This window comes from Ostrinia nubilalis, chromosome 13 (genome assembly GCF_963855985.1).
Source record: "Ostrinia nubilalis chromosome 13, ilOstNubi1.1, whole genome shotgun sequence".
Taxonomy (NCBI): Eukaryota; Metazoa; Arthropoda; class Insecta; order Lepidoptera; family Crambidae; genus Ostrinia; species Ostrinia nubilalis.
The window spans coordinates 902481-1046659 of record NC_087100.1 but is presented as its reverse complement, the minus strand read 5'-3'; the positions used below and the strand labels follow the sequence as shown (position 1 = coordinate 1046659).

Sequence of the window (144179 nt, the reverse complement as noted above, 5' to 3'; positions counted from 1 at the left end):
GTATTTGGTTCATAATCATACATAACAACATAATCTTCAATGTTTTACATAAAATTATTGTGAAAATTAAAAAAGCTTTACGTTTTAATAAACACCAGTGACAGCCAATTAATTAAATGCTAACAAGTTTTTATTCCTTAAGGTTATACGCGTTGGTTTGGCTTTGGCTGAACCTTAAGTCTAGTCTACATAATGAATGACGTTCCAAAATTAGTCTCATTAAATTATTGCACCATGTGACATTCGTACATGACCTTATAATAGACCTCGCACCGTTTCGAAGGTACATTAAAAGTATTACTGAACGTTATGTCACATCACTCACAATGCATTTCTCACGATTGTCTGCTGTAACAATGTTTCGCTCGCTTTTGTCTTGTAGCCTTGACGACTAAACCTGCAATTTAATGTGGACTAACAGTGTTTGCGTGGATAATATCCACGATATTAGCGAAAAATTTTTCAGGAGAAACGCACGGTATTGGAGCTGATGGAAACAAGGAGGATTTACATACGACTGTTAAGCTGAGTTGCAGCTTTAACCGTAATTATAACCACGGGACTTTTCTGTATGGAGTTTGACAGACTTTTGACGGTTGTTAAAGTTAAAGTAAGATGGTGCAACTCAGCGTTAGTGTACCCATAAAAAAAAATCAAAAACTATTAACAAAGAAGGAAAAGTAAGGACATCGTTTTGTTAGTTTATTTCCAACAACCGCCATAAAGAAAAGTTCTCTAGGATCCAATTTAAGTTCATCATGCAGTCACCAAAACGGAATTTAATAAATAAAGAAGCTCATAAAATCTAAAAGTTTGGATATAAAAACACGTGATTTTTCAGGCTGGTAAATTGTGACTAGGAAAAATACAAAATTTTCTTGATAGAGCAGCCTACCTGCTTTTTGCTGCTCATAATAACCTTTCCACTGTTGGTAGATATTATAAATATTACATGTTTTTAACATTCGTCACCTTAAAAGACGTGCGTGAAACATTTTTTTATTTGTTTATTTTACCTTGTTCTATTACGACAACAATACCCTTTATATTTTTGAAAATTTTATCTGTTACTGGTTCAAAGACCCTAAAATTAGCATAATTCGTCTTGTTAAAAATCTTACGTGTCTTTTGAAGAAACTAAGCTGATAAATATTATTCCAAATATTTATCAGCTCTTGCATAGGGCTTAAAACATAAGTTTACTCATTAGTCCAGTCAATGAATGCTTTAATCACGGTGTAGAATCATGGTGTCGCAGCGTTAAAACATTAGTTCTGCTGTCTAACCAAACTATTAAAAAATTTAACTGTAGATAGTCTTTCATCAACCAAAATGTCGAAGTCCTTTTAAAGTAAGGTGTACAGATTACAGTACAGTAAGTATTTGTATCGCGAAATCTAGTGCGAAGTACATAATAATATATCGATAGGTATATACTCAAATGTAGAATGTTCTGTGTAAATATTCATCGATGGGAGTGTTCATAATATTATGTAGAGTAACCTACGAACATGAGATTTTAGTAAAAACATTGTTTTTGTATTACATTTAAGTGTGAAAAAAGTTGTTCATTTCTTAAAAACAATTTTTTGTAGGTGACCTTAAAAAGTAGGTACCTACATTTATGTCGTCTGAAAAACAAAAACATATTGTGTGCCATATTTTAACTATAATAAGTATTTTAATTTATTTCACCAGCATCACCTCCACCTTAAAGGTGGAAAACAAAATGTAAAAATCATTGAATCAGCGTTAGTCGACAAATGTGTAAAAAATATAAAATCGCTAAGTCTTGCTAAGAGCAAAATTGATTCGGTTTTTTTTGGGAAGGTACTTATTCATCGAGAAAAATTTAAAAACCTCCGCGAGGAGAGGCTATATTTTGACTTTTAGAACTTACTACACAGTTGTACATACATTCCCTAATCTCTACAATTTAAAAAAATAAATGTCACAGCCTTGTAAATTATCGGGAAGGCAGTTCACTCAGGCTTCAATATTACACCAATTAGAAGTGAATCTCCGTAACGTATATTTTCGATTCAATTCAATTTTCTTGCTCAATTTTTTAGTCAAATCTTTCAACTCCAATGTCACCTTCAGCCATAAAACCTGACAAAAACATGATTAAAATTCTCAAAATTACAAACGGCCTTTAAAACTGTATCATAACATAGCATCAACAAAAACTAGCTACTGTTATATAATTTGACTAATTAACGTAACTTCACAGTAAAATTTGTAATTACAGTAGTCCCACTTCTCATAACTCGGTCACTTTATTTATATCTTGTCTTATTTTACTATAATTAACTTTTAAAAAAAATAAAACCGACTTCAAATGCGTGAACACAAAAAAAAACTAAAAATTAAAAATATTGCGTATAAAAAAGTTCATCCCCAATTTTCCACCCTTGGGGGTGAAATATTTTCTTCAAATTCGCATGAAACCACCCTTTTGATAATACCTATTCAACAAAAAAATAATCGTTCAAATTGATTTATAATCGGCGGAGATATTGCGTATAAAAAAGTTCATCCCCAATTTTCCACCCTTGGGGGTTGTTTTTTCTATTATTAAATTTAAATGGGACCACCCTTGAGGTATTACCTATACGCCGAAAAAAGATTTGTTCAAATCGGTTCATAATTGGCGGAGTTATCGCGTAACAAACATAGAAAAAAAAAAAAAAAAAAAAACATACGGGTCGAATTGAGAACCTCCTCCTTTTTTGAAGTCGGTTGAAAATAGAGTCGGTACCATCCACCTCAGTCGTCCCGCCTCCCGGACAGAAGGAAAAATTTGGAGTAGATACTGCAACGGGGCGTCTTAGCTAGCTCAGTCTGACACCCCGCTGTTTAGTACTAAGTCCCAGTTCGCCTTCTGCGATGAGGGATGTGTACCTATCCAGGATGCCTACAGGGATATTTCCCTTCTGAGATATCTGATGCGGTTTCGCGGCTAAATGCTGATCTACACAATATCGCCGATTGGTCCGGGAAGTTCGGTGTGAGGGTCAATCCTGGCAAGTGTCAGGCGATAGTGCTGGGGAGCTCCAGGCAACTGGCTAAACTGGATCTGGGATCGGTCCCTAGTGTTGTCTTTGACGGAGTTGTCGTTAACTTCTCTCCATACGTAAAAAATCTCGGACTCTTCATTGACAGCACTCTGAGTTGGTCCCAGCATGTCAGGGAAGTCAGTAGGAAGGTGATCGGCTCAATGCGGGCACTCTACCGCTTTAAAAATTTCCTCCCTTCCAGCACTAAGATCTTACTTGCTCAGTCTCTGATCCTGCCTATCCTCGACTATGGTGATGTATGCTGTACGGACATCTCACAGGAACTTTTAAACAAGCTGGACCGCCTTTTGAACAACTGCATCAGATTTATCTTCGGTCTCCGCAAGTTTGACCACATCTCACCTTTTTGCTCGCAGCTTGGTTGGCTTCCTATCAGACAGCGTAGATATCTTCGTTCACTTTGTATGCTTCATTCAATTCTTTTCAATCCTGACTCTCCATCTTATTTAAAAGATAAATTTCAGTACCTCCACTCCACTCACAATAGAAATCTTCGCTCTAGTCAGTCTCTTCAGCTTGCCACCCCTCATCATAGCACTGGCTTCATGTCCAACTCTTTCTTAGTCTCCGCTGTACGGCTCTGGAACGGCCTTCTGGCCAAATTACGCAAACCTTCTTCCAAATTTACTTTCAAAAAGGCTCTGCGCAAACATTTCAAGGAATGACCTTTTTTTCTCCATTTTCTCGCTATCTCAGACATGAGTGATGTGTACATCTATAATATTATTATGTTTATGTATTTATGTGTATGTCTATTATATTTATTTGTATTATGTTATTTATTTTATGTAATCTTATGTAAGTAGGTTTATTATCAAAAATGTAAATTTTTTGCACCGCCTTACTCTTTCTGCATGACCCGTGGTTGACTGGCAGAGAATGCCATCCGGCATTAAGTCCGCCACAGTGCATTTGTTACTTTGTGTGCTGAAGTATAAATAAATAAATAAATAAAATAAATATTTGACCAAGGAAACGCACAATCAATAACACAATGGCACTTTGTAATTCAGGTTCCACAATAGTTTGCTTATTCTAGTTTCACTGACTCTAAATTACTATTATTTAAATAACGAGCAAGTTATTCCACAATTGCAAATCTACTATGACAAGAGGGATAGCGACGTGCCCGGTTCACGTCCCGAAACTAGTTTTCGTATCCGCGAGAGGGGCGGCGCCCTGTGCGAGGTTTATCGAGTGTTAGTCTGGATACTTATAACTTGGGGGGTAGGATGTGGTCCGATTAGCTCGAGCCAGAGACCGAAGCCTCGATAGTGAGCGCGACCACTGGGGAAAGGCGTTGGACCTACGGGGCGAGGGGGTGTGAAGTTCAGGAAGGGTGGCAGCAGGATTGCTACCGCAGGTTCGGGATGAGTATCTCATGCACTACTCGGTAAGGACGAGAACCGGTTGGCTATCAACGATAGAACGTCTCGACACGACGCTTTATGGCGCCGCGGATTAGTGACGAGGTATCGGATCAAGCCAGAGTCGAACAGTCAAGGTTAGTAGGGAACAATGTGGATAGCTATTCGCTAGGGACTCTGTGCAATGCAGCCGAGGGAACGATAGACGCGCGCGCGAACGTCTGGCTGTTGTAATGGCTCCCGAGCGAATGCTAGGCGCCCTTTTTTTTTTTTTTTTTTTTTTGAAGGGACGCGCGCTGGTAGCTTGAGGAGCTTTTCCAGCTTCACCGGGCAGAGTGGCGAGTACAGAAGGTACTCTAGCCGTTTGGCGATCGTCGGTGCGCGTGCCGACGAGGCCGAGTGTGGGCTTCGCTAAGCGAAGCCCAGGCTCGGCCGCGTCGGTCGCAGACCGACGTTCGCGATCGGGCCGTATCGAGCGCATAAGGCGCCCGATCAGTGGCGAACCCAACTAGAGGGTTGCCCACCGCGGTGTTGGACCAAAGTCCAGCCTACGGCGGGCTCACTCTAGTGGGCCCGATCGAGGGGACTACGGACGCGGCCTGAGGGCGCCACGGTAGGCTCGGACCTCGGCTCAGGCCGTGTCCGGGGGACGGATAGGGTGCTAGGCGCCCGCGGTCGCCGCCGTCTCTTATATTAGCTCGGTCCGTGCGGCGTGCGGCCGCGCAGCCGTAGGGTTGTCAAAATCTCTGCGCTCGGTGCTAGGGCTGTCGATGCGTCGCAGGGCGCGTCACAATACTATGCTACAAATCCCGTGATATTTAACAACTTTCAGGCTATCTAAGTCAATATCTCTGATGGATTTAGTATAAGAAAACTATTTCCAGTTTTTATATAGTTTTCACTGTTATTTTCATGAATTAACAAACACTGTAAAATAGTGTTTGGTGTACCTACCTACATAAACAAATCTCAGTTTCTTACTCATTATAAAACCAAAAATTACGCAGTATCCAAACCGAGTTTAAGTGAAACACCAAATAAAAATACCCAAAACGCACGTGGACTGTTCACAATTATTGCACTTAATATTCAGTAAGCTTGCCTACTAAGTACAGCTGCACTATAATAATTTGTGTTCATTGTCACTCCCACGTTGTTTTCCAAAAGCTCGGTTAGACCAGATTATCAGTGACCCACATTGATCGGCCCAGACCTTGGGCCAGATCGTCGATGCGGTTTGGGGTCTATTGTTTTTGGGTAGCCTACACGGATATGGCACCCACAGTACTTAAAACTGTAATGAATTAAGCACATCGTTAAGTATTCGACAACAATCGCTGTGGTTTTAATGAATATAGTGACCTGCCCCGAGTCGAGTATAATTTGTAACACAATAGCATAGATTTAACATTGATATTGACCCTTATTCTTAGGAAATAGGAGTTCTTTTGTAATGCAAGTAGAGCTTACATAAACCAACCAACAAACTAATTGTTTTTCAAATGCAACCCCTGAAACTTGCTGAAAATCAGCGTCATGGCATACACTGACACTACATTACTACCTACTTAAAAATCAGTTCTTGCTTTACGCCTTAAATATTTAGGTTTTCTTTTCAGTTATGTTATTTTTCTTTTTTCTAAAAAATAACTTGAACTTTGTTTGCTGCTAACATTTTTTTTTAAATAAGGGAAATATCATCAACTAGTTTTAAACAATGAACAATGTAATTTGTAAGTGACTTTGGCTTTTTTAATTTTGAACAAACATATTTGTTTGGATTTAACAAACCATACAGACCCAAACGACTTTAGGCTTATACCTACGGAAATATTAAATTCAAAACATGAGAGCCTGGACTGCCAGAATCAAAATCCGAGAGGAAGCGAACCTTCAAAAACTTTTCTACAATAAAAAAGTAATAAAACTCATTTATTTTTACAAACAGACTTTTAAAAAGCACTTTTACACGTCCCAGTATTAACCCTACCACTGCTTGGGACAATAATTTATGTAGTCTCAAGAATCAACCACCAACAAAACCTAAGCGCAGGTCATCGATTTTTAATCGGCCGATAGTTAATTTGTATGAAAATCAAATCGGTGTTATGTGCGCACTTCCATACATGCTCATACTGAGTAACTGCCCGACTAAACTATCGGCCGACAAAAAATCGGTGGTCTGCGCCAGGCCAAAGTGTGTGATAGTTATAACATTTATTGTTATCAAACAAGATGAGCCTCCAAGCAACGACCTTGCACCACATCCGCGCTCCCTGTAATCGTCTGCTGATGTTATCACCGAGCCTCGTATTCAAACACGACACTCGAGCACAAAAGTGTTAAGGAAATCTATTTTTAGTTTTAGAAGCTATATTTTTAAAACTATCTCGCTAATTATATTATCTGACGTATGTAACCCATTTAAGGTAATGCCTACAAAATTAAGTAAAAATTGACAAGCGCGTAATGTAATGCTGGTACTAGTGGGTAGCATTATTGTAAACTAACTGAAGACGTAACACTCAAAACTGTAAAAGTTGCATCATTTCATATTTTGTTTAGTAAAAGTTTTATTGTATTTTTCTTTCCGTTTCAGGAGCAGGCACGGCCCCGAGATGGACCCCATGGCTCACCTGATGAACTTGGCCGAGCACGGCACCACCCAATCAAAATCAAAAATATTTTATTTAATTTAGACCACAAGTGACCGCGAAAAAACCAATTAAGTACTTCTTGCTGGCGCAGATGGGGTGTGAAGGATAGAAAAAAAATCTCCTTCGATCTTTGTGATTAAACCGTCTATTGTTTTTATTAAATAAAAGCACTTCTGTCATCGACTGTATCGTACCCAGAGCATGACGAATGACATTGCACTAGTTCGGTTCAGCCGCAGCACTTTATTTCGTCTTCCTCAACCGATTAGCGGATTAAATACATGTTTTTGTATGCTCCTCTTAATTTATGTACACTTTTTGTCTGTTAACATCTGAACATGGTTGTAATTACGTTTTTGTTTTAGGCGTCTAGTTTATAGCGGTGCAATTAAATCAAATAAACATTGTTTTTGAAAAGAGTGCAACCTTGAATGCATATCGATGAAGTAAACACTATTTATAAGCTGAAAATTAGTGAAAAATTAAATCCATAAAAAAAAAACAAAAAAAAATAAAGTAGGCTTTTAAAAAGCACTTTTACACATTTAATGTTTTGCTTTAATGCTATGAAAACAGGGATAAAACCTCTTAAATCATTATGTTCTTGATTGAATCGTTTTCATTTCCAAATTCAATGTCCGAAAACTATTTACGTACAAGCATAAATATTTTAATTCAACCTACATGACATGATTCAGTAAGTTGAGTACATTCTTCTAGTTTTGAGGACCGCTTCAGGATTACAGTGCGCGTGGACGCACAGGGTGACACACGAACTAATCACAGAGCTCTATTCAACTCTGTGCGTTCGATTTGCTGTTTCACTTAAGCAAGCAAGCGTTTGTGAATATGGGCGTTAAACATATATATTATTTGTAATCGTTTTCTCTTAGTTATATTTATGAGTGCATTTGCCGTACCCTTTCCATTGTTTAGCGAATGACTAAGAATACCGTTTCGTTACAGTTGCACGTGCCGCCCAGGAAGCGAGGACATGTACGCAATCATTCACTCCTCACTTGACGCGTCTGACATGCTAGTGTTTGAACTTAGCGACATTCAAATAGAAAACAAATGCTTCTTACTTCATAACTTAGCTTCGGTAATTTGCAGCCTCTGAACCCTGTCAAATTAAACTGGCAATGGACGGACTGAGAATCATAATGGAAACTGAATCATATTGATAAAATTTTATTAATTGGACTTTTGGAATAATTGAATGTAAATTATTGTTTTGATACAGACCTGAGTTTTTTCAGTCATGTCTTCACAGCATCAGCCTATAAATGTTTCAGTTAGGGGGACAAGCTTCGATTGTATCAACTACAAAGTAAAGTGAGCACTAGAAATACAGTTGTCCTAATACCAGTGCTCAGTGGTGGTACATTCCAGAGTCACTAGACCCATGACCCCGCCGTAAAACTCTTTACGAGGCCAAACGTTACATTTTACGCGTCCGAAGCACTGTTCGCGAAAGAGTTAAACATCTTAAAGCTCTAGACAGACAGTACTGTTCCTACGACTCTATGAAACTACTCATTTGTTTTAGAAGCCTTTTTATAATCAGATATTTTGGGTTTTCGTTACTCTATTATTATGATTGGAACGTCACATAACGTCCTTGGCACTTTCTTTTAATGGAGAAATCTTAGTAGAAATCTTTCTAAGTAATTAACAATAACAATAGGCCTTTTATTACCATAAAAAATACCCAACGAGCCATACCACAATAAATTGATTAAAAATCACTTCCTAAATGACTCATAGACCAAAAATCCATGTATCAAATCTCTGGTGACCGTAAAAAAGGCACATCAAAAACATAACTAACCGTATTGCGATTAACGTGCCAAAAATCGCAAAGCATATAACTTTCCCATACGAATCTGTTGAATCGATTTCAAATTCGCAATACTAAACCGCTGGTAAGTCAAATTGTTAAATAAATAAGTATTGAATCGCTCGTTTGAGTAATCCGGGCATCGATGTGATGGATCGGCTCGCGCTAAAAGGATTTGCCTTTTGACAATCGATGCCTTATTATGATGTCGGGGATTATTTTCAATCGATACTCCCTCGGTGGAGGCGAGACAAATCGATCCCTCAGCGTGAAATGGAACGTTGCGATTTTAAACCAATTATATTTATCGTATTTCGGTTCAATTCTTAGGAAATTTCTTCAATTAATTTAAGGTGCTACTAATTTCAATCGTCAGATTTGCAAAAAAGAGAAAAAGGTGGATCAAGTTATTTTTCCTATGAGTTTCACTGATATTCTTAGGCCAATTCAATAATCAATGATGACTACCCTATAATTTGCCATTTTAGGATCTGCTTTTGAAAGTTCAACGTCGATTATAAAATCTTACGGCACGGGACGCATCGTCTATTTGTAGCTTAAAATTGCATGCAAAATCAAAAATAAAACGCCCATCAAAATTGTATTTATTATACTCGCTAAGAATATTCCACACTTTCCCACGTTCCACTTGCAAAGTTATCGATCCCCAAGCTTAATCATTTCAACTGCTTTACAAATTCGAACCAACTACTGACCTTTAAAATCGGTCAGCTCAACATAGTAATTACAAAACTCTCCGAACACAAAAACCAAATATTGTATCACCTGTAAACCCGATGATTGGACCAGTAACTTTAATTGATTGGCTCCCATTCAAATTTGTATGGCGCACAAATAATGACTGGGCGATGTGCACGGAATCTTTTGGGCCATACAAGATATATAACGAACTAGTAACGAGCGATTTCAAAATTTTACTGTTGTGGAAACATACAGGAGTAATTTCTGGACGTTTCTGTCGTACCTACTTCCGACACTACAGATACTGCCACTTTTTGGCCAAACAACTTTAAAGCAGAGATAAGATAAGATAGATAAGATAAGATAAGATAAGCATTTATTGTTAATTGTGTTGATACAGTGGTGTTACATAAAAGGCACATAATGCTAAAGTACACAATTTATCCATTTCGGACGTACAATATAAATTGTCAAAAACATAATTAATTATTAATTGGATTATTATTTTGCAATGTCAGTTATTATAAAATTATTCATTACATTACATTAAAATATTCATTTAAATTATAAAAAGATTTGTCAAATAACCAGTCTTTGAGCGTTCGTTTAAATTTGATTCCCTCTAATTGTTTTATATTATTTGGCAATCGATTGAATATTTTTATACCAGTTACGTATGTACTTTTTTCATAAATGTAACTAGAGGGTTTTACAACACACATATTATATTTATGTTGCGAACGTAGATTGTGCTTAGTATCACTTTTTTTACAAAACAAATATTTATGGTCTTTGACAAAAACACATATTTCTAGTATATATATACACGTCACAGTTAAGAATTTATAGTCTTTGAATACATTTCTTAATGATACATATTTATTTATATTATACATAATACGCAGACATTTTTTTTGGAGTATAAAAGTGGACTCAACATTTACAGAGTTACCCCAAAAAATTATGCCATAAGTCAAGAGGGGGTACACATATCCATAGTAAGCGTTTTTCGCAACGTCAATTGATGATATATTTGTCAATATTGAGATAGCATAACAACTACTAGAGATTCTTTTATTAATGGATTCGATATGTGCTTTCCAATTTAAATTTGTATCAACAGTGACTCCCAAAAATCGTGTATCACTAACTTGTTCAATTTTCGTTCCGTTTATATTAACATTAAATTGTAGTGGTTCTTTTTTGTAGTTCTTAAATTCAACAAATTTGGTCTTTCCTAAATTTACTTTCAAATTTATAGATGCTAACCAATTTATAACCCTATTTAGCGTATTGTATATTTCATCAACAAAACCACCATCATCCAATCCCTCCTTAGATATAAATATTGAGGCATCATCAGCATACATGACGCACAGGTGACTGGCTATTAAGGGAAGCTCATTGATATATATCAGAAATAGGAGAGGTCCCAATACACTGCCTTGCGGTACGCCTAGAATTATTTTTTCAAAATTAGACTGCACCTGCTTGATTGTCTTAGTATTTTCATCATATGTGTCTAAGATTGTCGCTTGAAATCTGTTTGTCAGATAAGATTCTAAAAGATTAAGGGCATTCCCTCGTATACCTATATGATTGAGTTGTTTTAATAATATGTCATGTACCACACAGTCAAAGGCTTTAGACAAGTCTAGGAACAATCCAATGCAGGTTTTTTTATTGTCAATATCTGTCCATATTTTCTGTAAAATGTTATATATAGCTATTGTTGTATTTTTTCCTTTTTGGAATCCAAATTGGTTAGTACTTAAGATATTATTTTTATTTAAATATGCTGTTAACCTTTTTGCTATTATCTTCTCGAATAATTTAGAAAAGTTAGGTAATAATGCTATAGGTCTGTAGTTTTCGTATTCGTCCTTTGGTCCTTTTTTGTGGAGAGGTTTTACCAGAGCTTTTTTCAGATCATCTGGAAATATTCCCGTTTCAAACATTAAGTTTATTATATGGGCAAGAGGTTCAGCTATAAAGTCTATACTGGATTTAATTAATGTCATTGGTATTTTATCGTAACCTGTACTTTTTTTGTTTTTAAACTCTCTTACGATGTTTTTTACTTCAGAGACAGTAACAGGAGTCATAAAAATGCTGTCTAAACTTGAGTTGATTAGAGGTTTGTATGTACAGTTTGATTTAGTCAATTGTTGATTATTTGTATTAATAAAATGGTCATTTAATGATTTGGCTATGTCATATGGATTGTTAATTAATTCATTGTCCTTTTTTATAGTATGTATTGTTTCATTTATTGTATTTATTTTTGTTGTGTTTTGTTTTATTACTTGCCACGTAGCTTTACTTTTATTCTCACTGCGATTTATATATCTATTATTTGTATTTCTTTTTGATTGTCTTGTTACTGATTTCAAGATTTTACAGTATTTTTTATAAATGATTTTTGAGGCTAGACAATTTCTTTTCCTATGCTGTAAATATAATTTTCTTTTATTTTTGCTAGCTACTGATATTCCTTTTGTTTTCCAATTTGGAGATTTATTGTATGTCATTTTTATTTTAGCGATTGGGATACAGAGTTTAAAAACAAGTTCAAATATATCAAAAAAAAATTTGTATGCATAATTTGGATTTACTTCCAGAAGACACCTGAAGTGTACAAATGGCTTAGAAATTTGATTTGATTTGATTAACGTTTACCAGCCTTAAGTACTGCCGATGTGGGTTTGGTTCGATAGGTCAGATGCAAAACGATAAAATAAAAGAACCATAGGTCAAAATACACTTAGATAATAAAAATTACTACCTAATCTACCAATAGCTTGGAAAATAATATTATAAAGGCTTTAGTATATTTTTTTGTAACTTAGTGCAAAAGTTCAAGTACCGAACCGAACACACTAACCACCCGTATGTCCCCACTAAGCACAGATGCAACGCGTCAAAAAACTAACATATCAATCCTACATTCGCGCGTAAGCATCTCTAATTGGTTTGATTTAAACACGAATTAACACAATCTATTCCTGAACACCCACTGTAAGTACAACCGTGACCATTCATACCATTCTTATAAACTCACGAAGGTGCAAAGCTCAGGTTACAGTGGTTGCTGTGGTATAGTTATCTATTGTGAGCATTGAAAATAAGGCGGCGTGATAGAAGGTTATAATCTCTTTCGTTATGATGCGCGTACGCACGTCGACAGCTTTGATTTGTGGTGATCAGATTATCATTTTTTGTTGAAAACAAACAAGGAGCAAGAGTTACGCACTGCAATCTCAGCAGGATCATTTTTATACTATTACAGCTTTAGTTATTTTAATAGCTTACGGTGTCGGATTAATTATAATTGATCATACTATTATCCCAGCTAATTACTGCAAAGCATTTAGTAAGAGACTTTCAAAAGATATTTTTGCCTGAAAAATAAGACACAAGGTCAATTTTTTGTTTTGTTTCATAAATATTTACTTTAATTTATATTATTTGCATATTTTATGTACCGGGATTTTCCCACCTCTCCTAACCACAGCTGCAACTAAAAACCCGACCAATGAAAGTAAAGTTGATCCCGGCGGAAAGTTAATCTGTCATTGGACCCGCAACGAAATTAATTAGAAGTACATAGGAGGAAATCGAAGTTAAGTTACAAAGCGGATGGCAATCATGTGAAAAAACAATAGTTTGAGTACCTACTCAAACTATTGTTTTTCACATGATCACATGATCTTTTCAGGTTACCTAACCTGAAAAGATATACACCACGGAAAGTAAGCATTAAGTATAAGGAATCACGTGAACTGTTAGCTACATGACAACGGCTTACGTGCACATGGGCACATATTCTTTTTTTTAAATAGCTTGTTCTTACACGGAAATGAGTATACAGATTTCTAATTTGAATTTACATGTTAACAATCTCTAGTAACCAATGTCGTGTTATTCTAATATCTCTACACGTGCCTATATTCGTAAAAGCCTCAATGTATTGTATAACCGTGGCATTGAAACGTTACTAAAATAGAGAAACACGGGTTTCAACGCGACATATCCTACTAATCCTGCTAATATTATAAATGCAAAAGTTTGTGTGGATGTTTGTTACTCTTTCACGCAAAAACTACTGAACGGATTTTGATGAAACTTTACAGTACTTCTGTACTATCTATACTACTGTGTTATTGTTTATAACCCGGATGATATAGGCTATGATTTATGATGATCTGTGACAAACGAAATTTCACGCGGGTGAAGCCGCGGGCAAAAGCTAGTTTTATATGAATTACATAATTATGTACTCACGGCTTGATTTTTCGGCTGCTAGCTGCAGCCGTGGTCACAAGCAACACAACGTTGATACCCGTGTTTCTCTATTTTAGTTGAAATGGAACGCAAAAGTTAAAAAAAAATTGAAACGTTACTGTCACTAAGAAATCCCAGATGAAATGAATTACATAAACAATAAAGCAAACCGTTGAACATTTGTTCGATTGCACAAGCCCCAACGGGAACAGAACCCGCATCCGATCTGTATCGCACTCGACTCGTGTTGGCGCATAATGTGGAAGATCACAAAAACTGTTTCTCGTTTCTTAGGGGTGTATTCTAGGCGTATGCGACTTGTAACATACGTTCGATATAAGTACAGGATGCACTTTTGACAAGTTAAACTACAATATCGGTTTTAGCAACTAATATGACTGTACAGTACATTTTAAAGCTAGTGATCGAGCTTTAATTAATGCAATTCATTTCAAATTTATTTATTTTCAGACTGCTAATTGTTCCATGGGTTAGTAATTAAGTTGTAAAAAAAACTACATTCAGTATATCGGTTTAAAGACACCGTCAATGCCAGAATTTCAATCATATTGCACGGCTATCAAATAAATTAACTTAAAAAAATAACACAGTGTTAAAAAGCTCCAAACATTTGTCACGTAGGTACCTATGTATGAGATTTTATCGAACGATCCTCAAAATACTCTCCCTTCAAGGTGCGAAACGTCACTACAAACGTGTCAATGAACAAACGGACAAAACTCAGACGGACAGTTACAGATTAGATGCAACCCCCTTCATCGCAACCATATTAAGATATTATCTGTCCCATACAAAAACGCTCCTTTCAAATTACATTTAATCCTTCCATTCATGGCTTTGACACCGAAAACTGAACTTTACACCATTATTATAACGATAAATCGTTTATACTAATACAATAAATATTAAAGTCAAATAAAAGACTGGTAAAGGGTTAAAAAAGAGCCAAAAGAAATCAGACTCTATAACCGTTGCAATAAGATGGTTATTACGTTGTGAGTTATTAACAAGGATTTTAAAGTCAACCGAAACTATTGGGGTAATAATAAAAAAGTGTTTATTCGTATTAAGAACAATAGAGCAAGGAAGGGAAGTGTCTTGTAGTTAGTGTGTGAGATTTGCACCACTAAAACTGTGCGCTTGCATGTGGTTATGAACAAAAAATACTCGTTGATACAAATTTTATTTATTTCTTTGCGGTCTTCCAAAAAATTGGTATGGATAAACGTGAAAACTCGTGTGTTCGCTGTATCATTATTAGTCCAATAGTTATTATATTGAAAATGTAAATGTAAAGTTTTTTGTAATAGAAAATACTCGAAAAAATATGTACCTATTGATATTTATTTCGTTCGTTCGTTTCAGCCAAATGACGTCCACTGCTGGACAAAGGCCTCCCCCAAGGTTTTCCATAATGAACGGTCCTGCGCTGCCCGCATCCAGGCTCTTCCCGCGACCTTTACCAGATCGTCGGTCCACCTAGTAGAAGGCCTGCCCACGCTACGTCTTCCAGCCCGTGGTCGCCACTCGAGAACTTTCCTGCCCCAACGGCCATCGGCCTCTACGAGATATTTATTTATTTTATAAAAAAAACGGATTTTCGCGCACACGTTTCCTTATACACCCTGGAATAAAACTATCCTTATTATTCTCTGGGCCTCAAACTATGAGTATCTCTACATCATTATCATCAGATTATTTTAGTCTCCAATGACACTACACCATCATCTGGACATTTAGCCTCCCCAACCTGTCTGGCTAGGGTGGAAAGTGTAGACCAAATCCTCCATTTGCTTCTAGTAAATTAGAGAGGGTCGTGCTCCTACAGTGGAGTATCTCTAGTTCTCTACACCTTTCATATAAATTGGTTCAGTTTAAGCAAGAAAAGAATACAAGCAGAGAGAATTATTTCCGATATTGTAATGATGACTACGGATATAGAAGTATGGCTAAACTGATTAAAGAAAATCCTTTTTCTAAATAATGACACACACTGGTGAACTTTTCCGAAACCAATGCCAATACATATCCCTACTTTACGTGTGCGAACCGTTGTATTGTTAATAATTAATCCGCCGCAATTATACCCGTAATGATAATGGTTAGCAGAACAAAGGCAGCGTTATAGATCGTATCGTGGCTGCACTAGCGCGGACGGGCTAAAGTGCATGTGAAGGTGTATGACCTACGGGTTGAAACCTCAAAATGGAAGGCTGTTTCAGGAATTTGAAAGAAAATATTCATTTATGTAATACGGTTGATTACTACTAAGCATCATGGGTAGGTTTATTAAATAACCTATTACTAGATAAAATCTTTATTCTGCTGAGTGGGGTCCTAAGAGGCACTGGTTAATTTATTTTTTCTTTATAATTATCACCTATTTAGACCTTAGCAGGGGTTAACAGAGCTCTTTTTAAAAAATGCTGATAAAAATTGTATTTCCCTTTGGATGTGAGCAATTTAACGTGATAAACCAAGTAAAGAACAAAAATTATCCCAAACCTAGATTTATTCAAGCCATTGATTCAACTCTACAAGCTAAACCAAACTACGAACCAGCTAAAATTATTCTTCATGTCCGTACCTTTCCAGACAGCCCAAGCCACATAACAGATAATTTAACTCTCTAACCACCCAAGAGGCTACATTTAGGGCTTACAGCCGCCACTAAACGGCTTTTGTTTTATCCAGGTCGCAAATTCCTCATAGAGTCCCCCCTACAAACGCGGACATCTGAGAGCGCATCGCTGGAACAGGGAAGTCCATAATTGGTGTTAAATCAAACACGGGTTAAAATTCTGCGTGAATGGAATCTCGGATCAGCGATGACCGCAGGTTCCGCGGAGATCCTATCGGGCACCTAGCACTAAAATACTAGGATGGCAGAAGTGTTTTGGATGTGGCAAATAGAAAAAATATTGCCTATTTTATTGAAATAAATATTTTGCTGCCGGTAACTGAATAATATTTTTATGATAACGTGTTAAATGCTGATCTATAGTTTTTATTGCAAGTTTAAGTTTAGTGTGTTGCCATAAAAAGCCATCTATAGTGAGATCTCTTGCATTTTGGCATTAGATTCTTCCAAATATTTAAGTCGAAAAATTTTACTGTATGTTACATGGCCCTGACAAAAGATTTACTGGATTTAGCACGGATGATGTGGCAACTTCTGCGCCAATTTAAAACGTGGACAATACTTTAGAAAATAGAACTCATAAAAAAATTAGAAACCTAATTATTACAACCAGTCGGTACGACAAAGTAACAGCCAAAGTAATCTAATTAAATGACCATATAAATAGATACAATTCATAATTAAGTTCAAATAAACCGCCACCACCATGTGGTTTGGTAACGGTTGTTTTATTCATAATTACAAATACAATATCACTAATGGCATTTGACAAGTTGCTAATTGGAGCTAAAATTATCGACCTTATGCATTTTGCTTTTTTTTTACTGGTATACGTTGAATGTAACGAAACATCATCATCGTCATCGTCTCAGCCATAGGACGTCCACTGCTGAACATAGGCCTCCCCCAATGCTTTCCATGTTACCCGGTTGGTAGCGGCCTGCGTCCAGCGCTTTCCTGCTACCTTTATGATGTCGTCGGTCCACCTTGTAGGTGGACGTCCCACTCTGCATACAATGAAACATAGTTACTGTAAATATGTTTTAATTTAAACGAAACTTAACAAAAGCTTCAAATAGTCCAATGATATTTATCTTTCAAATTGACCGATTTCTGATAAAATTAGATCTTGAAAGCAATTGCTTGAGAGCAAGAGCAAGAGCTTGAATCCATTCTGAGAGCAATTTGTCACTTAAACGTTTCGGTTTACAGATCTTAGATCTGACCTATAGAATCTGCATCTAGTATTAAACATAGATAGTGTTTTAAATTCTGAAAATATCTGAAGATCTACCAAGCACCGGTAAAATACAACTTCTGCTGTATTTTCTTCCACTCAAAAATACATCTATTGTAAAACATACAGCCTCTATTATTTTCAGCTTAGGTCAAGAAAATACTCATTAAATAACACTAGCTTTTGCTCGCGGCTTCACCCGCGTGAAATTTAGTTTGTCACAGATCGTCATAAATTATAGCCTATTATGTTATTCTGGGTTATAAACAATAATACTGTAAAGTTTCATCAAAATCCATTCAGTAGTTTTTGCGTGAAAGAGCAACAAACATCCAGACATCCAAACTTTCGCATTTATAATATTAGTAGGACCAACAAATCTAAAAAAATGCCATATCTATACACATTCCCGCCTCCGCGCACCCGGTTGTGGAATTTAACGCCGAATCGTCGACGCGGGCGCAGTAATTGCCGCTTATCTGCGCATTGTCCACGTAAGGGGCACAAGGCTGCAAGCGCATGCGTGCCCGCGCCGGCTAATGATTGTGACGCGTATGTGCCAAGGAATAGGGATTTTTCTCCCGCCCAACTACTGCGATTGTTATTTATCTATTTTATTAAATGTGCACCCAGCCTTATACCATTAAAATGTGGGTTACATTTTACGAGTAACTCTTGGAGAGAATGAAATTAAATTATTTTACTCTTAAAAGAACTCTTTCTTGTTAAAATTGTATTATCTCTAGTTATATTTTATTGTAATAATAATATTAATTTAATATATTCGACAAATCAAAGTAATGTGACAAATAACACGATAATAAATCATCATAGAGATTTTATCAAATCACACGACAAACACCTGATTTTAATGGAATATCATAAAGCAGGTATAATGCTAATCAATATAGAAAAAATAATTATTATTCATCAAATTGGACACAAAAACCTCAATCCTGCATCGAACAATACCACTAATCTTGAAATGCCATTTTAACGACATAACAATAAAAACCGCTCAATAACGGTCAAAACTACGCGTCCAAAAGGTCCCATTTCATTAAAATCACAACACAAACTCGTCATCACATTAAAATTATTTATATTTCTAATCCACCAAACAATTCCGAATCCAATCTTGTCAAAGGTGGGGCTTTCAACTGGTGCGCGATCGAGCTGTCGAAAACTGGTAATAAATAAAAGATTATTGAGGAAATCGCTATTTAATTCAGTATAGAGTTTCAAGAGGCTATAGACGATAGCGTTATTGTATTAAATAACAACGGTAGAACTTATAAAACAGCTATTATCGAGGCAGGCTGCGACCCCGTGACCTGGAGTGTTTGCATGCGTAAAGAGCCATCAGATTCTCGGATACATTATGTGGTGGTTGGAAATTGTGATGAAACCGACCACAACTACGCTCAACCTGTCCGAACTGAAGTGTATACAGGGTGTTAGGTAAATGGGTATATGAGCCGACACTAGCCCATGTTAACACGGGCACATAAATGGTATGGTGAAGTCAGAAATTTGATATCATCATTTTATTTTTTTTATTTTCATACAAAATAAATTTTATTAAATCCGATTTGTATGAAAATTAAAATAATTAAAATAAAGATATCAATTTTCTGACTTCACCATACCATTTATATGACCATGTTAACATGGGCTAGTGTCGGCTCATATACCCATTTACCTAACAACCTGTATATCTACCAACGAAGTAACGTATTAAGTGATCATTTAGGTAGGCTCGGCTTGAGAAATTATTGTTAATCTGTACGACGTAAAGCGTAATAAATTATTTGCGACTTTATTGATGTGTGAGTTTATTGAAAAGTTCAATTCGGTGACATCATTTGGCTTCTTTGATTAGTTTAGCCTAAGCCTACGGCTACTTTTGTAATTGAGACTTTAATAAAACAAACTATTTCAATGTTCATCTAGAAAGATTTATTTATAAATTAACTACCCATATAAAAGATCTATGAGTCGATGAAAAAAAGTTCCTCATGATTTGCATAATATTGGTTTATAAAAGCACATTATTAACACTGCCTTTATTAATTGGACTTTTTAAATATCAATGTATGTAAGAATGAACGATTTTGATTCCATTATCATTTTGAATTGATTAGTTGAATATTTAAATCACGAGTGAAGATATAATCAAGATGATAGCGCATTGGACCGCTATTTAAAAGTAAATTATAAATTCATAGTCATCAAATATTAATGTTACTTAAAACCAATCAAGTTAAATAAACTAAAACGAAGTACCCAATCACATTATAATGTAAAAAGCGTGAGAAAAAAAGAAAACAATATCTATGCATCTACAACAAACGAACGTCCATAATACTAAACAACACAAATTGTTTGAAACAAGCAAAAAGAGCGGGCATAAAGTTAAACCTTGAGGGACGCCGGTTTCCCAATTCAATCTACAGTTGACAATAATCAATAAAGTGCATACGAACGGCTGTAATCGATTGTCTTGTCCAGAATCATGCGCGAGGGCCGGCCATTGTAGAGTTTTTTCCACATTTTCATAGTGAAGGGACTGTGTGAACTATGGCGCATCAAGGTCAACATTGTCAAAGGCTTTACTTAGATATATCTGTGCCAAGACAATTTTGTACGTCGACACTAATCTTAACCCTATTGTTTTCTTGTTAAGGCCCATTCTGTGTGGTTCGGAAAACTTAATATGAAGCGATTGTGTTAATGATTTTTTGTCTTCGAGCGTTGTCTTTGTTTTATTTATAGTCTATTCATATTTATCACTTTTCATTTATCTACTTTATTGAATAATAATATGAGCAACAGATTGGAATCGTTGTTTTACGGCGCTTTCCCCGCGTTTATTAATGGTAACCGAATATTTTTTCGTTATGAAATCAATATTATCGTTCGGTTAGTCACAATCGATTGGATCGGGACAGGTTAAGTGACATGTAAAGTCCGTATTTAACTTAATAAAGGGTAATAACGTGGGTTATTTATAAATGGAAATGGGAGAAATCCGAGAGGGATGTTGATCCGGGAGAGTGGAGTGGGCGTAATATGGTTGAATCGAATAATATAATAATATATAAATAATAATCGGTTGTGTCGTCGAATCGGAATAAATAATCGATTTAAACATGGTCATAGGGCTCGGCGTGTAATATGACACGAGGTTAGACCGCTGACCGGCCGTTGGCGTCAGGCATACGCGAAAATGATGAGCAGGTACTGTCGGTGATAAAAGTGGCTTATTGTTTTGCCAATTACATGTACGTGTGGAAAATCAAGGCGTTTGCAATACACTATGAAACCTATTAAAACTTTGTTTGTCGAATTTTTCATGAGACGTGATTAACCAAATCTGGAAATGTAAAAATTACTAAAAGACTGTATGGAAAATGAAAACTGCATTATAACATTTGTAAACTATTTAGCCTATTCCAAAATTGTGTTTTAAAATATTACACGATTGAAAAGTGTTGACTGTCCACACTAGGAACTTTAGCTATGTAACAAATTATTATCAACTGAGGCTGCAGTCAAGCACAGAATATAAACTTATCACAAAGGGCTGATTTTTCAATTGTCGGATAACTTTTAGCTGAAGAATAAATTTGGCACATTGATAGTTTCAGTATGGAAAATATGCCAAAATTACAAGTTTATTCTTCAGTTAACACTAGAAGTGCCGAAGATTACGACCCCCCTAAAAGCGCCGCTGGGTCAATTTTGTCCCAGCATGTATTTTGTAACATTTTTTAGTTTCAGGCATGAATATTATGGTTAAAACTATTTGTAGTATCCTTAAAAAAGGTTTATCTATGTAGTTAAATCAATATGTACTTATTTCTTTAAAAATATAAATGTATTCAATTTTAATTTTAAATTATTAAAAGTCAGATATTTTTGGTTTCATTTAAAAATAGTCACATATTACGTGGTGTTATACTGTATTAAAATAATGAAATTACTACTTTAACTAGTCATTATTATTTTTAAAGAAAAAATAAATATCTTACATAAAATAGTGCACATTTTGCACAAAGTTTTTTTGTATGGTTTTTTGTCTCTCTGGTGTACTATGTGTTTAGGAATTTCTATAGGTATGGTTATTTTTCTGTTATCTGTACACAAACAATGAAGTTTTTTACCAATTACAATGAAAGTATGTACGTTTAATCTTCAAAATTTTATAAGTCACACATTTTAAAAATGTATCAAATCATACAATGTATAAACTGGCTTATGTCTAGAAGCCACCTTCCTACTAATATTATAAATGTAAAAGTTAATAAATATTGATGAATTAAAGGATGGATGGACTAATGAATGGATAGGAAGGATGAATGGGTGGATATATGCCTGGAACTTGAACTAAGTGAGTATTGATTCATGGTTAGATCGATGGATGTTTTTTCACTCTTTTAAGCAAAAAATACTAAGCCGATCTTAATAAAACTTTGCAGTTTTATTGTTAATACCTCAGAATAACATAATATAGGCTATAATTTAGAATAATATTCAATTATTTGGTCAAAAAGCAACGATAAGTGTCAAGAAATTAAGTCTTTCTATGATAAACTTAATTTCTCACGGGTGAAGTCACAGGCAAAAACTAGTACAATATATTTACATTTCTGCATTGTCACGAGTCACCTAAACTCTCCTCACCTCTCCACTTTCGTATCTCCTCGAAAAAAGGACTGTTCATCGAATTATTGTGGCAAATACCAGGGTGGGACAAAATTGACCCAGTGGCACTTCTAGGTAAATCCGATTTAAAAAAAAAATCTATTATGTTATATTATCAAAAACATTAAAAAATGATAAAATTCAATAAATCAGAAAAAGTCAAAAAGTTTCATGGACTTTCGTTGAAAAATAAAAAAGTTAGAGACGATCAAACTCGCGAGTGGGACAAAAATGGGACGGCGGCCTTTCTAGTGTTAAAAGATATCTGACGATTGAAAAATTGGCCCTAAGATACAGCACCTACAAGCACCTACTGAAAATATCCTTAAGACTTCTGTGCCCAACGATACCCGTTTAATGTTACAACGTACATTCACGGAAACGAGTGCGTTGGCATCAAACGTCAACTCTCGCGCACGCGTCTAGGACGTTCAAATTACTTTATTAATTAAACCAGTGAGGCAATCCTTGCTGCGTTATTCTAATAAATAATAATAATAATATTAAAAGGAGTAGAATATTTGTTTATTCGTAGACAACATTAACTAAAAATTTTACGTGTCCATTACGCTCATAAAGCTTTCTACTGAAGTAATGAGTCATTAAGAGCTTACTCTATTTATTTTGTTACAATCTAATTACTAATGCGTTTAACTCTAACAACCCTTGACTTTAATTTCATAGGCATAATGATTAAAATGACTCATTGCAATTATATTTTATGAATTTACTCCTTTTCCTTAATTTATTGTTATTTATTTTTGTGGGGATTAGGATTTCATAACTATCTTGACATAAGCTTATGTGGAAAAAAGAGCTTCTTCGTTGTAGATAAAAGAAAATCTATTGATCAATGGCTCATATGTCTCGTGTTGTAATGTCCGGTGTCCCTTCTTTGCTCACCCCTTTTGAGAGATATCGAACTCGAGTCGATGTCTCTCCGAAGGGATGCACGAAGCCACAACAAGGGCTCTCGCGGAAGACCAGCTTCTTGACATGTCCTCACGAGCATGTCAGGATAAATGCTGAGCGGGAACCTATTGACACAGTGGCCCACTATTTTATTTATTCGTTTTGTGTTGTTATTGTTTATAATTTGTACTTCTGTGTTTAATAAAGTCTATTTCTTTCTTTCTTACTTTCATTCATATGTATTCACAATATTGAAAAACAAGCAACTTTTCAGAATAGGAACCCTAAACAGTCACTGAATTGCCAGTTTTATTAGCACAGATTGTATCAGCTAGAACTAGGAAGGTCTGGTCTTCAGCTGTAAACTCGTCTGCCAGTTTACACAGACAGATGCGAGTCGCGATATACGTCGGCCTCGTTATGACGGTAGTTCTAAATGTAATGAGCTAGTTCACCTTTATGCAACTTGCTTAGTGATGCCCCGAAATTTTAGTAAAACGTTAACCAATTTTGAAACAATTTGGTTTCAGATTGTGGCATCTGTGAGAAGGCATAACAAAAATAGAGAATGAAAGGAAATTATTCTATAATTCTCAGTCATCTTTCTGAATCAAAATGATGAAAAATATTATTGATATTATAGATCTATATTCAATATTCAATTAATCCCAAGTTCTAAATAAATGTTCGTTCGTTCATTTCAGCCGAAAGACGTCCACTGCTGGACAAAGGCCTCCCCCATATAAATGTATGAAAATATTATTGTTTCAGCGACTAAAAGTAATGAAGTGATTGATACTTTTTTCTATAAGTGCGTTTCTCTAATTAAATATAAATGTTCATAAAATATCACAGCAACCAAATGTATAACTAAGATATCTAATTAGATATCTAAGGCTATATTATTTGAATAAAGTGTCTTAGCGACAAAACGCGTATCATTATTTTCAACTACCCAAGATATTTTATGTACGCATAAATTAAATCTTTAATATTAAAATCAACATCATGAAAATTCTAGATCATACAATAAAAACAAAACCTAAACTGTCGCATCTCTAGCGCACAGTTGACATAAACGTCAGCGCGTTATGACTGCGCTCGCATCCTCGTATAAATATTGTGAACAAATAGGTCTGTTTGCACAGATCGCACGTCCAGATAAAATCACCGGCTAAATATAATCTAGTTAGCATCGGAGATGAGGTTTCTAGTCTGGGGTCTGATCATGGAACCGATAGAAATTTAAGTTGCCAAGTTTGGCCCATAAAAAGAACTCATAAAAGTCATTTATTTTTGCAAATATGTAGCACTTTTACACGTCCCAGTATTAACCCTACAACTGCTCCTGACAATAAATAGGGGAGTGCTGTGAAGAAGCAGCGCAAGAAACTCAGTCACTATTTAGTCTATTTCTACAACTCGATCGAAACTAATAGAAATTAAAATTTGGTCATGAGGTCCCAAACAAATCTCCATAATTGCAATCTAACAGTAACTAAATAAACTCATAAAAAGCATTTTAACATCGCATGGTTATTTGTATGGGAAAGGGTCTTAGTAGTTATTAAAAAAATAAATTGGGACGTGTTCCTGTGACTCTTCAAAATTAATATAAACATTTGATACAATTCCATCAGCTTAATTATTATTCATTACAAAATTATTGTTACTGTCATAAAACATTAACGAATTATGCCAAATGTAATTAGCTGACGTCATTAATATAACGGTAGAAGGTTTTTTAAGTTTAATTGCTTCCTAATTTGGGTCTTTTTTATGATTTCAGATCACACAACACAATAAGATAAAAAATAGAGAAACCAGGAACCTCTTAGAGCCTTGGATGATGACTGCCTCTAGAAAATAGCTGAAAATGACGTCGACGCGAAATATAGAACTGATATTCTGCAAAACATGCAACTGAAGGGGATCTAACTCAAGAACTTTGGGCCAATCTTCTTGAAAGTAGTAGTAGTTATATTAACAAAAGGCTAATATAACTACTACTACTTTCAAGAAGGCTTAATTTTAGATCTAGCGTTTAACTCAGTCGCTATCTAAAGTATGGGAGCGGCACAATTTACATGCTCTGTCACATCATAATAATTATGTCGATGTCACCTCTCCCGTGCCGCTTCCATTCCAAGACCTATATGATAATAATCTGAGTACTTACAGCACCAGAATAGTCCCCCAAACTTTCATCGCCACGACAGGCCTGGGTGATCTCTCGGAGGAAACTGTTTACATGCAAATAAATTTACGCCCGGACTATAAATGTGGCTTGTTGGCTGCTCATGCAATCGAAAGGTCACTGGTTTGATTTCCAGTTCATTCCCAGAGTGTGTGTGTGAAAATGCTTTGCTAGAACCGCTATTGGTTTATGGATTTGAGGAAATAGGTGAAAATTTCTACCGCTTGGCCTGGTGGCACATGTGTGCCAGCTGTGGTTGCTAGTTCCTCACTGGATTAGGATTTTTTCACACTGGATTTAGAAACGTTTTTAGTATTAATATTGAGTTTCACTTATTTCTGAATAAACTCTGCTTACTATGAAGCTATGGCAAGTAGTGTGTGTGTCGTCGTTTCAGCCGAAAGACGTCCACTGCTGGACAAAGGCCTCCCCTAAGGATTTCCACAAAGACCGGTCCTGCGCCGCTCGCATCCAGGCATCCTCGCATCTACTCACAGTGTGTGTGTAATTGAAACAAAAAAAACTTGATTAAAGTTATAAAATACAACATATTGTGTAGAATATGAACCTAATTGAGCATTGTGAACCTAGTTTTAATTCAACGGCAAAGCATGTTTCTCTATATTGCACAGTCTCTATACTCTAATAACGGTAACTAAGTTTTATTACCGCTTTTTCCCTGCTTGTGTCAGAAATGTTATGAAACACAAGTGCAAGGTACATTGAAGGAAAGGTAGAGTTCCGTAAAGTTATTTAAGTCTGACTAGCCTATAATGTTTGTGGAAGGTCAAACAATGTATTTAATTATGAATAATGCAGCGTTCAACGTTTGAGTATCAGGAGAAGAATTACTAAACGCACAACTTATCTACCTTTCATCATCATCATAATTTCAGCCACAGGACGTGCACCTCTGAACATAGGCCTCCCCCATATGATTTTCATATGAATCGCTTGGTAGCGGCCTGTATCCAGCCTTAACTACTTATATTATCAGAAAGGAGTTTCCAAAAATGAATCTATAATAAATTTTCCAATTCATGCAACTATCACTGGTTAAATACGAATGAAAAGCACTTCTACTTTTTAACAACTGTAAGCATACAACTATATTTTCTCTATTTCTCGTCACAATATCAATGTCTCAACAAGAACCAAATCTACGCCATTATAACGATTAAGGCGAAAAACACACGCGCCGCAAAAACCGCCGCCGCCGTGCGAACCGGGGCGCGCCTTGACCGCGGCGACAATAGCACTCCTGCGCATAGAGGAAAGGAACTGCCAGCGGACAGTTTTGATACAAAATTAATCGTATAATACAGAAAAATTTCAATGGTAATAAGCGATATTTTGATATGAAACATAGGACTTCTTTTGTTTATAATTACATACACTGTTAAGGTTTCATAATTATAAAAACTCTTCTACTCCTTTCTACTACAGTACTTCAGAGTAGGTACCTTGATTACTTACTTCTGCAAGAAGATAAAAATAGGTTATAAGTCAACTACGGTTCTATAAACTATATTATCAAATTAAATAATCACTGCTTGACTCTAGTTTGGAAAAGGAAAAAGTGATAATTCGCTATGAAACTCTTGAATTAATGTGAGTTATAATAAAAATAGTATCATTTAAAAGATACTCAAAAAACCAAACAATTCGGTCCATTTGCGCTCTACATTCCTACACACACAACATATTAATTAAAAATGTATCAAGAATAGAAATGAGAACTTGCTACATTAATTAGTGACAATAAAACCGAATTGCTACCATAAAATAGCAGTCAACTACCTTATAATAGATTCGCGAGATTATTAATTAACAATTTATTTATTAATATTGCAATTAGCGGCATCATCAAAAAGGCGCAATAATGCCTTTAGTATTGATACTGATCGACGTAATGACGTATGTGAAATTAGACTATGTCGAATTAAAAACAAAATCAGTAATTAATCATTTCTTATATTTTTATGTTGATTATTTTCCCACCGATATATCTGGGTGTTCCACATCATAACTGTTCCAATATTAAATCAAGGCAATAAATGTTATTGCGTACAGTATTAGTGATGCAACGATAGTATACGATAGTACTTTGACTTGTACAAATAAAAAACTTTATCTGGTATTAATCTATAGTTATTGTATAAAAGTAACGTAATATTGGCAACACTAAATTGCAGAAAAAGGTGTGTATAAAGTCACGCCTATTTATAGATGTTTTGACACCTCGAATGCACCACCGAATATGAAAAATCGGTGCCATTTACAAAAGATGACCCCAAAAACTCGGAGATAGGACGCCAATGAGAAACGGACAGACAAAAACTGGTTCCCTAGACACTGACTAATTATATCACGTTAGAACCGGATGAACTTAATAGCACCGAACTAAAAAGGTTTATACAAAAATCATACTAAATAGAGACGTCACTGATAATCTCTAGATAAATTGTCGCGAACGGGATTTATCAGGGCATGATCGGATATCGGGCGCAGGCGCTCAGGCTAAAGCCCTTTGATAAATCGACGGCATTTATCTATGGAGATTGTATCAAAATATTTTAGTCGATCTTCGGGATAAGTGTCAAGTTTGTAATGGCGAGCTTAGAGTCGCACCCCGCGATATGCCGCCGCATTTTGTGCGCACAGACGGGCGATTGGCTCGCAGCTTTGACTTGTTAAGTTAAGAAACTGCGGATTAATAAATAATTTTTAATTAACTGCGTGTATAAAGCTATTCCTGAAGATAAAACTATAAAATTGCTGAAATCCTTTAACATTATGGTGGCCATACACGTTAGGGTTTGCATGATGGTTTTGACCGTACATGCATAACCGACATGCAAACCCTAGCGTGTATGTTATAAAACTGTACAGTTATTGGTGCGTGTACATGCTACCTAACGAATATCAAAAAAGATATTTTTGCCGCTCGGTTATGGTGGCCATACACGTTAGGGTTTGCATGATGGTTACGAAGCATGTACGCTTAACTGACAGGTATAACCGAGTTATCTATAGCACATACACATTAGGGTTTGCATGTACAATTTAAATTTATTTAACTCAAAGGTGACATAGTGATCTATCAACGCACAGCCCAAACCTAGCAGTAACATTAAGATTTCTTGCAACAGGGAGAACATATGAGTGTCTTAAATATTCACCACCATTCACTGCCACAGACTATAGGAGACTGAGAGAAAACTGTGCATGCAAGCATGAGCGGGCGCACACACGCTCGGTTATGCATGTGCGCAAACATAACCGAGCGGCAAAAATATCTTTTTTGATATTCGTTAGGTTGCATGTACACGCACCAATAACTGTACAGTTTTATAACATACACGCTAGGGTTTGCATGTCGGTTAAGCATGTACGGTCAAAACCATCATGCAAACCCTAACGTGTATGGCCACCATTATGTTTGCGCACATGCATAACCGAGCGTGTGTGCGCCCGCTCATGCTTGCATGCACAGTTTTCTCTCAGTCTCCTATAGTCTGTGGCAGTGAATGGTGGTGAATATTTAAGACGCTCATGTGTTCTCCCTGTTGCAAAAAATCTTAATGTTACTGCTAAGTTTGGGCTGTGCGTTGATAGATCACCATGTCAGTCAGTCAGTCACCTTTGAGTTAAATAAATTTAGCTTGTACATGCAAACCCTAACGTGTATGTGCTATAGATAACTCGATTATACCTGTCGGTTAAGCATGTACGGTCGTAACCATCATGCAAACCCTAACGTGTATGGCCACCATTACAGACTTTTCTCGTTAATTTATTAAAACACAATACATAATTGTAATAAAAATAATTGTATTTGTATAAATTTATTATATAATAACTATGCTTTTTAAATGCCACTTAGAAAAATAAGATGTTTAAATACGTTTAAAAAATTCCACGTGCGTACTACTTGCTGCATAATACCAAAAGTAAACCAAGACCGCTAAGCTGCTTATAAGTTAATCCTCCTATTGTGTTGGGAGGTTAGCACCTTTCTTCAGGAATATCAGTAGCATAGTAATTAAGAGTGGTGATTTTTTACTGTTATTTTCTTTGAACAGGCTTACCTTTACCTTAGCCTTAGAATGTTTTAGGTGATTTAAGAGATTAACCGGTGTTCTTTATAATAAGAAGGTATCTTACGTTTATCTTAAATAAACGGGTATAACATTATCAGTTCATTAGAATTTCAAAGAAGACAAAAATCGAAATACCTAGTACAAACATAAATAAAATAAGTCATTAATTCTTTTGGATGCTTTGTCAAATGTCAATGCCATGTAGCTCGGCACACCTAGCACACAAGTAATTATTATATAAAAAGTAGCATGGGAATTGTAGCGTTTAAAAAACCGCCCGTCTACCCGCAATGCCTTAGAAACCTCCGCGGCATTCTCGTGAAATTGAATAAAATAACGGATACCATTATCTAAATGAATAATTTAGGAACTGTGCGAAGAAGATTTGCGCGCTTAATCATACGACGTAATAACTTTAGATTATCAATGCGGAGATAGCGCGGGTCTGAGCGCAAGGTCGCGGGTTCAAGCGCCAGTGGGTACAGGTTGATGTTTGTCGATAAGTACTCAAATTAATCGACAAATAATCTTATCAAGACGAAAATATTTTGGAAAATGTAAGTATGACATCAAAAGGGACTTAAAAGTCACAAAACCTGATGACATATTAATTAACAAAGAAGTAGAGCATTGAGTGTTGAAGAGTGATGACTTATTCGCAAACTCTAGGCTCCTCACGATATTTTTTCCGTTTACGTTAAACGTATACGACCTGCAAGCTTTCAAGAGGAGAGCGTATCTTTACCTTAAAGGCCGGCAACGCACCTGTAACGCCCCTGGGTCTGCGGGTGTCTATGGGCGACGGTAATCACTTACCATCAGGTGAGCCGTCTGCTCGTTTGCCTCCTGTCACATAAAAAAAAAAAAACGTTATGAGCCTTCAAAATATAGATAATTTAAACAACACCCTGTATAAGAATTTCAATTGTTAGAGGTGCGTTCCGTTAGGCATAATTTGTAATTCAACGGAACGTCAGGACCGTATTGTAGATCAGGGGCTTTTATAGTGATTGCGAAATGCAAGTGCACTTTGGTTGGGATGAGTATGGTTTAGTGCGGGGAAACCACTTGAGTGTTTTAGTTATATTCTGTGTTAAGTCAATTCGTTTTATTGCGATTTAGAGTACAACGAAGGCTTTGAGGAGTGCGATAGAATGGCTTTTATTGGTATGGGGAAATATCGTACGTATTTATTTAATTTACATAACATTTATCGTATTTTTTATAATACATATAGAAAATACGCCATTTATGAAATCATAAATGGCGTATACAAGCCAGTGCGCAGAAATCCAACCACATAACTTTCACTTTGAGGAGAGGAGACTGTCCCCCCGTCTGCCTGGGAAGGAATGTTCTGCCTCAGACCAACTGTGTAAAATACCTCGGCTTTCATTTGGATAGACGGCTGACTTGGAAGGACCACATAAAAATGAAAAGAGACCAAATTAACCACAAATTCAGGAATCTATATTGGATGATGGGCAGGAATTCGGTTCTCTCCCTGGACAATAAACTTCTGATATACAATTCCATCCTGAAGCCAATATGGACATATGGTATCCAGTTGTGGGGAGTTGCCAGCAAGAGTAATATCGCGTGCCTGCAAAGGGTGCAGAACAACATATTGAGGAATATTGCGAATGCCCCGTGGTTCACGAGGAATGATGAAATACACGAGTACTTGAACATTGAAACCGTGGCCGCAGAAATAGAGCGATACAAGAAACTGCACATCGAACGTCTTACTCATCACCCCAATCCACTCGCCTATGGATTACTGGAGAATGACAACGTGGTTAAAAGGCTAAAAAGAAACCACGTAATTTAAGAAGACAGCTTAGGCATAGGCCAGCTGCTCTTTAACAATAAAATGACACTCAACATATCTGATTATAGTCTGGCGACTGATTGCAGAAATCATTACCACAAAAAAAAAAAAAAAAAAAAATATAGAAAATGCGAGTACGAGTATAATTTAACAAAACACTCTAAAAGAATGATAATATTTTTTTAATACGCGATTCAAGAATATTATTAGTTAATTGCAATTTAATACAATATTATAAACACAGTCCTACATAAATCTTAAAATGACAAATTGAAAATTTTATTATTCATAAAAGACACCACGGGCATAATTATTAAAAAAAAGTTGCTCACACTTCCCATTTCTCACGGAGCTTTGAAAGCACAAAAACAGAATCATTAAATGAAATTAATAAAGATACCAATCTTAGGGTTCTTTTTACCTTTGAGATGTCACCAGCCCCTATTCGGAAACAATAAGCATTTTGACAACAATTGTTTGTTTCAAAACATTTCAATGGATTTAGAACTCGTGCGGTTAATCCCTTTTGTTAGTTAAATCTGACAAAGAAACAGTTATTCTGTTCAGTTATAGAAATTATGAATAAATAAGTTGTCATTTTTTGAGGAGCATGGACATTTTTAAGTAAGACAATGGAACCATCTTACACCTTTCCTTGTACCGGAATTTACGTCAAGAACAAAATGTTAGATATGATTTTTGTGACATTTTCCTCATCTGAAACACATAAATAATTATTCAAGATTCTCAGAACACGTATTTTTAATGTAGTTTACGAATTTTGTTTATGAGTCAAGCTCATAGACGTCACTCCTAGACATTATACTACATACGGGCGTTGTATTTGTCTTTACTAATGAATGACAAATTAATTCAATCTGAAGGTCATTGTTTCAATGACGGCCATTCCAAAATTGGACTACTTCGCAAATTAGAGCATAAACTATCCTACGCCGGTCTCATAATGATATAAGATAATAATCCACCACTTTCTATAAAATTATGTCTTATGTAATCTTGACTTTACTCAGAGTCCTAAAATCGTAAGTCTCTCGGTTCCCGTTCCTATCATTGAAACTCCTGCATAACTAGGATCTACAATCCTCCTAAGAAATTGAATCAGTAAAGGTTGTACAGTCGTGAAAACTAACTAACCTAGCCCATCGATCCCCAAGTGGTCGTATAATATAATTATATGGCCGCATAACAATTGTTTATCTACTGTGTCTCGATTAGCAGGACTTGAAGGGTTACGATACACGTACATATTGAACCAATTTTAAAAATTGGTTGTTGCCTTAATCCCAAAGGTCGTTGCCCCGTGGAATAACCCCGTGTCAATAGGGCCGATAAATCCCGGCGATCGAGTCTCTTCGCCCTAAACGGTACCAACCGTATCGCGTTCGGTACGTGTTAATTTTACAAGAGTTTTCGGTGGACTCTTTTAGAGATCAGCGTAAAGATGGACCGAGAATCCATTCATTCGAAGGCAAAAACCTGTAATGCCTCAAAATCAAAAATGTATTTATGTATTTGTCGGTACTTATTAAATTAAATAAATATCCTTGGACATTTTACACTGCGCTTCTAGTCCCAAACTAAGCAAAGCTTGTACTATGTGTACTATACAATGGATATAAACATACTTAAATACTTTTTTTTAAATACACACTTATTATACATAGAAAACACCCAGTCCAATACAAACAAATATGTTCATGCACACAAATGTTTGTACTGTGCGAAAATCGAACCCTCTACCTCCGGAATAGTAGTCCATTTCGAATCACTACACCAAACGGCCGATTAATACTTTCAAATCGTCAAGTGCTCTTAAGGAGCCTTTACATGTCTCATTATTTTTTTGCTCTACCAGCTTTTCGTGACGAAACGCACCGTAACAAACTCAGTCACGTCAGTTGACATGGCAAAGGGCATTTTATATGACGAAAATGTGACGTATTTTTATACGTAAAGGTAGGTATTGATTTGAGGTAGTCAATAACAACCGTCACGATGTTATTATAGACTCATCACACGCGTAAGGCATTAAATTGGAAAAGTGACCTGATTGAATAATTACTACAATAGAAGTTTGCGTAATATAGTTTTTGATACGTCCAATGACGTTATATTGTTTTAAACTTTCATGGTCACTATCATGAGGTACATGGTAGCAATCCCGTCAGTAATAGTCCAATGACGTTATTTTTGGCATGAATATTTATACTTTATTTAAAGGTTTAGATTGTTATCATCACTATTGCGTTACGTCAAAATTGTGATACTATATTATGACGCTCTAGGTGATAGAGCGTCATATATGCTAATTATTACAATTTACTACTTTACTAGTATTTGCTGTACTAAATAAGAGGTCAACAAAGGTGACTTGAGTTTCTTTTATCACTTCAACTTAGAACCAACTGATATGTTGTCCCGAATAGAGGGCCAACTATTTTGATACTTTATAAGTGACGGATCTACATCGTTCGTTTCAGCCAAAATGACGCCTTCCTCAAGATGGACTGGTCCCGCGCTGGCATCCAGGCTCTTTCTGCGACCTTCACTAGATCATCGTTCCACCAAGTGAGGTCTAAATGCTTGAATTTATTAAAACCTACAGAACCGTCGCACGTATCGAAGCAGCGTTCACCAAATCCCAATAAATATCCCAAAGGCCGTTACTCACTGCCGCACCTATTATCTGTTATAACGACGTATTTAGGTACAGTCCCGTTCATAAATACTCGGTACACTCGGCCGGTGAATTTATTGTAAAATTGAGTTGTAACGAGATCTAATCTGAAAGAACAATTTATTGCCCCAACGGATTTATTTTGGGAGAAATATGTAAGAATGCCGTGTCTATTAAGATGTACTTATAAGCGAGTAGGTTTTTTACTTTTTTGTCGCTCCACGGTCCTCTATCTGTTCGGGTTTCTCAATTAAAACGTTTTCATTTGTTTGTTTTTGTTCGATACATTTAATGTTAAGACTCTTTTCAACCGACTTCAAAAAAAGGAGGAGGTTCTCAATTCGACCCGTATGTTTTTTTTTTTTTTTTTTTTTCTATGTTTGTTACGCGATAACTCCGCCAATTATGAACCGATTTGAACAAATCTTTTTTCAGCGTATAGGTAATACCTCAAGGGTGGTCCCATTTAAATTTAATAATAAAAAAAACAACCCCCAAGGGTGGAAAATTGGGGATGAACTTTTTTATACGCAATATCTCCGCCGATTATAAACCAATTTGAACGATTATTTTTTTGTTGAATAGGTATTATCAAAAGGGTGGTTTCATGCGAATTTGAAGAAAATATTTCACCCCCAAGGGTGGAAAATTGGGGATGAACTTTTTTATAATATACATTAAGAATATGGTCTCAATGTACTGCCTACCTTCAGTGGTAACATCAAGGTAATAATTAGTTAACTAAAAAGCAAGAAATAAGTTAAATTTTATAAAAAAAAATAAAACCGACTCCAAAAAACCTACACTAAAAAGTAGAATAATAATTACTAATTACCTACTTATTTATTAGGACGAATTATTAATATTTATGTAGGTATACCATGATTGATACTTTTGGAGTCGGTGCAGGCAAACTTTACATGTTTCATAATCTTGGCACCGACTCCAGAAGTATCAATCATGGTATACCTACATAAATATTAATAATTCGTCCTAATAAATAAGTAGGTAATTAGTAATTATTATTCTACTTTTTAGTGTAGGTTTTTTGGAGTCGGTTTTATTATTTTTTTTATAAAATTTAACTTATTATTATTGAATGTTTTAGGCGAGCATTTCAATTGAATAGTTTCAAATAAACAATTTAAAACAATAACATTATTTACCTGAATTGGTTAATGTGAGTAATAAAAAGTCTAGTATTTATAACGTTTTGAAAATTAAGAACCAAATGGAGTTTTAATATAATTTGTCTATTACTTTTAATCAGAAATCATGCTTCAAAATCATACATTTGAAGTTTAACTCTTTTCTTTGTATTGAAATCATCACGCTAGTTAGCATCTGACTCTACTTTTAACTGCTACTATAAACAACCGTAAACCTTACAAAAACAAACAAAAAACCGTGACGTCACAACCCTAACGGCCCGAGCAGCCCTTAAACAAAACGGTAACGGCCCAATAAAACCTTCTCCAATAAACGGTAACGTTTGTGCAAATTTCTTTTCCATGAAACCTTTTTTGCGTAACACTTTTTTTGTCTGTCGGCGTTTTTAAAGTTGCGCATTTTTTAACTGCGACAATAGATTTGCGATGTTTGAAATTGTTTTACAGTTAGAATGGTATTGTCTTTGACTAATGTAATATTTAGGTTTTGTTTTTTTTGGAGAAATGGGAGTGAAATGTCTGGGTCAATTGCGAATTGGTCGGAAGATGTTTTTGCAATGATTACGTACTTACACCAGGTAACATTTATAACGGTCTGGTATTTAAGAGTCAGCATGTTTTAGTAAAAATAGTTTTGCCTTAAATTTTATTGCGTTGTTTTAATCAGTTGAGTATAAAACGTATTTCCTGTAATTTTTTACGGGTACATTTAAGTCTTTTTGTAAGTTACTTATGTTTTTAATTCGTATAAGTTACATCTAGTTGCAATCACATGGATCAAAATCTTCAATATCCATTTCCCCACTATCGATAAATTCATACGACTAATCAATTACTCTGTGGTGTTTTATCTTTTTGTCGCAATACACATTTATTATTAGCAAAAAGGACACAAGTAATTGAATACTAAGCTATGCTAATCCGCCAACAGAACCAACACATGCGGTCTGCAACATAATTTTATTCGTGTCGTCGCCATACAGGGTGAAATTGCAAAGTGTTGCTAAAATTTTTTGATAAGCTCTATAGAACAAAATATCCCAAACAATATAACTTTATCGGAATTATTTTGAATCGTTGTATTTTTTTAAAAATATAGAAAGTGTATTTCGCGGTTACCTATCGTAGGTTTTAAAGGCTAAGGCTTCTTTTCGCCCACCATAAAATGTCTATTAAGCTTTACAGTTAACTGTCTATGCGTATTTTCAATGAACGAAGTAAATTATCCACGTAAGTCAATTTTGAAACCTCACGCAGCGGATAAAAATAATAAAATATGAAAAAAAATGTTGTTTTCTTTACGTAAATCGATTATCTTACTGATCCTGAGTCGCTCCTAAAAATTTGGCAACACTGCAATTTCATCCTGTATATGCAAGCAATTTTCCTATTTGCACACACGCTACTCGTTCGGTCACATCGCTGTAGTCTTCGAGTTTCCTTCATTATGTGTTTGATATATTTTATGACATAAATCTTATGACAGCTGAAGGGCCGACATGATATTCTTAGATGCACCTTTTATAGGATTGTTTTATCGACGTAGAAAAAAACATTTATCTCACGATAAGCTTCTATATTTCTATTTGTCTTTTTCATTTCATTTCATTTAATAGAAAGTTACACCTAGAATGTACTCTGGATTAAAATGACATTTCCATACTAAATGACAATTTAAGCCAGAGTTCAACTAGGGTGTAACAGTTAGGGAATTATAGCGATCGTTAAGCCTCTATACACATATAATATCTTACAACCTTTACAGTTTAAAAAATATTTCAAACTTATGCAAATATTTTATTTTTCTAAACAACAAAATATGAGTAGCGGTATTTCATACAACTGTTCTAACCTTACGTTCTTGCACTCGCAAGTTGTTTGTCGTAGAATAGTAATTTTTAGGTATTACTAAAAATTAAGTACTGTTATTTGCAGAAATGTAACTAAACACGATATTTATTCATATATTTAAGTAAATAAACATTAACGTAAATAGGTTACTAATCAATTAATCATTTTTTGTAATAATTACACGAAAGCAATTAACGCTGACAACACTTGCCATCTTATAATCTTAATGACACAAACAAAAATTTTGCGTCATTAATTAAGTATAACATCGTTAAATAAAAAATAAACCCATTACAGATCAAATTACAACGCGAAATGTCACAATATCATTTGAATCTGTATCCGCTTTCTTGTCCATTAAAAACGCGATTAAACTATAAAATAAAGTTACCGGTCGATCTATAACTCGAGTTATTAATCGCAAGCGCAGTGCCAAAGTTCACGGGATCCCACCACTCGGCGTCATAGCGCACCGGCGTTAGAGAGCGAGGGGGCGATATGGGTGTTGTAATAAGTGTGAGCGAGACGGCGCCACGGATAGATGTTGCGTTAGAATTTGGCCACGCCCCCTTAGCGTTCGGGCCGCCAAAACCACCTCCGAAGTCCGAGCGCATTTGTGCGCGCGCGCCGACACAAAGCACGCGCCTCGTGGTCGAGAAAACCCTCAAAAATGGGATCGACTTGTGACCCGCGTGAACAATGACGAAAGTGCTCATTTGAATTTAGAATTCGAAAATTTTTTTGTTTCTTTTTTTATTCCAACGGCCAGTTACTGTAATCGTAAGTGATTTTCAGTTTGCGTTTTCAGTTAGACACTGAGAACAAATGTTTGTTTGTTCGAAACGAAAGTGACTGTTTGTGACATTTTGAAATTTATAGTAAACAATCGCATTGTGGACTAGATACAACTAGTGAATTTTATAGACAAAATATACATAGGATAATACTCTGTGAAGTGCTTGTGGGATTATCCCCGGACGTGTTTATTCCTGAAGTTTACACCAAAGAATCTAAGGTAAGAGAAAACATTTCTACTAATACAATTCATCAATTTCATAACATCTGTCTTCAAAAACTGTAATAATTATGAACCTTTTATAATAGGCAGATTTAAACTACTTTGTACCTAAATACAACTAAAATCGGGATAGAAATACACGCGAGCGGGAATCCTGGGACTCTCCCTACAAAAGACATCAACGCGGCAGAAGCGCAATGTCGCATTTTGTAGTATACATTAAAATCAATTTCTGGTACAAAATTTATTATTAGATAAAAATACCAATTCATGAGCTTTGAATTGATCTTAAAAATCTCTACCTAAAATAAATCAAGTCAAATTAAAAAAAGTTTTAGTAATTTGATATGTTAGTGATTTGCTAGTAGTTATTCAATTAATAGTGTACAGTATAATGTTTTTTATTTTAACTATTATATCAGAAATCTCCAATCGATATTGATGTTCGCACCCACGCCATGAAACAGCTGTAAGCATTTGCAATTTTGAAAAGTTTTCTAAGAGCCTCACTCTTCTTAACATTATTTTATTATTCCATAAAACACCTTGTCACATCCGTTCTTTAATAATTCACACTCATTTAGGTGTTGATATATTCATTAACTCTGAATATCAAAGGATATCTTAAAATTATCTAAAACATTTTAATATTTTATTGAGGCTCGCATTGCCGACAAGTGAAATCTTAATTTTTAATAAATCATAAATATTTATTGAAAACAACTATAGCCCTTTTAGTTCACATTTCGTTTGCTACTTAAAACTTAAACTTAATTCCAAGGTTGGCGATGTCTTATATTATGGTAATGTTGCGTGTTGACATCGATACAACCTCATCGGCTTATGCGAATTGTCGCAACCTTTAGGGTGGGTTGCACCATCTTACTTTAACTTTGACAAACGTCAAAAATCTGTCAAACTTCATACAAAAAGCACCGGTTATCGTTAAATTTAGGTGGTGCAACTCAGCTTTAGTATTTTCTCGGCGACTTCAACGCAACATCCTACAACCGTCCTAATCATTGTACCTTACTCGTGACCCTTGACTTAGCGTTAAGTTGAACAAAATGCACAATAAATCTTTTCACAGTTATAATATTGTAGTCATCAGTCATCTAAAATAATCGAGATGTTTCTTAAAATGATTAACTGCTATTAAAGTGCATAAAGCCCGTTTTCACCATCAATACCTAATTTTTAAGTGACACCTATGGTAACACATAACAGGAATTTTGTTTTCAAAGGGGTCACTTAAAAATTAGGGATTGATGGTCAAAACAGGCATAAGTCTCTTGCGTTTTCTTATGTAGATTTCAAACGCACGACATTATATTTTTCGTAAATATGTTTTGCCAATAGTGTTGGAAAACTCCATAAGTGAAAATCGATTTGTGCAATTTTCCTCAATTTGTTTAGGATAATAAAGGATTGAATCACTTTATGATATCAAAAGTTAAATGATTTCATACTTTACTGCTAATATAACACGATGAAAAATTTTACGGAATCACTTTTCGGAAACTCGCCTCCATTTGTTCGCCATGGATGTTTTTTAATAACTTGACTAATTGTCATAAATAAATAATTAACTATCAATTAGAATACCGGTAATGACTCGCGTATTTTAATGGTGACTCTTATGGAGCAAGTTTTAAACGGTTTTTTAATTATAAATAGAAAACAATGAGTGCGAAATTAGACTTTACAATCAATCAATATTGATGCAATTATACGTAACATAGCGTTAAAATGATATTATTTATATTGAGCCTAATTGACTACGCAATAGCTATACAGAAATCTATTCTTAAACAATATACGCATTAAATCTTAGTACTACAATTAACGTTAACTTATTAAACTTTATTACTCATAACCAGTAAACAATAAACGACATTTAAAACAAAAACTTGTAAAGACCACACTGGCCCCATTCCAAAATCGAGATTCAATTGAACAATCCGCCATTATGTTGATTATGAGTTTTGTTAATAAAAACGGAGATAAGAAACAAAACAATGATTATGTTGGAAACGTGAGAAATTTTCCCATAGCTCATATTATCGGGGACTCGGCAAAAAGGTATGTACTTGACAGAAGTGACAATGGACAATCACGAATTGTCTAATGAATTAGCTGATAAACAATTTAAGGTCTAGCCGCGATAGGTTGCTCAGTGCCGCGCATAAATTGTGGCAGGCCACGCGTCCGATTGTTGTAAAACTCACTCCATGATAAGGTGAGAACTTGCCATCATTCTATTCTAAAAGTATAGACATTCTGAGTAAAAGTATATTAAAATTAAAGCAGATACTCTAACTACTATTTTATCAATTCATATTTTATAATAACGTCCTAACCTCATCTTGGGCTGAGTTGCACCACCTTATTTTAACCGTAAACACAAACACATAAACGGTGCTTTTAGTATGGAGTTTGACAAATTATTACGTTTGTCAAAAAGCACCGGTTATCGTCATAGTTACCGTTAAAGTTAGGTGGTGCAACTCAGCTTTATACATTTTCTGCTCTATATTGTTAAATTTATTCTAATACAATTAGTAATATAGAGCCTTAATCAATTCCCATAAGAAAGAAAGAAAGAAAGAAAAAAAGAAAGATACATTTATTACACGTATTTACCATAAGCGTATCGTTGTAATACCAAAAGCATAAAACGTTTATAAAACGAAACTTCAGCCCGGGTAATATAATTCGCATATTGATAGTGTAAGTTTGTTGAATGTGTCGTAGAGAAATTCAGTAAGTTTGCCAAGTGCGGTTTTCCAAGTGAAATCAGAAGGATTTATTGATACAACTTGATACAATATTATAAGTAGGTTTTTTAAACCTTTTTACAAGTAACCAGCCTTTAAATACTCATAGGTAAAAAAATATCGATTGTTTAAAAAAGAAACAAATAAAAAAGTATTGCATCATCGTTAAAAAGTAAAGAAACAATACTAACACATTATGTAAAAAAAAACACTAAATTAAGTGTAGTGTACGTCATTGATTGACGTAAATATTAAGGTTGTTGACTGAAATGTCAAATGTGCTGTTTGTGAGGTTTTGCATAATGCGTTTATCTAATCTATAATTGGAAAAGCGTTTCCATTTTTTTTTTTTGTTTTTGGACATTGTCACATCATTAAATAGTCGAGTGTTAACGATGCGCTATAACAATATTGCTTTCAGTTTTTTGTTAACTTAACATTGTGATATTCAATAGGTACTTATTGCCTACCAAGAAATTAAACGAATGCTTTCATAATTCGCTTGAAATAAATATTACTTAAATACGCCATTAGCATTTTTAGTCACACAAAGAAATTAGAAGCCACAAGCTTGCGCCTTCACAGAACTCTATTGAATAGAACTCTTAATTTGTCCTTCACAACTCTCTCAAAAATCAATCTTATCCCTGAAACATAGAGTGTACATTTGTATGATGGTGGAGATTATAAGAAACTAATTCCCACTTGTATTTTTTAGCAAATTCTAGAAACTTGTGGCTTAATTAATGTGCTTTATATACCTAATACGGTGCACTATGCGGCCAATCATTTTGTTGGCTAGGGCTGCCAACGATGTTGAAAAACAACTTAATAACTAGGGCAATCTAAGTTTATAAATGTCAGTCCTTCAACGTTTATTTTTTTGGGATCGGATATGGAATTCCGTGAAATAAACCACAAAATGTTATAAAAATGTAAAAAAAATCTATTGTTTCCATTCCAACAATGTTTCTCTGTTCTATTACACAGTCATAAAGTTAATTTTTAACTGCATTTTGTAATTCTTACCAAGCAATTTTATAATTTAATATGTATCATAATGTCAGTTAAAATCCACTCATGATCTGTAATAAATGTACACTTAAAATCTACATATTTTTACCATGCCACCACATAATACATGATTATTATTTCATACAATTAACACAAAACGGAATTGACATCCTTGCCAACGTGTTCTAAATAGACATTTTTCCACAATCAAGAAAGGAGTGTTTCCAGCTATAAAATAAAAATACTTGCATATATTTATACGGGCTTGGACAGCATTTTTTGATTCACAACTCGCGCGCACGCAAAAAAGCTCGTAAATTGTCGTTAGAAGATTTGAAAAAGAATTCGAATGTCAACGGTTTTTGATATAGAATTAAATCTTTTGCATAGATTTATGGCGCTCTAACGGCTTCACTGAAATAATGTTTTTGTGCCAATAAATAGTCTATCTAGATAGTGTTTTTGAATTAACTATTTCGATAAGAAATATGATATTGTAAATTAAAGTTTGGTTTTGGAAGCGATAGAATTCAAATTGGCAGGACCTAATGATGTCATAAATGTGATAAATCTTATTCGGATGGTAAGTTACGCTTTAGATATTTTGGACGTAAGTCAAGATGTTATTGACCTCTTCTAGACACATCATTTTATATTTCCCGACTATACGATTTTATGTGGGCTGTATTTTATACACTAAAGTTGTGAACTATACTGAAACTAACATGCTAATCACTACTGCTGATATTCAAAATGATTGAGAGCGACTAAACGAGTCGAATATTTTCGAAAACTGTTACAAAATAACAACAAGCGGTAGGATTAGTCTTGATTATATCGCTCACCACTCTGACCTGACTATAAAAACATAATTCTTTATTTGGCACCCCTTAAAGGGCACTTAAAGATGTCCCATATATAGCTAACCGTAACACAACTTCGACATAATATCGGCTGGTGATTAATTTATAATAGATTTAATACAGTGCCAATAGATCAGTGAGCTATCGTTGTGTTTTAATTAAAGCTATTTAAATCTCATCTGACACCATAGTTCTAATTTTCAGTCTACTTATTAGAACGATTTCGCTGATAAAATTCACCAGTCTACACCGTAGTCCGGTAAAAACAGCGCATTTTCCCTATTTCCTAATTGTAACGGATCTTAAACCAATTGCGAGAGGTGTCGCAACGAACAAACGGCGTTGCAAGATAATTAGGAGATAATTAGTGGCAGAGACACGGCCGCTTGAAGTGTGCCGAGCTTAATGGGCTATTGATGAGCTTTTAAGTTTAGTGATAAATAAGGAAAAACTTCAAAAAAACAGTCTAGTCTAATTAAACGTAGTGTTATAATTAAATTATATTCTAACGAAAAAATGCCGAAACATTTTTATTAGGTTTCCGGACTAAAGTTTTCAAACTACGCCCTAGCCGCCTTATATCAGAATTTAAGAATAAAATAGGTATTTAAAAAATGTAGCTCATACCTTCCATTTTACGTAAAATGTAACCATCTGTGTTGAGTTTACAATATTAAGTTTCTTTTTTCATATAAGTTTTAGTTTAAGTTTATTGTAAACTTGTTTGTGGTTCATACAATAAATTAAAAAATAAATAGGTACCTAATTAAGTCAGAATATTGATACACTTGATTAATTGTACAAGTCATTAATAATAAAGAACTGTAATGTCGCGATTTAAAATCTTATTGATGATTGATCCAATGCAGTACAATTTTAAGTCATCTCGCATGGAGTCATTAACTTGAAAACTGGATTTAACCCTCACTTAGAGACAATCCACCATATCAGTACCCCAACTTATCTGAAAAATGGCCGAGGTCAGCCGACACTCACTTGCCGACCCAGCTCTTAGCTTGAGACCTGGCACCTAGATACAACAGCGCATCAAGCCACCCTGCCATCTTATGCAGTTCTAATATGGGCTATTTTTCAACAAAACTGTATAGTCTGAAGTGTTGACTGTATTACCCATGGCCTTCCCGCCCGCACTCCAGTTCCCACGGCGTCGCCTGCCACCTAATAGCATCGGCGTAATAGTGATAAGGGCCATGCACATTGGAGTAAATGCTAGGGGATTGCTAAGGCTAGTCCTATTGAACTAGTTCAATGATTAGGGGATTCTTAGATTAGTTCAATGATCTAAAAGGTGGTGTCGTTTTCACCAACATTGCGTCAAATCTAGGATACTTTTATAATAAGTGTCAATTCTGATATTGTTTTATCATTGGGATGTTTTACTTCGGTCTATAGAAAAGGTGTTGCTGCCAAACCTAAAACACCGTCCAATAATAAAGGTTAAAAACTTTACGTTACTTATTTTAACTACCATTATCACAATATCCTACGAGTATATGTACAATAAACAATATGTAAAGAGGATAGAAAACACGAAAACTTTAAGTTACTTAAGAAATATTTTTTACAGCTTATTTGTGAAATGCCCTTTCATAAAAGTTTTACTATCATTGTGTACATTCCTTTACCCGACAAAGCGTTTGTGAGTATGAATCGCGTGTGTGATTTACTTTCCGTTTCATTTTATACAGCAATTTCATATGTTTTACTCCATTTTATTGTTTTTCTTATGATTCTTCTATAGTTCAGGCTCTCCCTCTCTCTCTCTTTTGTGTGGTACAATATGATATATCGTCGAAGACTTGTTGTTTCTTTTCACATTTTAACAATAAATCAATTTTACACATAAAATTTACATACAAACCTATTTTATTGACCATGTGCCTACAATAATATTATGCGAAGTTAATATAAATTTTATGGGCAATTGTAAGAACACTTTTATCAATCTATATATATAAAAGAATCAATCTATATATATAAAAGAAAGTCGTGTTAGTTACACCACTTATAACTCAAGAACGGCTAAACCGATTTAGCTGAAAATTGTCAGGGAGGTAGTTTAGAGCCAGGAGAAGGACATAGGATACTTTTTATCCCGTTCGAAATAAAAAAAAAGTCTGCTTATTTATTGCCATTAAGGCGGAACAAAGTTTGCCGGGTCAGCTAGTATTGTTATAAAAGGTTTCGTTGTCTGGAATAATTATACCGTTATCTGAAATAATAATTGTTCCAGCTACTAACTACTATCAAAATTCTTATAATTTGTAACAAAACAGAAAAATATTCATAGTGGAAAGTAAATAATCACTTCACCTATGTATATCATAAAACAAAACAAAATAATGTAGAGATAGACAAATGGGAAGATGTTATTATTTCACTTTCACGCAATAGCAACTGGAACGTTTTTTATTTACGCTACGTTAGTTCCTCCAAAGTTAGGAAAAAATCAAGTGTTTATATTAGCAAGCTGAAGTGGCAATGGGCAGGGCACATAGTACGCAGAGCTGTCGGCCGATGGGGCAGAAAGGTTCTGGAATGGAGACCGCGTACCGGAAAACGCAGCGTGAGACGTCCACCTACAAGGTGGACCGACGACATCGTAAAGGTAGCAGGGAAACGCTGGACGCAGGCCGCTACCAATCGATCACCATGGAAAGCATTGGCGGAGGCCTATGTTCAGCAGTGGACGTCCTATGGCTGAAATGATGATGATGATGATGATGATGATGATTATATCTGCTATAAACACTTGTACACGTGACCTGTAAGTATCGAGTTAGTGTCCTGTTACTACTGCTAGTATTGAGTCATACGGACAGGATATTTGTCACTCTGTCACACAATGGCCTAGACTTTTTCAACTTTACCGTATTATAGCTACGTTACTTCTTCCAAAGTTAAAGTCTTAACAGGATCACGAGTACGAGTGTTTATAAAGGGTGTCCCAAGATTAGCACGTCACACTGACACTGGAGGTAGGTGATTCTAAGACGCATCGAACAAGCTTAATATGACTATAGCAGAAGTTTCATAAGTTCTAAGATACATTTTATGGATTCATGTCCATTTACAAGTTTGATGAGTTTTGAAATTTGACTCATATTAGTTATTTTTGAAAATGGACTTAATATACTTGTTCGATGCGTCTTAACCTCATTTACCTCTGGTGTCAGTGTGACGTGCAAATTTTGGGACACCCTGTATAGCAACAGTATCGAGTCATACGGGCAGTAAACTGCTCGGGACGGCTTCATTCGGCGGGTCGTGAGATGCGCGCGCGCTCCGACATTGCCCCTTTAGTCGGTACACTTGGACACATTCATTGTTTCCATGGTTAATTTCAAAATATTTACTTATTTGGCAACAAAAGTTAAAAGGCTTGTAAAATTATGAAAAACTAGCGGCCGCCCGCGACTTCGTACGCGTGGATCCCGTTTTACCCCCTTTTCCCTAATTTTCTTTGCTATAAACCTCACGGAGCCCGAGACCTTTCCAACGAATGCAAAACCGTGGAAATCGGTTCGTGCGTTCTGGAGTTATAGCGTCAGGGAGGAAAACCCGACTTATTTTTATATAGTAGATTTCCTTGCGCAGCTATTACTCAAAATCAAAAAAGCATTGTGATTATTCCTGTTATTTGTCATTCTCAAAATTACGATATAATTATTTGCTCCTCTGCTGTTCTTCCTCTTCTAATCTTAGGTCTTGCTACCTCCACTAATTTTAATTATTTTGTGCGTTACGTGAAAATGAATTTAAGTTCATACAGATCAAACAATAATCTAAAGCATTTTTTTACAGTAAGTACTCGTACCTATAGCAACAGAATACACTATTCTTATGAAAACCACGAGCGTTTATCATTCACAAAAATATTTCTGTGAAAAAAGGCCGTGTATGTATAGTCATAGATTCGCTAATTCCAAATCACTTCGAAGGTTAGAAACTCAGACACCGATTAAAAATTAGTTTCGGTATCATCACTGAAACCAAAATGGAAAACAATTGCCTCGCTCACGGGTGCGACTGTAGCAGTGATTGCTTCAGAGGTAACTTCGACGACATCCTAGTTTATGTATCAGACGATACTGTATTAGCTTTTCGTGATGTCTTACATTATTGATCGGCGATTTATGGGGCTGGAGAGCTCGGGAATGTCCCCGTAAGACCGATTCGATGGTGGTTTAGTGTTAGCGGAGCAAACGTTGAGAGGAGTTTGAAGCTTCGAAGTTCGAACAGCTTAGTTAGGATTGCGGTCAAACGATACGTTATAATTATACGAGTACATAGGCGAATATGTCGATACATGAACATTGAAAAAGAGGCTGACAAAGGTGACTGAGTTTCTTCCGCCACTTCTTCTCAGTACCAGTCCATATGTTGTCCCCAAGTGGTGATAGGGCAAGCTATGTATATTTGGGACGTGTATAAGTGCCCTGGAAAGGGCATATGTACTGAATAAAATATTTGAATTTGAACATGTACGTGACTTTAGCTGAGCTTAATGATTGCAAGATTGATGCAATGCTATCTTAGCAAATTTGCACATGCCGTAGCAAGTTTAGTCTTGTAGTAGGTATCATCTTGGAACTGTTAAATAGTTGATCATTTAAAATCCTAACACTCAAAAGGTCTACAATCTTAACACGGTACCTGTGACTGTGTACCTAAGCGGAAGTTTCTGTATATCTTTAAGAATGTAGCGTCATAACTACCAACAATTTTAATTTACTTTGTTTAGTCGACAACACATTTGATTATTCTTAGGCCGTAAATGTCTTCTTCGTGATATCAACTTTGCTCGCATAGTAAAAGTGGTATCTATATCAATCAGTATTAAACGGCTTTAAACAGTTTCGTACAGTAATTAACAGTACAGTTAGAGGCGTCAAAAATATCTTTCGCACGCTGTCACGGGCACAGAAAGCGTAATACCAATCTTGCCTTCAATAAATCTATTGTCAACGCATCAAAAGCGGGTGTTAATGTGTTTTATCGCGGAGTTAATTAAAATCACCTGGTCGTTAGACAGCGCGATTGTGGTTGAGGCTAGCTGTCACTGCAAAAGAAACGGGACCAGTAACGTCACATTGGAGATCCAAAGTAACCAAGACAATTGAACAGTAGAAGCTTAAAGTTAAGTCAGCATAAGTATTCACATCGTTCGTTCGTTCGTTTCGGCCAAATGACGTCCACTGTTGGACAAAGTCCTCCCCCAAGGTTTTCACAATGAACGGTTCTGCGCTGCCCGCATCCAGGTTCTTCCCGCGACCTAAACCAGAACGTCGGTCCACCTAGTAGGAGGCCTGCCCACGCTACGTCTTCAAGCCCGTGGTCGCCACTCGATTCTCGATAACAAGACATTTAGGTATTAAGTGACTAAATTGTAGATACACGTCTCTATATTACTATGCAACTTAAAGAAAAGTTTGAAAAGAAACTTTTTCTAATTCATTGTTATAATTTCCGCATTGTCTTACCCATTCTTTGTACATACCTTTACAAGTAGCAAACCCACTAAATCAGTTTTCATTGTGCTATCACCACTTCATAGCCCGTGGTCATTTTATAAATCATTAATTACAGATGTTAAGGTAAGTACTATTAATATTAATTAGCGGTAAACGAAGCTTAATATTAGGTGGCGCAAGTGAGGTGAGATACGCGTGCTTTCGAAGTGAAAGAGAGCTTTAAGTTCAAGCGATATTAGCAAATTAAAAACAGCGGATACTTTATTTGCCGAAACAATTAAATTGGTAAAAGTAAAAGTTGTGTAGTGTACTTCGAATTAGGCATGAAACATGTATTTGAAAATTACGCGTAGAGCTAGTAAATCTCGCTTTTCTTACTTGGTTTGAAAACGACAACCAATTTTTACTACGAGTACTTATAAAAACTTTAATTTAAAATTTGTGATATACCTACTGAAAACTCAATACATACCTAGTATGTTTATGTCTATCTTTATAAAGATATTTTTTAGCAGTTAGTACCTTGGACCATATATTTCAACAGAGATGAGCCAGCTTTTATCATTCTGTCCGCATGACCCCAACGCTGTCCAATCTCTAATTATGTTCTAGCAAAATTTGCCTGTACCATCTCACATCACCCACATGACCTCGAAATTTACTCAAAAATGACCGCTAACACATTGAAATAAGACATGAAGACCGCACAAGCACCGAACACCAATCTTTGTAGTGATGTTGATATTTAATTTGTCAATGTTATCGATGACAGGCTTGTTATTACGATTCGCTTTTTGTGTCGAAAGTGTTTTGAAGTGGAGTGAAGGTTCTGTTGTGAGGATGCTTCGAGAGGTTATTTTCTGTTTTTGAAGAGTGAACGGATTTTTATGTGAACCGGATTCATTTGTACTGTAGTGGACCTGTCAAGTTAAAGTGGGTGGTGATGCCTTGATTTCGAATACTTGTGGCCCTTGATGTCGTTTTGTAACAGGCAGAACTGAAATAACTTTTATTTGTAGAAAAAGTTGATTATAATAGAAAGAAATGACATAATTACAATTATTTTATAATTAATGGAATGACGTTGCTGCAGGGCAAGAGAATCTAGAGCTTCCCATAAGATCTAGAGGTATCGGTAAATAAATATTAATACTGCATTACTGTTACATTGCGATACACGATAAAACGCAGCATAAAATATGCGATAGTATAACAAATACCTACATCAATCGTAAACTCAGATCAGCGCAACATACCAATCGCTTCACCTAATTGTGTGTAATTCGTGACGAATCATCACCCGGGTAATTATTCACAAAATCCCGCAACATCGACATGTGACCCACATCGATATCGACCGCGGCCCTCACCTCCCGCTCACAGGCCTTGGAGAAGACCAGAACAATCAAACTACAGTCACTCGCTGATTGTGTGGTGGCCTTACTTTTCCTCCGGCACACGGAGGCGCCGACGCGTCTGATGTGACGAGCCTCCTTTAGAATATGCGATTCTTCAAATGGTTTTAAATCAATTAATTTTGAAAGGCTTGCGCTGCCTATAAAATACCTTGAGTAATTGTTTAACTTTAAAATATTTTGTCCTGTTGTAGGAGAAATAGACTTTATTTTTAATAGTAAGAGTTGCATCTCAAACCATTTATCAACATTTCATCAAAATTCGATCCGTATACCTTTTTGTGTGAAAGACCATTTATTGAATTTGAGTAAGTAATTTGGGGCACATCAATTGTTAATTTCATAAACTTTAAAATATTTTAAGTTAACAAATAAAATCAGCAAAACCTATGGTGGTAGTTTGACTCCAATAGCCTTTACCCAAACAAAATACAGAAGAACTATTCTCAATTTCGCACTGCAAAGCAAATCAAAATAAGTAGCGCACCCGAGTGACATTTACTGTTGAAATTCAATTTTATAGCCTTTGCAGTTCTGATTGATTTCCACAAATAACACCCAGCGCTTTGTGCAGTCACTTCTGCATTACTACCGAAGTGAATCTGTGATTTGTATTGGCTTTTATGAATGCAGCCAGCGTTATTCCCATTCCAATATGTCCCATACAACTGCGGAGCATTAATGAATAGCGTACCTGCAGTGAGAATGGTCACATACATTCGATTATGTTACGATCGATGAGACGTCGTATTGATTTAGGTAGCATGTTCTAGAGATGATAGAGATTGTGTTGTCTGTGATTTGTTTATTTTATTTATTTATTTAGGAAAACCAGGGTTTACTATTTAGGCACGATTCGACCAAACTTTTATCCGAGAATAACTCCTGGTATAACTGGCACATTGGCAATTTCAGTATGGGAAAAATGACAAAATATCAAATAACTGACAATTTATTCTGAGATTAATATTTACTCTTGTTTGGTCAAATCCACCCTTAGCATAATAAAACATTCAAATGCAGGCAAAACATACAATACTTCAGATTATATCTTTCAGAAACATCCAATCAATAAGTATACTTATCTCAAGCCAATGGACGTTTAAAAGTAACTACAATTAGAGTAATAATTTGTAATCAAAACTATGGCTAAATAATATACATTGTATTAATGTCCTCAAAATCTATCTTTTATTTACTTCAAAAATGAAAGCGTTTTGAAATCAATTGGTATTCATTAAACTCCAGTCAACCCGCGATTTTAATGCAAGCAATTATTTTCACACATTACACTTGGTTGCAATAGGTGTTGCTGCACTTGTATTTTATTGCGATGAAACCAATATATTGACCGCGGCGCGTTTGTTCCCACATACGTATGTTAATTGGAAATTCAATTAATGACATACATTTTATGAGATTAGATATTAACCACGTTTATAACGTTTGCGAAACCGTAATACTTCGACTTAGCAATCAATTTGCCCCTAATTATCAAGATGAAAATTAGTTTCATTCACGTTTAACAATAATTTACTCAGAGTAAAAGACATTTATGGTTAATTGATCATAGACTTTCTAGAAGAGTAGATTACATATTTCAGAGAGGTCAACAGTGCATAAGCATCCTCTAAAGATACATACTTGCTAATACCCATAGCGAGATGCTTGAGGTAGATAAGCAGGTATGTATAGTCTTACATGAGGTAGGTATTTGAATATTCTCGCAAATTTTTCTGTGTCTATAAAATACTGGTGATAATTTTATCGTAGATCTGGGAGACAGTAACAAGTGATTAGTTTTTTCATCAATATTCAATACTGATACATTTACATAAACTCTATGAATATGCTAAACGCTATCAAGTTTTTGTGAAACCGCTATGATTCCATTCACAGACATCAATAGCTCTATCATTCATTAAAAAAACAAATTTACATTCATTCAGAAGGATAATAATCAATTGAAGCAGCAATTACATGATTCTAAAAGAATAAAGTCATTTATACTTAATAGCAATTTTGAAAAATAATGGAGTCATAATTTTCACGCAATCGCCATGGAACTGGATTAAGGACATCGATTGAGACTATCGTAATAATCAATCTATATTTATGACTATCTTGACCGCGTAATCCGGTGGCAAGACAATAGTGCACTGGCACTGGCGTGTAGTAAAAGTAGGGTTGCCAACTATACTGTTTTGAACAGTATTATACTGTTTTTCACTAAATTATACTTTTTACTGTTGAACAAAAATAAAGTATACAAAATACTGTTTTCAGCTAGCATCACTAGTATCCATAGATATTTTTAAAAGTAAATGCCCAACACCACATTTAAGTACGCGTTGTAGAGCTATACTGTTTGTTTTTTTTTAATACTGTCTGTTTTCCTTCTCCGACCTCTAATATACTTTATATTTTGAAAGAAAAGTTGGCAACCCTAAGTAAAAGGTGCACCAATTACAAGCACAATGGGTGACGTCGGCGCACGCGCCGCGCCGGACTAATTGCACGTCAGTCGGGCAAGATCAAGGCTGGGAGGCGCGAAACATAAGAGAAAGAGGGAGCGGGAAGCGGAAAGTGAAGTGTCTTCTCTCTAAGGTGTCATTTCTATGGTCATTAGTGAATGACACTCTAACAGTGATTAAATACTTATAATTTATTAAATAACGTACTTAACTTTAGCACTAATAACTTTAATAAAAAGCTCTGAGGGAACGACAACAAGAGAAATCCAATATAATGTGTAAAATGTGTTTTATAAAGTCGTATAAAACTTATGCTCTTTAGAATCTAAAGCTAAAACCTTAAAGCTTAGTGCTTGAGTTGACCCGATGCTAAATATAAATTGAAAAAAAAAACCAAGTGCCTAGTTTTAGAAAAGTAACATTTTTTTTCACCCATTACCACAATCCGTAAGTTTGAGACAGCTTATATCAAACTCTCCCAAAAAGGTAAAAAATACATATTTCGAATAATATCATAATTAAACCGCTACCGCTTATGCCTGGCATCCATTATGCAACGTGACGCGCCCGGGCGTGAGAACTGGACCGCTTTTTTCGCTCTCAATCGTGAATGGATTTTACACTAGAGTAAGTGCACAAATTGCGCCTTCTCTTTTTATTAGACATGTTATGATACTTTAATCGATGTTCGCTGATACATTGTTCTTTGTTAAAACATTAATGTTAACTCAGTTTTATGCGTTATCTAATTTATGAGCTGTGATTTATATGGCGTTAAAACGTCTGCGAATGATTTAATAGATGAAAAAGACAGTGAAGTCTATTCTATGATAACGTATTTAAGTACCTAAACTATTTGTTCTTTATCGCCGAATTAAAAGGGTGTGTATAAATGCCTCAAAGTGTGTCCCGAAACAGTATTACAAGGATTAATGTAAAAGCTTGTTTTGGAGCTGATATAAAATATATTTTATTATCTTTATTTATTATTCTCGATTTCTGTATCACCCTTCCATCTTGCCAGATAATTTACACGAAGCCTATTGTTCCTCGCTGAATCAAGACGACCCAGTCGCAGCTCTGAGATGTCCTTCAAGTATTAGTAAGTGCCTATTATGTACAAATAACACATCCGTTTGCCATTTGTCTTGATAAATACCAACAAACAAAGGTTAAAAATAACACCGAGTCAAGCAGAGAGCACGCCGACTTATCACGTAACGCAGATTATAAGGTTCGCGTGATCTAATTATTTTGAGAGCAGCAATTGTATCAGCTTTGGATGTCGAAAATTAAAGGCAACATGAACATCGTGGTTATGTTTGTTCCCATTTATGGGGTTGATCAGATATTTTTCGAGAAATTGCTTGAGCGAATCAAACACATCAAAAAATGCTCTCTATTCTGGGCACAGAATTATCTGTGATTCTGGGAGATGGAATATTATTAATAAACATAATAAATAATGTTCCAAAATAATAAATGGACGGTCGTTATCAATCAGCTTGACATGGAACAGAAGTGGCCATTTAATTTTCAATGTTCTTCTATATTAGGAAGGAAAACTGTCAATATTAGTGAGAGAGTATGTCGATTTTCTATTTGCAGTAAATTACTGCTCAAACGTCTCCAATCTTAATGTTGCTGCTCAATGTTCTTTTTGTTTTATCTACAGTAAATTCAAGAGAGCATAATATTACGTATATTACTTCCGTTACTCAGTGGAAACAGACTCCGAAACGTAATGCGGAGACAAGCTTGAACTTTACAGAATCAGCGCATAAACAAGCGGACATGTCGGAGGCTCAATAACGTCTCCCATCTGCAGATAACTGTCACACAATAGCAGCGGACAGAAGGACTGTTCTGTACGGAGACCTGTCTATTCGAAACGGACACTGTCTTGACTGTGAATTCTTGTCTGATGACTTGACTAACAACGAATAGATAGAAACTGTATATCAGCCTAAATACTAAAGCTGAGTTGCACCACCTAACTTTAACCGTTACTATAACGATAACCGATGCCTAACCCAACCTAAGTCCAGACAATTATATTAGGATTTAATTTCTACTTGAATTTAAATGCATTTCATTTCGTTTTATGCATTAATTTGTCACTATAGTCTTTTGCCACTGCTAAACTCCCCCGATGTTTTTCAGATTGACTGGTTAGATGCTGCCTGTATCTTTTTTAATTTATATTCAAACAATATCATCTTCAACAATCAACAATCCACAGAAAGTAATTTATCTTTTTACCGTAGTCTCTTCTAATCGATTGTTTTGAATATTATTGGAAACGGTCCTTGCACTCTGAAATATCTTAGTTATTACGTTTTGTATGTCGTTGAGGAAATCTAATCACGGTGGACAGTGGGAAGTGTCGGGGGGTTATTTAGAGGCTATTGTTTTGGTGAGTGTAATTTGAGTTCGAGTGTGGAACTTATAATTATTCCGAGGCAACATTAGTATTGCATGTTTGGTTACTGTTTTGTCTTTAATTGTTATTAGTAAGCGCATTCTAAGATCTACATTTGAAAGCAACAAACAGAAGCATTTCTAATTTTCAATTTATTTTTAGCGAAGTAAGTCGTAAGATTGAATTTCTTTTTCCCTGAAACTGTTTCAATAAGTGACTCTATATATAAGCCGTTACTACTAATACATCGACAACGCAAAACTATACATTTTAGACCTACACCTATATAAACTACATAAAATTCAAAAATATTTTGTCCTACCTATATTGAAGTCTCAATCTATGTGACGTGATACAACCCTCAAATCAGGCAAACATCCTCTAAATACTGACATTACCTGACTATTAACACTCGCCCGAAACAATTCACATCTAACCTCCGTGATGATACACTAATTACCAAATAAACAGCAGCAGTGATGAAACTAGTTGGTGGTCAAACACATCATCATGGATTCGGGTAATGGAAACGCAAACAAACGGTTTTGTGCTGGAAACGCTAAACGACGCTAAAATGGGTGATATGGGGATTTGGTTAATCGAGTCAGTTGCGTAGAAAGGTTAATATAGATAATTAGTACGGGTTTAGTACTAATCCTTTGGGATTTTGTAAGACCAAAAATTATTTTCTAAGATAAAATGACAATTCGAACTTGTTGTGCATTCTCTGACTGATATTTTGCTGTATTAGGAGTATCGATTTTTGTAGAAGATCACACCACAATCACACATCATTTATTGAGTTATCATAGCATATTATTTAGGTAAAATATTTGGATCCTATTAATTTATTTTAACTCAACTTGTGTAAAGATGCACGATCCTAAACCAATTACAGTGAACCAAAAACGTTTAAATTACTCTATTTATATCCGGTAGCCCACTGCCCAAAAATTATATAAAATTGTCTTACCCTTGAATCAGTTTACCCTAATTATATTTTAACACCAAAAAAGTGTCTTGTATGATCAGCAATTAAGTTCAAAATTCCAAAATGGCAAAAAACCTACTATGTCAGTATTGACTTGTTCTTGCATTGCTAATGAACTCTAATAGATAAGGCGAGGCCCATGATTGGTGATCATTGGTGGAGAAACGCGTTAAGATGGGTGTTCGCTGATGAAAATATCTTGTTAGCCTGTGTACTCATTAGAGGTCGAAATTTAATTATCGTTCTGCTGTAAACGAAGCTTTTCAAAGTGCTCAAATTTATCTTTTTGTGAATAACTAAACAATGATGTGTTCAACCAATCTTAGTCGTCTTTCAAAAAAGCATTGTTCTTTGAGAAAAAATATAGACTTGTTCTTTATGGAAACCTTTAGAGGCAAATCTTAAGATACGATGATGATCAGTAGTACTTGAGATGCTGTGTTTAAATCATCAGTTAGGTATCTTTTTACTTTTATGTTCTTAGCTCAGTTGAAAAAAAATATGTTAAATAGTTAAAGATATCGAAATGATTGACCAACCGTAAACATATTCTGTGCGTGTTAACAACTGTGAAGAGAACCTATCAACATTACACACTCGATAATCGATTCATTTCGAACTTAAATCTAAACCAATATTTGGTCACGTAACACATCGCGTGTCCAGAAAAAGCTCACAAAATATCAAGCTGTGAAATTTTGTGTGTAATTATTGATCTCGCAACGATGTCCGCAAGATGGCGCTGCGGTGGGAATCCTTAATTGCTGGAGTAAGTTTATAAATGTCACGGCAGTTAGCGCGTTGCATGTCATCGGTTGTGTTAGCGGATGGCTTTGTTTGGCTGTTATGAAACTTTGTAGCAGTGTTAGCAGGTACTTGTACTCGCAGCATCTCTATGAATACGAAAAGTGTCATAATAATACAACTATCGATTCGATATCGATTAACGCTTTCGTCCCACTCACATAAGCAGCCCATTTCGTTTGAATTTTCTAATTTCAAAATCTTTATAATATTTTCTATGAACATGGTAGACTTTTTTATGCACTTTAATTTTACTAATCCCAAACATAATTCGTAGAGCAAAGATAATATACTATTATCTCAACAGGTAGTGTAAACATAACAGTTAACAAAATGCATTATTTAGAACACAATACCAGCTGATATAAATTACAATACACTTTACATAATGGACAATAGCCAAATAACGAGCTCATTTTAATCCTCACCGTGTAGCATTTTAGGGCAGACCTATTTACTGCCTTATAGCCTTTGTGTTAAAGTGAAAATTTGTTCATCGGTTTTGCGACAGGCTATACAATGCAAGTTTGCAATTCATTTAAGTCTTAACTATCATGTTCTTATAAAACACTTTGTTAAAAGATACATACGTGTATCACATACAATTTTAAATATTTTTAAAAGTCTATAAACACTTTTATTTATATGCCAAAAATGGGCGTGGCATGTTGACGAAATGGCCAATGTGTGACTACATTTTATTAATAGAGAGTCATTATGTTTCAAAGTTCATCAATTCATTTTTCTTGTATTCTTGTCGTTTCATTCTGTACCTAGAAGGCTAAATAAATCTATTTTTTTTTTAGTGGCAACCAAACCTCTCTGGGAGGTTTATTTCTGCCAATGTTGAGTGAAAAAAATTGACATAGTTATCAATAGAACGTGGGTGTTTCAGTCCTATTGATTTTTCATGGATTCCGTGGAGTTAAGTATGCCCGTAAGCAGGTTTCAAGACGCCACCAGGTCCAAAGCGGGTTGTTCATTACGACAACCCACTCGACTCGAATTCGAAGTATTTCAATGTTTTTTATAATTTATCACTTCACTGCACTTTAGAACACAAAATAACACCAAATTTGTACACTAAAGTCCATTAAATAATAAATTGAAACCATTAAAACAGATCGACCATGCTTCCCGTTCAACTACCCTCCACGGAATCTAAATAAATCTATCAGAAGCGATCTTCTAATTGTCAATTTATTATAACTGTCAATGGCTGCGTGAAAAAACAAAGTGTTGCCATTTAATCTCATTAACATTAAGCTTGCCCAATAGCGAGCAAACGACTAGGTCAAACAACGCCATAAAAGTTATCTCCCATCTCGTGTGATACTGGCTCGTTTCACACAGGCACAGCCCAGGGAGATACGAAAACATTACATGCTTTCTAATTTTGCCAAAAAGAATATTATGGCATTTTCAGGCCAGAAAAGTGTCACTAATGAAAACATACCGAGTCATTTCAATCCTTTTAAATATGTATAAGGAACAGGCATACTTACAATCTTACCTTAGTAGTCTAGTTTATGCAAGCATAGGCAAATCGTCGTAATTTTCTTCCTACTCTTCTAATCAACTTTTTAGGCTTTTTTAAGTGAAATACAGAGTATAAAATAATGAAGTTTGTTTCTTACAACACATGTTTATTTTATTGTACTGTTGAATTTGTCAATGGACGAGACATTGTCAAGATAAGTGAGCTGTCTGTTCTCTTCCCGGCTGTGTCATACATCCTTAAAGGTTATTGTTTTAAGATCAAAGATAGTGATTGTAATTCGCGTGTCTGTATGTAAATATATGTTTTGTTATATAATTAACGGTGCAACGTTAAATTAAAGGTCAATTTCCACGATGACCGCTGACCTGTAAGAGTTGCGCACTTCTATTACCGGTAAAAGTAATGGATATGCCTTTAGAATAAGCTGTCTAATGGTAAATAATCGACCAACTTAATAAATACATATGCGCTAACGATACACATAATAATGTCTAATAATTAGCATGATTTCAAAATTTAAATTTCAGACACACATCACTGATTAGTAGTGCAAGTAACGCACGGTGAAAATACCAGTCAATTTAGGACTTCTTTTAATATACCTACCGAGGTCGTAAACAAAGTGTCCTGGCTTTATGAACTGACATCGATGCGTGACATGGCTCAGAGGAAGCTTCGATCGTATTTAATTTCGGCCGAGCAAACTACTGCTACTTTTGTAGTTTTCTTTTTCTAAATGAACAAGTTTGTATTTGCAGTCATCGGCACATTCAACTACACTCGGCATCAAATAAATCGTACCTCCCGTAACAAACACTTTTCAAAAGTATGCATCCCCACTTCCCACCAACATTGGTACCATTTGAAAGCCTAGTTCTAAACTTAATTTCATTAAAGGAAAGGTTTTTACCCCAAAAATGTGTCTTTAGAAGGATCCAGAGTCACTTCTTCAAAAAATAGGTAGTTACGCTTGAGCCAACTTTTATGGCTATAAAACTGTTAAGTTGGGATTAATCGCTATCCATCTGAAGAGGACACGTAAGGTCATTATTTGGTTTTATAACCATAAAAATTGGTCTAATTGATCCCACAGGTGAGCCCAAAGTGAGGTCTTTTTTCAAGTCACATTTATGGTATATGTTAATAATTTATTAAGAAATTAAATGTGTTTTTCTTTAAGGATATTTATTGGGCTTTCAAATAACACCAATATTGTTGGGACACCATGATTGTGTCAGAAGAAAATCTTTAAAGTTCGCGTCGCGGACGGTGCGATTTATTTTATGTTGAGTATATTATACAATTGTTGCAAAATATTAACTAATAAAATAATTACAACTATTTAAATAGCACACCTTGATGTGCCACCTTCGTATGTACAAACGCATATGAGTTTCTGTTTACTACTACCGGAGTAACATCACTTCAGTAGTCAGTAGTATTTGATGAGACTGCACGAACCATAAAATTAAATGAAAACGCCGTATTAATGGACTTTAATTAGAATTATAGCCATTTAAATAAGATAGAGCCATCAACGAAATTGAATTAAGTGAAAATTGCCGTTAGTTATTATAAAATGAAACTGCAATTTCTAGAATGATACGGTTATTATTTAATTGCTTAAACGACTGGTGAATATTTTTGCAATACTTATAGTAGATTTTTATGTAACTGCTTAAAACTTTGATTGCTGTACAAATTTGATCTGTGCAATAAATAAAATTTTGATTTTCATAGGCTGCAAAGACATATCAGTTACCATATTATGTACAAGGTCTATCATCGCAAATTAAATCCAGAACCCAGAGGAGTTGCATTCAGATAGCCAGTTCCTCCATGGTTGAGGATTCCGGGTGAAGTTCGCTTCCACCTTCGGCCCGATCGTCACTTACCATCAGGTAAGATACAGGCCAAGAGCTTCCTCGTCGTGGATAAAAAAAAATCTATGAGACCTACATAATTTTCAGATCAATACTATCAACAACTACAAACTAAGATCACACTGACATTATCCAAAGACTGGTTCGAATATACTCTCAAGTTACCAGACTTGTCTCAAAAACTATGGACATGATGGCATATTCACTAGTCTAAGTTATGTGCCCAATTTATAACAATTGTTCCTTCACTTTCAGTTCGGTCGCTTGTCGCGGAACGTGCTAACTCATCCGCTATCAATCTGCCAACGTGTTAATTTGGAAACGCGCTTTCGCTTGTCTGTTTGCGTGATCGTTATCACATCGCGACCATTCAGTAATAAAAGCAACCTTCACTTGTTTACCTAAATGTAGCAGTTTAAAAGTGCGTAATTGAACAGTACATATTGACTATTTAGAACAAATGAATCGCTACAAGATTATCAGCACTAAGCACTGTAATAATAGACAAGTTGTGTAAATTTTTCACAACATTTTAATTATTTAGACTTAGGGCCTCGTTCACTGCCTGTAAGTAAAGTGCCATGTAGGCTACTCGTTGCTTAAAGTCAAAATGGTGTTAATCAGGAAGAAACTGAGAACTTTACTCGAAGATGGTGAAAGAGGTCCTTATTCGAAATAGATTGGGTCGAAAGGTCTTTAATTTTTGCAGCCTTACCTTAGAATTTATTTGAATGAGAAAGTTTTAGATCACTAACACTGTTTGAGTAATTGTTTGCAGTTCTAATAACGCCTCAAAACCAGAACTACATGAACACGTAAACGTGTAGGACCTCGTCTATTTACGTAAATAAGTCGTCCATCAAACGTCGACGTGCTAATTGTGAAACCAAAACTTTCGCTTCCATGTTTGCCTCATCATTATCGGTCAAGTTTGACCCGACAATGTGTCAATAGATCCAATAAAAATAAAAGTTTTTCTTGTTTGGGTTTCTATGTTACACGTGTGCGAAGAAATGGTAAAATTATTGAGCAATATTAGAACTAGTGCAAGCAAATGTAGCATGACAACGCATAGGAATGTTATACATTACATTCCTATGCTTTTAGGTATAGGTCTTTAGGTATACTTTTGTAGCAAGAAAAAACAACTCTTTTTATACTAGCATTAATTAATTATTTGAAATTGGTAAATCCACGATTTCACACAAATGTGTTAGGTTATATATTTATTAACGGAATGCTATAAAGATATAAATCTGTATCGTTGAGTATTTTATTTTAATGCACTAATTAAAAATGGCACATAAGCTATAAAATTGTTGCTAAAATGTCAGCCAGACCAATTATAATTGACATCATGCAAAAGTCCGGCAGCAAACTTTAGTGCTTAGTCATTATCATAATGAAATCAAACTAAATAAATAAATTTAAAAATAGTAAGAATGAACTTTCAACCCTTTTTCGTCATCATCATTTCATCCATAGGACGTCCACTGCTGAACATAGCCCTCCCCCAATGACTTCCACATCGCACAATTGGTAGCGGCCTGCATTCAGCGCCTTCCTGCTACCTTTATCAGGTCGTCGGTCCACCTTGTGGGTGGACATCCCACGCTGCGCTTTTCGGTACGTGGCCTCCACTCCAGAACCTTGCTGCCCCATCGGCCATCAGTTCTGCGTACTATGTGCCCTGCCCATTTCCACTTCAACTTGCTAATCCGTCGGGCTATGTCAGTGACTTTAGTTCGTTTACGGATCCCCTCATTTCTGATTTGATCTCGTAAAGAAACACCGAGCACCCTTCTTCAGCATGGTCTAAATGACCAATCAAAAGAATTTAGCGCTAAGACCACCTGTTCGTCGCATTTCTTTAGACCACACCGCGCCGCGCCTGGTCTATTAACAGGCAGTAAGTCGAATGTGTCTTTGTACGATTTTTGTGCTAAACGCGTTCGAATGCGCGAGCCCACTGTGGACGTATTAACACAGCACTTAAGCAGTTAGAGCCTGCCGCTATGTGGGTGTCGAACGGATATACACTGGGCTCTTTTTGAAGTGAAATTTTGTTCTTATACGGCTTTGAAAGTGGTTTGTTGAGTAAACTTTGAAAATTGATTTTAGTCGATAGATAAAATCACTGTGTAATAAATTTTAATTTCCAGCCACTATTATGCTATAAGTGAGTATCTAAATGATCAATTTAACTTCTGATACATTTTTCGGTTGATCTAGGATGGTCCTCCTCTCTCCTAATTGCGGTGCCCTACAGGGCCCATAATGTTCTAATTTTAAGTACATAATGGATGCAATAAAATGATGAGTATTGAGTGTTAATAACGGTATTTTCAAATTAAAAAATGACATCAGTAAAAAGCATGCTACTATTATGCCATTTATTTTGTGATCTCAAAAAACCCGTGATAACAAACACCAGCTTAACTTTTAATCTCGTCATTGCTACCTAAAAGTCCCTAAAATGTCGCTAAGTAGAATAATATGTACACAGCCTGTCATAAATTACCTTTGGGACATTTTAATCCCCTCGGCCATTATTTAGACACTGAACGAGTTAGGGTTGTAAAGGTTTGTTAGGATTAAGTTATTCTTTCAATATAAGTATAGTAATGGTTTCATTGTTTTGTCCGCAGGTATGTCCCGTTTTGTTGACCACAAATGACTTTTATGGAGCGATGTGGTAGGTAAGTTTATAATGTGGTATTATTTATGGATAGCTAGCTGACACTATATTTTTTGTTTACAGTTTTTGTAATTTTGAACGGTGTTAAAGAGTCAATTTTTCCACAAAAAAAACTCGCATTTAAAAATTCAAAAGTGATCAAGACGTCAATTTTTCTAAGAACTGGAGATTATTTCCGTTTGCTTAGTGATTTTAATGTTTAAAAACTGAATATGTACACAATATGAGTAGTGAGATGATAAAATCGAAATCTAAAATATTATTTTTATAAAATTTAGACCACTAGTGGCACTTATGATCGTCAAAATACAGTAGAAAAAAAGGTAACCCTTATGGGGCACTTTACATGTCTCCTTATCTTTTTAGCCCTATGTACTATGTAATACTGAATATGCTTCATAATGAAACTGTTCTGCAAGCTCACACCCTATTTTAGCTCTATCTATTAAAGCTAAAACTAAGATGAGCTAAATTCCTGCGAGCCAAAGTTAGTTATTAGCGGAGTGCGGATGGGCCGGCCAGGTCGCGGGGTCAGCGAGGAATTATGCTTCAATTGTTTTGAGCGAGGATATCGCCTTTTGTTTCTTATTCGCTTTAGATTTTGTTAATTGTTCGCGAAACTGTTTTAGATGTTTTGTTATTAATAGGCCGTTCGAATTATGAAACACTAGCTTTTGCCCGCGGCTTCACCCGCGTGAAATTTAGTTTGTCACATATCGTCATAAATTATAGCCTTTGTTATTCTGGGTTATAAACAATAACACTGTAAAGTTTCATCAAAATCTGTAGTTTTTTTTATTAGTAGTTTTTACGTGAAAGAGTAACAAACATCCAGATTCCAGACATCCAAACTTTGGCATTATAATATTAGTAGGATAGGATTTTAAAGCTGCTAACGCGTTGATGTCTTTTGTTTGAAATGATAATTTATCTATCTCTCTCCACCACCTTTTTAGTAGAAATGTTTGCGGAAAATGTAAGAAAACTAAATGTATTACCTACTCTTAGTCTTATTCCAGAACAAGTTTCGTTCTAACTGATGAATTTATATTAAACAAAACCCACGTGATTGATGCGTGATTGTTAGGAAATTCGAAGCCGATGTTATAGGCATTTAACTCAAGTCACAACCCACAATTACGAGACAATAGCTTACACTTTTACATGACTATTTCTACCTACTTCAGAGAACTACATCCTACTATCCTTCCTACTATCCTACTAATATTATAAATGCGAAAGTTTGTACCGATGTCTGGATGTTAACATGTTTGTTACTCTTTCACGCAAAAACTACTGAACGGATTTTGGTGAAACTTTACAGTATTATTTTTTATAACCCAGATTAATATATAGGCCATAATTTATGCCGATCTGTGACACAAAATTTCCCACGGGTGAAGCCGCGGGCAAAAGCTAATCTATATAAATAAAAATGAATTGATGTTCGTTAGTCTGATTAAAACTCGAGAATGGCTGGGCCGATTGAGCTGATTATGGTTTTTAAATGTTTGTCGTGGTCCAGGGTAGGTCTAAACGGTGAGCAAATAAGGAAAAATTGCGATGGCCTATTTATTGCCTTTAAGGCGGAACAGAGTTCGCCGGGTCAGCTAGTGTTAAATATAAATACAGTAGTTTTACTAAATCATCTTTACAATCTTTTACCAAACCTATGTCAAAACATTATCATCTGCGACCTCCGTTCGATCCGGCTGACCCGCACATTCCATCGGTATCGATGGACACGCTCGGTCCGTTTACGGTTCCCAAACGAAGTGTGAAGCGATGCGCACACGTCCCGTCCGCTAGGGCGTGGACATAAAAGGTTCTATTAAGAGTAATTGCGAAAGTTCATCAAGAACGGTGAGAAATACAGGACTAAAAATTTACGATATTTTTAAAGTGTCAGAGTATGTCAGATACTCGTTCGTTCGTTCGTTTCAGCCAAATGACGTCCACTGCTGGACAAAGGCTTCCTCCAAGGTTTCCCACAATGCACGGTCCTGCGCTGCCCGCATCCAGGCTCTTCCCGCGACCTTTACCAGATCGTCGGTCCACCTAGTAGGAGGCCTGCCCACGCTACGTCTTCCAGCCCGTCTTCTGGGCAGCGTTCGGGAAGCTACGCAATATACTCACGTACGAAATACCGCAGTGTCTCAAGACAAAAGTCTTCGAGCAGTGTGTGTTGCCAGTGTTGATATACGGATCTGAAACGTGGTCGCTTACTATGGGCCTCATAAGAAAGCTCAAGGTCACCCAAAGGGCGATGGAGCGGGCCATGCTTGGAGTTTCCCTGCGTGATCGAATCAGAAATGAGGAGACCCGCAGGAGAACCAAAGTGACCGACATAGCTCGCAGAATTGCTAAAATCAAGTGGCAGTGGGCGGGGCACATAGCTCGTAGAGAGATGGCCGTTTGGGCAGAAAAGTTCTTGAGTCAGATACTTCGCTAAAGATATTATTTTAGTATGTTAAGATGAAGCACCTGATGTCGTGCCCTGAGTGCCCAAACAACTGCACTCAGGAGGATTTGATGAGTGCTACTGACAACGCCACTCTTGTGGCGGAGTTTTGGGCTGACACTGTGTAGGTTTGTTGTCGACACGAAAAGAAGAAGAAGTATGTTAAGATAAAAGTCATTTATATTCTGAAAACTCCTGCATTGGAGACTAAATGACATTCTGAAAAACACTTTTAAAAAGCGCTTTTAAACAGCGACCTTTAAAAGTAGCAGCAACATTCCATTTCTGCAAATAAAAATACTTTAATTATTTCAAAAATGCAGCTAACTTAATGGTTTTAACATAAACATACCAGGCCTAATATTAGTATAGTACAGTAAGATCAATGAATCGTAATTATAGGTTATACTTTAATCGAGTTGTAATTGTGGCGCGTATGACCCGCGGCTGCCGTAATTTAATATCAACATACAGACAAACAAATACATTACTAGATACTCCGGATGAAAAAAAATAATTTACTCCAACTTTCTTACTAACACAATTTCTGAATAATAATCTGAAACGATACTTGCATAAGTGAAGCAGCAAATCGAACGCACAGCGTTGAAGAGAGCTTTGTGATTAGTTCGTGTGTCAACCTGTGCGTCCACGCGCACTGTGAGACCTCATAGTGATGTTTGTGAATACGGGCGTTTGTGTAAGCACACTCAAATATCCTTCAGATGTTATTAAAAAGACAACTTTATGTAAGTTGTGTCTTAAAACTTAATGCAGTAAAATCATTTAAATACCTACCTATTTCACGTTTGAATATTAAAATGATTTTGAAGACACAAAAAACTGTATTTTTCAGCAGTCACACAAGTTCTAGCTAAGTTCAGTAGAGTTTAAGAGACAATGAACTCACAAGAAAAATCCATTATTTCAAAACACATGCGACACTGTAACAGCATTTTTCTAGAGTTGTCCATTCCAGTATCTTTATCTCTGAGCTTATAACGTAGGGCCAGTCGTAATGTCTCTGTTTGGTCCATTACCGACTATTACAGAGCTACTTTTAATTACACATTAACCAAATGGTGCGTTTAATTTACTTTTATGTTTGCTCACCCGTTAATAGCCGGCAGGATCTGCCCGTAAATTGATTAAGAATCGAGAAATTGAATAACTCCCGCGAATAATATCGAAATATCGATTCCAATGTGAGATTATCTTGGCACCTTGGAGGTTATTCAGCGTTCATTTGTTTTGACGCCATGTTTTTGCAGCATATGTAGTTGAAAACTTAAATTATTTAAATAACAACATTTAAAAAAACAACCGTGGGATGTGGAAGTCATTGAGGGATGTCCATGTTCAGCAGTGGATGTCCTGTGGCTGAAATAATGTTGATGATGAAAAAAAAAACACTAGACTACAGGCGAAATAAAACAAAAATAATAATATTTTTTTAGAATAGAAGTTCTTAGATATAATCAAGTACATTTTCATTAGAGATATTTTAACTGTTGTAGAATTACTATTTATGTTTTGTAGTATTAATGTTCTAGCCAAGTTTTAATTTCTTTAATTAAATACAATAATCTCATCTCAGTAATAAAACTGAAAACGTTAAAGCTTCATGCTGTAAACAAAAGCAATGATAATGAAATCACTCTTATAATTGCGAGCCATAGGATCTCAACTTCCTACAAAACGATCATAAACATTCCAGCATCAAATCGATGCTCGCCGAGTGCTCACATTCCGACGGTTTCATATCGATGCTCGAGCCTGCATCGATTCGAGTTTAACTATTACAATGGCTTTAATAACCTCATTTTGTTCAACACGTAATAAAGCAATGCACATCTCCCACAACCTTAAATTTGCCGTCGCGAAAACCGAACGATACAAATTCAACTCTATCACTTCAACCATAAAGGCGTCATGTTACAAATAACAGGCCATAGTAATGGTCACTCTGGGCAGTAATATCATCATTCTTGGATAACCCGGCGCCCCGGGCGTTTCGTATGATTTATCGTCGTCCCACTCACACCCGTGTCAGTTTCGTATTCGCGTCTCGTTCTGGCGAGCGTTTCGCGTTGTCATTTTTGTAAATTGACCTCTGATCCTGAAATATAGAGATTACGTGGCAAATAAATTGTATGCACGTTGCAATGGCTCAAAGTGAGGCAAATGAGGTCGCGTACAAAACGGCTAGTGTCGCAAATTACCTTTTAGACGTAAATGGACATATTAAATGAGTGAAGTCGATATTTCATTGCGACGTGTGCGCCACAAAAAGTTTATTTTATGCTATTCCCTTTTGACGGGCTTTTGAATGGAACACTGGTTACGTAACAGACATACCTACTCGTAGTATCTATTAACTGATTTGAAAAAAATTAATCTAGTTTATTTTAACGCCAATGATGAGAGATTCTTTCTTTCCCTACTGTTTTATGTTTAACTAGCTGACCCGGCGAACTTTGTTCCGCCTTAATGGCAATAAATAAGCAGACTTTTTTTTAATTTCGAACGGGATAAAAAGTATCCTATGTCCTTCTCCTGGCTCTAAACTACCTCCCTGACAATTTTCAGCTAAATCGGTTCAGCCGTTCTTGAGTTATAAGTGGAGTAACTAACACGACTTTCTTTTATATATATAGACTAGCTTTCCGCCCGCGGCTTCGCCCGCGTGGAATTTTGTCTGTCACAGAAAAACTTTATCGCGCGCGTCCCTGTTTCAAAAACCGGGATAAAAACTATCCTATGTTCTTTCCCGGGACTCAAACTATCTCTATGCCAAATTTCATCAAAATCGGTTGCGAGGTTTAAGCGGGAAAGCGTAACAGACAGACAGACAGACAGACAGACAGACAGACAGACAGAGTTACTTTCGCATTTATAATATTATAGTTGGGATTATTACTTAATGCAGTAATATCCCTATACTCCATAAACTATGTTTGAGATATAAGTTCACGAAGAGTCACTCTAGTTCTAACTGTGAATATTATTTTCCAAAATTTATTTATTTTATTTTAATTATAAAATATCCTATTTTGGCAGAAGAAATGTTTTATGCATGTGTGAATTTTTTTAAACTTTTTATTTTAAATTAAATAAGAACGATGACATATACAGATTGCAAAACTCACACGCAGTATCCAGATGACTATCGCCGACTATCAATAAATAGGCCGGGCGCATACGAGCGGTTCCCACGCCGCCGCCCGCCCACGCTCGCCCGCCCTTATCATCGCATTTATAAGGCTGACGGGCGGTTCGTACGCGATATAATTGGACATCGTCCTAGCTGAGATACTATTTATGTTAAATGAGTGAATTTAATTAAGCTACTTATCACGTTGTTAATAGATATTTGCGATGGTAATAAATATGGATGGAGTTGACTATAGAACATCAAATGCCATGTACAGAACATCTATCTAAATACATATAACTCAAAGGTGACTGACTGACTGACTGACTGACATAGTGATCTATCAACGCACAGCCCAAACCACTGGGCGGATCGGGCTGAAATTTGGCATGCAGGTAGATGTTATGACGTAGGCTAAGAATCCGCTAAGAAAGTATTTTACGAAACTCCACCCCTAAGGGGGTAAAACTGGATCCACGCGTATAAAGTCACGGGCGGCCGCTAGTTCAATATAAAAGCAGGTCCATATTGATTGACCCGAGTGGATACTGATCCTGAGACAAGCAAGAGAACACTTTGAAAGCTTACAATAGCAACAAAGTAACGATAGGTATTGATTTAAATACGCAACATAACCCGAAATCCCAACTAATATTATAAATGCGAAAGTAACTCTGTCTGTCTGTCTGTCTGTCTGTCTGTCTGTCTGTCTGTCTGTCTGTTACGCTTTCCCGCTTAAACCTCGCAACCGATTTTGATGAAATTTGGCATAGAGATAGTTTGAGTCCCGGGAAAGAACATAGGATAGTTTTTATCCCGGTTTTTGAAACAGGGACGCGCGCGATAAAGTTTTTCTGTGACAGACAAAATTCCACGCGGGCGAAGCCGCGGGCGGAAAGCTAGTATATTATAATGTGAGAATCAAACGTGTTAATCATAGTTAACAATTAATAGCGTGGCAGCCTAATCTTGAACTATAAAATTGCGTGATTGTGAGCCTTAAATCAATCTTGTAATAATTGCATCAATAGTATCGTCGTAGACATCAAACGATTGAGCTATTGAAATCATAATCTCTATTGACGTTTGTCATGAAAAACTTAATTGAAATATTAGGGCTGTCCATAAGGATGATATTAGTACCATTTTTTTCTAGGGTCAAAATAATATCATTGTAAACCGCATCCAACTCATCCTTTCATACATTTAAATTTTTTTCAATATTTCAAATAATTTAATTCCACATTTCTATCTCACAAATCTAGAAGTACTTTACGATCCTAAGATAATGTAATTTCATAAAACTAATTAACTATTTAAAATAAGTTTCGTATAAATTGATTTTCGTATAAAGTGGAAATCCTTGGGGGAGGCCTTTGTCAAGCAGTGGACGTCTTTTGGCTGAAACGAACGAACGAACGAAACTGATTTTATTACCTCTCAATGTACGCATCCATTTATTGAATCAAGATTGCTATAAAACGTATCGAGTTTCTATTCAAAGCATCGATATTTTCTCAATAAAATTTCACACGGGCATCCCTAGTTAAGAAAACAAACCAGTAGCAGGTGCAAAACGCTCTAATTGTGGCCAGTCATGACGAGATTGGCGCGTGCCACGGCGAGGCTTATCAGCGCATCTCCTGCCTCCGTAATTACAAACAACTGATGGATGCCGGACGATATTGACCCCTATAACAATGCACGAGGGTGGTTTTAACAATGGGACTAGAAAGCGATGTGTCAACTGGCTAAGAAGACCGATACATCAAAATTGTAACCGTGGTAACCATTAATCAGTAGTTACAAGCTGGCGGTCACAGACGATGAATGTAATCCATAATGTTAAGATGACAGTAAAGAGGGTTAATTAATTTAATTTAATTTAATATAATAAATTTTATTTCCAGAAAAATGCACTTTAGTTACATAGGCTTACAAAGTAGTTATACTAATAGGAATTCAGGTGACTTACTGTAATGATCTTCATTCTTAAAAACAAGGCAGGTAAAGCTTCTGATTTTATAAGCACAGTACATTTGCGAAATAGAGCTTTTAAATTGCATTGTAACATTGCAACAGTAATTGTAATTAATACACTTTCTTTGTTACTGTGATAAAGTGAGTATTTCAAATTATAAACATACTAGATGAAAACCCGGCTTCGCTCGGGTGAAATTTGACTCATAATACACAATTCTAGGTGCAAAATGTAGATAGATGTTTCTGTAGTCATCGGTTCTCAAAGAATATTAAATAGATTCATATAGCTTCGTTAGTTGTGTTTAATAAATATGGTAAATAAAAACTGCAAATGTTTTTACACAAATTATTTTTATTTTAAATCAACATTCAAAATAAACTAAGACAAATTAACAAAACAATCAAATTCAATCGTTAATAATATAGGTTATGTAAATAACTCTTATTAATAGTCAGAAACGGGATCAGATAAGAAAATACTATTTTCATCGATATCTGGCTCCGGAAGTCCGAAATCTGTTAGTCTCTTTCCGTGGAGTTCTAATGTTTCATCAATTTCTTGTAAAGCCAACTGTTTGGATAATATTTCAGGGCGGGATCTTGTAAAGTATTCGATAAAATGTGATGCAATTTTTTCTTAAAGAGCATTAGGATCAGTTACTTCACAAAACACGCAAATTAACGCAAACAGCTATCGTAATTGCCGAGGAAGTTTGAAACCAATTGCTTCATCCAAACATCTTTCCCATTCTTGATCGTCAAAAAGCAGCCCCCTTGCTTGAGCAGCTTCTCGAAATGATGTGTAAATAATATTTTCATATTAATAAGTTCTAACATCTCTGAAGCAAGTCGGCCCTTTGACGTGAAGAAGTAATAGCCAGAGATAATATCGTTCCCGATCAGAAAAGGAATAATTATACATTCTTGCAATAACTTTATCAGCCGCTGACTGAGGTATTCGTGGTTGCCACTGTCCATGGATACATCTGAAATGTGTCGGAATTTCAGTGTAAAGATATTGTCGAGCACTTTCATCTGTTCTGTTTAGTTCAAAAAATGCTAATAATATTTCTGGAATTGGCTTTAAGACTGTCTGGGTCTATGTATACCTTCCCATTATGACCACAATTTTTAAAATGATTTTTAATTTTTTCACCTAAAAAATGAAGTGCTTGACATTGAACACATTCTTAGATCATAGAACCAACTGAATGTACTGATACTTGAATGGTGTTATTTGAAAGTGCTAAATATAAATAGTTAGTCCTGGGGGGCTGATATTCTGTACTAAACCTCTTGAATATTTACGTTTTTTCGGGTGTCTGCCCGCCATTTGATATGTTTTCTTTCTCTTCTTCTTCTTAAGAAATAAAATCACTGCTGACTGACAGCAGCTGTTTTTCCTTGTTGTCCGAAGAAGCATCATCACTGCTGACTGAGAGTAGCTGTTTTTTCTTGTAGTCCGAAGAAGCATCATCAATCATCAATGAATCCTCGATTAGCGTCAACTCTTCGTTATCAACCTTAAAAGAGAAATATATTTATGAATAGCTAATTTAAAGCTTTAATTTAAAGATTTAATTTAAATTTTTAATGCCATATTGTGTTACTCTTATTAAACAAATTTAATAAGATGTGATGAAAAAATACACCACAACAAATACACAACCACATGCAGGAATTGAACCTACATCCTCGACTTCTCCGTTGTCGCGCTCTTACCATCAGAGCTAACTGAGTTTAATAAGATAAATATATTTTATTTTTAGACAAATATTCAAATAATAATAAGTATTGTGAATGTATGTAGGTGTAGAGTAGGTATATCCTCCCACCTCTATATTTATTTTACTTTACTCAGTAACCTACACTATTAACTTACCTGAAAATCATCAAATAAATCTTGTGATGCAGCAGAAGCAGCTTTTTGCTTTTTAGGAAAAAGGTTTGACAGTGCCCGAGCCTTGTTTATTCATAACTGCCTAATTGTTTCTAAGCCACAACACTCGCAATAATTGAAATTATCTGCAAAAATATATTACACAATTATTTATAACTAGCTTTCCGCCCGCGGCTTCGCCCGCGTGGAATTTTGTCTGTCACAGAAAAACTTTATCGCGCGCGTCCCTGTTTCAAAAACCGGGATAAAAACTATCCTATGTTCTTTCCCGGGACTCAAACTATCTCTATGCCAAATTTCATCAAAATCGGTTGCGAGGTTTAAGCGGGAAAGCGTAACAGACAGACAGACAGACAGACAGACAGACAGACAGACAGACAGAGTTACTTTCGCATTTATAATATTAGTTGGGATTAGTTGGGATAAGAACCAGCCGAGCTCAAGTGGAACTTGCGCATGAAGGAGTCTATTCCGTTATCAGAAAAAACGGTGCAAAAATCGTGTCTGTTTCTGTATTTATGTTGATAACAACTCAACACAGGCTATGCATGTGGTCATTTATTATTACTTTTCGGGTTAAATAAAAAAAAATTAAGCCGCTTACCGAGTATAATGTTGTCGCATTCACAGATCACTATATATGTAGCAAGCTAGTCGCATTCCACACATCGACTGCACATTTGAATTTGTTTGCCGTTTCTTACAAATATTTTGCCATTACAAAAATTGCATGTCACTGGAATTTATCACTGCGAAACTAAATGACACTGACATTTGAACTTCAACTTTTATGGATAAGGCTAATATTCTTTTTCTGTGGTTGAATCGGCCAATACCAGGTTTAAAGAAAAAACACATAACAAAGAGTATATCATAAAAATCGCGAAACGCACTGTTTTTTATGCATTTATTTATGGATCGATGACAACCCAGCAAATAGTTTATAGTTCCAAAATACTGAACTGTCCTATCGATGACATTGACAGCGGGGCGCCACCGTCAATACCGAATCGCTGGTTCCGATTTTTGCCATGTTGGAAACCATAAAGTTGAACGATGGTAGCGCCCCCCTGTCATTGAGTTTGGCGGGACAGTTCAGCGTGGGTCATCTATAATAAGGTTTTGGCGTTGATCGCATAGTGAGTGGATGGTGAACTACTAAAGATGGCGACAGCGGTTTGTTTGTCACTTTTGTCAGTGCCATCGGAATTTAACGAAATTCTCCATAATCCGAATTTTGCGGATATATGTTGTCGACTCAAAATCGTTATTTTTTTATGCTTTGTTATTCATATAAGGTTTCGATCCAGTCTACCGTACCCCTTGACGAAATTATTAATATAGAAGATTTGTGTAAATTAACTAACGCAAGTATCAATTAACAACAACATAATGTGAATTGATTCCGGGAAATCATAGTTCTAAGGGAAATATGTAGTATTTACAATACAAGAGGAAGTCGACGCCACCGGACTCTATTTAAATAAAAAACCAATCAATTCTCAATAAAATTAAGTTCATAGCCAATAAAAATGCAAAGTTGAATAATATTCATCACATTTAAATGTGGAGAAGCCGAGTAATTCTAGATTTCAGTTTTAATTACTCAGTTCTTGAAACTAGTATCTATAACTAGATCATTAATATCTTTATGGGGCTTATCTTGAGTTATAATCTTCGACGGCCGGTGTTGAGCCTAACTATTAAGTTTAGCTAAAGTTAAGTACGAGCGGGACAGGAATTAATTATATGTAATTAATAGATCGTTGGGAAGTGTTGTGGACAATTTCAGCGAATGAGCTTTTAACACAAATAACTATTTTTCAGTATAAAGGTTACTATAAAAGTTCTTAAGCTGAAGGCTAAGGTTTTAATATGATAATGTGTTAATTATAAAAAGTTGCCTTTTTATTGCATTATTTGAAAACTTCTTTAGCAAAATGTATCGTCGATGTTACGTAAATTGGTTAGAAGTAATAAAATTCTTACAAACAATTTCCATTAAATAGAAAACGCTCAATTCCAATGTCGATATCGTTATATCCTAAAAACAGCACTTAAAACTCTTGCGTATAAAAAACGCCGCGTTCCACTCGCTCACACACACACGCTGAATCCTGAGAAAATCGATACAAATTTCCTTATATTCAATCTATCGCACAATTTTCGTGGATCCCCACATCACGTAGTCCAAGTCACAGGAACCGGTAAGTGTTTAGCCGTCAGTCATCGTGAGTCAACATCGACACCTAATAGTACCAGAAGTCCCAATTACATTGCTTTAGTTTCCCATACGCCGGCGTTTTCGTGTCGTGTGTTATTGCTAGTACACGATACGCTCGGAGCGAGCGCGTTTTCCCAGGTATTTCGACGATTGCCCGTTTTTACTGTTCCGCCGCTACATTAAGATACAGTGTATGTTTGATTGTTCCATTTGCCACAAATAGCTCTGAATGATAACGTTTTAAGTTTAATGAATTTGTGCTTTAATTGCTCGGCAGCTGTGGCATATTTATAATTCTAGTCGAAATTATTTTAAAGCCGTATTTAAGTGTGATAAAGGTAATCATTATACCAGTTGCATGTTTCTTTAAATATTAATTTCTAACTTTTAGATGAATTACGAGTATGGTATAATTTGATCACAATTTCTGTGATTCATAAGAAAAACGCATTTCGGAAAAACGAAAGATTTTTAAGTCAATTTAAATTTCAGTCAAACTACTAAACTATGCACTTCAGATACCCACTAGACACAGTCACAAATCCTTTACAGTCAGCGACAACTCAACATCTGATCCATCTAAAAAATAACCAAGCAATATCCACCGGACTGTACCCGCATAGAGCATGCTGTGAAGATCTCATCAGGACATAAACATTTGATATTACACCCCTCTAGATTGTCGATGGCTTAGATCGCTATCAACCGTTTTTAATTTTATACTTACTTTACGACTGATAAAAAGTCTCGCGGTGATCGTATCTTCTATTCCTTAAGCTAATTTTAACCGAAGGGACATTTAAATGCTAGCAAGTAAACTATTTATTTTCATACATAATTTAATGTTTATCCGCTACCTAGTTGAATAAACTTTAAGATTTGTATGTTATTAGGTATTAACCGACATTGCAAAGCCCTAAAACACTTCATGTTTGTTTTAAATAAGGGCATATAGTCATATAATTACCTAGTGATAAATAAAGTTTTAAATGCTCAATCAAAATCAATGATAAGTCGATCGAGTTGTTTAACAACTAAATATCTATTGCTATATAAAATCTATGAAGAAATGACGCTACACGATAAGAATCTTGTTTATTAAAATCAGCAACATTTAGTATGTTATTAACATAATTACTGGTTTTGTTAATCTATGAATGAATCTATGACGTGTGACGTACCTACTTGGTTCAGTAGGACGTAGCATTAAAAGCTATCTATACCAGTAGACCAGGTAGTTGTGTGAAATAATATTATGAAGAGGACTTGGAAAGTATAAGAATCTAAAGTAATGCAAACAGTGGAATCAATCAAATACAAGTCTGTTATATTGAGTTTGTATGTAGTCCATTCTTGTCTTATGCTCACTTTTCGTGCATGGATTCTGTCATATTATTAACATAAATTGAGATAATATTTTACCTTTTTCCTCCATTAGAATTGTCACAAATAATTAAATCAATAAAAATGAATAAAACTTGTACTCTTGAGTCTTTTGTCACTTCTTAAAATATTAAGTGTAACTTTATGTATCTCACTTAGCATAAAACTCACATTATAGCAAATATTAATATGTTCTGTTAATAACTATTTACGAGTTATTTCTTTACGTAAGGAGTTATGATTATGATCATAATATCTCGCAGAATTGTATCCGGAATTGATTATAAATATTAATCATCTCCAATATCGTTTGGCACCTAGTTCAACAAATGCCATCGTAATATTTACCGATCGAACCTTATTTATGGCATTAGTTCAGGAATATGATATTATAAAATACCTCATTCCACGTCGAACGGTTATCTGTTTATATTTATAGAAATCGTGATCTCGAACATCGCCTAAACATTGCCTTGAACGATGACTCATCCAAGTCATCATCACACACACAAATTAACTTCAACTCACGCCTTTTGCATTTCGCGTGCATCCTAAATACAATATCATTAACTGCGCTATAGTAATACACATTCAACTAGCATCAATACCATAGATTAAATCGAAACGTCCCACTGAGAACTAAAAACAAAAACACGAAATGCGATTCCTCGGAAACCTTGTAAGGGCACGACGACTTGTTACAGCGATAACATATTTTATGCTAATAATAATAAGGTACAGTTTGAGTTAGAGCCGCGCACCCACCCGCTGCGAGCGTTAGCAGTCCAATTCGAAAAATAAAATATCAATTTTTAAAATAATAAAATCTTAGAGCGGTCACAGGACGTCACATCGTACAAAATTTATTCTGCCCATGTCAAAGTTTCGTCTCACTCGATAGTGTGCCTTATTGCTGAATGGATACAATTGCAAAATCGTTTAGCGGGTGAGAAGTAAGGTTAGCCGGTGCGTATGGAATCTCATAAATACGAATAAAAACGTCAAAAATGAATTCTCGAGATCGTAATCGCAATAAACTTAATAATATCGCGATGAAATTCGAAATAAATAAAAATAAACAATTGACGAGAGGTCGTTAGGAATTAGTGTACAATGCGGGCTTAGGGTTTTGTTTTTTTGACATTGACTTTCGAGTCGATACTTGCTCAGATTGAGCCATTCAGGTAAGCATATGTTTTACCTTTGAATGCATTTTTGCATCTTTGAATGTCAAATTAATGCAACTTGATCTCAATCAAATATCAATTGCGAATCACTATCGTATAAATATAATTACTGTTCCAAGGTTTTCTGAACATAAAATAATGTATGATTGAACTGACGACATCATAAAGGTAGCAGGAAGGCGCTGGATGCAGGCCGCTACCAACCGGGTAACATGGAAAGCATTGGGGGAGGCCTATGTTCAGCAGTGGACGTCCTATGGCTGAGATGATGATGATGATGATGACTGAACTAAACCGATGTACTCCTTCTAAAAATTGGTCGTACTGTTCTCTAAAACGATTACATTTTTATGCAACCTATGCAGTTAGAAAGATTGAGACACCAAAAAATTTACTTGTACCTTTTACCACGTAATCTAACGAGGCGTTAATGCCGGTTGCCCAATAGGCTATCCCGGCGACAGAGCCTACATCTGTATTCCAATTACGCGGACAATCTATCTGGCTGACACGATTGGCCGACCAATTGTTAAGTTTGAACGCTACGCTGTAGGCTGAGTAATAAGCGACAGCGATTTTCAGTAGAGCACTTGAGAGCAACGAAATGACAGCTGCTTATGAGCCTCAGATCATCAACTGTTCCTAGCAGTAAATAGTTCTGCATTGCTAGGACTCATATAAACAACTAAGGTCCCAGAGTACATGCATTTCTAGGACTCTATATAAATAAATACTAAGGTATCAGAGACCTTTAATATAGCGTGGTAAAGTAACCAAAAGTACTATAGAAGGCGGTACATGCAAGGAGCTTATAACTTGTAATGGTTGAGACCGATCTCTTTTATACTTTGATTTGATGTTTTAACAGTTTGAACTGAAGTCAGATTCTATATCAGGTACCGCTTCCGCTCTCGCTTCTCTAATCACCAAGCCTGCGCAGTACCAGCAATAAATTTAACATGTTCTGTCACCCGAGTCACCTCAGTTACCCATTACAGAGACAAAAGCGCCGCCGTGTCGTAAGGAAGTCCTTCGCACTCTCTAATTTGGTGTGTAATTCAAGACATTTTATTTTCTTTAAGAATGTCGCAAATCTTGCAAAAAAATCATGAAAAAAGCTCTTCAAAAAGCTCTAATATCATTCGTTACCTCTTTTCAGTAGTGCAAAAAATTATAAAACAAATGAATGCTAAAACTTTAGATTAAATTGGTCAATTTTAAGTACGTTTTAAATTGTTGTTCTGACTGACACTTTATTATACGCAAAAGAACATTGTTGCGTGGAGACATTTTATTTTCTTTACGAATGTTGCAAATCTTGCAAAAATCATTAAAAAAGCTCATCAAAAAACTTGCTCTAATCTTATTTGTAACTTCTTCACAGTAGTACAAGAAATTATAAAACAAATACTAAACCTCTACATAAAAGTGGTCAATTATAAATACGTTTTCAATTGTTATTCTGACTGACACTTTATTACCCGCAAAAGAAAAATACCTGCACAGCCTACAGTTTCCCGCCAGTTCTCGACAATAACAGTTCTCAATGGAACCAATTTCACGGATTGGGGCGCTGCGTTTTGGCCGGCTTATTAACAATGCAAAGCAACCGAGTTGCAGCCACAGACATATAAAGAGAAGCAGACCAAACGTAAATTTGACAAACACATAGATAAGAATAACTAATATCTCCATTTCTTTTACTCCAACTCAAAGTCAAATATTGCATCTCTTTTTTTTTTACTGTCGCAACATTAACGCACACACTGACAAAACCGACCATGAAGCAGACGCCATTTTGCTAAGCTACAAAATAAGCGACATATGGCGATGTAAACAAACAAGGTGCCGTGTTTCTTTAATTTATTTTTGTGAATCGTTGTGCTTTAATGTGCCAAAAAGACTGAAACAAGATGGTGAAGTGTAGTGCGAAAATGTGCGAAAACGCATCTTATAAGAAAACACCCGATATTAGTTTCCATCGGTAAGTTTGTTGTTCATTTTTATGCCGTCAATTGTTATTTTGTTTACTGTCTTGTTACTTGCTAGTGATCGATCATTTTGACGCTATTAACTGACTGTCATATTATGTCGTAATCTCCTATCGGCCGTGAGTTTCATTTGTTGCTAAATATTGTAATTTACAAATATTTTTCTTGAATTCTTGATCGTGTTTGACGTTTTGTGTACTTGCATATTTTTGAGGGGCCGCACTCAGTTACTTCATATTATTTTATGTAATTATTAATATAAACTTATTAACATTAGTCTTTTACAGGTTTCCAAAAAATATCAATTTGAAAAAAGCATGGTTGTCTATGATGAAGAGACAAAATTGGCAGCCCAAATCATCTAGTGTGCTGTGTTCAAAGCATTTCGAAGCTCACTTGATAGATAGAAGTGGTTTCCGTACAGTGCTTAAATCTGAAGCGATCCCAACAATTTTTGATTTATTGCAAGATCAAGAAGTGAGTTTTCCTTTCATTTATTTTAATTAGTTTCTAAGAAATAGTAGCGAGAGTAGTTAAATCATCATCATCATATTCATGGGAATGCTCAACTACCTACCAGATATTTATAAAATAGCTTTCAAAGAACTATGCAGGAGCATCTTAACATAATTAAACAACTTGATCAAACAATTTGATTTACTCGGTATCCCACACAATATCATGATGATTAAACAATAATGTTAATAGAAAGAATTGGAATAAAATTGATTTGTTAATATGGATTGTGTGGCACTTTGCCTTCATTATGCCAAAAGTTTAATGAAGTAATTTTTTATAAATATTCCATTTTGTCATAAATATATTTTTTTCAGGATATACCGACATTACCACAAACAGGAGGAAGTGCTGGAGAAGATCTAGCTATCCATAAAGTGTCCAATGTACAGCCAACCTCTAAAATACATACTCAATATGTAAGTTATTTTATTTTATTACAGTTACTGTTCAGATTAGGTAGGCCACTACCTAATCTGATCTTCTGATGCTTAAGGTTAATTATGTCGTCAATTCAGGCTCCCACAAAAAATAAGAAAAGAAGACAGTTATTAAATTACTTCACATTGATGTCAGATTTGTTCAAATATTTTCATTGTTTGTTTTCAGATAATACAAGAAACACAAGACAGGCAATATGGAATTTTACAGGAAATTCAAAATATACAGTCATGTGTAAGTATAAAATAAACTGTAAATAAGATTTAAAGCTCAGTAATGTATAGTTTAATTAAAATTTCAACTTTTGAAAATAAATAGCTTTTACATTAATTAGGTTCAAAGGGATTTCATTGCTCCTTTGAGGAAATGTAATTATATTGGCTTCGGAGCTGCCCTTAGAGGCAGGAATTGTCCGTGATCCGTCGTTTGCCTCCTGTCACATAAAAAAAACCCTCTGCTCTGGTCTGGGCATCTTGAACACATATCTGAAGAAATTGCTTAAGTTTTGTTTTTTGTTTTTATCCACAACGAGGAAGCTCTTGGCCTGTATCTCACCTGATGGTAAGTGACGATCAGGCCGAAGGTGAAGTTCCAGCTCACACACTACATCGGCTTTTGGATTATTCTTTGAGTGAACTATAGGTACTGCCTGAAACCTGGAAATTTAATGATAAACTGCTTTTTTAAGTTAGTAGGTATTAAATCCTACTTAATGTTATAAAGGCGAAAGTTTATAAGTGTGATGTTTGTTACTCTTTCACGCAAAAACTACTAAACAGATTACGATGAAATTGGGTATGTAGGTAGGTAAAGACCCAGAATAACACATAGGGTAGGTAGGGTACGTGTAGGGTAAGTAGGGTAGGTATTGGGTAGGTGTAGGGTAGGTGTCGATTGATTACTGGGCAGGACAACGTCTGCCGGGTCAGCTAGTAATATATTGCTCTTGCATTTGTTTTCTTTTTTTCCTGTGTTCCTTAATCGATACTTAACCTACTTCTATGGTGTGGCACGCAATTTCTTAACGCCCTGCATAATGCAATCTCTATACAGGGTGTTTGGTAAATGGGTATATGAGCCGACACTAGCCCATGTTAACATGGGCATATAAATGGTATGGTGAAGTCAGAAAATTGATATCTTAAATTTAATTATTTTAATTTTCATACAAATCGGATTTTATAAAATTTATTTTGTATGAAAATTAAAAAAAATTAAATGATGATATCAATTTTCTGACTTCACCATACCATTTATATGCCCATGTTAACATGGGCTAGTATCGGCTCATATACCCATTTACCTAACACCCTGTATATGTAGGTATATTCAGTGTTAAACACGTGTCATGAAGTTTAAAGACCTGTACGCACATATATATTTATAATGTTATGGTTTTTCAGGCTGAAGACAACCGAAGAAAAGAAGAAGAAATAAACAAATTGAAACATAAAACTTTCCTCAAGAATAAAAAAATAAAAGCACTGAAACAACAAAATAGACGGCTTAAAAATAAAGTTACAAAATTTTCTGACATAATATCCAGTTTAAAAAAGAAATTAAATCAGGACGAATTTCACATTATGTCAGGAATGAATATACAAAACAAAGATTTCTTTGTCAGGTATTTAAAAAAAGCAAAAAGCTCCACTGTGAGCAAATCATTTTCCCCAGAATTGAGGGCTTTTGCTCTACAATTAAATTTTTATTCTCCCAGAGCATATAATTTTGTAAGAAATTCTTTTAATACGGTTTTACCTCACCCAGCTACATTGTCACGCTGGTATAAAAAAGTTGACGCGGAACCAGGGTTCACCTCGGAGAGTTTTGATACTTTGGAGGCATTAGCAAAAAATTGCACCAACGAAGTTATCGTTAATTTAAGCTTGGACGAAATGGCTATACGAAAAGGGTTAGTATGGGATGGGACCGAAAATAAATTCAAAGGTTATGTCGATACAGGCACGAATGTCACCGACGATAGCCTACCTTTAGCCACACAGGCTTTAGTTTTGTTGGTAACAGCTGTAAATTTTAATTGGATACTTCCAATTGGATATTTTTTCATACATGCCATGACAGGTGTACAGCGAGCAAATGTTGTTAAAATGGCACTTCGAATGTTATTTGACATTAATATTATTGTTTGTGGCTTGACATTTGATGGTGCTGCATCCAATATCGCTATGGCGACACATTTAGGGTGTAATTTTGATTTGAAAAATCTAAAACCGTATTTCCTGTTTGATAATAGAAGAATAAATGTATTTTACGACCCCTGCCACATGATTAAGCTTATACGAAATACTTTTGGTGAATTTGGAAGCTTAATCGATAAAGACGGAAACTAGATCTCGGTCTACTACTAGAGCTACAGTCCGAAAAAGGGTTACATTTAGCGAACAAATTAAAACAGGCACATATTTTGTTTGGAAAACAAAAAATGAAAGTTCGTTTGGCCGTGCAATTACTAAGCAAATCCGTGGCCGACGCACTTTCATTTTGCAATGCAAATAGATTTGAACAATTCAGTGGGTGTGAAGCGACCATACGATTTATTAATATTGTTAATGACGCATTCGATATTTTAAATAGTCGGTCTACACTAGCACCTGGGAATAAAAAAGCGTTGTGTAGTGCCAATATCCAAAAGGCTAAAGAACAGACAGAAATTTGGCAGGATTATTTAAGTAATTTATTGTTACCAAACGGCAATTTAGTTGTAGAGTCAGCCCGTAAAACAGGATTCGTAGGTTTTATTGTTTGCCTGCACAGTGCGCTCAATATGTACGATGACTTGGTCACTAAAGGAAAGTTAAGGTTTTTGACTGTATACAAAATCAGCCAGGATTTTTTAGAAATGTTTTTTGGGAAAATGAGGGTTAGGGGTGGGTTTAATGACAACCCTAATGTAGTACAATTTAAATCTGCATATAAAAAAAATATTATCAGAATTAAAATTAAGATGCAATCGGATGGTTTCCTAATTCCAAATTCAATATTGACAGTAAGTTCCACCAAAAAGGCAATAGACACTATGAACGAAACAACACCAAGCTTTGAAAAAAACATAATGGAACTTTATAATTTAAATGATGAAGACTTTGATTGTTTTTTAGATAATATTATGTCAAACCAGTTAGATGATTATACGCATCATGTCACTGTCTATATCGCAGGTTTCATAGCAAGAAAAATTATAAAAGTGGTTACTTGTTATGTATGCCAAATGCTTATGCTAGGAGAAAAAGAAAATTTTTTCAACTCGTTAATTAATATAAAGGACAGAGGAGGCTTAATATACCCCTCAACTGGATTAATAAAAATCATTCAATCGTGCGAAAAGTTTTTGAAAATGTTTAAAGGAAATGTAAATATTAATAGTTTAATTATGTACATAGCTGATTCATCAAATTATTGTGTTGGTTTAAAAACTAACGATGATCATGATTGTAATCATTTGCATTTATTAGTTAAGGTTATTGTTAAGTTTTACGTTGATTTAAGAATGAAGCATGACGCGAAACAAAGCAATTTATCAGATAGAAATTACTTAAAAAAAATGATTTTGTTTAAAAATAAATAATTAAACATTTACATACGTGTTTTAATTTTATCTTCTCTGAAATCTGATGCACGCTTTTGTCATGGATCATTTTAGGTAGGTATTTTGATTAAAACTATTTTTTTAAATTGATATTTATTAATTACACACAGATATCATATCAAACAAAAATAAAATAATAGTCATATTTTTCTAAATTAAATTTCGAGATAGAAGGGTATTATGGGGGCAGAGGGGTAGATGAAAATTCAAGAGGGAGATGGTACGAGGAAAGGTATGTTTAGGAGAAAAGCTTTATAATTTACAATATTTTATACCCATGGAAAAATTGCCGCAGTGAAATTACTTATATACGTAAAAATTTCGTAGTCCCTAAATCCCTAAATCTGGCCCTGTGAAATGTTACAGTGTGCGTGAGATTTGTATGTAGAAGTAATTAGCACAATATTTTTTGGCAATATTAGGTCTGCTTCTCTTTATATGTCTGTGGTTGCAGCATGAAATAAGGCCTAATTTACATGCACAGCATTATCGGCTGGTTTATACTCGCGGGGTCGCGTACTTATTGTAAATCTTTCGACCAATTATTTCCGAGCGCGCTCATGTAGACATATCATTATATTGTCACTTTATGCACTCGTTGGACTGGACTAGCGAAAGCGCGCGGGTTTTCTCGTGTATTTATCGGGTCTACTAGGTAGTTATTAGAAGGTAAATCTTGTCGTTACTCAATTAAGCTGCGAGACATCTACATCTCGATTAGGACGTTTAGCTAAAATGTGACTATGGTTCAACTCGCTTGATTTATCGCTTTACATGATTTCTCTGCATTATGGTTATATCGTGAGGGATTTACTCGCAAGATTTACAGTTTATCTCCCAGCGTTTTGATACTAAAATTAGTACGTCAAATTATGTAGAGACATTAATAAGTATAGTAAGTGGCTATAAGCTGTTAAAAGCAAAACATTAAACAGTTGTTTTGTAGATGCACTTAACGTCTGTTTCATTATGATCTTTGTCTCAGCAGTAACTTTAATGTTATCAGTTTCTTTTGACTACTTTTGTACCACTTTTATTGGCATCGTCAAGTTTTTATGGCAATTAACAATTCACTGTGTATGTTTTAACAGTTCCTTATCAAATAAGATAAATGATGCTCGTAATCATCAACCAAGTTAAGATTACGTCCATTATTTTAATTTTTCAATTCAATTCTTTTTTTAATGCGAATGTTGTCTAATTACAACTATTAAAAGAGCCTATAACAGCATTAAATTAGCCTCTGTGTACTGTTTTATTATGTGCGATAAATATTCAAATTCAAATTCAAAACGTTTATTGCATGTCACATTACATGTGACGCCATGTGATGTGTAAATATTAAACATTAACCCCTTTACTCACAATATGTTTATGCGCATCTTTGAACCACCGATATTATTGAAACCCACTGAAGCAGGTAAATGGGTTAAAAATTACATCATAATATCCATTGAAACGTTGAAATATGTGTCCGCCGGCCGCGTCGCGTCGCGTCGCGCCGTATTAACATACAATCCGTACGGTTTCAATAAATGCGCGCGCTACACGAGCGAGAGAAATGCGAGGAATACCGGCGCGCGCCACAGTGGATGCATGACTTTAAAATTATTTATGACACAAATTCACCAAGTCGGCCATTTGGTGCGGAACAGACTACTATGCCGATAGGTCCCGGGCTCGATTCCCGGCCGGGCAGGAATTGAAATGATGAATTTCAATTTCTGTGACGGGTCTGGGTGTTACTATGTAATATGTATGTATTTAAGTATGTTTATATACGTTTTCTAGCACCCATAGTGCAAGCTTTGTTTAGTTTGTGACTAGAAGCGTAGGGTAAAATGTCCAAGGATATTTATTTAATTTTTAGTGCCGTATTTTTTATAAAACTCCAAAAACATAGCGTTGCAAATACGTGTTTCTTACCTTACTTTCAAGGTATGACACTTGAACTTAACCTAAACTTACAAGAGCTTTGTTCGTAAAATAAAACAAAGATGTATGTAACTATTTAACATACTACCTATTTCCTTGTTAGCGAACACAGTAATATTTTACATTTTTAAGTGCGCATCTTCACACGTTACTGATAGCTCAATATCTCACCAGCAGGTAATGTGCGCACACCTTTGCCAAACAATGAGTATCGATTCCAAACTATCGATCAATCAGTCGGCTGTCATCGGCGCATGCTTAAAAGATTCCTCATTTCCGTTTCCGTTTTGTCGTCGCTAATCATTCATCACTTCTGTTGACTTGCGAGCTTGACTATTTTTAGAAACCCACATGAGAAATTGATCGTATAGTTGTTATAAATAAGTAGGTGTTAGTGATGTAGTGAATATTCTATTATTGCCGATTAGTAGCAAACTAATTAAAAAAACTTCAGTACATGTAGCATATGAAAACTTTGGAAAAATTACTTCAGGACTAAGTGTTTCTTTATATCAGTCTACATAACCATATCTTCGTAGTTATGTATGAAAATACTATTTTAATATAGTTATGTTGACCTTCCAGTATGAATTAACTACTCATAACCTTTTTTTCTGTAATTGAAATTGTTTGTCATAGTATAACTGTTAAAGGGTTTGAAATGCTTAATGCTATACCAGTTACTCATCTCTAGATAGCTGCATTACCATTAAATGCATAGCGCTGTCGTTATGTAAACTCATAGTTCATTGAAGATACACCGAAACAAGACAGATGATTACAGCTTTATATTACCTACGGTTGGAGAATGATAAATTGTCTAACCTTTCTAAAAATACAAACGAAACGGTTACCGGTAACATATTATTCCGTAACATTTCCACAGAACAAACAATGCCAGCTAGTGAATTCAACGACTTATTCCCTTAGCATTTTCGCAAACAAACAATAAAATCATAAAACACAGACCGCGCCCACTGTGGCACGAACCACGCGTGAAAGGTTGAGCTCATCCCGTGACCTGGCAGAAAGCGCACCTAGCACCATTTAGTAGTGGCCCTTAAGACAATCATCATTCAACTACCAACCTTATTAACCAACGCTAAAACTTATTATCCCCCAACACGGGGAGAATTCGCAAAAAGTTTGACGGTACGAATCTGAACTTTACCAGATTGAGATAGAGGCGAAATGGAAAAGTGAGCACTAGAAAGTCGGAGTCGACCTCAAGCACACTAGTTGAAGTAATAGTAATTTTGATACTGAATTAAATGGAATTCATTAAACATCGCACAGATCGGTTGGGAACATCATGGAGGCGAATAAGTTGACCAGTGCTCTAGTCGGCGGCATATACACGAACTTTATTAAATTCAGATGGCATTTCCAATTATGTGAACGGAAAATTTTGATGCATGTACGTGTACGTACGTACATTGCAGTAAGTTACAAGTCAAATATTTCACCTTAGAGTCCCCGCAGACTAGAGACTATTTATTCTAATTTGTATGAGGCATCTGATACTAAATCGGTGTTGAGTTGAAGAGCTAAAATAAATTTTACAGCTTTAAGATCTGATTGGTACTAATGACATTTTTGGCAGTCAAATAGCATTTATAGATAGTGCCATCCACGAAGACGCACCCCACCATTTTTTCGCTAAGTTTGAGTGTTATCGGTACACGCTAAATTATCCATGAGTGCACAGGCACACTACAATAATGACACTCGGATTGCTCGGATCAAACTCCCCGCACCCCTCGCTTCTCTCGACCAAAAATTGGTGGGGCGCGTCTTCGTGGATGGAATGATCTAATATACAGCGATATGGTAACGAGAGATGGAAATAGTCTCACCATTGGCAATCCCGCATGTCTGGATTCATCACATGTTAAAATCATTTGATTCATCAAACACATACAATTTTACTATAGGTCAGTGTACTGCCTTAATTTATTATGCAACCATTAAAAAGTAGATGGCAAAGGTTAACACGCTCTGCTAAATACCAGAAGCTAGTTCTAAAGATTAGGATCCTTATAATGCATGGTAAGTTATTCTGTTGGGTATGCAAATGGGGGGCAGATAGGTAATAATCAGTCTTGTAGATTAATCTGACTGGTTGTGCCACACTTGTTTCTCATAAGCCAACATAATATGCGAAAGCTACTCAGTTTGGCATTTTGTAGCTTGCCATATTGTACTTTACGGTAAAACTTTTCCGCAGTCCTAACATCACTTACCCATTATTGTTTAATTTTGTTGAATTATCTTGCTCCGCATTATCCTACTTTTGATCCTATCTGTGGACATTGTTACTCAATTTTTAACTAAGATTTAGTACATAAGCCCTCAATGTAACTGTTTGTTGTCCCAAATAAAGAGAAGAAAAAAATTGGAGCTTCTTTGATATGTTAAAGCATGAAACCGTGAGGGTTGTATGCCTGGCTTCGCATGGCATCTAGACTTTCTTAGATGTAATGGGTGTGAAATTTTACATTGACATTTTAACATAATCATCTCCATGTTTCTAATAGTTTGTTAGAAACCATCAAGCTTGTTAACACCTATCAGCATAAGAACTTTATAGCTTTTTTTACAACAGAATTCGTGTAGCGAAGTATGGCCTCATAATTTAACACTGTCCTACGACTAGGACACAAACGTCATACTCTACCCTATTCCTTAAACGATGGCCCATTACCGACCCATCACAAGGATTAGGGTACGTAACCCAGTTGTCGGCGCCCTCGGCCGCGCGCTTGCGACACGTCCGAAGCCGCAACCGTGACGGCCACGATTGTCGCGTGCGCATATCCTATACAGGTTGAAACGCATACGCAACTTGATGTGCTATCGAAAAATATTGACATATCAATGAAAATTAAATTTGAATGCGCAAGAAGTAACAAAATCATGTTACAAATGCAGTTCCTGCAAGTAACGACTTTTTCTAATTGACTTTGAATTTTTTTTAAACTTGCCTCTTGCTAAATTTGCCTCCATGCCGGTTATGAGACTCTTTAAGTCTAATAATCAGTCTAAGATATTCCTTGCTATATGCTTGTATCATGTGTTTCGATTGAATAAAGTTACACGCAGCTACTACTATTTATAATTATTTGGGAACATCGGAAAACGATGGGGATAAAAAATCGAATTCGCATGTCACCTGGCCCGATTGATTTCGATTCTCTATCCAAAACCCCTTTATTTCTTTACAAAGTTTTTCATTGATATCCCATTAACTCACTCTGTATATAATAATAGCATCGGAAAGGACACGAACGGTATAATCTTTGCATCACACATCCCGGAGGTCCCGCGACTGATCGGAAGTGTCGCAACAAGCGCATCTGATGCAAGCTGATGATAGCGTACGCATCAAATTGTTATGACAATCAAAAATTGCCATCTAGCGGCTATATTAAACGGCCTGGCCCTGGAAGTCTAACACAAGTAAAGTTTCTGTTTTGATAGAGCGTTGCGTTTTTCTTTTGGTTTTGCGTTCATAGGTCCTTTTGTCCAATTTTCTGATGAATCAATCTTGACTTTACTTTCATTATCAGTTCATTTACGAGTAGTATCCAATGCAGGTGCACGATTCTCTAATAAAATTTACCATATACTGCTTTTACAGACAGTTTATTAACTTCTTCTTCTTTTCTTGTCGACAACAAACCTACACAGTGTCAGCCCAAAACTCCGCCACAAGAGTGGCGTTGTCAGCAGCAATCATCAAATCCTCTTGAGTGCAATTACTTGGGCACCTAAGTTTATTAACTGTTGGATGAAACGTATAACCGCAATGACAACATCACAAGATATAAATAAGTTCAAAATACTTATCTAATATCAGAAAGATCTCTGTTTTAAGGATCAAAGTCAGAAAAAGCCTTTTTGTTAGGATATTATATCAACGACCTTTTATGGCCTTATCTTCAGCTGACTTCTTTTGAAGCAATGTCCATCCGTTGTATTTCAAAGCCATATTTGTACGGAGTATCACTCCTAAACCATATGCAATTCGACTGAGATCCACTCCTAGTATTTTATGGATATTACAATAAAAAGATGAAACATGGATCAGGCTAATGTCAAAAATGGAGTGACAGATAGATGCCGCTTTTCTTACGAGAATAGTAAATGTCATCTAAAAAAATCATAGTTTTATGAGAACGAAACTAATAATAATGCTTCAGAGATGTAATTTTTATTGTAAGCACAAGAAATCAATGTGTAATTGATGAATTAATTCTGAATATATCTTCATACTTCTTCCACTCCACTCTATCTTCTTGAAAATCTAAGGCGATTGCTGTATGTAAGTAACCATGCCAATTAAAACCAAGCTATTTGCACAAAAATCATGAACAATAATCATATATCGATCTGTCTCGACAAATATTACTACAGTGTATATGTGGCATTACTAAAATGCAATCATTTAATTCAACGGACACGACAGTTGATCTATACCACACAAATCGCTTTACAACACTTATCCTCCAGAAGGTCGAGTCCACCATTGGATGTCATAATACGAATTTGATGAGCCGTTATTACCCCGTACTATGAACGCGAAACGGTAACCGCACAATATTGTTTTATGTCAAAGTCTATACAGAAAAACAATACAAGGTCGCTATAATTCTGTTACAGTGGTAGAGTGGTAGGTGTACCATGGACAGTGGACTACATTTGAACCAAGGTCAAGATAAGCACTGGTCATTTGGCCGCTACCTAATTTTAGCAAATTGCATAGCGTGTCACAATTCGTGTTTTTACTGGTACATTTGACCTAAACATTAGGTGTTGAATTGGCCCTGGACGTTCTGGTTAAAAATAAGATACAGTCTCTTCAACCTAAAAAAAGTAGCTTTGAAAATTAGTATGTTTTGTATAATATCCATTGGGATTAGACAATTGTGTCTAATCCAAAAACCGTGGTCCGAACATGAATAAAACATTAAATTAATTTCATAATTTGTCACCATGATTTATTTTTGCTACCGATGTTACTTGAGCACATTAATCAATTATAATTTCGAGTCTAGACGCCATATATCACCTAAATTATATTTCTTTCTTTCAAATAATATGGCGTTTACTTTTAAATCTAGAATATCAGAACTAGACTTAATAAAGATTGTAAAGATTGTAGTCTAGTAGGTAATAAGGTTACACGTGCGAATCATTAGAAATACTTTTTTTTAAGTGCTAGGAAGCTTTTCAGTGTCGAAGCTTACTTTAGCTATTTCCGTTTCAACAATGTTTTTTTAAACTTAATACTGAGAGTTCATAGCCACCTCAAGCCACAATGAAATTACTATTTAGGTAGGTACGTAATACGTAATTGAAATATAAATTAATAACTTAGTTTTTAGTTACTATTAATTGATGATTACGAGCTCGTGTTACTCATGTCACCAGAGAAGAAGCCTCTGATGATTGATCTGCTTGTCAAAACATATTGCAAACTTGTACTAGGCATGTACTAAAAGTGCCAAATAACAGATATAGTGTCCAAAGATAACGCAAAGGTGTTACAGATACAAAAACTCTAATCCAATAACCGTTCGAGCGCCGACAAAGTTGTTATCGCGCACGCATCAGCGCGCGCGCACCGATGACACTTGAATGCGCGCCTCATCCATATTGATCCGGTGATTTAGGGTTGAGGAGCGCCGGTGATTTATTTATTTGGACGGCCTCCTTGATTTATCAAGTGGAGCTGTGTTTAGGACAGGTTAACGGACGGGTTAAGTTGGGATTTACATCAGAACATGTGAGGTTAGTTGTGAATAGCATTTGCGGTTTTGAGTAGGGATATGGTACAAGTCTGGTGAGCTTTCTAAGGGCTATACCCTTGGGTAGTCTTCATTGCAGACCACATAAAAGGGACAAATAAAAGAAACACGGCACTGTATTAGAAGATCTAGTCGCTAAGATGCAATCTGTACCAAATGTATGAAGTTATTGGGAGCTTCTAGATAGTATAAAGACTATATCTTCTGTTGACTTCAGCGTCATTTAAGTGTTTGTTAAAAATTTAATGTGGATCATTTATATTTTTTTCCTGTCTCTACTTTCCAAATCACTCTAAACTCTAGGTGATGTTTAATCTTCTTAGAGTTTAGAAAATAACTGGCGTCATTCTGAGTTCAGTAATCATAATTATAGGTTTTTTTACACGGTTGCTTTTGTGGCAGCCCTACCCTGAATAGACCTATGAGTGGCGCGTCGGCGCCGTGTGATCCAGTTGAGACAAATCTATATCTCTATATGCACTGTATACTGTATATAATGGATGCGTTTCCTGCTTTGAGGGAAACTTCACTTTTTGCGGGGCCGTAGAAATCAATGGAAATCGCCACCGAGCAGGTTATAATTCCTTTCAGAAAAAACAATTCTCAAATGGCCGCTATTGTATTGTTTGTGTGTTCTTTTATTAAATTGTTAATACTACGACTTACCGACTGCACGCCATCACACCTTTACATCTGTAACAAAAATGTAATATTATTTATTAACAAACAAACATAAATTATTCAATGATACAACTACCCTATTCAAAACTACTGAGAGATCAGGAGTCGAAATACTTAAATTCGAAACATAAAAAAATCATTCGTTTGCCTCCTGTCACATAAAAAAAAACAGCAAAACAATGTAGAAAATCAATTTTCATAAAATATATTCTTACAGTTTCTTTGACACGTAAAACATATATTTATTTACTGTAACCATAAGTTGAATAACATTATTTAAAATTTTTAAACATGTACAAGCTACACATGAGAATATGAGGATGTAACTCAATGTAACATTAGCTGTAAGTTCCAAAGAGCTGTAAAATAAAATCAAATTAATATCACGAATCTACTTCGATAGTTACATAGTTGCTACATTATTACGTTTATGTCATTTATAATCTACCATCATATTTAACACTAGCTTTCCGCCCGCGGCTTCGCTGGCGTGGAGTTTTTCGGTTTTTTATAATAACCTATGACACTCAGCAATAATGTGGCTTTCTATTGGTGAAAGAATTTTTAAAATCGGTTCAGTAGATCCCGAGATTACCCCTTACAATTTAACAAATATACAAACACACAAACTTTACCTCTTTATAATATAAGTATAGATAAACCTAAACTGTATCTCATAATGGCCACTAGCGATACCACAACACATGTATAGCTATCATCACAGAGGTATAGGTACGGCATAGTATAGTGACGTCACCAGGGGGCGTTGCCGGCCAATCGGTCGCGGACGCGCGTACGCAGTACCTACCGAACTGAGACACATTTCTAGAACGATAAATTACGCGACTATTTGCGAAGCGATAACGATTGAAATTATGTTTTTTTTACATAGCCATCTGAAGATGTTATTAAACGGAATCATCTCTAGACTGACTATGAAATGATCTAAGTTTGTAAATTTCATGAAGTACACTTACTTCATGGAATTTAGTTTTTAGTGGTATTTGAAACAGTTTATTATTTGAATAAAATAATAAACTGTTTCAAATACCACTTTAAAATAACATTACAAAATCTTCTATGGGTATTGAATTGATACACGAAGAAGGTACCTTAACCTATATGGGTCACAGAATCGCAGAATTTAAACCTACAATCGTAATTGTTTTACGCTCGTAGCCTGCTCTATTTGCGAAACACTAGTTTCAGCAATAAAAAATGTAATAAAAATAACCAAAAAACGTCGCATCCTTTAAGAAATTACTTCAAAAAGAACTAAAATAGTTTCCATTAAAACCAAGGACGGCATTCTTGACAGATACGATCATAGTCACCAGTAGTATAAATCTCAATCAACCTTAAAATTCCCATGACAAACCTTTCCCTAAAAAACTGCAACAAATCTGCACAACGGAATATTAACCATTTAACGCTATTAACATCCTTTTCTAAAGCAATAAGCGTCATAAAATAACAGTACACAAACAAGTTGTGCAAAATTTCTTTTCTCCGAATAGATCTGTTTTACGATGGCTATTGTGGCGCGCGCGCACCTTTCATGTGCCGCCATTTTGCTTTTTTACCTTTTTTTCGGCATTGCGCCTGCAATTAGTTCATTGTTCGACCTTTTTAGTGCAAATCGTTATATTGGCATATAGAACTTTGGGTGGTATGCTAGATACGGATTTGCGAGTATTTTGTGTTGACTTACCCTACTTAATTGCGTTTAAAAATGTTTTCTTAGAGACAAGAAAGTAGAAATGTGTTTTTTAACAATATTAACGGTCCGTTTTTGTAAAAATATAGAGTCAATATATTTCACAACACAGCTTTTAAAACAAGACATTGTTTTATTAAATCTTTAGCAATGACATACACTTTTACTACCTAATGAAGCAGCGACAATATTAATGAGATGCGAACTCGATCCCGCGTAGGTATCGATACATTGTTCGGTAATCGATGCGCAGGGGCATTGTATGGCGACAATGCACGCCTAGTATGATGACTTAATACCGATATGACTTATTCATGCATCGAGCAGAGGTGTCGCCTCTCAATAGTTTGAGATCACTATTATATTGCATATACTAATTATGCTTTAAAAATTATTCGTGAAAAATTGATGTAGTTAGGCATTAAAAAGAAGTCTTAAAAGAAAAATATCTTTAACAAGCGGCCGCCCGCGACTTCGTATGCGTGGATCCCGTTTTACCCCCTAAGGGGTGGAGTTTCGTAAAATCCTTTCTTAGTGGATGCCTACGTCATAACATCTACCTGCATGCCAAATTTCAGCCCGATCGGTCCAGTGGTTTGGGCTGTGCGTTGATAGATCACTATGTCAGTCAGTCATTCAGTCAGTCAGTCAGTCAGTCCTTTGAGTTAGATGTCGTAAATATACGAATAGAACGTGTAAGTATTGTAAAGTATTTAATACTTACTCTACTGACATTTTAAACTTAAAACTATTTGACTGCAATGAAATATTTATCATTTTCCGTGAGAATGTCACACGAACCAAAGTCACAAACTAAGGATATGTTAACTAAATGTGCGCTTCTATTGATAGCGTCTTGGCAGATGATCCACATAGATCCTCCCGAGCCCGCCTGAACCTTGCAGTGACGAGGCAAAACGTGCTTTCTTAAGCTGCAGTTCCACTGATACGATTAAGCTTTAATGGTAACGAATCTTAGAAAAAAAGCTTGTATTATAATTTTATAATAAGACTGGCAATTATTACAATAGAGCAGAATAGAAAAGAAATACGTTTATTTTGCTGCTACAATAATTTTAGCTTAAGATTTATTTGTAATATGACTGTCATTACGACAAAGAAATCAGCGCTGCGCTTATCAAAGCTACATTGCAAGGTATAAATCATATTAATATAAAAATAAGACATGATGATACACATAAGTGAAGACCTTAATGTATGGGCACGAATCTATGATCAAAAGTTGTAGCGAAATATGTAGAGGTCAATGTATAATTTTAAACGGTGCTAGATTGATTGATAACACACCAAAGTCTCGCTGACGGGTCTCAAGCTTAACAGAATGGAGTGCAAAGTACAGCTTACAACAAACAATGGGGGTATTATCACGAAAATAGTCAAGTGATAGAGGCCCATCATAATACTATTAAAGGTGCTTGCATATTGTCGAGAAACAATATATCGGAGTGGATCGAAGCTCGGTTTTATCCGTTACTTCTTTACACAATATTTACAGGATAAAAGGAAAAAGAAATGAGGAGATCCGTAGGAGAACCAGAGTGACTGACATAGCCCGCAGAATCGCTAAAATCAAGTGGCAGTGGGCGGGGCACATAGCTCGAAGAGCTGATGGCCGCTGGGGCAGGAAAGTTCTTGAGTGGCGACCACGAGCTGGAAGACGTAGCGTGGGCAGGCCTCCCACTAGGTGGACCGACGATCTGGTGAAGGTCGCGGGAGGTACCTGGATGCAAGCGGCGCAGGACCGGTCTTTGTGGAAATCCTTGGGGGAGGGAGGCCTTTGTCCAGCAGTGGACGTCTTTCGGCTGAAACGACGACGACGACGACGAAAAGGAAAAATACAACTGGAAATTTTACTTTATAAGAATAACTAAAAGTAGACGAGATTAAGCTTTCTTCGCCATCCGAATAATTACGAACGGCTCTAAGACAATTAGATAGAGTATTAATTTATTGTACACCAAACAAAACAGATAAAAATAAATACCAAATCGAATCGGCACAATTTAGACGGATTCAGTATAGATTTCATGAACATAGGTTCCATTTACAACATTCGTGAGTGTGACTGACACTTCTCACACAATGTGCATCCCACCTTAGACTATTAAGCTGGTATTGACCAGTCACCGCCGATTTCTGTGTCAGAGGTCGCCGGGACCGTAGGAATCCACATTATATAAGATCCGTTACTAATATACCACTTATTCGTCCGTTTGTCATTCGATTGACTACAAATTAAACGAGAGACTCCGACGCCTATAGACAATTATTAGATTCTTTTCAATGCCGCTGATGAATGACAGATAATCATCTACAAATTGTCTATGACGTTCGAAAAAGAGGAATGTTGGCAACGGTTTTTAAATTAATTTATTAAAGAACTAAATGAAGCTTTAAATTTTAACAAAGTGACAACCGATAAATTACTATTATCATGCGTAAGAGTCATTTACAAGAATATAAATTGCGACGCGAACGCCATCTGGAATTCGAATTGTAAAATGCCGATTCATGTTCCAAATGGATTTATTGAATGCAGTTTCTGTATTTCTGAATGATTGATCGTTTGAATTTTGAAAATTTGAATAAAGAATGCCCAGTCATTGGTTGCCTACCTACGTTGTACAATGTTCAGGGTTGCCAGGAAGAAACTCTTCTCAGGCTATGTTCCTCTCTATAACTTCCGAAGCAACTTCCATGAAAAAGCTTAATATTAATTTTGAATATTTAACAACATTTTGTCAATATTTCAAACGTTTTGTTTTGACGTTTATTTTTTCAGAATTTTCAGTTTTAAAATTTTCTGTAAATATCAGGAAATAATTATTAATTATCTCTTAACAGAGACCGTAAACTTTTCCCGATAATAACATTAAAACTGCAACCCTATTCACAAATGATTAGTACAGTATAAAGGTATGCAAAAAATAGAACCATATCCCTAATAACATGAAAGATTTTATTTTTTTAATTCAAATGCAAAGATCCTTTTTGTACGACATGCCCCGGAATCAATTTACGCAACTGTTGAAATATTTTGTCACAACAATTTGTCACGGGCTGTCACAAAATTGCAATGTCACGTGAGTTTGGACGTCATGGGGGCTCGGCGCATGAATTATATCAATTAGCATCGATAAATCATTCGTTTTGATCGGTTATCGATCGGTTAACGGAATCCTTTAAGATCAAAGGTGAGATCAAATGACAAATAGTGGCCTGAAAGAAACTTTTTGTTGTTAAAAAGGAGCATGGCCCACCTTTTTGAATTCCAAACTTGTCAAATCATTTCTGTAAAAAAGTGAGCACATGTCAGATGAAAAAATGATGGAATAACTGTTTTAATAAAATTTTGTTTATTCCATCTAAATAATTAATTTTTCTTCCCAGAAAAAATCTGACGGCACACTTAAGTCTATCAATTTATTAAGAAATATCAAGGTGGCGGTCCAGCTTCTTACGTTTTCCCTGAATGATCGGCCTCAGCATCTTTAAATGATAAATAAAACCATAGCAATAACTCAGGGACATTATCTGCCTCTTCCTCAATAAGTAAACAGATCAAAACACCCACCATGTTCAGTTAAGCTTCAAAATAACGATCTCGGTGTAACCTGCCCAGTAGTGGCTAGTATTTTGCATCTGGTCGTAAATAAGGCATATTAATTATAATTACTGGACGCGAACGGTATGTGAATGTCACGATAGTATAATGCGCGTATTTAGAACTGTAAACATGTGTGTACTATTTATAGGATGTGGGCATTACTAGGGTTGAATTAAACTCGAGTTTATGTGAAATATTGTGAATATTATTAAATTAACAGTTTCAGCAATATTGTTGGTAATAAGTAAGAATTAAAATTATTACACGTGTTAATTAGTGAGCAATGTATCTACTTATTTATTGTTCTTCTTTTAACCACCGTGTGGTAGGTAATCAGCTGTTTGAATTATAGCCGTTGTTATAAATAATGTAAACCTATTAATCAGACCACTGCTGGTTTACCATTAGCATTTGCTATTAATTTCAAATTAACATTATTACAAAGACCTAAGGACAACATTAATTTCAACTTTTTAATAAAACAATACACAACATTAATATTTCAATTAGTTATTCACTTTGATTACTAATTTTTTCTTAAATGTATGTCGCTAATGATCGATAGACAAATATTTTATTTATTAATTTTCATAATAATCCTCTTTTTCAAAAATTAGCACAACGACAAAGACAAAACGAAAAAAAACCTTAACTCACATCACCGACATGTCCTACCAGAATGACATCACAAAAAATGCAAATGAATTCAATCAAATCGTTAACAGCGCGTTAAAACAAGTAGAGTTAAAGTATAGTTTTCACGGTGGCTGGTCCCGAGAGCGAGCGCCGTTAAGCTGCGCACACGCAGGCCCGATGTAATTGATAGCATAATGAGCCTTATTAACAGGCGGATAGCGTGTAAAACTTAGTTGCTGATAGATTAATTATGTTAAGATTTAATAATTATAACTCGTGTGTTTAATAAGGTGGTAATTAATTTGGTTTGTTTGTAAGGCTTCATGCTTACAAGTAGTAAACCAATTCAGAAAAATAAATAGTTTAAATGACCACACTGATCATTTGAATAGTTAATAAGGTAGAGCTTGCGAAAATTACTAATTGACAATGCACCTAATAACAGTTTTAAATAATCGACTTGATACGATTACGAATTCTCAAGATTCTCAGTCACATTTGATCTCGACGGGACGATCCCGCAATTGACTTTGTATTGTAGTTCCTTCTTGCACAAAATACCAGGCCGATCAGTTGTATTAGGGAAGAACAAGGAATGTATCTTCATATCGATCTTAAAGAATTACTATTCAATTAAGCAAGCATCAACACTTACAGCGTCAACTATCAAATAAGTTTGTAATAGCGCTTTAAAACCTTTTACCGGTTAGCGTTGTCGTTATAACCCTTTAATTACCTGTAAAGCGCTAGAATTAGCGTTCTTTAATACAACTTTAATAGAACACACGGAGCTGGCTAATTGGAAGAAGGGTCTTCGTCTAATTGGCCTCCATTCAGTTAGCCTAATAGGTTTATCGGTTTAGGGTTAGACCATATAATGGTTATGTAAATCGAGTTCGTTAATAACTGGATGGTCCCGACGATTGTAATATTTCGCAACGTTTGGCAGTGGTTTAAGCCGCCATGATGTTCAATAATTAGTCCGTTATCTAACGATCCTGGGAACGGAACGATGTAGAGAAATTTCGTTGTAATTTGTAATAGAAAACAATTGAAAGTCAGAATCCATCTCCTACAACGAGTAGAAACTATCTTAAATACATTTATTATTGCACCGCTTACAACCTTATAGAAAATACAAGTAAATTACCTAACAAAACTGTACTCAGTTACAGGTTATTATTCAAAAAATTTCCATTATCCTTCACCTAGTACCGACATAGGTATCTGCTGAAAAGATAGAGGAAAATTTGACTAAATAGGTACGCTAGCAGCTGTGTAAATCATTACTTACCTAAGCATATGACACATCAGTGAAATTACGTACGTTGACCTGAAGCTGAACTTTTCGTCTAGCAATATTGTTTCTGTGATTTCTGTGACAATGCATTCAATGTGTTTTGTTGCAATGACACATAGTGTGATGGGTTATACGACCGAAAGTTCGGTAGTCATGTGTAAAACGAAATAGGTATCATATCGAATTTTCCACCTCGTAACATGTAAGACGTTACGTGGTGGAAAATTCATTCAAAGGACATTGCACCGAAACGTTTATTCGGTACTTGAAACACACTAAACGTATTTAGCTGAACTTTCAGCACTATAATTATCTCAAACGTTAGTCTACTCAAAGGGCTCTTTCCAATAAGACGTTTTAGTCCAAAAATTAGTCGTCTTTTTGCAAAGAAAAATTGTAGTTGCATGTCATGCATTAGAATAAAAATGTCAATTACCAATAGTTAGTGTGCTAACTTGAAGTCCTGCTCCAAACATCTTATTTGATAGAGTCCTAAAGGAACCAAACTTTGGTTCACCCATGCAACATTGACTACAAACGTCGCTCACCCTCGTGATATATCGATATGCATAGCTGGGCACCGTTAATCAAATAGTTAACTTCGTTAATCGTTAAACCGTTAATAAAAAAATTAACTTCGTTAAACGTTAAAACGTTACATTTAGCAAGATTTAACGCAAGTTAACGTTAATCGTTAATCCGTTAACCCATTATAATGAAACGAAAAAAATAATTGTATGCAAGGTTCAAATAATTTCGAAAGCTTGTATCGCGCATGGAATTTATTCTTCTTTTTAGCCAGACAGTTTTGACAGTTCCAACTCCTTGCCAGACAGTTTTTTTAGGATAGCTGCCAAAGCCACGATGACCCAAACTTCATAATCCACCAACATTCTAACCTATATTGGAAGCATACGCTGACAAACTTTCAGCTTTTATAAAATGACGTTGGTCTGGCGTTCACCAGCTCTTAGTCTATAGTATTTCAATCTCAGAGCCTTGGTTCAATTACAATACAATTTAGCACCAATGTGCTCGAAAAGACAAATCCAACTAACCCAAATTCGATGCGATTCCGGCGTTTCATTTAGGAGTTCCTATGGCCGCCTCCTGACTCCATCATTAGACCAGCTTAATGGTACCACAACATTGCATTTTCATCGTACTTACATAAGTATACTAAATTGCAGCTCAATCGGTTGAGGAGAACTGGTCTTAAATTCAGTTGCAAGATTTGTCCCACACATACTAACAAGTGAAGTCAATATAAGCAGGCCTGCCCCCCTAGACAAAACGCACTTTTTGATCGAATCGAAAATCGAATCCGTCAAAAGTCCATACAAAAAAGGGGCTTTTCGACCACTTTTCGACTGGTTTGCGATTATAATTTGCACTTTGTCTAGACCCACTGTTCATCTCCGCGAGTTTACTTCGAAAACAAAAAAAGCACGATGGCACCCTATTGGAGTACATTGAAGTAATATTACTACGTATAGAACAGACATCGCGAACAAAATATGTGCAGTGCGGGGTGCGGGGCGGGAATTTGACGGACAGCTGTCAGTCAAATCCATGACTATCAAGTTACATAATTTATGGCGATAAAATCTGCACCAGAAAATGTCGTACTTCATTGCTAGGATTGCGCGAATAGTGACGTTCCTGCAGTCGCCTCATCATAGACATTATGAATCGATTGTGAAAATAAACAAATCGACTAAATTGTGTTATTTATAATTTTCATGGTGCTCAATAGCAAAAATGTTCAGCGACTTAGATTATTTTCTTTTATTATATTGTGCGTTTCCTGTAATGTAATCTAAGCGTCCCTCCCTTAAACTAATAATTAGCCCTCCTAGACAAAACGTGGCAGTTGAAACATTCGAAATCACTTCGCTCTGCCGTTTTTTGGTGTTAGTTACTTCACTCTGTGATGCGATTTTAAAATAACAACTGGCGATTCCGAATTCACAACTGAGGGGACTGAGGCTAATCGTGTTACTTGTGCTACAAGTGCGTATGGGCTTCATACTGATGCTTAAGCCATTAATTATTTTTCTTCCCGATTAAAATCTAATGTAATCGATAATCGCCTTGAGAATCTGGTATTTTCTAATTCGATAAAAAAATTACCCATCTCTAGTTTAAAACTGTCATCCAACAGCGCACGAAATATTATGAGTTATAGATAATGATACCATTACAGAGGCGACACTTCGTTTACGTTTAGTTTCTGCCTATTGAATTGGATACTGTAAGGAAACATCGTCATCATCATTTTAGCTACTGGACGTCTACTGCTGAACAAAGGCCTCCTCTAATGATTTCCACATCGCCCAGTTGATAGTGGCCTGCACCCAGCGTCTTCCTGCTATCTTCAGTCAGTCCATCTTGAGATTTTAGGAAAATTCCCACTCGTCACGGTAGGAACAAAGCTAGGGATGACCCACGCCTTCATTCCAGAACCAATAAAATAACTGAAAGTCAGAAACTTTCAGTTATTTTATTGTCTCTATTGTTAACTATCTCAGTGGTTGAGTACACGTATAATAGCTGTGAGGTAGAAGTTACGGGACTATTCCCACCTCTCCTTTTCACCGCTGCATCTCCTGTGTAGCTAGCACCTAGACTAGTTGATTTAAAGCCAAGGTATATCAGTTTTTAGGTAATGACTTAGTGCATCTAAAAATGTAAAACTTTCTAGTTTTTTGTAACATTGAAAAATCTAAAAAGAAGCATCGTTTTTTTACGTTCAAGTGTTTCTAAGAAATTTAAATGGAAGCTTTTGATGACAACGTATTGCTTACTTTTTCAGCTGTCGAACGAATCACTTTTATACTCATAGGTCCTGTACATCGGTAGATTTGGTAAATAAATGAATCCATCCGGACTCAGCAACTAAAAAAATTAAAATAGCTGTAATTTTTTAATACTGGATTTGTCGATTAAATTGATCATATTACTGCGCCCTAACGGGTCGGACACTGGTGACCAGACACACTGTACAATTATTATAATTTTAGCCTATCTCGTGAGCTAGGTGACAATAATTAGGGTGATTTACTAACTAACCAGTCGCATACGAACAACAGCAGTGAGATTCAAACAAGTTTGATCCATGATGCCGCACGACTATTGTGTGAGCCCACCCGTAACCCAAGCTTATTTAGCTTAACACAAGGGGCTGGACGGGACTATTAGTAATTTTTGCAATACAAAGTGCTTATAATCTTTAAAAAAATCTTTTTATTGCTGTATTTAACCTTCCTTTCGTATACTAATTTATGCGCCAGTGTCAAGTCTGCGATTTTTATTCTTTGAAATTTTCGTAAAATGGCTGCCGCCGCGGTGACACCTTGTAATTAACAAATTAAAATTAAATTAGTGTTTTAAAGTGCATAAATGTACAACTTAATGGTAAAAAGTCATTCCTTGATTTTTACTTAATATGTATCTGGAGTTATTTGAACAGTATATTCGTCTATAGGATGGCATATTTCAAAAAACAAAACTGCACTCAAGCGTGTTGTCACAGCAACCGCTGAGCACATACTAATTGAATTTCGGTCCATGGACCTATTTGCGTGCCAGAAACAGTCTAGTTGACATGTCTTCTCTAGTACGTAGTACATTATAGCTCAATGTTGGAGTACTATTCGACAAGGCCTCACATACGAGCAAGCATTGACTCACGCACGCGTATTCTTGTGTATGATGGAAAAAAATAAAGAAAATGGTGTACTAAATACTAAATAATAAAAAAAACACAAATTGTACTTTTTTAAGTTGCCTGAAGACACTGAGAGGTAAATAAGTGGTTAATATTATTCATGATAATTCATGCTTAATCATGTATTTCCTCCGCCATTTTCTGCAGTTTGGCACCTCACGTCACACATTATTTTACCGAAGTCAGCCTGTGTGTGTGCTTGACTCTTGAGACAAGCTAAATTACACCATATAGTTAACGACATTGAGCATACAGCTCCACGCAACGCGTTTTTCTAGTGTTTTTCAACGTGCATGCTGTATCTTTTTGGTAAATAGTAGGTACTGGATTAACGATTAACGGACTTAGGATAATTTAACGGAAGTTAACGAGTCCGTTAACATTTTTTAAAGTTAACTTAAAAGTTAATCCGTTAATAGAAATGTTAACTTCGTTAATTAACGATTAACGGATTAACGAGTTAATGCCCAGCTATGTCGATATGTAACTTCCACACGCTTCCTCGTCCCGCGGAGGTTATTCAGAACGGAATCACTGTTTTACGAGGTCACGCGCAGGTCACTGATAGTTCTCATAGAGCTGTAATGACAGTAATGTGCCGACGGTGTTATTGCTAGTGAGGGGAAGTGTGGAGATTCTTTATCGACATGATATCGCAGCAAGTGCAGCAACTGCTTAAATTGTTATTATGATTGAGCGTTAAATTGTAAGAGTTTAACAACAAAAAAACACAAAGCTTTTTTATCAGCCGTAGCCACACACAATGTAATTACTGTTTTACTCAATTTTTAAACCTTATTTTCAATTCATTAAAAAGAAAGACTAAGGTGTAACAGACTGAAAGATATTTTTTCTTATTAACAAACTCGTCATTAGTCATAGTCATAAGCATTCATTCACAGATTTTAAGCTTTAGAAGAGCTTTATCGATAATTTTTAAGAACAAGCACATCACTAGAGCGCGGGCGCAGACGTGCTCGGACCGAGGTCGCGAGTGACAGGACGATCCGCTGTAACACGTTGCACTCTACCGTAGTGTTGCCAGGTGGCAAGTGACATCGGACGTCCCATGAACATGAAATCTGCTATTAATTGTTTACCGAACTAGTGTAACAATATAATGTTTTAACCTGCAGAAGTTCCAGGTAGTGAAAATATTGACATTAGATAAAACTTATAAATGAAAAAACGCCTGCTAAATGATATAAAGCATTGCACAAAGTCCGATATTCGATAATCTTGATCAACTGCTGTCCCAATCCCGATAACAATTACCGTAACTTATTTCATCTATATTCGTCCCGATATTCCGCGCTCTTGGCAACACTACGTGTCCATACAAGTCGCCTCCAGGGTGTGATTCCGACATTGCGTGTAATGAAGTAGACTCAAATGCATATTATGACGGTAGGATGATAATTTGAGGGATATCTTAACCTCTCACTGTCAGCGTCAATGTAAGACAAACAACTCATACTGTCTTAGGAAATTATGACCCTAGGTTAGATGTAGGTATTATTCATAGAAATATCTTATGCTGGCACACAAGTGAAGAAAGAATTCATTACAAAATTGGAATAATTTTCACACAAAGTTAACCTTTAACCAAGTAAGCGATGCTTTTGTAGATGACATGCCATTCTCTTGTACTCCCATTTAAATAATTCAGGCTATTAAATAAAAAAAGCATGAGACGAAACAAATTACAACAACCGTTTTCAAATCGGGCGCTGTATTACTCTATGCTTATAAGGTTATTCTTAAAAAGTGGGGCAAAAACTGTAACATTGACTACCTACATTAAAATTGCATCTTATCCATGAGTAGTTGAGTTAAAAATCGAAAGTGGTTCGTGTGAATCTTTTGCATAAAACATCGGTATAAGACATGTAATATGGTTAAAGCGAGGGCATAGCAAATTAGCAGCGATCAAAAGGAAATCATCAGAGTAGTACGGTCAGCAGCGCAATTATCAGAGGATTGCCGATGATGAATACGTTTTTGATTGCCGCTACAGTTTTGGTGAAAACGTTATTAGAAGTGATGATTGCTTCAAATCGTTGCCCAATACGGGGTATACTTACAACGCCACTATAGTTTTCGTGATAATAAAGCGCTCGTAAGTAAGCTACTTACTCTTTGAGAAATGTTTTAGAAAATATTGAAACATGAACAACTCTGAATGCTTAGTTGAAGTAGCTCTAACACATCTTTTCGCTTGGATTCCTAGATTTCTAAGAAATAAGTATTAGAACAGCTACCCCTGGTTTTTAAATTAAGATTTTAAGCTTTCTTGCTCTAATTATCGTGCTCAACTTCTACATACGTATTCTGAATAAATAAAATGAGCACGTTCAAGCCAAAATCTCATTTTTGTTTAGGGGTTAGAATCAATAATTCCAGAGCTATATTATATCATTTTCAAACACACAAACATCTTACAGAGACCTTATTTTTTCTCAACACATTTTTGAAATCCTTTCTCGGTGCTATTCCGTTAAAACCGTCCAGTTTTGCTTGCAGTATCGCTATGGTGTGGGTTCGGTTCCCGCGCCATTACACATTGGACGCGCTCACTTAATTCGCTCTGTGAGAACTGAGATACCGACTGAGATTTGATGGGGGTATTACAGCGTCACTCGACTTTGCTAATTTGCGTGTACGTTAGTTGAAAAGACAATATTCGACGTTAATTCAACTACTGAAAGGATGCTGATCGATTTTGTATAAAGTAGGGTTAATTCAATCTGTTAGAAGAAAATGATATAAATCCAAGTGGTTCTGTTAAGATTCTTTATGTAATGGGATTATTTCCACCGCTGCAACTCCTGTGTAGCCAGGATTCTTACAGCTTCACCGCCAATAAAACACAACCAGTGAAGGTTTGTTCCGATAATGTAACTATAAGTTTATTAAGAATCAAGTCAGATTTAATCATTTTGGTATCATTTGCAAACAGAAAATAACATCTTCGGTTTAAAAAACACCCCTATAATATGTAGTTTAAGGGTAGCATTTATCGAAGAGTCTTTGCACTTTATAATATCGAGTAGATGACAAAATAGGACCCCACATCATCTAGATCTCGCAGGATTCTAGATCTTATATTAATATTACTAATGTTATTTATTAGTTTTTGCTCACTGTGGTCTCGCATTTGCCATGGTTTATCAAATTGTACTGATGTTTTATAACATCGTTATGGTCTTTTGTGAATACTTATAATGAATTCATTGTTATGATCAAAAGGGCCAGTTGTAAAAAAGTAAATAAAAGAATTGAAAAATGTTTAAAGTTTTCCTTCAATTTATGGTGTGTTTACTACATTATTATTTAGGGTTTTTAGCCAAATTATATTGGTTAATAATATGTATGTTTTGCAGAATTTAAATGAGTACCTACAAAAACAGTAAAATCGACTTAGATGAATAGTATGATGTTTATTTAGTTCAAAATAGAGAAACAGCTATTACCTACAACCATATTATCTTTATTGATTGGCAATGATATTTTAGTTTTCAATTGAAAATCTTAAACGTCCTCTGCCCTCATTATTTTCCAAATCACTCAAACCACTTTACTTCTACGTAATACGTCCCTTTTGATTAACAAACAATTAGACTAACCTTTTAAGTCCTGTGTTCTTATTTTCATTTGCAAATACTTCAGTGACTAATCCGCAATAATTTTAATAGACAGGTTCATCCAGTGTCTAAGTAGCTCAGTTAGAAGAGCAGTCGCCCGGCAAGCGGAAGGTCGTGGGTTCGAGTCCCACCTTAGGCAGTTCGATTTTTTCAAGTTGTTTATTTAAAATTTAGTATGAGAAGCGACTAAATTTTTTTTAGCTCATCTGCTATCAGTCCCAAACTATAAGCAGATTTGTTCCATGCAGTTTTAACATGTTCAATGAGCTCCCCAACAGGATACTCCTCATTCACCATCTGTCACCAAGTATATCGTGGCGCTTCAGTCGTTTAATGTAGCTGATGGTTGCCAACGCGCAGTAGCCAACTGATTTGGGTGATTTTCCAGTCGCGTTTTATATTTATTCCCTGTCTGCTTTAGCGCCTCCCTAACAGTTCTAGCGACTCAATTCGCTAAGAAATTTTAATAGCCAAAATATAGTCTAACAACACGGGCTTGTTAGACGGCGTCACAGCAGCGCGGCGCGGCGCGGGCGCAGGGCGTGTGAATCCCGCGGCCTGTCATTTGCCGCATTACCCGACGTGGGAACGGGATATGGGAACACCATCCCGACGTAATAGACGTAGGATTTGGAGAATCTATCTCTACTGATATTATACTGAAGTGTTTTCATTTATGTTAATTTTGCTGGGCTTTATAGCGCAGATTATAAAATAGTGTACGTCAAAATATTGGTATACTTCTGTCAACAATAAATTAGCCCATGGAGTTAGAACGGCTTTGCCTATGTCAGAGGTGGAATTGTGTAAAGCAATAGTAATCATTTGACAGTTCATAACGTACCATAAAGTCAGTTAAACAAAGCGTTTGACAGAATAATCGTACGTAAAATATCGTACGATTGCTTTACACAATTCCACCTCTGATCAGAATCCGTCAAAATACGGATCTAAAAAACTAACTAGAGAATTCGGATGTAGTGCGCAAACTCTCCGAACCGTATTTTCACGGAATCGGATCCGATTCCGATCTGATATAGTGCGAAACCGCTATTATAGATTGCCATTCCAATTTAACAAATGACAAACAAAATATAGAAATGAACTTTATGGCTTTTGGAACCAGTATATCTAGAACAGGCGAATGTGGCGATAAATCAATAGAAACAAGGATTTCGCCAAACAATACCATTAATCAGAATAATCATAGCCACATGGATGGTTTAGTGACGCCCGCGTCGCGAAATGTAGTAATTAATATGATAATAAGACGAGGACAGGGCTGCCAAAAATGATGACATATTAAAAGCGACCAGTAGCTTAGGCTAGAGCCTTAATGTACTTTCATAGCTTACTTTATTGCCAAAAAAAGAAAACAAGTTACTCTACTAAGTAAGTAATATGTAGCTTCGTTTTACCCGACTACAGCGAAGCCCAAAAGGATTTCATTAACATATGTTAATATCTGGCACAATTCCCTAATTCTTCGTAATGGCTAGTGATTTTCATTTCTTCATTATTACACACGATGAAATAAGTAATTTAACAGTTTAAAAATTTAATGGGCAACCCTAACCTCTATCAAATAATTTACCGACTAAGGAGTGTCACCTCTGCGATTTCGCCGTTTCGTTCTCCTCGTTCCTTGTCATAAGCTTTCGGTGCTTTTGCTTGACTAAACCGTAAATTTCCAATCGAATTAGCACCTTAAAAACCACGCTTTAAGGCTCACTTTAGGCCATATGATATGACGCCCAAATATGGAATTGCAACTGACAAATTAATTAAGTCATATGGAGAGAAAATCGATCTGTTGAATCGAGTTACATGCTCGAATACTCGAGAAGGGATTTTTGGGTATCGCGTCTTAGGTTCGATGACCTTTGCAAATTAAATGATAAATGTATGGAACTGACTTTTGAAGAACGATAAGCAAGAAATGAGGTATTATCTAACTTTTGAATATTTATTTACTCTTAAAAATAGAATTCATTCATAGTATTTGCATAATAACTTCATATTATTGAACTAATTAAGACTTAAATGTAAATTGAGACTTAGCCATTTTATTTATCATTTAGTTATCTAGGAATAAAAATAAACCTCACTGGTAATATTTGTGTAGTCTTCTTTTGTAAAATGCTAATATTTTTTAAAACATATTTAAGAACAAAAATATGGACGGTTATCAATACATTACATTTTTAACACACAATACAAAGAATTTAAAGTACCAGTTTGACATCAGTAGGTAATGCGAATTCTAAGCTTTGAAATCAGTACGTACTTAAAATACGTATAATATTTAATCAATATAAAGAGCATTATATCACTACAAGAACACGCTATCCGTAAAAAACAACGACATTATCATAAAAACGACAAATCATTCGACGACATCGTCGCTACATCGCGACAACCGCCGGATCTAATTTAGAGCGGGCGCGGGCCGATGAGCGGAGCGATAAGCGGCGCGGGCGGCCGCATGCTGCGTGATTTACTCTGCCCGAGAGACGCGCGGTTTGTAAATGCTGTGCTCTGAAACGGTAGAGCGTTTGGGTTTATTTTGAGATCGAAATCTAGTGTCGTATGAATAAGTTTAGAGCGGGTAAACTTACTCGTAGATATAAGCTGCGGTAACTTTTAGAAACGGAGCTTTTTTGTTTGTTTTTAGAGCATATATTATTCTGTATGTAATAAAATGTAGAGCAACAAATGACACAGCCTTGCCTATCCTTACTGTATGATTTACTATGATTGCCAGTAATTCAGAGATTCTATGGTCTGGAGGCTTTATTTGTTAATAAATAAGAACAGTGTGAAATTATCAATAAACAGTTTAAAAACAATCCATATTACTAGGTAAAGTTCACATCCTATTTTTGTCTCATTTGCAAACATGAAATCGGTTTGGATTAGATCACACTGAAATACGAACCCTCATCCAATATACAGAACTAACGGCCGTCCGCGACTTGTACGTGTGGACCCCGTTTTACGCCCTTAGGGGTAAAATACCCATTTTAAAACCTCCACGTCCTCAGCGCAGCGTTGCGCGTTGCGCTCGCGCATGGGAGCGGGCGCGGCGAGATGTCACCAGCGCACCTGCTGATCCGTGCGTGCGCTGATAAACGATTGCGGGCCGCTACACTGGGCAGGAGCGCTCAAACTTGTAGGGCTTTAGGTTTATTTGAGAATCGAGGCATCTACAAATTCTTTATTAGTATGTAGACCATCTTCTTGTCGTATCGACAACAAACCTATACAGTGTCAGCCCAAAACTCCGCTTCAAGAGTGTAGGTGTGAGTGTGTGTAGGCATTTTCAGGGCACATAAATACGTCCCAAATTCAGCTTGCTCTACCATTAATTCGAAACATTAGATGAGTTAGTACCGCGAAGAAGTAGTGGAAGGAATTCATCAGCCTCTTACGGGTACCTACTTTGGGGGTCGTGGGATTTCATTTCGACTGTATCCCGCTGACGCTCGACTATTGTTGTGAGCTCACTCGTGTTTTGTAACTAAGCGTAGTACAAGAAGCTTAGTAGGAGAAGAAATGAAATCGTAAGTAAGTCATATTCTGAAGTTGCTTGCTAGCAAAATACATGTTACGATTAACTATTTAGCGAGAGGCTTCCCAGATTCGCATCGCTCTCACGAAAGGGGTTGATATCATCATTTGGGAACCACTGACCCAGCCCTAGACTAGCTGGATGCCCATTACCATAGACCTCGCTTTCCTTTTGTATAGTGATTGAACTACGATAATGAGATAAAACAAGGGACATGCTTTTACAGTTTTACATCGCTTTACAATACAAGACTCGAGGACTTTAGCTTTGGGGCTATAAAATATACAGTATTATAGTCTCTCTCTAGGTTGGTATAGTTTGTAGTTCTAGTAGAGGACGGAGATTTCGTTAAAGGAGTTGGCATGTAAAAGAGATCTGCATCCTCTTTTTACACAGGATCATACGGAAATATACAATGTTGCGAATAAAATTTTAAACATTTTAATGTCACAATGCGATTCTGAAGCATCATCAATCATTGCGGTGTGCATCTGTATTTTTATAACAAGCAAAGTCCTTGTAATATCATAATAAATAATGGCCGTCTTAAACTTCACCGTCTCATATTTTCCGCTGCCGCTATCCATTATCATTATCGATCAGATTTATTAATAAATCTGCGTTTAAATGCGCCATCGGACCAATAAAGTTTTTGTAATTAAAAGCATGTTGGTTCTGAAAATGCCCGGTTCCTGTGGCCCCAGTGTATGAATACCTGAGAAAGTCCACTCCGAGAGAAATTCAACGTTCTTAGCTTGAACGCAAATTATCATTAGTAGGTATACCAGCAGTCATTCAATGTTGAGGTAGGTCCAATACAAAACATACATACCTACTAATAAAAAACGATATTCACGATTTTCATCATGAAAACATAGTGCCACATCACGACAATTGCCTTTGTATCATCAAACTTCAGGGTATACCTTAGATATTCTTACCCCCTTACTAATAAAACTTACACGCTCGTTGAACAGTGTTTTAAAGTGACGTTTAGTATGAAAATGTCATTTTAAAACAGTGTTCAACAACTGTGTAACTTTTTATTAGTAAGGGGGTTAATGTTTACCGAAAGTAAAAATATCACTCTGCACGACTGATGTTTCACAAAGTTACAAATTCCTTTTCCCTTTAGTTAGTTACCCACTTCACCTGTGAACCTACTGGATCCCTTTCCATCGTATTAAAATTATGTTGCGTCCGAAAACGCCACCTATAGCCCTGATGCCTATCGTCTTGACAAATACACACTCCAACTCATTTACATATTAAAAGTGGGCATTGGTAATGAGAAAACACTTACGCAGGTACTTTATTCATGTAAAATTAATGTTGCCTTCATAATTCTTCGCGGTTTAGAGTTCAGCTGGAGAATAAAAATGGTAGAAACGTATAAATAGCATGGCAACACACGATTAGTGAGCCGCATGGCAATACTGTATAACAAATTTATGTAGTTGTTGCGGTAAATGTTGATAAATTACATCTGAATCGTAATTCATTAGAATAAGTTGAGTTATATCGAAATATGACATTCCATTGGTCCATTAAAGTATAGTAGTAATGCCGTATTAAGTAATACGGCGAGCCTTTTATAGCACTCGTAAAGTCTTGAGTCTGAGGTTCTTACAGCCTACGTGACAGAAAGAGAGTATATTATAGACCTATATTTATTTCTTCCTTTAAGGCTATGTGCAGGAAAATACAGACTTAGTAACCCACAAACATCAGATCAGTTTCTCTGTATGTTCACAGAATCGCAAAATAAAAACAATACAGTTACAGAACCGCAACTTCGATACAAAAAGATAAAATCAAGAAATCAGATCAAGTAAACAACCAATTTAATTTTTTTATTTTGGTTTAATTACAAGCATTAAATTTTTTTAAGATATCCAATTGATATATTAGTATTTAATAGCTGTCAAGGATTTTTAAATTGGTAACAAAAAAAACAATTGCGAATCATCGAACGTAGCTGCAGAAAGATATTGACGGCCAGTGTTTTAGTAATTGATGAATCGAATAATAAACAAAAAGCAATCGCGAAATAATGGACAACACGCATAAGTTGTAATATTAAGTTAAATTATGACTTAATTTAAAGTTTAGATCACACACATTACACTAGTTTTTATTTCACCTCAATCCATCCAGTATTACCGAAGATAGAGCCTCGAGAAGTTTACGGACTTTTTAAAATTTTCAAAAATTTCCAATATTCGCGCGTGACGTCACAACATGATTTTGCAGCCCCCGCACGTTAACCCATTTACCACTTTTTGTCTTTTTCCAACTAAAATAAAATTTTACCTAACTGACAACTGTTGTTAGTTGTCATCGTTCAATCACATTTCAAACTAGGCGCTATAAAAGAACCATTATTATGCCACCTATTGCCAATTTTGTGCACTATGAAGCCATTTTTACATTTATGCACTTAAATATAAATTTTCTGGAAAAATAACCAAGTTTGTGTCTCTGTGCTCAATAACGAGTAAATAGTCCAGTTATTTGTTAATTTTACTTGGAAAGTTTTCCGGAATTTTTGAAAATTGGTGAATAAATAGATTTCGCTATGTTCTTTCCGAATTTTGTGACCTCGTTTACAGCCGCGCGCGCGCCCGCCTTATTGAAAAAAATCCGCCTTAAAAAAGGTTTTTGACAACTACTTTTTTCATTTTATAATTTTTGGGACATAGACAAGCTAAGAAGCTTTGATAAATGTGATAAATTTCATGTAATGTAAGTTAAATAGATTTAGAGTTGTGAAACAGTTAAATTAATGTACCTGCTAAATTGCGAGTTATTTTTTCTTTGATCATGGTGATTTTCTGCATAATATTTCGTAGTAAGAAGAGAGCAAATGAAACCATATTTTTCTTCGGTTGACGGAAAAGTGACGTTTTATTCTTTTATTTTAAATTACTTTTTTCTGTCCTTGACACATGGCAGGACACGCTGCCGGGTGTCCTAAATATGCTGAAGTATAAAAAAATTCGCGTTGCTGAACTATACATTTTTTTTGTCTTGTTTGTTTCTACATTACATAATTGTATCCTACTATTATTATAAATGCGAAAGTTTGGATGTCTGGAAGTTTAAAATAAAGTAAAGTAATGTTTATTTCTCACCAACATAACAGATAATATTATGATAACAAACAATCAGCGACCACGGGCTGGAAGACGTAGCGTGGGCAGGCCTCCTACTAGGTGGACCGACGATCTGGTAAAGGTCGCGGGAAGAACCTGAATGCGGGCAGCGCAGGACTGTTCATTATGAAAAACCTATGGAAAACCCAAAGGCCTCTCGCCTTTGTCCAGCAGTGAACGTCATTTGGAACGACGAAATAGGAAAGAATGTAACTATCAAAAATCTTCTCTAAGGCAGCATTTTTCCAATTTCGCAACGAGCGCGGCAATCACACTTAACTAACAGACTAACAGAGAGCATAGCGAAATCTATTTAATTAATCACCAATTTTCAAAACTCACGGAACACTTTCCAGGTAACCACGTTAATTTGTACCAAACGACTGGACTATAATTAAATTGATATAAAAATTTGGGTACATCTTCTCAAAAACAAAAGAACTGGTGCTAAAAGGGTTAAGTGACGTTTTGACATTTGTAGAGGGCCTTGTAGAAGGGGAAGCTATGGTGCTGAATGTGGATTAACTCGAGTGTCATAGTAACTTATTAGACTGCTAAGCTTGATGATAAAAAGAAAAATATTTTATTCAATGTACATAGTCTGGTCATAAGTTCTGTCATATGATAATAACTTTTGAATTTTGAATGAAGGTATCAAAAACATTTTTTACTGAATTAGAATTAAAAAGAAAAAATGTGCGATAGTTCGAATTTTATTTTATGTGTAGTGGACGGGTGTGTAATGTATGATATAACTACATATCATATAATACTTAGAGGATATAACATCAAATTATATAAAATCATTTAATATAATAATTATTTACTATAATAAACGAATAATATAATTTTAAAACGAATAATTTTAAGACAAATAACTATTAACTGATATAAAATGGTTTGATATAATGAACATTTTCTATAAAACTTACAATGTATACTGTTTAAAACAAATAACATTCAAATCATATAAAAATAAAATGTCGAACAATCAAATGAGATAAAATTCTTTTCCTATAAAACTTAAATCATATAACAATAATAATTTTATATAAAGTTCAATTGTTATAATAAGCATTGCATGCAGCAAGCAAGCAAGCAAGCTAGCAAGCTAGCAAGCAGGCAAGCAAGCAAGCAGGCAGGCAAGCAAGCAAGCAAGCAAGCAGGCAGGCAAGCAAGCAAGCAAGCAAGCAAGCAGGCAAGCAGGCAAGCAAGCAAGCAAGTAAGCAAGCAGGCATGCAGGCATGCAGGCATGCAGGCATGCAGGCATGCAGGCATGCAGCATGCAAATTTGACTAAAAACTTGAGACTTCTGTCACGGCTCCGGCACTGCGGGGCTCTGGCGGTCCCTCGCGTGCTAATCGTCGCAGATGGCTTTCGCTCGACACCGCGTCTTCGGCTTGCTGGCCGGCTTCGCCGGCCAGCATCAGCCGCGGCGCCTCGCTTCCAGCCACCTGCTCCTCAGCCCGCGGGCCGCCTCGCCCCTCCGTGCCTACGCGCTTCTAAATTACACTCTAGGGGTAGGGCAGACAAGACTACGTGGAGTCGGTTTTACGGCGATTCGTTTTTGTCACTAAAGTCATTTTTAAGTCAAGCTAAAGAAGAACATACTAAAAGTTATATCTATCAGAAATTATATCAATTAAAGATTATACCAAATAGTAGTTATAACAAATAATATTTATTACAAGTAATGGTTATGTGAAATATTGTTTATATTAAACAAAATTACATCAAATGAGTCTTAGATTAAGTAAGGTTTATATCAAATGTCTTTATGCGTAGTGATTGGTATCTGAAATAACATTATTAGAAATGATTTATTATATGAAGTAAGCATTATATGTTAAAAAATTATATCAAGTGTTATTATAACATACGTTTATTATACAATATGAACGTTATTGAAATGAATTTATATCATATAAACTTATATAAACTGTCACGCACCCGTAGTGGACGCATAAAGAAGTCCGAACTGTAGTTGTCACGTTGCATTGCTACGCGCCAAAGCATATTTTCGTTGTGCTGAAAAAATTTAGTTTATCTTTTCATTAAATGATAGGTATAGGTGTACCAGAATCTCATGGCAAACAAAAATATTGGAAAAGTGTGTCTTTCATATGGCAAATGTCTATGGCTTTATTGTCACCTGTCAACGTAAATCAAGTGAACTGTCAGTCGCTGCAGAAATTTTGTAATCTCTTCATGCCTATTTGTTATTTTTGTGAAAAAGTCGAAAAAGCTCAAGCAAGTCATATTGTTTTCAATGTGTATTGTAAAATAAGGCATAATTCAAAGTCAATATTTGATTTTAAAGCGCGTCGTGGAGTTGACAGTAAGTTGGAGTGAAATTGGATACATTTAGTTTATTACCTAACTGCGTCAGAAGGAGGGTTTTTTTTAAATATTATTCTTATAATAGCTGCTTTATCGGGGATTTCAGGTGTACCTCACAAATTGGTGCACAGGAATGGTGAAAATGTTATGACCATGTAAATAAAATTGAAAAAGATTTCATCAAGTAAGATGTAAGATAGAATAATTGAAATGGTGGAAGAGCAATTTATAATAAATAACTCTTTATCTTGATCATCTATTGAAGAAAAGTGGAATCCTTGGAATCGTTTTCTAGTTCTGAATGAAGTGATTAGTTATAAGTATGATACATAATAAAATTAGTTACATAAAGTAATATACGATTTACTTATTTTTCAAGACATTTTCCTATTATATTACTGACGGGATTGCTACCATGTACCTTAGTTTTGAGTTTCCAATATTTCGGCACTGTTGCAAGCGCCATGGTCACGGAGTAACTGAAGAAATTAAAACCAGACATCGACAGGTACAAAGTATTTCCTTGTATGTTAGTCTGCCACTCTTTAGTAAGTCCCGAAATCCCCGCTTCGGCTCCCCTACTAACCATTCTAACCATTGCACACAGATAATATCTTACATGCAGCTTTTCATGTTACTACGTCACATTTTCTAAATCCGCGCGGAAAATCGCTCCTAGCGGGAGAGCGCACTTTGAGCTTGAATATTTCAGTCATTTTTAAAGATATCAAAAAAGTAAAAATACAGTATTCATTCTAATTTTTTGTACTTTTTTTTGGCATCTTCAACAAAAATTGTGCGCCATGTCCATTGAAAAATCGTCTCAGAAATTTCATCTCGGAGCAATCGCTAATCGCAACAGCGCGATATTAGTTACACAAAACGATTTATCGAAACAATATCATGGCCCGTGCCGTTCGAAATTAACAAGCAAATGACTGATTGGAAAATGGCGCACACCCGTCACGGTGTATTAACGACAAATTGGGTTTCTGAGGCGATATCGCTCATATAGTCCGATACCGTTTACTTTGTGCGTGCTCATTTTGGAATTGTTAGTGGGATTTTCATGAACTTTTAAATATTACGAACCGATTTATATTAGCTTTGTTGCGAAAGACCTTCATCCAAAATATTTAATAATTATATTTTTCTGCTTTAAAAATATGAAAAAGTCGAATCTTTTAATTAATCGTCAAAATTAAATGTCTTGAGAGTTTGCCAAGGATTCATATTCTTTATTTGTGCTATCAATATCATATCGATTTGTTACATATTTTAATTATTGGAATTGTACTTTTGAGTCTACTATTCTTTTCCCAGAAAATTAGATAAATTATGAGGTCTCGAAAGTACAGTAGCCTTTTTAAATTTTTCTAGTTCTTTGACTAAATTCTTAATTTCTTTATTTCCAGATGAACCAAAAGTGCAAAGTGTGTGGCGAGCCGGCGGCCGGGTTCCACTTCGGTGCCTTCACGTGTGAAGGATGCAAGGTAAGAAATACGCTATGATGTGCGTATACATTTACAAGTATTAGAGACCTCTACGTATGCTAATAGACGAGCTGTAGTAGAATAAAAATTGTATCATGTTCGCCGATACCTAAAAAAATCACGTAATCCGTAATGAGTGTTCACCAACCTACATCTTTCATTAACTTGACAAACGACTGAAAGAGTTGTTATAAGTGTCACAAACTTAGTGAGCAATACATGATAGCCTGTTTAGTAACATATAAATCTTTGAATATTACTATAAGATCAAGGTAGTGAAGAAGGGAATTATAATATCTTCTGACACGTCACAATAGATCAAATCTACGTGCAACTAGGTGTATTAAGAATAAACAAAACTTAGTATGAAATCTGGTCTACAAACATAAAATGGAACGTCCTGCCCAGCATTACCACACACTAAAAACTAAAACCAACAAATTACCTAATAGTGCCAACAGTTTTTGCCCGGCACAAAACAGGTGCCATTGTAAACAACCGCCGGGTATCCGACGATTAATTGCGATAATTATTTTCATTCCTATTCGTGGTTTATCTATCCTCTACCAAAATTTACATATACAAAATCCATGCAAAACAATCTAAACTTTATCACTCAAAAATACAGTTCAAATTATATATGCGCGCGCGCACGGTCGTAGATATCGGCTGTATGTCCGGGAGATCCACTTCAATAATTCGATCATCACGCAAAAGTTCCGTTATATATTTTTTTTGCTGACAGTACTAAGTCAGTTTTTTAATATATCGCGTGTTTATATTTTGGCCAATTGAGTTTATTATGTACAATTTGCTTTGGACACGGTGAAGAACCTTTTATTTAGTTTAGTAACGAACTATTCTTTATCGTCTTGATTCCACTCACGTGATGTCACTTCACGTTTCTTTGTATAGTTTTATTTATAGGAATAATTATGTTCATTGAATTAACAGTTTGTAATACACGATAGAGGCAGACAGCTCATTATTTTGATTTCAACAAGTTTTCTTCCTTGTTCATTGTTTGTGAGCTCTTACAGCTCTTATTTGAACATTTCATTTTCCGATTGAAACCTTTCGATTTCTTTTCTATCTGTCCCAAATCTAGTTCCCAATTATGTAACCGATCGCAGCAGCGCAAGTGGAACCGATCGACAATGGTTTCGCAAAGAACTGTCGCAGGATGTTCGGGTTGTGACAATTGCAATGGTCTGCGCTGCTTGGCTGGCCACGTAACATCCTATCGGCCGTTGTTTATTTATGGGTTACCAAATAGAAATAGACCTAGGTTCACGAAAAGATTAGGCTAGATCATAGGAATTTGACAACATATCTTCTGTTATCATGACTAGCTTAATCTGTAAGTCTAGATATTAGCACGTCACTACTTTGTTTAATATACCACGCAATTCTATTCTTATAAGATACACCATAAAGAATGCATGGTAAATTCAGTGAACTGCTCCTGAATCGAATGTACCTACTACTGCTATTTCTATTTATTTATATTAACCGGCAGACAGTGGTGACTGAGTGTTGCGGCGCTTCTCCTCAGCACTTGCCAAATGTTAGTCTCGAAGCGCTGGTAGGGTAAAAAGATTATGAGACATGTAATGTAGAGGGTCCTTAAGAGCAAAATGACGATTTGTAAGAACTATTTATTAGTCTAAACAAATAAAGAAATTTTGACTTTGACTTTGACTTTAGCTATCTTCACAAACTTCAGATAACCATAGTGAGACTAAATTATTTTATGACTCTATTTATCAATATTCTTTGAACTAGAAGGTTTTAGCATGACATTAATTATTTACTAATAAGCCACGCTTTTATTTGATGTCAAGGATTCTATGATCTTGATAAATTGATCTCAAATTGATACCATCTATTTACAAGATCAATATAACTTCACTTGTAAATCATTATCCTGATTGCATCTTCAGTGTTTTCACAATCAATACTGTAACGACACGATTGAAAAATCTACATACAAAATATGGGGCAAAATTCAAAACTGCTCTAAAGACAATAGGTTAAAACGGCATCAATTTTGCCTCAATCATGATGAAACGATAGCTTCTAGTAACCTTGAAGATCCGCAAAAGATGACCCGAAATGTGGAACAAGAGTCAGCGGGGTCATAATGATGATTTGAGGCAGACATCGCAACTATAAGCAAACTGCAAACCACCGGAACTTGGGTAACGCCGTTACGAGTATTGTGGCAAATCCGCTCGAATGACATGGCCCATTAACTCTAACCTGACTAATACGAGATCGTAGAGTTTACCAATACTTTAGTTTGGTACGAAGAGGCTACAAATTACAATTATTTTTCTGTTATTCTTATTAGATAATTGTAGTGGTTTTATGAATGAATACGTCATGGGGTATTGGTATAATTTCAATGAATGCATATAATAATAATAATAGAGAGGTCTCCTGATCCATTGAACTTCATAAGGATTGAGCGAGGCATTTTCCAGGGTGACAGTTTGAGTCCCTTATGGTTCTGCCTAGCACTGAATCCTCTTAGCACTCTGTTAAAGGATTCAGGGCTTGGTTATCGGCTTCGAAGAGGGGGTGAGGTCATTAGTCACCTGCTCTACATGGATGATCTCAAGTTGTTCGCACCAAAACGACAAGATCTGGTGAAGTTGCTAAAAACCACACAGGTATTTAGCAACGCCATCAGGATGGAGTTTGGTGTAGACAAGTGTGCGGTCTTACATGTAGAGCGGGGAAAAGTTGTGAATTCCCCGAATTTACAACTTTCTGAGACAATGACACTCAAATCTCTCTCCGAAACTGAGACCTATAAGTATCTTGGTATGTCAGAATCGTTAGGTATATCGGTAGAAGACATCAAAAAATCGGTGAAAGAACGCTTTTGTAGCCGACTGACAAAAGTTCTTAATAGTCTTTTGTCTGGCGGCAACAAAGTAAGAGCTTTCAACGGTTGGGTGATGCCTCTATTGATATACTCCTTCGGCATACTAAGATGGACTCAGACTGAACTTGACGCCCTGGATAGGAAGGTACGTCAGCAGCTCACACAACATCGCATGTTACATCCGCGTTCATCTGTGATGAGACTGTACATTCCACGGAAGTGGGGTGGTCGAGGCTTTTTAAATGCCAAGAACCTCCACAACCGTGAAGTGTGCAGTCTCAGGGATTATTTCCTTGCCAATGAGTGCGGAATGCATCGCGATGTTGTGGCAGTTGACAAAGGCCTCACGCCGCTCTCCTTGGCGAACGAGAACTGGCGCAAGCCAAAGGTCCTGAGCGTCGCGGATCGGAAGGACGTATGGAAGAGCAAGGAGCTGCACGGGAGGTTCTATCGGGCCCTTACAGGTCCTGATGTAGACCTCCTCGCCTCGGTGAACTGGCTACGCTTCGGTGACCTCTTTGGGGAAACCGAGGGTTTTGCTTGTGCAATTGCTGACGAGGTCATGATGACGAACAATTACCGAAAATATATCCTGAAGGACGGTACGGTCGACATTTGTCGAGCATGCTACCGTCCCGGAGAGTCACTCAGGCATATAATTTCTGGTTGTTCGCATCTTGCTAACGGTGAGTACTTACACAGGCATAACCTAGTAGCCAGAATCATCCATCAGCAACTTGCTCTTCAGTACGGCCTTCTTGAATCTGAGACGCCTTATTACCGATACCAGCCGGTGCCAGTTCTCGAAAATGGTCATGCATTGCTCTATTGGGATCGTTCTATCATCACAGACAGGACTATTGTCTGTAATAAGCCTGATATTGTGGTGGTTGACCGATCCCAACGTCGGGCAATGCTCGTTGACATTACCATCCCGCATGACGAAAACCTCGTGAAGGCCGAGAAGGAAAAGCAAAGCAAATACCTTGACTTGGCCCACGAGGTGACCGCCATGTGGGATGTTGACTCGACGATCATTGTCCCGATAGTTGTCTCGGCAAACGGGCTAATAGCGAAGAGCTTCGACCAACATCTAAAGAAGCTCTCGCTGGATGGTTGGCTCAAGGGTCAGATGCAAAAGGCGGTGATCCTCAGCACGGCACGCATTGTCCGGAGGTTCCTCAGCCTGTGACCCTGACCACCGGTAGCTTGGGCCCTGCTCCGCTACCAGCGGAATAACTATTTTTAAGTATTTTTTTATAATGTATTTTTTTTTTTTTTTTGATAATTTACATTGTAAAAAAATATTTAAAATTAAGAACCAAAGTTAATAAAGAGAATAATAATAAATATCCTTAGACATTTTACACTGCGCTTCTAGTCCCAAACTAAGCAAAGCTTGTACCATGGGTACTAGACAACGGATATAAACATACTTAAATACTTTTTTTTTTGTAAATACATACTTATTATACATAGAAAACACCCAGTCCAATACAAACAAATATGTTCATGCACACAAATGTTTGTACTGTGCGGGAATCGAACCCGCTACCTCCGGAATAGTCCGAATGATAGTTCAATGATCGTATTTGGATAGCATAAGTTTATAGATACCAGAAGGTCAAACTAAAAATTTATTTCGTGCCAGTTCACTATACACGGCCAATAATTTGCCGTATAATTTTTTTAAATCTTATTCAATGGTGATACGAGGCAATGTTATGTATGAGTGTGAACTCATAATTGAGGCGAAATACCATAAAGTTCTTTAATATACCAGGTTTAGGATACAGGTCAGATAGTATACCACCCGTATACCATCCTGACCAAGCTGGACAGATGTGATGCCTACAAAGGACCATGGCAACCAGCGGTCATGGTGTTTGGCGCTTGGCCAACTCTTGCGGCCACGGGCCGGAAAATGACGGTGCAGTCCGACATCTGAAACATTTCGTTGTGCAAACTCATTTCGGGGATCGTGACGGAAATTGGCCGATTTGCTTGATAGGGTAATTGCGAGGTTGCAAATAGACGGCGCATTAATAGAATGTGGACCCATTGGTGAGATTGATTGAATTTCATTAACTCTAAATGCATTTGCCTCGCAATTATACCATCACCAAATCTAGAAATTCGATTGACTGAATAAAAAATGGGTTGTCTTATTTTGTTGATGACTTGTGTTACAAAGATACTCGGACATGTTTCTTAGATAAAGAATAACGCCCGTATTCACAAACGATGCTTGCTGAAGTGAAGCGGCAAACGAACGCACAGCGTTGAATAGAGCTGTGTGATTGGTTCATGTGTCACCCTGTGCGTCCTCGCGCACTGTGAGACCTGATAGTAATATTTGTGAATACGGGCGTAAGTGTCTATCATTCTGTTACTACTCGTATACCAAAATGTTCAATTTACAAAAACTTTAATTCAGTCAAAAATAGTCACTGCCTCTTGCCTCTCGTGGCTAACCTCCATTGTCCTACCCAAGAGGGCTAGACGCCAATCCACATATTTGTCCCATTTCTCAGCTAACCCCACCTTTCATTTGCCTGCCCCCGCGTGTCTCGGCAGAAGCGACAGCAATAAGCCCGTATAGGGGAACAATCCCGCATTACCATACAAACGGCGCGCGCGGCGATTAATTAGCCACCGGACAAATTGACGGCGTACGCGCATTGTATGGGGCTAGGGCGGGGCCACACTGGCGATTTGCCACTGAAGTCTAAACAAGACAAGACGAAAAATATAACCAAAACGATTCAAATCTCAAATTCAGAACTCAATGTTTCATTTCAAACACTTTTTTATCATTTCCAAGTTTCTAGCTAGATAAAAAAATCATTTTAATAAACTGAGAAAGCTTTTACGAAAATAATAACATAGAGTCGCCAGCTGAAATCTAAACAGGAATCCACTAAACTAGCGGCTCCCCCCTCATACTCGCATCTCTACATAATTATCCTGATCTTAAGCTCCTCTGGAATCACAATATAGATCTTCCAAGCTGCCTATTCAAATTTTTTTTTGTTACTAGACCCTTTTCCGGGCATTTATTCAAGTCTCAAATAATATAGCTTTCCCTACCACCAATTTGGGACAACATATCAGCTAGTGCTCAGAAGAAGTGGCGGAAGAAACTCAGTCACCTGGACCTCAGTCACTCAGTCTATGTAGACGCACCTTTACCCACGCAGACAAATCGCCGGCCGCAGCGGCGCGCGCACTAATGCCGCGAGAGCATTATGACGGCGCAGTAACGTATTCGCGGGTAATTATGGGCTATGCTTTACATCGCGAACTTAGTTTCCAAAATTGGTAGACCACCATAGTAGTTGGTTTCGAAGAGACCATTGCTAATTAAATAAAGTTATTAATTACTGATTCTGAAAAGTAAGCTATGTGTGTATCGTCAGTTAGTGGCAGATGCTTCCAATTGAAGGTTGCTCTGTTGTCCATAATTATCTTCTTAGTCGGGCACTCTTGTCAGAGTGGTCATGGTTGCGCTGATGAGGTACACGGTGAATGTTCGATGTCATTTCCGAGGGTAACTCTCCTGGCGATGTGCTTCCATTTCTGACGGTCAGAGGCGTCGCGAGTACACTGGACCATGTCCATTTCTTCCTCTCTAAACCCTGGTTTCTGCTTATCATCTACTTATGTAAGAATCTATGAGCACGCTCAAGCTAAAAATCGAAATTCAGAAACCAGGGGTTTAAAAGTCCCACTATAAGCGTAATTAGCCATTTGATCTTATAAGCCACTTTTAACCCCATTTCTACAAAAAAACATCATCTGCCCCACTTACCTACCTGATAGATGAACCACAATTCAAAACGTTCTATCATCCAAGAACTGTTACAGACAATTTAAACTCGACTTACTAAAGATAGAATCAAATCGGATTGATAACGCAAGTCCGCGGTAATGGTAATGGCGCAGACGCAAAAACGTGTGAACCGCCGCTTGCGCAACAATACTGGACGCGTTCTGATACAATTGTAGGCTTCTGTGGAACTGTAGGCAGACAATATGGTTTTTTGCTGAAATAAATTCGCTTGTGGACAATACGGATTTTTAGTGCAGACATTTTTTGTTGTGTCTCTTGATTGTCATGGTTCTGTTCTGTCGTATACGTTAAATGTTTAAAATGTGATGATATAAGAACTGGCAGTAGAGAAGACTTTATAGACAGTAAAACATCTTCGATGATTAAAAATAAAACAATTAGGTCTTCTATTTTTAAATTTGAAAATGTAATTTTAGAAAAAGAGTTGTGTAGCGAACGTAAGAAATATGATTGAGTAGTGCCATTGATATCTCAATTAATATTCGCTACTACCGTCCAGTATCTCACCCGTCGGTCGCACGGAGAACGAATTATTTTCGAATTTGGAGCAACTCCAAATTGCGCCGCGCACGCGAGCCGGATAGCGCTCAACGGAAAACCGTATTCGGGCTACGTTTCGTAACCCGCTCACAATAAATCATTTTCTAATTTGCTTTTAAAGGTTTCTGGAAAGAATCTGTGTGTGTAACGTCATTGTGCTGTGACAATTGCGACTGTAGCGCCGCTCCATTGTGCGGCGACCAAAGGCAACCGGTAAAGAAGCCGCCTCGTTTGTCAAGTGAACAAAACAAAAAGCCTTAATGGTTCGCTAATGTTAATTAATTGGACTGTTACTTTAAATTGGAAGAGCTTTAAGCTGCGGCGATTAGTTAGCAATTAGCATCTAGGATTATAAAGCGTTTTGCATTAACTAAATTAATCTACTCTTCGTTAAATTTCCATTTGTTTTTAAAAAGACTTTTTATACCAATTAAGTGCGTTAAAGTGTTATTTTTTAAACTAAGTGATAAATACGTTCAGTAAATAAATAACAACAATTACAATCTACAATAATAGATTTAAAGCGTCGATACCAACCTTAGCGTTTCAGCCTTGCATTATCGCTATTTAATTAAAAATTAGATCAAACTGGCCGTTTAGCGCAACCATTAAAACAATAGCGGTTAGCAATACCATTCACGGGGTGAATCGATTAGTCTCGATTCTGCTCGCAATCGATACTCTGCGCGTGCGATCCTGTTTTATTTGTCTTTATTCGTCACGCGATTTTCAATTTTCGAACTGCGACCGATACCATGCGTAAGGTCGAGTTTCGATTGCCGTTTGATGATCGTCATTGTCTTATGGTAGCATTTTGAAATGTCGTCGCAACCCGAAGTTGGCAACGACTTATTGGAGCATGTCTATTTTTATTCCCGGCACGGACGACGTACGTCGACATGTTAGAGATTAGTTGCATAATTTATTTCTGATGGTATAAGGATCGGTTGTAATTTTAATATCGGATCTGTTTTGGTGTGAAGACGTCTTCTGTCTGATAGGTTGACTTCGATTTCCTTTTACGGAGTGAAGTATGTCTGGAATGGTTGGTTGTTAAATGCAGAATAATAAAAAAAATTGCATTACAATAATTGTATTATTACATTCTTATTGGATACTAATTGCACGTTATAAATAATGTAGAAGATATAGCTCTACATTAAAGATAATTTAATTCTTAATCGATAAAACCACCTTTGGCAATCCTGCAGCCATATCCAAATTAAAATTAGAACAGTTAGACAGTTGAAAAACGTTCCACATTCAAATCAGAACTGATGATCGGCGCATCGAGTCACGTTACACAAGTAATCGATTGTGTTCGAATGTCAGCCACAATCAAAACATCGATATCGCGTCCAGGTCACCGCTTCCGAATGCAAACGCGGGATGACACGCGCTCGCATTCTTTCCGACCGGCATAATGGTGCTGGCAGCCGAAAAAGGAGCATCGATTGTACGCCTTATACTTTAAAAAATAAGACCGCGATTCTCTTTTTAAATTTTAAAAAGTAAGATTGTTTTTTGTTGCCTATGAGAGAGGTCAAAATGCTATCAATGTTCTCACGCTTGGTCCATGATTTTGTTGCTAATTGAAAAGTCGCGTTGTTCTTTTCAAACAATTAGTCAAGAAGGAAAAAAATCGCACGCGTTATTCGATACGACGTACGATTTACGACGCTATATCCACTGCACATTGACAAATGGATTGACCTTAGGTGTTGGTAAAACCGCAAGCCTCGATGCATACAGTACTTATAATGATGTTATCTATTAACTTTTTGCTGTTACTCGAGCAATGTTTGTGCTATATCAAACATATACAGCTGATGCTTGAACCTATTAGCCGTGATTCACAATAATAGGTATATTCTGCTCTTTACTTTTAAGAAGTATTAAGCTACTCATTGACTGTCATAGGTGTACCGACGACCTGATAAAGGTAGCAGGAAGGCGCTGGAAGCAGGCCGCTACCAACCGTGCGATGTGGAAGTCATTGGGGGAGGCCTATGTTCAGCAGTGGACGTCCTATGGCTGAAATGATGAAGCTACTCACTTTCAATTTCCTACCTATATCACACTACTCAGAAAAATATTACAAAACAGTAACTTTCTCGTTTTATCCACGGAGGTCTAGAAGGATATAAAGTGTAAACTATAAAATTGGTGTCATAACCCCCACTTTATTGCATGTTAATGAGGGATTAATTTGTACGATGCCCTGTTTTACGGGGTGAATACTTTGTATGAGTCATTAGCGCTGTAACAACTACTAATGGAATCGATTTACAACGAGAAGTTACTTTTTTGTCGCTTTTGCGCACGCAGGCGGTTTTAGTAATAAATAAATGACGTAGTTTTGTTACCTTTATAAAGTATTTATACGATTTCCGATTTGCAGATACATTTGATAACATTAAATGTATTAATATGACTTTAAATATAAGTATTACTCAAGTCGTATAAGCAACTATTAGTTCTCATCTTCGTTCGTATTGAAGCAACAGATAATTTCAGGTAGTTTTATTTCTAATGATACTTCCTTATTTAACTTTAATGTAGCCTAAGATCACTCGAGGACTCACCTCTTGTGACTAACTTATATGATTTCCTAGTCATTCTGAAGGGTCGGGGTATTTAAACTCAATATAAATTTAATATAAAACGTTCTATTTATCGCCTCCTTCTATGAGTGTTTAGAATTTCATAATATATGTAATTACATTTCATAATGTATGAACTTATATGATATTTCCGTTTCTTAAGAAACTTGGATTTTATTGCGCAGTTAAAGCGACGACAGTATTAAATTCAAATGTATTTAGTCTTAATTGTTGATCCTGATATATCTTTGGTGGTAGGGCAAGATATATTGGGACGTATATGTATAAGTGCCTCGGATGATGGAATGGAAAGTCATGGGTACAATGTGCCTTAGATTAGATGGTTGTTTTTGGGTCTATTTAAGGTTGTTACACATATTATTATCATACGTTATTTACAACATATTATAATGAGAGCCATGCCTCTTTACGGTAATCTTTTAAATCTGAATTAACTTCACAAAAAGGTACAACGTAGCGAATCTACAATTTTTTCAGTCATTTAGTCATGCATTGGTATAAGAGAAGAGAAAAATAGTGTAGTTTTATACATTATTAACGTTATGTAATATGGTGTAGCTTCGCCTTAACATCTAATAAACTCTGGCTGAACCCATACTTGCACGCGCGAACCCCATCAACGCGTTTATAGCCGATAACTAATAACGGAACCATAAAAAATGAGGTACACTCGGACGCATGCGTCCCGTTGTCGACTTGGCGATAATTTACGCGGAACGGAACGTCCAAAGTGGTTATGAGGTTGAGTGTACTTTAGCAGAAAGATGACCGCATTGTAGTTTTTAATAGAAGTTTACAATTTTTAGTCATTCCTGCGACTCTGGCTAGGATATAAACTGGACATGCAATGAGTGATAGGAGCCAACAAAATACGTTTGATGATGATGATGATGAATAGTTCGAAATTTTCCGCTGGATCCGTTTAATGTTTTCTGAAGAACACAAAGAGAATGAAAACTAAACAGAATCTTTGTTTCGATTTGAATCCAACATGAATTAACAAGTGAATTAAGAAAGTAGTATATTAAATGAGTCTTAAACTTTTAAATGATAAGTTTCTGGTGACAAGTACAAAACATCGTAGCACATCACTAGTTATAATCGAGCCCGGTAATAAAGTTGAACTTTATTCTGCCATTAAATACAATGCAGTGTTATCCTTGGCTGAGGTTTTAGCAATATTACTAATAGCTTGTCTGTAATTGGTGCAATAACTAAACGCAGGTAGAGTAATAAGTCAGATGTGACTCCAGTTAGTTGCATGTTTAACGAATTAAGAACTACTTAAACCTTAAGAGGCCACATGAAACAATGGTTAATACGTATTATATAACTGATATTATTCGTTTATGAGTTATTGTGATGTATTTTAATACATAAAGACCGGCTCTAGCTGCTTTAAGCTCACTTCTACTAACGTTCATTATCTCATTATCATTCTAAGCACAAAAATTCATGTCTCTACCATTATAACACCATGACAACTATAAGTTTTTCGCATCCAATGCCTGTAGACAAAATAAGTTAAAAACTTGACTCTATGAAGTCGTATACGCATCCATCCGTACGTTACTTTTTGATCACAATTTCAAATCGAAATCACATATTATCGGTATTGTCACTTAAAAAGGATCTAAGTTTCGCTACAATCAATGTATTGTATTCCAGAGTGATTTCACTTAAAACTTCGTGTATTTAAATTACGGGCACAGCAGAATTACTTAGTAACGCTGTTTACGTAGATTCGGGTATATCTGTCACCGTCGCTCATACTAACATCTTGCTTAGCGTGAATGAGATGAAAACAGTCGAAACTTCAGATAACATTATTATGAAAAGCTTTTTAGTTCTCAATGCGCGATTGTCATGGACCATAAGCGTAATTTATATTTCTCTATCCCGCGCGCAGGTGGGTCCGAGTTACTGGCTAACTGCAGTCCATAATTACAATTAAACGCCGATAATTAAGCCGCCATTTTAATTAGGGTTTAATTAGAGAAACGTAAAAAGCTTACAGGATATTGACTTTGACTTAGATTATATTTACACTTTGTATTACGTAGGTAAATACTAGAAACAGTTACTAATGCATACGAAGTAAAAACCACACGACAATTGATTTTAAGTTTTAACTATTTAAACAGAGAGCTGTCTAGTAAATAATCATCATTAACTACTTTGAAACCAACAGAAGTAATTGTCCAGAATTTTCTCTAATTATGCAAACCATAATTAACTATAGATCAAGTAAACACCCAAAGTGTAATGAAGAACCGTTCAAAACCAATAAAACAGAACTACCACATAATCTGGAAAACAATCCGATCGCAAATGACTCGCAAATAATTAAAACTAAACATTCGTCAGAGTGACGAACGTCAGGACAGATTGACTAACCGTGTAAAACTAGCCTCCTCGTATCAATCATAATAATGGGCGTTTACACTGCACGACTTTAATCGTTGCCGAGTCGCTAACGATCCGCAATCCGCTTTATTGAACGGACGACAGCACATCAATTTAAACACTGTGGCAAGATGTAATAAATGCAATTTTTTATTTGCATTTTAGGCCTTGTAGAGTCGCTAAACGACAGCGATCGGATTTATTCTACAGACGACAGCACAACAAGCTAAACACTGCGGCATCTTAAACAGTTGCATAACAACAATTTTGCAACAAATGGTATATTGTTGACTGTACCATCTTTCAATTTGGATAACCTCGCTTTAATGAGAGGTTAATTATGACTTTTTATATTGCTCACTCGAAGAGCTTTTCTATTCTAGCTTAATCAATTCGAAACCTTGACCTATTTTTATGATAAAGCAATTCAGATTAGCTTCCATTTATTTATGTACTAGCTGACCCGGCGAACTTTGTTCCGCCTTAATGGCAATAAATAAGCAGACTTTTTTTTATTTCGAACGGGATAAAAAGTATCCTATGTCCTTCTCCTGGCTCTAAACTACCTCCCTGACAGTTTTCAGCTAAATCGGTTCAGCCGTTCTTGAGTTATAAGTGGAGTAACTAACACGACTTTCTTTTATATATATAGATTGTCTTACAACTTTTCAAGTAAATAATACTAATCTTGAACTGTGTAAAAAAAATCTTTATTTTACTAGCAAAGACAATAGCAAATGTAAAGTTAATAGTTCACGGTCGTTTCCAAAACATCCTTATTCCACTCAAAAGTCGTGTTATGTAAATGCCTGTAGCTAGAGACGAGCAAATATTAATAACTGAAGTGAACGGCCGAACGGATCCATGGTCGGCGCGGGCGCAGCGCACTAACTTACCGCTCGCGCAACGAACATGCGCCAAAACAATTGCCGTACAAATGTTAACAAAACAACGGTTATTGTTAACGTCATATCGTATAAACATATTGTAGATTAGCGTCACAGAATATTTACTAACCAACATTTATTCAAAACAGAATTAAATTACTTATTCAAAATTGTATGTTTTTCGTGTCGTACTTCACAATAACCTAGCCCCAAATCAAACCACAGCGACTAGTGGACAATTGAATAGTTCCAAATTCATCAACAATCAGGTAGCTTAGTCTTCACTGTAAGACCCGCCCAATATACCACAGGTAAATGGATGATTTCGCCTACACTCCCCACTCTAGGTACATAATATTTTCAAAACGTCCATGACTCCCATTTATCACAGTCAATTGAAAATTCATCACACAGACACTTGTTCCCGATAGTTTTTGATACCGTAAAAGTTTAACATAATGCGAATAATGTTGTAGTCTACTAATCCTGCTTCAATCCATCTTGAGGGATGAATTGTTCTGATAGAATGGTTTTCTAATAATTTAAGTAAACTGCACATCCCTATCAAGATCAAACGCAAAAAAACAACTGCCACAAATTTTGTAACAGTACTAACAAAATAACTTATCAAAAGCAGGACGATGTGCAAAAACATATTCAGCATCCTCACGCGGGTCGGAGGTCGCGGTAACTCCGCGCCTCTTGCCCAAGCGCAGGCGCGGGCGCACCGGTCACGTGCGTCGATACTAACACTGCTTTAATACACGGTGGGTTTGAAACTGCATTGTTTTTGAAAGAAACATATGTAAGGTTTGAAATATTAAAAATTTTGGAACTAGGTACTTCTTATTCGTTTTGCTCTTGGCAGAGCGGTCGTGGTCACATTGAGGCGTTGTTCACATCGGTTGTAGAGGTGGATACAGCTCTCCTGGAACCACTTGCGATGCTGCTATAGTATTTTACGAGCTAACTTAACTGGTTGACAAAAATGATGAATATTTGCTGTATAAAGGAATCCTATAAAACGTAGCGCATGCTTCAGTTGTTAAAAGTAGACAGACTTGAATAATTCTGTACAGTACTGATATTTTATTTTGAGCTCTTTTTCCTCTCTCGGATCCAACTGTCTTGTGATAAAGAGACTCTACGTTGAAATTTAAAAACTTTTGATCAAACGAATGAAGAATTATTTCGAATTGAAATCTTGACACCAAATCTAGAGATCTAAAGTATTTAAGAATAAACTAAAAAACTGATAATTAAGTAATAGAACTGATATTATCTGAACAAACACGACGTTTTTAACACACAAGCAATTAATTACTCGATAAATAAAACAAACTTCGCGCATTTTTCCCACATGCCTATTTTTTTTAACAAATTGTACCAAACCCGTTTTGCGACAGTAAGCAAGCCTACAGCGTTTAATGTGAACAGCTCACCGCAGAAGTTACGTTTCAAAGTCCACCTTCAGTCAATGAGATAAGAGTTAAAAACGCCACTTGTTAATGTCGCTGACTGCACATTTAAACATGCAGCAGGCGACATCCCGGCCTTTTATCTTCGCTATTAATTATAATATCATATTGGATCTGCAAACTCGCCTTAATTACTATAGAGACGTTCATTCTTGTCGATAAACTTCTTGACGAAAACCCGAAACGGAATTACAGACACCAATAAAAAATATTTTATTGGTGTCTTTTATCTGTATCATTTTTAATCTAGTCAAAATCTACTAATTTACTCATCATTGCATGGAATGAATGGACCTTTAACAATAGACATCAGGGAAAAGGGATTGATTACCTGGAGGGACCAGAAAAATGGAAAATATAGTATGTACGCTTAAAAAATCGAAAACATTAGGAACATTATCATTAAAGTACAGCCTATCGACTATCGACATTTATCCACTGCCCATCCCTAGCTTTAAAGACGAGCAATTCCACTGACGTTTGTATAAATTTAATTGTCAATTGAATTAATGTGTTGGCGGTTTATCTTGGGCCCCTTAATTATAGGAATTTGTTATGAACAGCGGCCGAGATTTCGTCCTGGCTTAATTGCGATTGAAACTTATTTACGCGTCTATTCGCCAATAGCGCCTTAACCTCTGATTGCAGATAAGACAGTTAAGAAAAATTGAGCTGCCCGGCTCATTAATGCTTGTGTTTTAAAACTTATATACTTTCGTCTGATTTTCAACGGAATAAGATTTATACTATTTTTTATATCAAAAGGAAATGATAAACAAATAAGTACAATAAGAAGCTTTATACTTTAGTAAAATTAATAATAATCGGTGACGGTACAGGAAATAAAAGAAAAACTCAAGTTTTTTCCATATCAACTGATTAATAAAAACTTAAACCAAGGTTTTTAGTACCATACCTACTCCCACATCCACACTTATTATGGCAAACAAAAAAATTCAAATGTGAATTAATTACACTCAATTTTAACATTCTTTGTTAATCGGACCCATAAACATTCTTGCACAGAATTATATCACAGGCAAAAACAATGCCTAAATCTAACTCGTGCCCGAAGCACGAACAAATAATTCTCGTTTTGGTATAGTTATCGTTTTATTTGTACGAAAAACAAAACAGCGCCGCTACGGTTGTTAAGAAATTAGGACTACGAGAGACATTCGTGCTTAGAGCACAGTTCTCGAATTCGGCCCACGCACTATGACCGCACTAGCATTGTTTCAGATGCCTTGGGTATGACGCGTTGCGCGCGCGCACTTGTCATTCAACCCGCAACGCTTGCAACGAATTTGGCAATACGTAACAGTGTTGCTACGGTATCACAACATCATCAAACACCTAAAAGGCCACTAGGCACTCGACTTGGCACTTAAAAATTTATCGGCGTGTTGGATACCGTGCTCGTCATATCGATATGGGTTCACTTTTGACATTGGCAGCTCTAAAGTTTGGTGATACGCTGGGTATTTAAATTACATAGTGTAAAACATACCACAGTGTTCACTGGTGTAAGAAAACGCTTAACGTCGTTTAGCATTAAAACAATAAAATTGTTTTCAAAGGTAATAATATGCACGTATGTGTTACGTTTATTTTTCACTGAAAACCCCGGTCACATGTTGCCATATGTCTCACACAAAAATCGCACGTACGAGGCGCCCCGTGCATGTTACGTAGCAATGTACACATGCACACATTCACATGCACACTGCATGTTTATCATGTAACTGTGCAAAAAAAACAATTCAGCTAAAGCTGAAAATCGCGTATCAACTTCTGTCAATATTACTCAAAGAAAGTCTTAAGATTCTGCAAATAGTATGGATTTTATTTGCAAAACAGCTGTAGCAACAAACACAAAGCACAAATCACTAAAACAATGGATTTACGTAAACTAATCGCCGAATCCCAAGGTCGGAAGAAAATAAAACCATAGCCCACAGCCGAGAGAAGACAGCTTACTAAGTGCTACCATCTTATGGCCATAGTGTGGCCAGTCCTGAAAAAAAGCAGTACAAGAAACTGACACTATTTTCAGCCCCAATATCAAAGGTTTACAAAAGTATCAATCACTATATACTTTACTTACAATTATGACACTCCAAATATTTTTGTCTTTTATATTGGTCTACTTCATAATAGTTCTTTTCGTTAAAGTATTTTAACGTGTGATTTGAATTTATGAATTAATTTTGAGAAGTCTAGATACTCGTAGACTGACGCAGATAATATGTATGTAGAATTATAGAACATCGTTGTTTTGACATATTTTTCAAACAAGATGCGTCATCAATTGCGTCAATTGTTTCCAGACATGTTTCAAGTACATGCACCTGATCTCCATTGGTCTTGACTTCGTTACAATGCATCATCTTTGACCCTCATCTTTCAACTTGTGAATTTGTTTTTTTGCTGCTTTGGAATCGTTATTGATATTTGAAGTTTAAGCTGATGATTTGGTTGTTTACTATTTGTTAATATTGGTACGGGACTATCCCACCTCGCGTTCCCACCGCTGCAACTCCTGTGCAGCCAGGATCTACAGCTTGACCGCCAATAAAAACCCAACCAAGTTAATATTGGTAGAGATTAAAATTTAAACCGTCGCTTTTACCTATGTAATTGTAACATTCGTTTTGGAACTAAAACATTAAGATTTTATTCATCGATTCCTCTACCCTCATAGCCAAAGTAACACACGTGACAGAACCACGAAGTCACTTCACAACTTTTTTGTGCAGAGGTTTTTCTACTCCACTATACGCTAAAGTCTGTGAAGGAACACTATCTGTGGTCGCGATCCTCACCAGTGAGGGACCGAGGAAGAAGAAGAATACGCTAAAGTGGCAAAATGTAATCTGTCACAAATGTTCCTTTGTCTAACTAAAGGGTCTGATCGCTCTATTTTAGCTACGATCCGTCTTCGCATCTACCAGACCAGAACCGCGCGGTCAGGTCGCCGGAAATGACGCTATCGTTTCGCTATCGGCGCTATCCGCTCGAGTTGGCGCTACTAGATCGTGTAAACACCGCTTTAGGTCAATTTGTAGTTCTGATAGTGAAAACTTCAAGTGCTGGCCGTAATTGGACGTTACATGTAAACTAATTGCGTGTAAACTAACAGGCAAAAATAATAAGGTTTAAACATAATTTGTAACAAATAAATATAGCTGTTTATTTCATTGGTACAAATGTAATTACAAGAAAGAATCCGTTAAAACCGAAAACTATGTTGTTTCTAATAATAGAACTATTTACTAAAGTAATCCACTGAAACATGTTTCTGCAATAAGTACACATCTCGCTTCATTAACAACAAATACATTCAATGAGATAACTAGATCGTTTTACTTATTAAAGCGCCTACATTCCAATTATAATTGCCATTTAGTTATCCCTTAAATGTACCGTTTGAACATAAAACAATCGCGATGAAGTAGATAATAGCAATTAACATAAATGACCGGGCTACTGGAATGCAAGCAACTATAATAATGAAGACATAAAGCTATTTAATTATGGACTAATTGAATTTCATGCAATCGTTTACGTTAACGCGCAATTATCACTTTGTCTGAACAGACGGACCTATATTATTATCAAACAATAAAATGGCGAACACTGACTACGAATTACAGGTTACCGCAATGAACATGATTGTATGCAATTAATTACGGCATAGATTTACAGTCTGCCGTTTGTTTTTAAGCGAAACAAGCTCGCGATATTAGTTACGAGGTTTAGTAACCGCACTTTCATAATTAAGCTCAGAATCAAACAATCAAAAGCATTAAGAACAATATTGCAAAACTACACAATCTACCTTTGTTTTGTTTACTACATTTTCATTCATTATAGTTGATTATTTATCAAATTGTATTAACATGTATTTTTCTTCTTTCCAGTCGTTCTTCGGGCGCTCATACAACAACCTGAACTCGATAACGGAATGCAAGAACAACGGCGAGTGCGTCATCAACAAGAAGAACCGCACCGCGTGCAAGGCCTGCCGCCTGCGCAAGTGCCTCATGGTGGGCATGTCCAAGTCCGGCAGCAGGTACGGCCGCCGCTCCAACTGGTTCAAGATCCACTGCCTTCTTCAAGAGCAACAACAAGCCGCCCAATCGCGGTCGCCTCCAAGAGTTCCCCCGTCTCCTCACTCGCTAGCGCCACCCTTCCCCCCACATCTCTTCCCCGGGCTAGCCAGACCACGCACGAAAGAAGAACTCGCACTACTAGGCCTCGATGACTACAAGCCCCCCTGCTCTGGCTCCCCAGACTCACACCGCAGCGGCTCCTCCCCCAAACTAGACGAGAAGAGCAAACTCACCCAATCCAGACCGCCTGACAGACCCCTCACGCCGCCGAGGGACACGTACGTCCCGCTCCCCTTAGCCAACATCAGCTTGCCCCACTTCCCACACTCGCCGTTCTTACCGCCCCCGCCCTTCAGCCCGTTCGCCACGAACCATCCGTTGCTGTTCCCGCCCGGCTTCCACCCGATATACTCTCGGCATCTGCTCGACCACGCGGCGTTAAGACAAGCTGCGGAAAACAACAACGACGTCAGAATCGACGACCATAATGCCGACTCGTCAAAGCGATTCTTCTTAGATGAAATTCTGAAACAGCAGAGGTCCTCGCAACCACCGACGCCGCAGGAGGACGTGATATCTGAAGCGGAGTTTGTGCCCACGCCTCCCGCTGAGAGGAGAACCTCAGAATCGCCCTTACAAGAGAATCCGATGGACTTGTCGGTGAAATCTGACGGTAGATCCAGTTCGGCCAGACGGAGATCCGATGACAGTGAGATCATCACTCCAGATAACGACGATGCCGAATCGGGCAGCGCGGCGGGCTCCGCCAGCGAGGAAGAAGACGTCTCTTATTCCCAAATTAAGCGAATCAAACTCCACCCGTTGGACCTCACTACCAAAGTCTGACGTCACACCAGACGCCCCCTAGTGCCGTTATTATAAACAATGTACTTTAAACAAAATGAACAGTGAATTTATTAAGGCCAGTAAATCGGATTGTGATTTTAAAAATAAGTAGGACGATCGAAAGGATTATCCCGAAATTGTTTAGTGAATTGTTATCGCTTGAAAGAGTCTATCCAAATACGTAACTTAAGTAGCGTTTAGTTAAATGTTAATGGTACTTGAAGCCCGGTTTACGATTATGTACAAATCGAATGTAAATAATAAATTATTTTGTCTAATGTAAGTGCTAGGTTAATATTAGTTAGCGGTTTTTTCGATGATGGAACCAGCCGGGTGTTGCAACATTCCATTTCGACTAAATTCCCTTATGTTTTGTATTAATTTGAATATAATTTATTTCATTTAGTAGAATTTTCGATTGAAGTGTTGTTTGTGGATTTAAATCGTTTTATGTCGAGTGCATTGTGAGCTGTCGCTTCGTTAGACCTTTTATTTCTGTAAGTTTAATTATCTCTTGGATTTTGACTGTTTTGTACTTAATTTTAGTTTCAAATACATTCCCTAGTGGCTGTGTACAGTCAGATTGAAGGGCATCTCGGCAGTTATTCTTAAGTTAGTTCAAGCTCGAGATGTTGTTTAATCTGGCTGTATAATAATGAAGTAATATACTCTATACTCTACAAGCATTCCTATGAAATTGCTCAACCTTCAGATGTGTCGAGTGACATTGTACTCAAGTATAGTGAAATTAGTCACGGATAAACATACATACTCATGTTATACTTTGTGTGGCTCAGTTGTGTATATAATGTATCGTAGCTAGATTGTTTTACACTACGTAGATGAGTTGTTTGTATTGAACGCATTCCAGGAAAACGTACAAAATAAACTATTCGTGCACTCGAACTTACTTGGTTTTATTTTACCTTTTTATTTAGAAACCTTATCTTACTTTAACTGGAATCTATCCAGATTGTCTAAATTCTATCCAAGACTTGTGAAACTAAAAGAAGATTAGTCGACAGATAAATTCATAAAAGGTAATCCAAAGGGCGAAACACCCGTATTGCGAAAATAACAGTAGATTAATATAAAATTGTATAACATATTATTTTCCATCATGTAAACCAGTGATGGCCAACGCGGTCTACCGGTACAGCGAAGACAATTTTGGTAGCCCGCGAGAGTTAAATAAACTGAACAGAATGATTGAAAATGAAAATGTTTTATTTCACTCATCTAAACTGTGCCTTGCAGTCGACCGCAAGAAATATTTTCGAACATAAGTAGACCTTACAGGTCAAAAGTTTGGCTACCCCTGATGTAAACTGAACAGAACAGCTCGAGTCTCAATCTGCATTAGCCTGAAATAGTTTATTAGTTCACTGCATATTGCTGTTACAAACTGCTTAGCTTTAGGGTCAACTTCCTTCTTTTATTAAAAATTCCAATTCTGAGGTTAAGTAGAAATTTCAACTACACAGTATACACCATACTTATTTATTACCTTATTGGCACAATACATTTTTATCGTGTAAGAAGGTATATAAAATAGAGAGAAAGAAAAATTGTTATATAAATAGACTTTTAAGATTCAACTCCAAGAGCATAGCCGCAAGAAATAGCTAAATAAAAACCGTATACATTTATACTTATACATTTACAATACTCTTAAACGCATTAAAGGTGACATTGACGAGCAACTGATTCCAACATTTTTTCTACGTAGCATTGTGTACATGCCACTGAGATCCGACCTATTGATCCCTCGCAAAAACAACAATGACAAGTGTGCACTGGGTTTGGAGTATTATACGAATGCTACTAACTGTCAATAAATACGGTGTTTTTGAAATGAGGTGCAAAGGACGACACCGCGTCTTTCCATTCTATACATAGCCAGAACGCAAGGGTGTGAAACTAATCGAGTATAGTTTGGATATGACTTTTTTTACTAAGCTCCTCCAAACTATACACGACCAGTACGCATACGCTGCGTACTGCTCGCGTATACTTTGTAGTGACTTAGGTCAATTATCTTCCTCCAAAATATACATCGCCAGTACGCATACGGACTAAATCATGTATGTATTGTAATAAGTGCGTGATTACAATTTATACGCGAGTAGTTGCATGCTAGTCATTTTGACTTATTGACCTCTCTTTCTATTACATACTAGCTTTCCGCCCGCGGCTTCGCTCGCGTGGAATTTTGTCTATTACAGAAAAACAATATCGCGCGCGTATTTGCTCACCGTTTAGACCTACCCTGGACTACGACAAACATTTTAAAACCAAAATCAGCTCAATCGGCCCAGCCGTTCTCGAGTTTTAATCAGACTAACGAACATCAATTCATTTTTATTTATATAGATAGATTAATTCACAGCTGCGTGTCTACTTTAAACATTGAATCATCTTTCGACACGTGTCATTGTTTTGATAAAGAATTTTTTGGTGTTTCTTATTCTGCCATAGAAAAGATATTTGTTTTGGGGCTGATATTAAATTTCACCAATTGTAGGTATGGAAATATGTCAAAATGATTTTGTTTATTTTATTTATTTTTATTTTATTTGTTTAACAATGTTTCAACAGCATTAAATTGTACATAAATGTTCTTGAGATAAAAGTTAATAAATAAAATAAATAAATATCCTTAGACATTTTACACTGCGCTTCTAGTCCCAAACTAAGCAAAGCTTGTACTATGGGTACTAGACAACGGATATAAACATAATTAAATACTTTTTTTTGTAAATACATACTTATTATACATAGAAAACACCCAGTCCAATACAAACAAATATGTTCATGCACACAAATGTTTGTACTGTGCGGGAATCGAACCCGCTACCACTTCGAACCACTACACCAAACGGCCGACAATACAAACCTAGCATTTAAAGTCTCGCATAATATTGTATTTAATGCGCGTTGAACTTTCTTCTCTCACTCTCTCTCATATTAATTAAATTGTTATTTAATTTGAAATCTACCTAATCAATTTAATTTCAAAAACCACTTACAATAGTTTTAAAAATCTAGATTTATTATAGATTCAGTAAAATAATAATATTTTATGTAATAATATCAAATAAATGTAATTTTAAATATAGTTCCATATTTTACTGAATTTTACTAAATCAATATCAACTAAACACACTCTAGTCAAGTGTAAGTGGTGTAGTAGAAACTAATCGAGTATAGTTTGGAGATGACTTTTTTTACTAAGCTCCTCCAAACTATACACGATCAGTACGCAAAATTCGTGTATAGTTTGGAGTCACAGATTTACAAACAGGCACTCCGAAATATACACGAGCAGTTTCCTATGGGTGCGTTCTGGCCATGTATAGAACGGAAAGACGCGACGACACCACAATAACATTGTACCTATGTAACTTTCAAAGAAAAACAAAACAACATCCACTTGTATCAAACTTTGTCATGAAGATGTTATACCTACCTGGTGTGCTACATCTTTGACAATTAGAAATCTACACGGGCACAAAAATTCGAATATATGTAGAGGTAAGGTATTACCCAAAACCAATTAAAACACTAGCACTTATTAATAAAAAGTTACGCCTAGGATAAATCCTGGATTAAAATGACAATTTAAGCCAGAGTTCAACTAGGGTGCATAAGGGGGTATAAGACAAAGCACGAAACTAGATTCAAACTCAGTGTGATGATTCAAGCCTATATTTACGTCGTGTACTCAGTTACTCGTAAAGTTGGCATAAATAAAACCTAATCGAAAAAACTATGAAGGAATCTTTAAGATCAGACATAAAACAAACTCAAAGCATGAAATCTTAATCAGCATGATTTCATCCCCACCTTGTTAGCAGAGCCTGATACTCCTAAATCAAACTCTTCCCTAAAATTCTCCAAACTGAAACATAACGTCTTCGCCTTACACATAACCAAGGAGGGGTTAAAATAGTAATAACCTAAACGAATCGCCAACCTATTGCACGGCAGAGTGGGCTAAAAGTGAATTATTATATATTTTCATAGGCCGTACGGAGAGTACCTAATAGGTAATGCAGCCGAGCGGTGCGCCTTGACCCGGCGACACAGCGCATCTTCACGAAGAGGTACATACGCTAGATGTGATACCAATCACCTAAGCACTGAACACATGTACAAAAAACGAATATTACAGAAAAAATAGAGATTTAGAGAATACGTCGTAGACAGTGTAGAGTGAACACGTACTTATGCCTTGATCACACGTACCGAGTAAACGGGCGAGACAGTGCTCTCGGCCGAGTTCTCGGTGTGTATAAACATTAGGCCGAGTGCGCTCGACCGAGATTTTTGGCGAGACCACAGAGCATGGAATCGTCGATTCCATGCTCTGTGGGCGAGACAGATACTCGACGGATCACCCAACTCTCTCGGTCTAGTATCATTTTACTGTCTTGCCCGTCCACTCGGTAGATGTGATCAAGGCTTTAACCTCAAAGTAACCTAATAGTGAAATAAATTGGTACTGTCAAAAGTCGACTTCGCATTCTCATCCACCCCCCTACACAAGTCTTCTCTACACACACACGAAGGACATACCCCAACAGTGGAACTCGTTCCAACATCGGTGACCCCGTGTTAGGTCGTTTCAACAATAGTGTGATCTTTTAACTTAACCTCTGGTTGTGAGGCGAGGTTATAAGCTAAACACCTGTTTTATTTATTAATTTAACTATTAGCAAGAGGAAACAGACTTTGATCGGTAAGCACGTGTTCTTACACATGCTACTAAGTGCGCAAGCGGTCATAGCACTCAAAAATGCGAATGCAAATTTTTTATAAGTAGAAGTTAGCTCAATAGACAATACATTAAGTTGGTAATGTATATTTTCTTTTTATCTACAACGGGATGCTCTTGGCCTGCATCTCACCTGGAAAGTGGTGATCAGGCTAAAGGTGGAAGCGAGCTTCAGCTGCAATCCTCAATCATAGAAGAACTGGCTAACATACCTCAATTGTTATTATAGCGACACACGACAAACAGGTAAAGTCCATCACTTTACCTGTTTGTCGTGTGTCGCTAGCCAGACTTTACAACCTATAATTATGTTGCTTACTATTCCTATAGCTCATTGGTTTTTGGAGATTAAGCTGTGCACTATTTGGGTTGGGCCATATGGTTTTTACTCGCACGTTTCGTTTTCATAGGCTAAACGCACGACACGACTGCTTGTTATTCTTAAATATCGCGCGGTTCGAAACACACGAGTAAAAACGCGTCATCTGCACTAGCTCTTTGTACTGGAGAGTAAATGTAGAGTAAGGTTTTTGTTTCAAAATAATCCTCTGCATAAAACTAATACTTCTTACCCCCTTAGTAAGTTGTAGGTTTTTATATCTCCTGTAAGGAAACGTGGTATTAGCATTTTAGAAGGAAACCAATAAACTCGCGAGCGGTTTCAGTGCAAATTTCGACCAGGATATGTTTTTCACATCCAGTCTTGCAGTATCCGCGTACGGCAACGTAGCGCTCGAGCTAGTGATGGGATACCGGTTTTTGAAAATATTAATCGTTTAGATAAGAATAGGTACTTTCAAAAGATCGATATTTTTGTAATTTAAGTGTAATTAATGTCAAGTAGGTGGAAGAGATAGCAAAGAACAGCATAGGTACTGCGCTTAACACGTGTTGGCAAGGTAAGCTAATGGTGACGAAATTTAAAAATATTCAGGATCAGATTCAGATTATGGACGTTGTTTTTTTTTTAATATTATTTTATACTTGTATTATAAGGCAAATAAAATTCATCTTTTAAAATCAAGTAGATCTAGGCGTATTAATAATCGTTATTCAAACTCAATAGATAGAAACTGAAACAGACTTACACTCATTACCAACTTAATATGAACCGCTAAATATCGGTATTTAAAATAATTACTGATACTGTCATCCCTAGTCCACCAGCACTTGTGTAACGGTGGTAAACTCGAATCACAATAACTGCCAAGTTATAGGTCATTTTGTCTGAATACGTAATTAGTATCTATACGAATGTTGCGTACGTGTTATTAATAAAAACAGAATGTTCCACGAACGGAACGCAAATATGATAAGTAATTTTAGTATATTGAATACACTATGGCATAAAAGGTTAAAATGTCAGGTTGGGCTAGCGCAGAATAATAATATAATTTTGATGACACATACTGCGGTTTCAATGAAATGAAATCATTGAATTGCTCACAAATATCAATATACACTCGGCATCAAATAAATCGCACCTCCCGTAACAAGCACTTTTGAAAAGTATGCATCCCCACTTCCCACCAACATTGGTACCATTTGAAAGCCTAGTTCTAAACTTCATTTCATTAAAGGAAAGGTTTTTACCCCAAAAATGTGTCTTTAGAAGGGTCCAGAGTCACTTCTTTAAAAAATAGGTATATACGCTTGAGCCAACTTTTATGGCTATAAACCTGTTAAGTTGGGATTAATCGCTATACATCTGTTAAAGAGGACACGTGAGATCATTATTTGGTTTTATAACCATAAAAATTGGTCTAATTGATCCCAAAGGTGAGCCCAAAGTGAGGTCTCTTTTCAAGTCACATTTATGGTATATGTTAATCATTTATTTAGAAATTAAATGTGTTTTTCTTTAAGGATATTTATTGGGCTTTCAAATAACACCAATATTGTTGGGGCACCATGATTGTGTCAGAAGAAAATCTTTAAAGTTCGCGTCGCGGAAGGTGCGATTTATTTGATGTTGAGTGTAGTTTTCGAAAATATGGTATCTAAGTACAAAGAAACAATATCTCATCATATTCTACCTCCCACTTTTTTGGAAACTCGGATAACATATAGTCAGGCCCTCGAGAGACGTGCACCTTTTATTATACGTATACCTACTGTTTTAGAAGAAAAGACAATAATAAATTTTTTCAGCGCTTTTCCCATGAAAGTTTCATACATATGTAAATCGAGTAGCGGATCGAAAATATTTCATCTTTCGTTTTCTCTAACCGATTACGAAGAAACGAATGGTTTACCCAACCTACACTTGTTTCTGAAACTCTATAAGACTTGAGTGATTATACATTAATTAAATCCACGAACGCTAAACCTATGCATGTTGTATTCAGATATTAGAGTTTCAGAATTCAGATTCTGAAAGTAACAAAAAAAAACAAGTCAGTAATTTTATTACATCCACGAGTTGTGGGTGTTGTATGTCCTGACATAGCCTCGTCCTCCGTAGTCTAGAGGTAAGCGAATACAATAATAAATATGTTAATCTATCCCAATCCCAACTAATATTATAAATGCGAAAGTAACTCTTTCCCGCTTAAACCTCGCAACCGATTTTGATGAAATTTGGCATAGAGATAGTTTGAGTCCCGGGAAAGAACATAGGA

At 36.1% G+C, this 144179-nt stretch overlaps 1 protein-coding gene across 1 annotated transcript; it reads left to right on the top strand.

Moving 5' to 3' along the window:
* The first annotated feature begins 37923 nt into the window (after window positions 1–37923).
* LOC135077370 (knirps-related protein-like) lies at window positions 37924–137687 on the top strand. Its single transcript, XM_063971894.1, has 3 exons — window positions 37924–38312; window positions 117062–117139; window positions 135744–137687. The coding sequence occupies exons 2-3, from the start codon at window positions 117062–117064 to the stop codon at window positions 136779–136781; spliced, it is 1116 nt and encodes a 371-aa protein (XP_063827964.1). The 5' UTR covers window positions 37924–38312; the 3' UTR covers window positions 136782–137687.
* Window positions 137688–144179: the final 6492 nt, after the last annotated feature.

Coding starts and splice junctions, on each gene's coding strand:
- LOC135077370 (XM_063971894.1), top strand. CDS start 117,062: ATGAACCAAAAGTGCAAAGTGTGTGGCGAGCCGGCGGCCGGGTTCCAC. Junction 117,140..135,743: donor TCACGTGTGAAGGATGCAAG/GTAAGAAATACG, acceptor TCTTCTTTCCAG/TCGTTCTTCGGGCGCTCATA.